Consider the following 144179-nt stretch of genomic DNA (forward strand, 5'->3'; position numbering starts at 1 on the left):
GCCGAGAGGTGGGAGTGCCTGGGGAGGGAGGCAGGCGGTCCCTACCGCAAGCGCGGGGAGCTGCCTTTCCGCTCCTTTGCCTGCTTTCCAAGCCTGGGCTTTTAGGAGTGGCTGAAGCTGCGGAGCGCTCGAGGAGCCTGTGAATGAACCCTCCTCCTCTTCCTCCTCCTCCTCCTCGCTGAGTCTCCTCCTCGGTGCTGACGGTACTGTGATATAATGATGATGGGTGTCACAACCCGCATTTGAACTTGCAGGCGAGCTGCCCCGAGCCTTTCTGGGGAGGAACTCCAGGCGGGCGGGCGCAACAGCCGCGAACATTAGGTGCTGTGGACAGGCGCTGGGACCGGGCTCTGCGGTCAGCCCCGCATCCTCCCGCATCCTCCAGCACCATCCCGCACCCTTCCCCAGGCCACCGCGCTTCCTATGTGACCCGCCCCGGCAACGCCGAGCCCATTCGCGCAGCGCTGAGGTGAATTTTTCCCCTCAACTGCAGTAAAGCCGCCTTTCAAGGTAATCACGTTTCTTTTGTTCCCCCTTAAAAAAAAAAGAAAAAGAAAAAGAAAAGAAAAAGAAAAACTTATAGGAAAAAAAATCGAGTTTAGAAAAAAAGAAGTACGTTGTAATTGGTAGAAGGCTTTAATTAAAGCTAAGAGAACTAGCTCTGAGAAATTAAGAAAATATGTGCACTGTAAAAAATGCAGGTAACTTTCAGAAGGATGTTTGGAGAGAAGAATACAGGGGGACCTTGGTGCTGAAAAAGATCCAGACAAAAGAAGCCCGGGGTGGGGTGGGAGTAGAAGGACAAATGGAATTGGGGGAAGGGAGGGAAGGGAATGCAGAGAACCCCTAGAAACGTCGTGGGGTCTTGAGCTGGAGAGGAGGGACCCTTGGCACCTTGATCCTTTTTTTTTTTTTTTTTTTTTAACCTGCTCGAGGCAAAAGTTTGAATGGGGACCACCGAGACTTGCCCACATACAAGTCCCCGAAGCCGCCTTGGTGCAGGCCACCTGGCTCCCGGCCCCTGATGTGTGGTCCGTGCCCGGCGTTCCTGGAAAGCTGTTCCCAAGCAGCTTCTGACAGGGCGATCCGGGACCTGCGCGGACGTGACCCCCTCAGCCCGCGGGCGGTCTGGGAGGAGGTCCGGTCGGGGAGGTGCAGGGTCCCCGGTCCGCGTCTCTTCGGCGACGCGGGGGCTGTCAAGGCTCTCTCCGGTGCCCCTGGGTTCTTTTGTCCTACGCGCGGTGCGCCGGAGCCGGCCGGGAGGGAGCAGGGGATGGGGGTGGGGTGTTTGGAGCGACGCGGAGGTCTGCGAGGCGCCAGGGCGGGAAAAGCTTGCCCCGAACCAGTAGGGATGTGCAAGAATTTTATCTCACCCTGAGGAGCGAAGTGGAGGCTTTTGCTCTGGTCTCAACGAGCAAACCAGCGCTCAGATCGCTCTTCAGACAAAGGTGGCGCGGGGACCCGAATCTGGGGCCTCTAGGACCAGCCCTCTCGCCCGGACTACTGCAGTCCTCCTTTTCCTTCCATTTCCCCACCCCCTCCCAGCCCGCGGCCCTAGTTGAGCAACTTTACTGGCGGGTCTTGCGGCGGCGGAGAGCGAGTGGCGGCAGCTCCGGGGGACGCCCTCGGCTGGAGCGCCCCACCTCCCTGCGGAGGCGTGGGCGCCGCCGGTCTACATCCCTGGTGCGTGAGGGCTGGGGGGCATCAGGGTTGTCCAGGCTCACTGTCTGTGTCACTGGGCGTGGAGCAGTCAGTGGGCTAGGCAGCGGAGAGCGAGGTAGAAAACTAGTGTCATAGCTTAAACTATTTGCTCTCGGATCCAGCTGCGCCGTAGCAAGTCCTGCAAGTCCCCAGGAGATGCTACGGGAGGGAGGAGAAATCTACGCGGCGCCTGGAGAGCTGTCCCGCGGTGCGCACACCCACAGGCGGAAGGACAGTCTCGCTATCTGTGTCCGTTTCTCATCTTTGTCTCTCCCTCTCTGTCTCCATCTTCTCTGCCTCTCTTCCCCTCTTCCAGCCTCTGCTTGGTCTCTTTCGCTCCTGCGTCCCCTCCCCCCACGGCTGACAAATGAATGGCTAGTGTGAAATCCCTGCCTCCTCTGTCCGCGGAGGCTGGCAAGGAGGGAGGAGCGAGGGAGGCGGTGCGCTCCTTCGGATCTACCCCCACTTACTGTGCTTCGAGCTTGCAGAACCCAGATGTCTAGGAATAGGGAGTTTCTTGGTGGGTGTGGGCGCCCCCTGATGGAGAAATGCAGCACATGTGGAGGACAACGAGCCCCCCGCCACCCCAAACCAAATGAGCCGCTTTCACAGCCATGTATTCAAGGATAGAGCACCCTAGCTTCCCCTTTAGTTGTTAGTGTTCTACTTCGGAATCTGCGACGTAAATCTAGGGGTTTGGAGGGCCCAGGAAGGAGACTTGTCTTTAAGGGCCGAAGCGCCTTCTCCAGAGTCAGCTGGGACATGCGCGGCACTCTGGGCCAAGCCTGCAGTTTGGTGGACTAACGCACGTGGCCAAGGGAGGATCCAGGTTTCGGGGGGCTTGGCGCTCAATCTTGGACGTCACTTTAAGAAAGATCATACAGAATGCCTTACTTTTGGAAATTTTATTAAGGCCCACGACCACTCGAACCCAAAGCTAGGGGCCCGCCCCAGACCATTGCCTAAGAAGGGACCCTAATCCAACATTTAAATTTCCTCAATTTCACAACACTCGCCGAACGTGGAAATTTGGGAGGAGGGCGCCGCGAGGAAAAAGGAGAAAAGCGAAGGAAAGGGACGGTGGAGAGAAAGGGAAGAAGAAAGGAACAGAGACGGGGCACATGCACGCAAACAGCCGGGAGCGGACCGGCCGGGTTCCTTTCAAGGTTTTGGACTAAATTTCGCGTCTCCTTTTAAGCCATTGTTTAAATCCCCAAAGCGATAACAAACCCTACTGAAGCGGCGTGCTGGGAGGGAAGGCGGAGGAACTAGCCCCTTAGAGAGGCTGGGGCGGGGGGCATCTCTCCACTCCTCAGCCCGCGCGAAGAGAAGAACCGCACCGGGCGCTTCCCGCAGCGCCGGGGCTCATCAGCCGCCGCCACGTGGGCTGGGGCTTCAGCTCCCGGCCCGAGACGGGTGTGACTTCTTGGGCTCGGAGACAGCTGCACTACGGGACCGGCAGTCGCTCAGCGCAGAGGCTGGCGGGGCGCCGCCTGGGTCCCCGCCCAGAGGCCAGTGGGGGCGTGGCTTTAGTCCTTCCGCGGGAAAGGGGCGGGGCGGGGAGAGCGGAGCGGCGGCGCACCCAGCGCTTAGGCTCCGGGAGGCTGCTGGAGCCGACCAGACTTCTATCCTGACGGCGCTGAACACTCTTATTAAATAAAAAACCATTTGAATGTTTTTTTGCCTTGCTTCTTGGGAGTGGTAGGAGGAATTTTCCCCTTGCGACAGAAAAGAAGTAAAGATTTACTCCAAGCAAACATTTTTGGCAGAAATATGAGACGAGTTTATCCTGTGATCCATATATTGACTTTAAAGATCACTTTTGGTCAATTACAGGATAATCACCTTCCATACGTCCTAAAGAGTTCGTCTAGCATGGCAAACAATTGCCATTGAAAGGACTGATAGATTCCATGAGCGCAAACCTTAGGGGCTGTGAGTGTAACTCTGGTCCCTTTGCATGAGGAGCTTTAGCTCGGGCCCGGCCCATAGTGGGAGCTCAGCTCATATTTATGAAATGACTGAGCTAGTGACTTGGGGGAATGCGGCCCAGAGTTGATGCCGCCACTTAGTGCTACATTTTAGACTCTCCTACTTCTTCGCTTTATCTTGGAAGAACAGAGTTTTAATGATCTATTCCATCTCCAATTCTGACATCTAATTGATCCCCCTTCCCTTCCTTTTTGACTCCTAAAAGCTGTGACCTAAATTCTTTTAAACACTGCTTGGCAATTGTGCCAACCCTACAGTGAAAATATTCCTCTAAAGACCTAAAATGGGATGTTTTGAGTCTAATATAAAAATAGGAAGGCGTCAATGGAAGCAACAACTAGTTTTCTGAGATAAAATCTGTGCCAATTTGGGGAGTATGTAACCTGGGATGTGAGGGCATATCAAGCAGAAGGTTTCGGAGGCTGACTTCAGGTTCTGAGTTCTATGTGAAAAAAGGAAGATTTTACAATTGTATGTGCCTGTCCCAACTAAACTGCAAAGGGTTCCACGGATTCCAAAGTGGCTGAGCAATTACTTGCTCCAGCAGGAAGTCCACAGTCCTTCATCTTGTGGGTGGTGGGAAGAGGGAGGAGATTCAAGACATTTGCTAAAGATTTGTGTAAGAATTCAAAGTTTCGCTTTGTTTTCCTTAGTAGATAAAAAATATATGCATATAAAGTTAGCCCTAAATTGTATTTCCTGCTTTTAATTTCAAGTTTAAAAAGAATTTAATTTTAACTTTAATTCAAATTTAAAGTTTGAAAAGAATCCCCCTAGATTTATATATGTTTACAAACACAGGTTTCTTCTTTTTCCCTGTGCCTACAAACTGGAAGGAAATACCTGTGCTATCCTAAGATACCTATATCTGCACCCTTGTAAATTGTTTGGAAAGGACCTAAAAAGTTAACTTAAGGCTGAATATGATTAATGTTAAAGATATAGTCATTGTTCTTTCTTTCCTCACATTATTACTCTTAAATACTTTGTGGTTAATGATTGGTCAGTAATTGAACATCAGACCCTTTGAGAGCACAAAGATCAACCAACACTGTCACCCAGCAGCCATATAACTAAGCTCTTTTTGCCTAGTGGGATTCAAACATTTTTATTGACTTTATTCATGGACAAACATCACTAGATACTGTATTTAAATGGGATATTGCCCTGTGACTGAACAGAACTTCTCCAGACCCATGGTTCTTTTGAGGAAGAGAATGAATGACTGCAGTAGGCTATTATTCCACCACCCACCTAGAGAAACCAGTTAGGACTCACAAATACTCATTGTTGGGGGTTACTGGCTCTGGTACGAGAAAACATGCTGATTGTTGCATAGGTCTGTACTTTACCAGAAAACACAAGGCCCGTACTCTCTCTGATTTGGAATCAGAACAAGGAGAAGTAGAGATAAATGTCTTGGCCAAGCTCCACTTCAGTTAGTGAACATTTGCCAGTTTCCTCTGGTAGCCTAAATGTGGTTAATTACTTATATATACATTTATACATTTATATTATGTATATGTTCTCCAGGGTATTTGACTGCCATGTTCTTATCACTGAATGTGCCAGGGGTGGTTCTATTTCAGTGGTCAGTGCAAAGCATCTTTATCTAATGTTGTTTGTTTGTTGTGTTTCCCTGAAATGCCTCTGGATAGATCTATCATCTTTAAAAGTGTGTAAATGCAGATCTACATTTAAGTTTACCTTTTTCTCTGTATACATCCTTCCTTTTTCTGTGCACATCCTACCTCATTCTTCTTAAGAATTTTAAGAGGTGTTTATGTCTATAAACATGAGATTACATAGTTTATGATAAACACATATATAATATGTGTTATAATGTTTTTATTATTAAATTACTGAGCTGGTATTACCTGTGGTGTAGTGGAAGGAGCACTAGAATCAGAAAAGGCTTAGAATCAGAAAGCTTGAGTTGCATTTCCTAGTTGAGAAAACCAGGTTAGACACAACTTTTAGACATTTGGTGTCAAAAATCTATTAAATGGATATGCAGTTATAAACATCAAAAGGGTGAATACCTGTGAAAGGGCTTTGATAAATGAGAACTCCACAAATAAATGGTGTTAAGATATATTCCTGGGGCTCATATTGATCTAATTCTATGATCTTAATAATAACAGCATTACCCAAATCATGTATTTCCTACTAAACCTACAAAATGTGTTAGAGAGGGACATACTGTTTTAAGAATTGTCTAATTTCACACTTGTATGTGGAATCTAAAAAAAACAATACAAATGAACTTATTTACAAAACAGAAGTAGACTCACAGACATAGAAAACAAATTTAGAGTCACCAAAGGGGAAAAGGGGAAAGGGATAAATTAAGAATTTGAGATTAACAGATACACACAACAATATATAAAATAGATGAACAACAAGGACCTACTGTATAGCACAAGGAACTATATTCAATATCTTGTAATAACCTGTAATGGAAAAGAATCTGAAAGAAGAATATATATATGTGTGTATATCTATTTCTATATATCTGAATCACTGCTGTGCACCTGAAACTGACACAACATTTTAAATCCACTATACTTCAATTTAAATAGAAAAAGAATTGTCTAGTTTAATTGAACAGAAGACAGAGTCCAGAAACAGCCTCAAACGAACATGGATATTCAGTGTAAATGAAGAATTATTCAATAAATGGATTGGGCACAATGGATTGGTTCACTCAAAATACAAGTCAATCGTTACCTCATCTCTTATCCCAAAATAAAGTTAAGATGGATCTAATATGAAATGTAGGGAATGACATTTAAAAAAATAACTAGAGGAAATTATAAGATTTTTAAAATAATAAGCTAAGAGTAAGGAAACCCGTGCTAAGGAAAAGGTGAAACCCATGCTAAGGAAAATGTAAAACCCAGAAGCCATACTAGAAAAGATTAATAAATCTGACCAATAACAATTAAATTATTTACATGAAAACAAATAACACATCTGGAAAATATTAGCAACATATGAGAGACAAAAAACTAACAACTATTTTGATATGCCAGGACCTTTTACAAAAACTAAACCACAATCTATCAAAAAGAAAAAGTGGCAAATGTTTTATGCAGGCTGCTGGCAGAAAGAGAAAAATAAATATTTTAACATCATCTTAAAAATTGCTCCGTTTCATTCATAGTTAAAGAAATAGTAATTAAAACAACAATGGTATTCTGCACCATTTTTTCATCAATCAGAGCCATAAAGATAAAAATAGTTTAATGAAAGTTTGTGTTGGATCAAGTTGTGGGGAAACTTGGTCTCTCATATATGTAAATAGGTTCATCTTTTTTAGAAAGTGATTTGGTAATAGCTATCAAAAATTTTTTTAACTGTATATACCTTTTGACCCAGCAATTCCTCTTCTAGATATTGTCATATAGACATTGGTATGAATGCCACCCAAAGCAAATGGCCAAGGATGCCCTTTGCAGCATTATTTCATAGCAAAAATTTGGAAACACCTTAAAGGCTCATCACAGGAACTGGTAAAATAAAAGATGCTACATTTATCTAGGGGAAAACTATACAGCTGTTAAAAATGACACAGACACACTGTATTAGCTGATTCAGAATATTCTCCGAGATAAACTGTGTTTTAAGTGAAGAAAGTAAGGTACCAAATAGTGTAAAATATGCACCCAATTATGTACAAAATGGGCATATTCATTCATTCAACAAATATTTACTGGGTGTCCTGGGCATTGTGGATATAGCAGTGAACAAAACATCAAAGGCTACATTCCTGGAGTTTATATTATGGAGGGCAGAGAAAGGCAATTCCCAAATATACATATACAATGGGGAGACGTGCTATGATGTAAATAGAGCATGAGAATGGGAGTGGAGAGTGCAGTGTGTTGTAGATTAAGGGGGAACAGGTTCACCAGGCAGAGAACAGGGCAGTGCTAAGGAGCAATGACATGAAAAAGCTTAGCCAAGTCCAGGTGCAGGAATCCAGTCACATGTTAGTGGTATATCCACATGGTGCCATTATTCCTGTGAAGCAAATTCACGACACTTCATGTTTAAACCATGATATCTCTTTCTGCATTACAGCGTTCCCTCCTTTGAGAAAGCACTCCGTAGCAACATGATAGACAATGCTCTTTACATCTACTTTGTGGCTGAGGTATACTGGACAATTGGTTGTCTAGGGTAACTAATTCAAAAACTAGAAGACAAACCACTGTCTGCATCCTTAAGTCACCCTTTGCTCAGTGGAGCTTCCCCAAGATCAAGGGAGAATGCTAAATATCTGTTTACTAGAACCTTGGCTCTCTCTTTCTCTGAGGCAGCCCATCACCGGCCTGACCGTTATCCCCTCTGCAGACATCTCTTATAGATAGGAATCCTGTTGACCTTGTCTCTTGTGTCTCCCAGGCAATTAAACAGCTTCAGTCAGCTGTGACTTGATCGTTCAATGACTTTTTCCTCTTCTCATTGACTTCACTGGAATAGAAGACTAAATATAGGCACTGGCTGTCATATCTCCCAGGTCTTTCTGTGCAGACAGACTCGTTATCACTAACAAACAATGCTTACAAGACCCACACACAGAAGAGCAGAAGAATAGAGATGGGGGTCGGAGTGGTGCTCAAAACAAAGAAGCTCCAGAAAGTTTCTCATTTAGTAAAATCAAAGAAGGCAAATGGTGTGCTTTAACAACCATGACCATGAACACAGTCTTATAAAAATTAGAGAAACGGAATGACATCCCTGGACTCTAAGGAAAAGGCAATGGAAATATAGTTCTGAGGTCAGAACTTTGGGCATTTGAGTTATATGGAGTGGAAATGGATGAGAGGCCAAGCAGGGCCAGTGCTAAGCTTGAGTGCACGGAGCCAAGGCCAGAGGCTGCTGCCTGCTTAGTGCTAATGACTGGCCAGCTAGAATATGGACCTTGAGCTGCCAGGTCTGATTTTCCAAAAGAAGTCATAGATCTGGGACTTAGTGTGAACTCTCCAATTTTTAAATGTTGGCAACTTATTTAAACATATTTTTGCAAATATGTTTAAAACATGACTGATCTCTCCCTTGCAATTTTAATGCACTGGCTCCTTCCCTAGCCTTGTCTTAGGGACAGTCTTACTTGAGCAAGTGATGAGTATACTTGTTATATAGATGAAGAACTGTTTCCTCCCCTCCCTCAAAAAAAAGCCACTTTTATGAGGATGAAGTATGGCACAAAGAGTTAGACTTTTGAGTATCTGCCTTGGACAGGAGATCAGGATGCAGAAGACCCATTCCTGGTCAGGATTACATCTTCCCCTCTGGTTTTGTTATAAGATCCAACACTCTAGATATCGATAAACATCAGATATTACTGAGTCACAGTAAATATTAAATGTATTTCAGGTGTTAATTGGCCCACTCATCCATGTTTAAAGAGATTGTTGACACTTCTCTTCAAAATGTATTTCTGAATAGGAAATAGGGGCGTTGGTCACACATTTGGTCAACAAACCTACCTCAAGGGTCTACTCTGAAGCTGGCACTGTGGGTGAAATATTGTGGGAATTAGTAAGCTGAATGTGATACCGGCTCTGACTTCCGGAAACCTACTGTTCTACACAGGAGATAAAACATGTTTCTAAATAATGATTCAGAGCACATAGAAATAAGTTATAGGACAATTTATTGTGAGCATGAAGTTGTACACAGCTGTAGTAGTAACCCAGGTTATAATTTTCAAATCTAAGAGCTTTAAACACTTTTCTTTTCTACTAGTGATATGAAACCAGGAAGAGAACACTGGTAGAAAGCTTGAATTAGAAATTTTAATAATAAATATTGAGTACTGAATATGCTGTGTATCACTGAGCTATATTTTATATACATTCTTTTATCAATTTTCATTGTACTGCTTTTCACTATTAAATAGCTACTGGAAATGAGAGAGTTAGTAACTTACCCAAAAATCACAGAGTATAAGCAGAAGATTTGGAACTTGAATTCACGGCTATTTGACAATGGAAATAGACTTTTTATTATTATTATTTTTTAAAATTTTATTTTAGAAATAGACTTTTAACATTACGCTTATAAAAGTTTCCTAAAAAAAGAAAAAAAATTAAGAAAAATTTTTCTTGAAAGACAATAGGAAATTATTGTTTGTAAGCACAATTACAGAAAAGTTTCTTATTTGGATTCAGTTAGTACTCATGGAATACACTGTCTTTAATAGCATTGTATGATACAATCTTAAATTTCATTTTGTTGAAAACTGTAGGGTATGTGAAATTGATATCTTAATTTTTCCCTGAAATATTGTTATAGTATTGAGATATGGGTATATACTTCCTGCTTGCTGTGGTATCTTATTAATAAAAAAGAAATGTAGAAACATAATTTCCCAGTTAGTGTGTAACAACATTTATTAGCATATCTCAGTAATTATATGATAAATAAACTTAATTATCAAGGTTACTTTAGGATTATCAACTGTATACTTTTCATTGTGAGTTGTCAAATGGCCTATTGATGGAAAATATAAGACATATAATGTATTAGGTAAAAAAAAATGGTCTTCAGGACATATCTAGAATTTTATAATTTTTTTAAGAAAGGTTCTAACACTTATTTCAATATATATAAAATAAAGCAATCAGGTAGGGAAGAATATCAAGAGTAAAGGTATAGCTGTCATAGATTATGAAATTGAATTTGAGCCCAAATTGGACTTGGATTCATTATTACAGCATTTACTTCTTTTTAATCTATGTTTTCTAAATCATACACAATTTAGATATTTTCTAAGGCAGTTATGCAGGGCACCAACTCAAATATGTGTCAGTTAGGATGCCTTCAGCGACAAGCAACAAAAATCCTTGATTTTATTGGTTTAAATAATAAAGGAATTTATTATCTACTATAAAGAAAGTTCAAGGTTATGGTTGGCTGTAGGTCTAATGCCTGAGCACTTCAGCCCTGCCTCTCCCGATTCTTTCTCAGCTTCATCCCAGAGGGTATCTTATATACTCATGGGTGCGAGATAGATACAACAGTTTCACGAGGTATATCCTATCTTGATAATGTCCAGTGAAGAAAAGCAACCATCACTTCCTTTTTTCTCTTCTTAAAATGAATATTCCTTTCCCAGGAGCAACCCCTTCACGCAAGATCCTCTCACATCTCATTGGCCAAAATTGCATCATATACTCATTCCAAAACCAGTCATTGGCAAAAGAAATGGGAACAATGTAATTGACATAGAATAATCAGGATCATCCCCCTGGGCTGGGGTTTGACCCAGGTTCCACTAAGGTATATGGCTGTGTGAAGGAGGGTAGATACTAGAATGGAATTAGAGTTTTGTTAGAAAAGAGAAAGAGGAGCGGCTACAGGATAGCCAATCAACAATGGCCATTATAGAACAGTCCTAAAGGTAACTGAGAAGGGAATAACTGGAGATCAAATAGCCTTCTGCAGTTCTTCTGAGCTTAGCTCTTTGATTTCTAGATGGTCCCCAACAATGGCAGTTATCCTCCTCATAATGATAGCTTCATAGATATTTGAGCTGGAAGGGACCATGCTGAGACCCAGATTTGTTAAATGTCTTCACACAATAAATTAATGGCAAAGCCAGGGCAGGGTTTCTTGGCTCTCAGTACAGGGTGTTTTCTTTCATTCTTTACCCTTCAGACAGTTGGAACTGCTTTAAAACTCATGGCAAGCACTGGCCTTTTCTCTAATTAACAGCTTCTTATAATATATGTATTTTGTTTGTTCAGCCTCCTAGAAAATAAATTGAGTTTGTGCTTTAAAAAGCCTGCTGAGATCCTTGTTCTCTGTTCTGATACCATGTGCATGAACCACCAACAGGTTTCCTCCTACCTCACATTTGATGTGAGTCCCTTTCTTGCAACATCTCTCTCAATAGCTTCCCCATCTTCTCTTGCTCCATCTATGACCAACTTCCTGTTTCTAAATAGATTTTGTGGTCGCCCCTCCCTCCTTGTGCCAGCTCCTAGCCACTAGTTACTTAGGCTGTGGTCTATATTGTTCTTCCAACAGCCTACCCTGTTGTGGTTGCCCCACACATCCACATTGTTATATGTCCCCAGTTTGGGTTCTGGGATTATTTTGGTAACTACCACATTGGGTGAGAGTCAAACTAATAATTTAAAGTGTTGGGACAACTTCTCCTATTGCAAGTCTCCTCCTGTTTTTACAGTCCAAGAGGAGCTGCTTCTTGTACTCTTATTACCTATAATGCACAAATAGAATGTGATGTATGGCCTCCCACAAACCTGAATGCTTATGATTTACTTTGTGTTTTTCTTCTTTTCTTTCTAGGACAAGATGTTGATAAATATAAAGAGCATCTTATGGATGTGCTCTACCTTAATAGCAACCCATGCACTACAGAAAGGTGAGTGTGGTAACAATATTTTAGGACTAATTGAAATAAAAATTGAAGTACTGGGGCATGGAATGGGATTATGGAATCATTAAAATAAAGGATGGGGCTTCCCTGGTGGCGCAGTGGTTGAGAGTCCGCCTGCCGATGCAGGGGACACGGGTTCGTGCCCTGGTCCGGGAGGATCCCACATGCCGCGGAGCGGCTGGGCCGGTGAGCCATGGCCGTTGAGCCTGCGAGTCCGGAGCCTGTGCTCCGCAACGGGAGAGGCCACAACAGTGAGAGGCCCGCGTACCGCAAAAAAAAAAAAAAAAAAAAAAAAAAAAGGATGAATTTTTGATCTATTCATTGCTGAACACTTTTAGCTAAAATATTATTAGGTTGAAAACAGTGGTTTTAAATAAATCAATCATAACAAAATAATGAGCCAGGTGCTAAAGAAGCAAGTGGGCTTTCAGTAACTTCCCAGATTACTTTCAGACTGTGCAAAAAGGCTCACATGTGGGGCTGGGCATATTTTTAACTTCTACTTTCTTCAACACTGCTCAAAAATTTTCTATATTAAAAAAAGAAGACTATTAAACATTCAGGAGGACAGAGTTTGAAAAAAGTAAAGAAGATAGAGAGAAGGCTGATAGCAAAGTTTTTCCCCCACCTCCATTTCTTTTTTCCTTCCCTCCCCTCCCCTTCCCTTCCCTTCCCTTCCCTTCCCTTCCCTTCCCTTCCCTTCCCTTCCCTTTCCTCCCCTTCCCTTCCCTTCCCTTCTCTTCTCCCCACCCCCTTTCTAGTAACTGGATAAGTACACATCCACTGTTTTTGTTAGCTGTAAATTATATATCCATCTAATGAGGGTTCTGTGATTCCAGATTTGTGGACTCTGGTCTATGAAAAAAGATACTGTGCTGAGTTTCAGTGATCTGCTCCCATCAAGGGTCTCTCCAGACTCAGCTTCCACTTCTTTCTCATACTCACTCTATGCTTCCAGTCTCTGCAAGAATTTACAATTGCATTCATAGACCTTCTTATTTCCTTTTATTTACATGCAGTTCCTTCTGCTTGACAGTCCCTTCTCTTGTTCTCTACAGTTCCACTTCAGTTCATTCTTAAGACTCAAAATTTAAGTATCATTCCATCTATTCATCCATCCATCCTTCCACCTATCCACTCATTTATCCATCCATTGACAGTATTGTTTGAATACATTCTATGTGCTACATGTTAGTCTGGGTCTCCAGGGATATATCAGTGGATGAGTCATACATTGTCTTGGATTTCATTAAACCTAATCTCCTTAGTTACATGAGGTAAGCGATAAACAAGTAAACAAACAATCCAAGTACTTCCGAATAGATGAATATAAAGCAGAATGACATCATAGGAAATGGCATAGGGTGGGGGGCAGGGGGGGTGATAAAGCGTCTTTGAGAAAGTCATACTTAAACTGATGTGGGAATGACGAGGAAGAGCCAGCCAGCTAAGATTTGGCCCAAGTTAGGTAGTGTGTTTGAACAACAGAAAGTTCACTGTAGTTGGAGAGCAGTGACCAAGAAGAAAGTAGGAGATACAGACAGAGAGATAGTCAGAAGTCAGTTCATATAAATAGTAACAATATCTAATACTTAGAAAAGAGCTTCCTATGAGCCAAGAACAGCTTAACATTAGCTTACTGAAACATTCATTATCCATAGAGGAAACTGAGAACCTAAGAGACTTGCTCAAAGCCACACAACCAGTAAGTAGCAGAACTGGGAGATAAACCAAGGCTGTCCCAGGAGTGTGTGAGCTTTACCTCTGTTACGTTTCTTATCTATATAGGGCATTGTAGCTTTAGAAATGACTAGATTTTATTTCCAGGAAGCACTGAAGGAAGCGCTGAAGGGTTTCAGCAGGTGAAAGACATGAGTTGATGAATGTTTTCAAAGTTCCATGTTTGCTATTCTATGTAGATTTGACTGTAGGAGAGCAAGAGTGGCAGCAGGGAGGTCATTTAGGAGGTTATTGTGGTCACCTGTATGTGAAATGGGGTGTGGCAGAAGAGCTGGAGAAGTGAATTCTCATCTCTCCAACATGGAGATGGAGGATTCAGACCAACAAATGGATCGGATGTGGTGTGGTGAGGGCAAGAGAGGAATCAAGGATGAGCTGACTTCGGACATGGCTCTCATTCCCCTTTCCAGCCAATTTAAAAGCCCTTTCTCTATGTTCCCATTGTCCCCTGTGCTGTGACATCTGTTATAGCCCATACCACTCGCTATGATAAGTTATGCTTCATTTTTCTTCCCAAGGGGAGTGTAGCTTCAAGAGAACTGTTTTTTATTTTCTAGCAGAGTTCCTGACACACTGCTAGCACTTAATCAATTTATGTGTTGAGTGAATAAGTGAATGAATAAATAAACAATGTGTGAATACCACAGTGAATGACCTGGATGGCCCTCAGAGTCTAGGTCCACCAATCCAAGAGCCCAGGAGCTGTCCTTTTTAGCATTTTCAGGAAGTAAAGGTTGAAGGTCACAGAGAGGAAAGGACAATGGCATCCAGTGAAGAGGGAAGACATAGAGAGGAGATAGAGAAAAGGAGTTGGTTTGAGTGGGAAGTAATAGGAGGGAATTATAGAGAAAGTAGTGGGAGAACCTTGAGGAACAGGGCAACTCACCCTCCACTTAAAACAAAGAAAAAACTCATGCAAACAGTAGGGAAACAAAAAAACACTTATGGGATAGCTCCTTGATGGTATTTTAAAATAGTAATAATAGCTAACAGTATTGAGTGATTTCTACGTTACGCCTCGTTCTAAGTATTTTACTTTGTTATCCCTTTTTAATCTTAGCTCTCCGATGAGACACATGCTTTTATTCTCCCCATTTGACAAATGAGGAAACTGTAATACCAAAAGATTTAGAGACATAGCTAATGTAGAAGATTATACATCAATTTAGTGATTGAGCCTGTAGGTGAACCCAGGCAGTCTGGCTCCACAGTCCATGCTCTCAACCACTGTATTGTACTTTATCCCAAGCATCAAGTTCTTTGCAAATCTGTAATCACTGTTAAGAGATGTCATTAGTTTGGGGCTAATTTCAGAAGAATTTTTACTTTTTCATGAGAGGGGTAAAAACTGAAAATGTAAGATCCATATGAAACAGACTTGCCAAGTTCATAGTGAATCACAGAGCAGTAACTAGTTGAGTCAACACAAGTACTCTTATCTTAAGGTTTTCTCTGTTTATGTCTACGCACGCAAAAGGTCAATAACTAATGAACACTCCATCTATTGGTTTCTGGATTTATTTTAATGCATGAAGAACTCTTTGCTTTAAAAATACCCTTTATATTGATTATCTAGCATTGACCCAGTTATTTGGATATTCCTCTAATATTAATAAATGCAGCCATGCACAGTTATTAGTAAATGAATGAACAAGAGAGTGACATTAATACTTGAGAGGGTGATAAATTCCCCTATACTCACTCTGACAATTATTTGGCCAATGTCTGTGTGTGTGTTTGTTCAAATTGTGTAGATAGAATTTGCATCAACCTTGCTCTGCAGAATTTATTGGCAGAGAATGAAACATAACTGATCATTCATTGTTCAGAGATTTCTCCCTTACTGTATTCATTTAGACCACAAAATATCTGGTGGGAATAGTGAATTTTTTTTAAAGCAATTTTTTTTGAATTTTATTTTATTTATTTTTTTATACAGCAGGTTCTTATTAGTCATCAATTTTATACACATCAGTGTATACATGTCAATCCCAATCTCCCAATTAATCACACCACCACCCCCACCCACCACTGCTTTCCCCCCTTGGTGTCCATATGTTTGTTCTCTATAACTGTGTCTCTATTTCTGCCTTGAAAACTGGTTCATCTGTACCATTTTTCTAGATTCCACATATATGCGTTAATATACGGTATTTGTTTTTCTCTTTCTGACTTACTTCACTCTGTATGACAGTCTCTAGATCCATCCATGTCTCTACAAATGACCCAGTTTCATTCCTTTTTAATGGCTGAGTAATATTCTGTTGCATATATGTACCACATTTTCTTTATCCATCCGTCCATTGATGGGCATTTAGGTTGCTTCCATGACCTGGCTATTGTAAATAGCGCAGCAATGAACATTGGAGTGCATGTGTCTTTTTGAATTATGGTTTTCTCTGGGTATATGCCCAGTAGTGGGATTCTTGGGTCATATAGTAATTCTATTTTTAGTTTTTTAAGGAACCTCCATACTGTTCTCCATAGTGGCTGTATCAATTTACATTCCCACCAACAGTGCAAGAGGGTTCCCTTTTCTCCACACCCTCTCCAGCATTTGTTGTTTGTAGATTTTCTGATGATGCCCATTCTAACTGGTGTGAATTGATACCTCAGTATAGTTTTGATTTGCATTTCTCTAATAATTAGTGATGTTGAGCAGCTTTTCATGTGTCTCTTGGCCATCTGTATGTCCTCTTTGGAGAAATGTCTATTTAGGTCTTCTGCCCATTTTTTTATTGTGTTTTTTGTCTTTTAAATATTGAGCTGCATGAGCTGTTTATATATTTTGGAGATTAATCCTTTGTCCGTTGATTCGTTGGCAAATATTTTCTCCCATTCTGAGGGTTGTCCTTTCATCTTGTTTATAGTTTCCTTTGCTTTGCAAAAGCTTTGAAGTTTCATTAGGTCCCATTTGTTTATTTTTGTTTTTATTTCCATTACTCTAGGAGGGGGATCAAAAAAGATCTTGCTGAGATTTATGTCAAAGAGTGTTCTTCCTATGTTTTCCTCTAAGAGTTTTATAGTGTCCGGTCTTACATTTACATCTCTAATCCATTTTGAGTTTATTTTTGTGTATGGTGTTAGGGAGTGTTCTGATTTCATTCTTTTACATGTTGCTGACCAGTTTTCCCAGCACCACTTATTGAAGAGGCTGTCTTTTCTCCATTGTATATCCCTGCCTCCTTTGTCATAGATTAGTTGACCATAGGTGTGTGGGTTTATCTCTGGGCTTTATATCCTGCTCCATTGATCTATATTTCTGTTGTTGTGCCAGTACCATATTGTCTTGATTACTGTAGCTTTGTGGTATAGTCTGAGGTCAAGGAGTCTGATTCCTCCAGGTCCGTTTTTTTCCATCAAGATTGCTTTGGCTATTTGGGGTCTTTTGTGTCTCCAAACAAATTTTAAGATTTTTTGTTCTAGTTCTGTAAAAAATGCCATTGATAATTTAATAGGGATTGCATTGAATCTGTAGTTTGCTTTGGGTAGTATAGTCATTTTCACAATATTGATTCTTCCAATCCAAGAACATGGAATATATCTCCATCTGTTGGTATCATCTTTAATTTCTTTCAGCAGTGTCTTATAGTTTTCTGCATACAGGTCTTTTCTCTCCCTAGGTAGGTTTATTCCTAGGTATTTTATTCTTTTTGTTGCAATGGTAAATGGGAGTGTTTTCTTAATTTCTCTTTCAGATTTTTCATCATTCGTGTATAGGAATGCAAGAGATTTCTGTGCATTAATTTTATATCCTGCAAGTTTACCAAATTCATTGATTAGCTCTAGTAGTTTTCTGGTGGCATTCTTAGGATTCTCTACGTATAATATCATGTCATCTGCAAACAATGACAATTTTACTTCTTTTCCAATTTGTATTCCATTTATTTCTACTTCTTCTCTGATTGCCATGACTAGGACTTCCAAAACTATGTTGAATAATAGTGGAGAGAGTGGACATCCTTGTCTTGTTCCTGATCTTAGAGGAAACGCTTTCAGTTTTTCACCATTGAGAATGATGTTTGCTGTGGGTTTGTTGTATATGGCCTTTATTATGTTGAGGTAGGTTCCCTCTGTGCCCACTTTCTGGAGAGTTTTTATCATAAATGGGTGTTAAATTTTGTCAAAAGCTTTTTCTGCATCTATTGAGATGATCATATGGTTTTTCTTCTTCAATTTGTTAATGTGGTGTATCACATTGATTGATTTGCATATATTGAAGAATCCTTGCATCCCTGGGATAAATCCCAATTGATCATGGTGTATGATCCTTTTAATGTGTTGTTGGATTTTGTTTGCTAGTATTTTGTTGAGGATTTTTGCATCTATATTCATCAATGATATTGGTCTGTAATTTTCTTTTTTTGTAGTATCTTTGTCTGGTTTTGATATCAGGGTGATGGTGGCCTCATAGAATGAGTTTGGGAGTGTTCCTTCCTCTGCAATTTTTTGGAAGAGTTTGAGAAGGATGGGTGTTAGCTTTTCTCTAAATGTTTGATAGAATTCACCTGTGAAGCCATCTGGTCCTGGACTTTTGTTTGTTGGAAGATTTTTAACCACAGTTTCAATTTCATTACTTGTGATTGGTCTGTTCATATTTTCTATTTCTTCCTGGTTCAGTCGTGGAAGGTTATACCTTTCTAAGAATTTGTCCATTTCTTCCAGGTTGTCCATTTTGTTGGCATAGAGTTGCTTGTAGTAGTCTCTTAGGATGCTTTGTATTTCTGTGGTGTCTGTTGTAACTTCTTCTTTTTCATTTCTAATTTTATTGATTTGAGTCCTCTCTCTCTTTTTCTTGATGAGTCTGGGTAAAGGTTTATCAATTTTGTTTATCTTCTCAAATAACCAGCTTTTAGTTTATTGATCTTTGCTATTGTTTTCTTTGTTTCTATTTCATTTATTTCTGCTCTGATCTTTATGATTTCTTTCCTTCTGCTAACTTCAGGTTTTGTTTGTTCTTCTTTCTCTACTTCTTTTAGGTGTAAGGTTAGATTGTTTATTTGGGATTTTTCTTCTTTCTTGAGGTAGGCTTGTATAGCTATAAACTTCCCTCTTAGAACTGCTTTTGCTGCATCCCATACATTTTAGGTTGTCGTGTTTTCATTGTCATTTGTCTCTAGGTATTTTCTGATTTCCTCTTTGATTTCTTAAGTGATCTCTTGGTTATTTAGTAACGTATTGTTTACTCTCCATGTGTTTGTGTCTTTTTACGGTTTTTTCCCTGTAATTCATTTCTCTTCTCATAGTGTTGTGGTCAGAAAAGATGCTTGATATGATTTCAATTTTCTTAAATTTACTGAGGCTTGATTTGTGACCCAAGATGTGATCTATCCTGGAGAATGTTCCATGTGCACTTGAGAAGAAAGTGTAAACTGCTTTTTTTGGATGGAATGTCATATAAATATCAATTAAATCTATCTGGCCTATTGTGTCATTTAAAGCTTGTGTTTCCTGATTAATTTTCTGTTTGGATGATCTGTCCATTGGTGTAAGTGAGGTGTTAAAGTCCCCCACTATTATTGTGTTACTGCCAATTTCCTCTTTTAGAGCTGTTAGCAGTTGCCTTATGTATTGAGGTGCTCCTATGTTGTGTGCATGTATATTTATAATTGTTGTATCTTCTTCTTGGATTGATCCCTTGATCATTATGTAGTGTCCTTCCTTGTCTCTTGTAACATTCTTTATTTTAAAGTCTATTTTATTGGATATGAGCATTGCTACTCCAGCTTTCTTTTGGTTTCCATTTGCATGGAATATCTTTTTCCATCCCCTCACTTTCAGTCTGTATGTGTCCCTAGGTCTGAAATGGGTCTCTTGTAGACAGCATATGTATGGGTCTTGTTTTTGTATCCATTCAGCAAGCCTGTGTCTTTTGGTTGGAGCATTTAATCCATTCACGTTTAAGGTAATTATCGATATGTATGTTCTTATTACCTTTTTCTTAATTGTTTTGGGTTTGTTTTTGTAGGTTCTTTTCTTCTCTTATGTTACCCACTTAGAGAAGTTCCTTTAGCATTTGTTGTAGAGCTGGTTTGGTGGTGCTGAATTCTCTTAGGTTTTGCTTGTCTGTAAAGCTTTTGATTTCTCCATCAAATCTGAATGAGATCCTTGACGGCTAGAGTAATCTTGTTTGTAGGTGCTTCCCTTTCATTACTCTAGGTATATCATGCCACTCCCTTCCTGCTTGTAGAGTTTCTGCAGAGAAATCAGCTGTTAACCTTATGGGAGTTCCCTTGTACGTTATTTGTCATTTTTCCCTTCCTGCTTTCAATAATTTTTCTTTGTCTTTAATATTTGCCAATTTGATTACTATGTGTCTCAGCATGTTTCTCCTTGGGTTTATCCTGTATGGGACTCTCTGCACTTCCTGGACTTGGGTGGCTATTTCCTTTTCCATGTTAGGGAAGTTTTCGACTATAATCTCTTCAAATATTTTCTCGGGCCCTTTCTCTCTCTCTACTCCTTCTGGGACCCCTATAATGAGAATGTTGTTGTGTTTAATGTTGTCCCAGAGGTCTCTTAGGCTGTCTCCATTTCTTTTCATTTTTTTTTTCTTTAATCTGTCCCGCAGCAGTGGATTCCACCATTCTGTCTTCCAGGTCACTTATCCGTTCTTCTGCCTTAGTTATTCTGCTATTGATTCCTTGTATTGTATTTTTCATTTCAGTTGTGTTGTTCATCTCTGTTCGTGTCTTCTTTAATTCTTCAGATCTTTTTTAAACATTTCTTGCATCTTCTCGATCTTTGCCTACATTCTTTTTCTGAGGTCCTGGATCATCTTCACTATCGTTATTCTGAATTCTTTTTCTGGAAGGTTGCCCATCTCCACTTCATTTAGTTGTTTTTCTTGGGTTTATCTTTTTCCTTCATCCAGTACGTAGCCCTCTGCCTTTTCATCTTGTCTGTCCTTCTGTGAATGTGGTTTTTGTTCCACAGTCTGCAGGATTGTAGTTCTTCTTGCTTCTGCTGTCTGCCCTCTGGTGGATGAAGCTATCTAAGAGGCTTGTGCAAGTTTCCTGATGGGAGGGACTGGTTGTGGGTAGAGCTGGCTGTTGCTCTGGTGGGCAGAGCTCAGTAAAGCTTTAATCCACTCGTCTGCTGATGGGTAAGGCCTGGCTCCCTCCCTGTTGGTTGTTTGGCCTGAGGCAACCTAACACTGGATCCTACCCAGGCTCTTTGGTGGGGCTAATGGTGGACTCTGGGAGGGCTCACGCCAAGGAGTACTTCCCAGAACTTCTGCTGTCAGTGTCCTTGTCCCCACAGTGAGCCACAGCCACCCCCGTGCCTCTGCTGGAGACCCTCCAACACTAGCAGGTACGTCTGGTTCAGACTCCTATGGGGTCACTGCTCCTTCCCCTGGGTCCCAGTGAACACACTACTTTGTGTGTGCCCTCCAATAGTGGAGTCTCTGTTTCCCCCAGTCCTGTCAAAGTCCTGCAATCAAATCCCACTAGCCTTCAAAGTCTGATTCTCTAAGAATTCCTCCTCCCGTTGCTGGATCCCCAGATTGGGAAGCCTGACGTGGGGCTCAGAACCTTCACTCCAGTGGGTGGACTTCTGTGGTATAAGTGTTCTCCAGTTTATGAGTCACCCACCCAGCAGTTATGGGATTTGATTTTATCGTGATTGCTCCCCTCCTACCGTCTCATTGTGTCTTCTCCTTTGTCTTTGGAGTGGGTATATTTTTTGGTGAGTTCCAGTATCTTCCTGTCGATAATTGTTCAGCAGTTAGTTGTGATTCTGGTGTTCTTGTAAGAGGGAGTGAGAGCACGTCCTTCTACTCCGCCATCTTGAACCAATCTCTCTAGGAGTAGTGAATTTTTGTTAGCATTCATTTTTATTTCTTGCATTATCAGAGTTTCAGACAAGTTCTTGCAGGTAGCAGGGTTTTTTGTTTTGTTTTGTTTTGTTTTTTAGCATGCATAGTCAGTAAACATTATCCTCTGAACTACTAAATTTCTCTCTTAAAATATTTAGATTTGGTAAACTTAGTTCTTGTTACCCCCCAGTGCCTTACGACCCAAGGTTTCATGCACAAAAGACTTGGCCACACAGCTTCTTGTTCATCCTGTTAAGACTGGATTCTACATGAATATTTATTTACATCCAACTGAAGCTTTTAATTTTCTTGTATCTGTAAACACCCAGAACAATAAATAACCCTTGGGAAATTGCCTGTTGGTGTAAGTTTGTTCTAATATATTTTTTCATTACAGCACAGTTATTGAGTAATGCTCTAAGTGTCAGAAACCTCCCAATCAGATAGATAGATGTGAATCTCATATCTGCCCCTATACCTCTAAAATTGTGAAAAGAACTGTAACTTAGTAATAAATATTAAGGAATTGAAAGTCACTTGTCTTAAACTCATTTTAAAGGAAATCATAAAGGGTCTTATAATTTGTTTTTGTTGTTGTTGTTTTACCTGTATGCGGGCCTCTCATTGTTGTGGCCTCTCCCATTGCGGAGCACAGGCTCCGGATGCGCAGGCTCAGCAGCCATGGCTCACGGGCCCAGCCACTCCGCAGCATGTGGGATCTTCCCGGACCGGGGCACGAACCCGTGTCCCCTGCATCGGCAGGCGGACTCTCAACCACCGCGCCACCTGGGAAGCCCAAGGGTCTTATAATTTATATCATAATTGATGTTGATGGTAAAGATGTTTATTCTCCATTTAAAAAGCAATCTTTTATTTGTGAAGTTAATGATCTATAATTCTTCAGGAAGGAAGATGGGATTTCCTAGAACATATGATGAATATAAATTAGGAGATTTTAGTTCATAAAATTTTCACCCCTTCCCTTCTCAGGACCCCGTTTCTTGGCAAAAAAGTACAAAATATCTTTTTGTTGTCTTCATCTCCCTAATGGGATCTAATCTTTTTGAAGTTAAGTTTCATTCCTTAGCATCTGTATCATTTCTAATGCATGTCCATTTTGAGATGTGTGTTACTAATGCCTTTAAGCACCAATACACCAAGTGTTAGATACATATCATTTTGTTGATTAACATTATTTCACTCCACCTAGAGGCTACTATTACTATTCATCATATTTGCATGAACTGGGAGTTCCTTGTGCACTAATGATAAATTCTATTCTTATTACCAACACATTGTCTACCCAACTAGTAGAGACTGGAAGATGGGGGAAAAAGGGAGAGGAGAGGTATAGATTCCTAGAAGTGGTGAAAGAATGTGGGTTTTTTGCATGTAATAGTATTAAATTGTGGTCAATGTGTTCTTTCTCATTAAAAGTTTAAGGGCTTTAACAGAAAGGCATTCTGTAGATTAATACTTTAGAAGGTTAGGTGAACAGATGCTAACTCCCCCTCCCCACCCCCACCCACCCCCAGGATATAATCTAGAGGTAATGTTTCACTGCAAAGTGATTGCAGCTGGATTTCTCATTACAATGAAAGTCTTTGGTTCAAACACTGAACCAAAGAGCATTCTTCAAGTGCTGGGCTTCCCCCTGTTCCAGTCTACTGAAGTATGTTTTAAAATTTTCACTTCCCCTTTGAGTTGTTTTCATTTCCTCTAAGGTAATGTGGCAGTTATCTTAATCATTTTTCTTCTCCTGACCTGTAGACTTAAATTTGTTTTTAAACTATTCTTCCTAACATTGGTCCAGTCTTTTAAACCTGCATTGCTTAAGTCTAGTCTTCTCTTGCACTTGATTGCTTGTCTTCCTACACTTGCCTTATTTTATCACTTATTTTGTTCATGTTTAACACTAAGTTACAAATACTTTAAAATGAATGCCATATTTTTAGCACATAAAAAATTAAGCATTATTAATCCCTGTCTTTGTTATAAAACATTACTGAAATTGTGTACTATTCTCTGTATATAAAATCATTCTAATTATTTCACATATTGAGGATATAAGCAACCCCCTGTAATGGTTCTTATCCATTCACATATTTAATAGACTCAGTTTGTTAATTTAGTATTTTCTCTTTCCTCTAGTCAAAGTGGAAAAAAGCCCACCTGTTAAGGGCTCCCTCTCTGGAAAAGTCAACCTACCTTGTCATTTTTCAACCATGCCTACCTTACCACCCACTTACAACACCACCAGCGAATTTCTCCGAATCAAATGGTCTAAGATTGAATTGGACAAGAATGGAAAAGATTTAAAGGAGACTACTGTTCTCGTGGCCCAAAATGGGAATATCAAGATTGGTCAGGGCTACAAAGGGAGAGTGTCGGTGCCTACACATCCTGAGGACGTGGGCGATGCCTCACTCACCATGGTCAAACTGCTGGCCAGTGATGCAGGCCTCTACCGCTGTGACGTCATGTATGGGATTGAAGACACACAGGACACAGTGTCTTTGGCTGTGGAGGGTAAGGCTTTGGGAATCTAGAAGAAGGTAGTATAACACGATACCTGGTTCAGAAATGTGGTGAAACAATATTCAAAAGTAGCCATTGCTCAGGATTTGGACAAGGGGAAAAACATTAATCAACACAACAGTCTATGTCTTTCACCAAAAATGAACTGTTATTTGTTCAGGAATCAAGGAAGGTGACTTTATACTAGATATAATGAATACCTCAAGACATGGTTTATAGCTCAAGAATCATTACTTCATTATTGAGACCTATCAGTGGTTATTTTTTAATACTGTAAAGGCTGTTCTACATTTTGTTTTAATTTTAACATATGTGTATATGTGCATATACATGCATACACATACACACATATAGATATATACATACACACACACAGGAAAAAACCCCTTTCCTTCTTTTTCGCACTCTCCTAGCATGATTATTAAAATCTTTGAATTTGCTTTTAAGAAATATAAATTATATCTTAACTTACATTGAAGAAATAAGGCACCTAATAAGTACCATGGTATATATCACAGTGCTTTGAAAAAGCTAGGACTCAATAAACATTTGAATTGGATCAAAACAAGAACTCAGTGAATTTTTTTAAGGTCAATGCACTGGTTGTTGTCCACTGTCTTGCAATGAGACATTTTAGTTTTAGCCCACGTTGAGCGGTGGTTTGTATGTCATTTGAATTTAAGTTAGGAGACAAAGCAAAGAAAAATTGCTTTAATTGGGTACACACATAATGCCATAGCTCTTGGAAGAAAAATATTTTGGCAAGTTATTAAGCAAAATTCTAATACCCAGACATGATGGAACAGATTTTTCTTCCAACCCTCCACTTCCCTATAAAATATTTACCTTTCAGAAATATATACAAAGGGTTTTATTAAAACTCTTTCTTGTGTAGCCAAAAGGAAATATTTTGAATTTCAGATGTGACAGATTAATTTTCTGAACATCCTTTTCCATTCAGATTCTATTGCTCCCTTCTATAAATCTATTTTTATGTTTTCCAGGCATCCACTAAACACCCTGGGCTCTTTGCTCTTTTAACCTTTTTATCATTTACTTTGGTTTGTCTAGTATTGTTTTTTCTACTGATCTCTCTCTTCCTCTTTTTGTATAATGTAACATACACTATATATATATATATATATATATATATATATATGGTGTTAGATACACATTGCATATAAATTTATATATACATATATGTTTTTAAAATCCCACAAGAAGTTTACAACTTCTTACAATTTTCATCATTAAAGAATTAGCAGTGGATTTGCCCCTTGCCCCCTTTGAAACAATGAAAATCCTCCACTTAATCTCCTTAGCCCCATGAGGTCTTCAAATTATCCCAGCAATTGCAGATACTTATACAGCCTGGTATTCCCAAGGAGGCCCCTTTGTGCCCCCTTACTGCCAATCTTCAGGGCACATGGAAGATTTTTAATTACCAAGAAGGCTATTTGAAGCTTTGATCAACATAAGACTAATTTAAAACCATTCAAAGTCTGGCTTAAGCCTTAGAGATCATTATAAACTATCTTTCATACTTACTAGATAGCACCATATATACTTCCTGGTACTTTTAGAGTCATTCTACAAAGCTACAGATTTTATGAAACGCATTTGATCAGTTTTTTCTCTGCAATGTCAGAAATGGGAAAATGAATGTTAGTTGTCAATGCATCTACTTGGTGCCTCTGCAGATCTTTCTGTATTGACACTGATCAGAGGTGCTTATTTATGACATGGCTAGTCTGTTCCCTGTAGATACTTTATTGGCACATACCTGTTTTGGAAGAGAGAGACAATCTAAGGATAGGCATGTGGGAGACAGTCTTATAGCTAGAAGTCAGGCTGTAAGAGAGAGAGGGAGAGAGAGAGAGAGAGAGAGAGAGAGAGAGAGAGAGAGAGAGAGAGAGACTTGTTGTCAACTCCAGGAAATTACTAGGAATAAAAGGAGAGTGGAAGATATCTTGGAAACCAAAATTAATTCTGCCTAACAAAACAGTGGTCTTAAATGATATGACTCAATAAAATCTCATCCATAAGACCCAATTACCCCAATTTCTATTTTCCAGTGACTTCCTAGGCACATTTGCTTGACTCACTTTGCTCTTTTATGAAAACGAGTCACCATATTTACTCCAGTTAAAAATGGAGATGCTCTTGCTGAAGTAGGAGAAGAGGACCAAAGCTCCACCCCCTCAGCTGCTCTTTCTTCAGGCCTTTGACAGTTCTTTAGCCCTGAAACACAGTTCAAGAACCACTAGTTTATGTTACTCCTAAAATACAACGAAGTGGAATTTGAGGCACATATCAGGATGCCTGGCTTCTGCCTATGGGAGTCTGGAGAATTTTATTTCAGGCCTCCTTTGGGATAAAAATCATACATCTTACCTGTCAAAGCGGAGACCCTAAATTATGAATATGGTAAACTTTTATCACAGCAGTCTATCCGACATTTGAAAATTCTTTATCTAATTTGACCTTCCTATCAATCAAATAACCTAAGCAATATTAGTTATACTTTATGAAGGGGAAAATTAAGACTTATATATGATTAAGGAGCAAATTAGGGATTGGAACAGGCCTTCTCACTCATACCTAGTCCAGCATCTTTTCCATTTTAGTATATTGTCTCTGGAAGTAAATATTACAATGTTTCATGTTTGTAGGAAGTGGTACTGGTGAAGGCTCCATGTGCTTCTATTGAGTTGGCCCTGAGTAAAAACATGAAGTAGGAGAAGTTGATTTTGTGGCCCCCTTAACTCTTTGTATCTCTTGCAGCACCTACCCCATTTAATTGTCCAAGGTTCCCATAATAGCCTGAATACTACCTGCAGTTAGGACAACTAGTCACCATTTGGGATTTAGTGGCTTAAATCTTTTTTTTTTAGATTGTTTACATGGGAACAGAAAATTCTTGAAACTCTCTAATGGAGCAGAATAGGACACCTAAGTGAACAACATTTCTGGGGCTCCTCAGATCACCATAATTTTGCATAATGCTACATAAAACAAAGTAAACATAAAGAAGTATCATGATGTTATTACCGAGTTAGCAAGTAATTTGACGAACTACTCCAATGAGAAACTACACAGTATGGTGGGAGACTTGAACTTGCCCATAATTGTTTGCTGCTATCTTTGCAGGGGTTGTGTTTCACTACAGGGCAGCGACCAGCAGGTACACTCTGAATTTTGAGATGGCACGGAAGGCTTGTTTGGATGTTGGGGCTGTCATAGCAACCCCAGAGCAGCTATATGCCGCCTATGAAGATGGATTTGAACAATGTGACGCAGGCTGGCTGTCTGATCAGAGTGTTAGGTGAGCGGTCTGGGGGCCACCAGGTTTAATTCATCTATTTGGAGAGAGAATAAAGTGCTACCTACTAGTCCTTTATTTCCCCAGGTATCCCATCCGGGCTCCCCGAGAAGGCTGTTATGGAGATAAGATGGGGAAGGAAGGAGTCAGGACCTATGGGCTCCGTGCTACTCATGAAACTTATGATGTGTATTGTTACGTCGACCATCTGGACGGTAAGATGTTCAAATTTCTATAGCTTCATTTGACCTAAGAAAATTAAGGAAAGACTGGGAGCACGTGGGGATAGAGCAAGTCTTCATGCTTGTTTGGATTCCAAACAGCAACATTTAGTTTAAATAACCGTATGATTCTGTGGTGAAATAAGCTTAAATTAAAGTGGAAAGAGAACGAGGGCTGTGTAAATGGTTATGTAGGTTTGAAATGTCTTTAGTTAATGGCAGGTTTGCTTTCAGTCATGCTGCCATTGGACTGTTTCCAATACACTTTTAGAGCATTAAGAATAGAAACCTGTAAGGGTGGTACCTATTCTTGTAAGAACTTCAGGTAAAATCCTGTGATGACAAACCACTGTGAATCCAAGTGCTGATAAACACTCCGAAGTGCAGCTGAGTCAGGCAAACTAGCCCGGGAAGGATTTTCATGGTTTTCTTCTCCTTGTGTTCACTTTGCTACACTGATATTTAGAGCAATCATTCATTCATTCAACCAATGAACATATTAAAAGAAAGCACCTGCTGTGTGATAGGTACTCTGCTCGTAGTTAGGACTATGAAGCCAAGTAAGATACAAGCCTCGCTTTAGAGATGCTTAGAGTCTGATTGATTCTGGCACTATCATTTCTCACTTAGCATGAGTTAGATTCTTAGAAACAAGTTTGAGTTCTCTTGTGGCGATGTTATCTAAGGACACGATGCAGTTTTATTATAAGAATAGAAATTTCAGTGACTTTTGAAGTGGAATTTCATTTGTAGCAACAGGTATCTTAGAAGCCTAAATATATAAATAGAAGTATTGCATTGAGTTATACTTTTAATTTTGGCTGGCTCCCCGAGAAAAGAATGATCTCAATTTTCTTATGTGTAAAATAAGGAAGTAGGACTAGATAACTTCCATAGTCCCTTCCAACATTAAAATTCTATGATTCTATGAACTGAAAAAATAACCTCAGAGACTGAAAGCTAGAAAATAAGCAGCTTATATTTGCCTAATGCCCTAAATTTGAATAGGATGGCCTGCTTCCAAGAAAGCTACTAAGTGTGGTTCTCTAGCATCTTAACATTCTTATTATAACTATTATTTAAGACTGATAAATGTGTTTTCTAAACCATAACTTTGATACTAACAGTTTCCATTTTTTACAAGGACAAAGGGAAAAGATATGTAAAATCCATGCTATGAGATATAGATAGATAGATATAGCTTAGCTCCTTCCTTTAAATTTAATTTTATTTTAAATTTAGTTAACTTTTTTCATAGAATAGGAGATGGTCGGTAGGGGATTCTGGTTCTAGGAAATTAATTTGGTTATTGCTATCTCAGTAAGATGGAAATTTGTATTCAAATTCACTAAGGTGGAATTTGTTTTATCACTGTGGTTCTCCTTTGGAATAATATCTATTAGAGTGATAGTTATAAAAATTTCTGGAACACTGATAATGCTGGAACTAAACCAGAGATAGTTTTTGAAAAAGTATACATAACTTCTAATTACCTAAAAGATCTTTACTAAATATAATTGAAATGTGGTTTTCAAGTATAAATCCGTGGCCAGTTTGATCCCAATATGAAAAAGCATCACAAGCCAGACTTCTTGATGGAAAGAAAGGCTTAAGTATTTACAATGCTCCTGGAAGGAGCACCTAGGGGCCCCTCTGCATGGCTCTTCTTCAGTCTTATCCTGATGGAGCTACTGAAACCCCAGTCTCTAAGGCTGCAGAATCCCTAACTTCTTTGAAGGCCAGAGGACTTTCTGCTTCTGCAGAAGTTCCAGAAATTCCATGTCCTGTACAAATTCTGTGTGAGATACTCTGGACAGGTCTTGGTGGTAAAAGCCCTACCAAGGATTCCTAGCCACATTGTATCCGTTGAGAGCTGGCTTCCCAAAATCTGTTCAGAGGATCAAAACTAGTGTTCAGGGAAAATTGAACTCTGTCAGAAGAGTCATTCTGAGGATGTACGCGTACACCACAATGAGAAGGATTTATTAGTCATACAGGAATTCTTCTCCACCTCCATAAACATCGCCACTTCTAGGGCAACTGGTATTGGTCAAACCAGTCTCTCCTCCAGTGTAACCCAACTGTATTTCATACAGTTGTATATTTACTTGGGATAACTGTTCTATATATTTGATAATTGAAAACTTGTAATGTATAATATAGCATAACTTTAGTTGGAGTATTTATACCAAAACAACAGAATTTGAACTTTTTTGTCCTATCACATAACAGCTGGAAGAAAAAGATAAAAGAATTAAGTATAAATAGGAATTCAAGCACTGGCTGAAATTTGTGTCAGCAGAGTAACAAGACGCCCTGACATGGGCAACCTTGGGAACCTATCGCCTCTCCTTCTCTGGCCTATATTTTCCATGTTAGCCCTACCCTTTGGCTTTTCTTTCACCTGGAACAGCTACCACCCTACTATTCCAATTCCCTGACCTTCACACAAGCTTCCCAACACTTGGATGTGTCTGTACTATGGGCTGTCACACTGATCCCATATCCTCTTCTTAAGTCCTAGTTGGTCTCTCTCACCTTTACCATTCTCAATCTTTGAATGTGTGACTATAATCACCCTCCTGCAAATGTTTGCTTATTCCTCCATCTCTCCTACTAGACCATGGATTCTGGGAGGGAAGGAATCATGTGTATCTCCACTATGTCCTTGGCACATAGTAGGTGCTCCATAGATGGAGTTGAATAAAATGAGTGAATTAATAAATTAACCCCCAAACTAAGTGCCCACTATACTCACATCGCTTTACACTTGCCCTTTGGATAACTTCACACATCTCCGGGCTTCATCACAATTCTACTTCCCAGTTTTTCATTGCTCCAATGTCCTTACTGGTTCATTTAATTTCACTTTTGCTCTTTTGTGTGTAAATAAGTCAAATGCCTTGTGGGATGAACAGGACACAAAGAGACACCAAACAAACAAAAAAAAAAAACTGAAAAATGATAAGTTTTAGTTTTGCATGTCTAGCCCTGAACTCTCTTCTGAATTCCATACCCACAGTTCTAGTTTGCAAATCATTTTTAAAAAAATTATTTATTTATTATTATTATTTGGCTGCACTGGGTCTTCGTTGCCACACAAGGGCTTTTCTCTAGTTGGGGCAAGCGGGGCTACTCTTCGTTGCGGTGCGCGGGCTTCTCATCACAGTGGCCTCTCTTGTTGCGGAGCACGGGCTCTAGGCGCATGGGCTTCAGTAGTTGTGGCACGTGGGCTCAGTAGTTGTGGCTCTGGGGCTCTAGAGCACAGGCTCAGTAGTTGTGGCGCATGGGCTTAGTTGCTCCGCGGCATGTGGGATCTTCCCGGACCAGGGCTCGAGCCTGTGTCCCCTGCATTGGCATGCAGATTCTTAACCACTGTGCCACCAGACACGTCCCTGTGAATCATGTGTGTGTCTCATCTCTGGTTTTCTGTTTTATCTCACAAATAATCCCCAAGCCTTTAACAGTTCTTCAGGGGACCTGTTTTATGACCATCAAAGCATGTAAACACCATGGCCATTATCATTCCCCTACTCAGCATTGTGTAGTGTGAATTTCCTGTTGCCTTCCTTCCTCCTTGAGGACCTGCAAAGCCCCTCAATCCTGGCTTGGGAGTAACCTATTCAACTCTGTTTCCCTCTCTCCAAAATGATGCCACATATGTGCACCAGTCATCCACAGACCCTCTGCTACCTCCTGCCAGCAGCTCTGCTTTGATCCTCTCTGAAAACACAAGCTTCTCCCCTTTCCAGCATTCTACTCTTCCCTCTGCCTATGAACAGACTGCCTCCAAGAGCCCATCTTTGCCTCTTCCAGCTCACACTGACATTTCCTGATTCTGAACTCCCACTTTTCTTAGAGTTAGTTCCACATATCTGGTGTTTAATTCTTCTCTGGTTGCTTTATGTTCATCAGACACAAATTATTACCTGTTATTTTTATTTCTGAAAAAGTTCTGTAAGCTCCTGATAGAGATAAGGCCATAGTCATCTTCTGTAACTTTCCCAACCACAATGAAGAACCTATTCCAGTAATAGTCACATCACAGTTACTCAAGAACTACTTGGTGGTAATTGTAGTATTTCTCCAGACTTTGTCTCTTTCAGAGGCTGTCTCCACCATGCTACCATTTCTACAGTACTTGAAAAAAATGCCAAGCTTTGTCCACCAAACTTACTAAAACATCTTTTTTTTTTTTAAATTGGATCACCATGATACTAGTTTTTTCTCTTTGAATTTCTCCTCTCACTCTTTTCTGTGGTGTCTTAGAAATAATTCCTTCCTAGAGACACTCTTTTCTCCTTTCCAGCCTCTCACAGTCATGGCCCTTTCTTGCATTCCCAGCCAACTGTCCTCTCTGGCATTGGTTCCTTTGTCCCTATTCACAAATTACAGGTTTATTTTTCTACTGCTTCCTCATGTCAAAATCCAGGATAGATCTATCACCTCTATGACTTGTCTAATGCCTCCACGTCATGCTTGTGTCTGACCTAGAACCAAAAACAACCTTTCATTTTTCTCTTAATGAGCTCCTTTAGATATGAAAAGCTAAACATTTAGGTAAAAGCCTGAATGTCATTAAACAGGTCTTAGAGCAAGGCTTAGTTCCAGCTTCTTTAGCGTCTTTGATAGGATCAAAATCAGATATATCAAATCTGGAAACTGTGTGAGTTCCTGCCTGTGGATTCTCAGATTGACTTAATTTTGATGGAATTTACAGCATGTAATCTACAGAGTACTTCACCAATGGGAGTTATTTAAGAATTAGTGATAACTGGGTTTATTCAGTTAAAAAGCCCCATGTCAGCTAGAATAGCTTCCTGTACACCCTGGTTCAGCAGATGGGTTCAAATATTGATTTTGGATTATAGAACCTCTCCACATTGGTTGAGGTTGGTGCTAGAAGATGCTGAAACTTTTTAGTTATTCTCTGTAGAACTCACAGAATCATAGATCACAGCTATAGCTGTGGGTTCCCAAATAGACTTTAGATGTTAACACACCTTGCTAAGGATTCGAAACTCAACTTGGAGTTGTTTTTGTTTAAGTGTTTGAATGGTCTAGCTAAGAGCCACTGAGGAAGGTGACCAGGCATGGCACCCTGCAGCACCTATGGAAAATGCGTCCTCATTCAGTATGGTGACTTGAATAGGTTAACTGTGAGGTAGCTCCATAGGTAGGGTAAGGAAAGAAACTATTTATTGTATGTGGTTGCATTGCCATTTAACTTAATTCTCACAAAAACCTTGACAGGCATTTATTTAAAACCTTTATTTTTACACATAAGGAAACTAAGGCACAGAGGTTAAGTGACTGGATATACACTCTTTTTCCTGTTCTACCATAGTAACTTTTCAGGACCACCAAAGATTCCCCAGTAGAGCAACAGGTAGTCTTACAAACCAAGAGGATCAAAGTGCTCTTAAAGCTCCCCCAAATCTCTGATTTCTCACATAAAAATATCCTAATTCTTATTTGAGTAATGATTGCATTCCTGTTTGGATTGCAGTGATTGGAATTGCTGGGTTAAATGATAACTCTTTTTTTTAACTTTTTGAGGAACTGTTTTAAAATTCTTACCAGCAGTACATTAGGGTCCTGATACTTTCATTCTTGCCAACATTTGTTTTCACCTGACTTTTTGATTATAACCATCCTAATGTGTGTATAATGCTATCTCATTGTGGTTTTGATTTGTATTTCCCTGATAGCTAATTATGTTGAGCAACTTTTCCTTTATGACTATTGGCCGTTTACATATTTTCTTGGAGAAATACCTATTCAGAACCTTTGCCCATTTTAAACTGGGTACTTGTCTTTTTGTTATTGAGTTGTAAGAGTTCTTTGTATACTCTAGATTCAAGGGAGCCTATTCAGATACATGATTTGTAAATATTTTCTCCCATTTGCCGATCTGTATTTTTACTTTTTCAATGGGATCCTTTGACACACAAAGATTTTAATTTTGATGAAGTCCAATATCTACTTTTTCTTTGATAGTTTGTGCCTTTGGCGCCATATCTAAGAACACATTACCAAATCCCGAGTCATGAAGACTTACTTCTGTGTTTGCTTCTAAGAATTGTAGTTTTAAGTTTTACTTTTATTTTTATCTATTTTAAGTTATTTTTTGTATATGGTGTAAGGTAAGAGTCCAAATCCATTCTTTGGTATGTGGATTTTCAGTTATTCCAGAACTATTTGTTAAAAAGACTATTCTTTCCTCATTTAAGGGCCTTGGCACCTGTTGAAAATCAGTTGATCGTAGATATATGGTTTTATTTCTGGACTCTCATTGATCTATATGTCTATACTTATGTCAGTACCACATAGTGTTGAATACTATTGCTTTGTAGTAAATTTTGAAATTGGAAAATATGAGACCTCCAACTGTGTTCTTCTTTTTCAAAATTTTTTTACCTCTTCTGGGCACCTTGAGTTCCCATATGATTTTTAAGATCAGCTTGTCAGTTTCTACAAAGAAGCCAGGTGAGCGTGAACTGAATCTCCAGATCATTTGAGGTATATTGTCATCTTAACAATATTAAGTCTTCTGATCCATAAACATGTGATTTTTTTCCATCTTTTTTTTAGATTCTTTACTTTCAACGATGTTTTATAGCTTTTATAGCTTTCAGAGTATAAGTTTTGCTGTACTTTTGTTAAATTTAATCCTAAATATTTTATTCTTTTTGATGCAAATGCAAATGGAATTTTCTTTATTTCTTTTTCTGATTGTTCATTGGAAGTGTATAGAAATATAATTGATTTTTTTATATTGGTCTTATATATTGTATCCTACAACCTTGCTGAAATTGCTTATTAGTTCTAATAGTTTTTTTAATGGAATCCTTAGGATTTTCTATATACAGTCCCTTTTATTTTATAATGTTACCTTCAATAAGTAGAAAGTAGAAATGTCTTTACATAAAACCCTTGAAACATGTGACAGTCATTTGCTTTAAGGTTTTGATATCAATTTCTGGAATTCTAAATCGGAAGAGCTTCTTTGGAAATACAGTGGCCATTTAACTCTCAGCTGTGAAAAGTAAAAAAAAAACTAGGCTGATTCTCCTGTGTTGCCCTGCAGCCATACTGAGCCTGTCAAACCAAATAACACATTCAATCTCATATATTTTGAAGATTCAGACATCCAGAAATGTTTTAGAACCTCTTTCTCACTCTAATTAAAATCTTACTGCTCTGTCATTGGGAAAGAATGAGATCCGACATCCTGCAAACCATAAAAATATGTTTAAATTTTAGTGGGATTTCCTGTGTCTTTAAACCTTTCAAATGACATATATAAGATCTTGTGTAATAACACATTGACAAATATGTGGATTCCCTTTCCCATGAATATGATCTGATTTAGAGAATGTTAACTGACTATCACAGCTGACTGATGACAATTCTCTAAAATTAATTAGAGGTTAAAATTTTCAAAACCCAGTGTCTATGCTTTAAGCCACATTATGCGTCTACTTCAGCCTAAAACAAGTGAGAAATTTGAAAGGTGCTGACCTGGCTTTCCAGTCTCATTACCCCTCAAATGAGAAACATTGCCAGCCTAACACTAGAATTGGATGAAGTTACCTTGGCAGCCCCAGAAGTTTTCTTGTCACTGTTAACAGAAGGTTTGTTTCTGTACAGGTTAAAGGATCAGATCTTAGGGGGAATTGACATGCTTTTGAATTACCTACAAATATTGGCTGTCAAGAGATTATATAGTAGTGTAGGTTAGCTGTTAACCAACCACGTACAGCTGATGGATTTCGTGATCCAGGATAATGAGTATTAGTCTTTATTGCTTTGATCTTGTATATATAGACATGGACAAAAAAGAAAGAGAAAGAGAGAAAAGAGAAGAAGCTTCCTTTGGAAAAAAAAAAAGTCAGAAACTTTAAACCTAGTAATAATTATGTTGAATTGTCTTTATCACCATAATACTTGCCATATACTCTAAGTGGTTTTATCCTATGGGCATTTCATGTGACTCTTTCCAGTTCACACACCATATCTACTTTTGGACACATTTATTACTTATATACCATTTTGGCCCACATTGCAATGAAATGTAGTAACAATCACAAATCTTGAACTTCCTTACAGTGAACAAAAAATCAGGAAGTTCTGTTCTCAGATGGGCAAAGGGACTCATGATTAGTTTATAAGAATTGATTTTCAGACCAGACAGTTCAGGATAGAAAAGTTATGAGCACAAATAAACAGGATAAATATAAACATTGATCACACAACCCAGAAAATAGATGCATCTAGATACTTGTGGTGATATATCAGCTTTGACTACCACAGACAGCGGCCCATCAGCTGCAGTCCAGGAAAGAATTGAATAATTATCTGTGATCTGCTGATGCCAATTCCCCGTTTCACCTTGGTGATCTCAGGGAATTTTCAGTAGAAGAAACATATCCTACCTTAGCTTTGCTCTGGACCCAGGCTCTTTCATAATTTTTCTGAGCTACTCCTGAGTATAAAGTCTAGCTTTTGAACAGTGTAGGTCATCTTAATGTTTTGATTTGTTTTCGTCATTGCTTGCCATTTTAGTATCTGTCATTTTAAAGTCTGCTAAGAAATAGCTTTTCCATTTAGCAATCAGAAGTGTGGAAAAATAACATTCATGGTCCACTTTCCAGGGAGTCTTTTAGCAGTTACTTGTCAAATTTAAGTATTTTTTTCTTAATATTTCTGATGATGTTAATTCCTATGATTAAGACGAATTTAGTTTGTAGAATGTCACCACATATTAAAGTCTCACCAGCAATGTCTTCCAGTTTCTTCTAGGACATCCCTGGAAAGTTGGAATAACAGGAATAACTCAAAGCCAGATCATTTAACTTGAAATTTTGGAAAATTAGAGGTTATATATGTTTTCTATATGAACATGCAAATTATCCTGAGTGTGAAATCCTCTGTTCTGCATTATAGTTTATGTGTGTACTAATGCAAATATATGTGTATACATGTCAGTAAATTCTTACTTACAACTTAAGTCAGCTTGGCATTTTACCTTAAGTCATGCATCGTTTTGTGTATAAAGGATATTTTGCGCATTTCTTTCCTGACACTTTATTTGCTCTCCTTAATCAGCGAAAAATTGATAGATAATTTTTATTATTTAATTATATTATATCACATAGATAATTATTTATTATCTATAATAATCTATGAGAGATACAATTATCTCAAAGGTAGATAACATTTAGAAACATGTTTCAAATCTGTATTCTTGTTACAAATTTGATAATAAGTGTCCTATAGATGTAACTGCTTTGATGAGGCAACTTCTGGAACTGAATAGTAGACTCCTTGTTAACTTATAAAAGTGATGCTTGTCTTCCAGGAAGGCATATATCCAGTAAAGCTAAAATACATTCAATTGTTCAGTACAGTATTCAAGAGTAGAGCTAGAACACGGCCTTGTCTGATGCTAATAATAGGCGTTTTCTCTCTCAAGGAAGGCTTTGCTCTCTCCTCTCACTCTTAAAGTGATACTGTGATAAAATTCAGAAGGAACTTTTATTACTTACATCAGAGGCCAAAAGGTGCCTTTAAGATACCCTCAGGGTAGGAACTTATACAACCTGACCAATGAAGTCCTGTTGGAGAGAGAGAAGCTAAGCAAATGCACTGAGTTGCTTTGCTTGATTTCCCATGTTTGCTCTCTCTTTCTCTGTTCCTTTGGTTCCTGGTTTGGCTTTGCCTCTGGACTTTAGATTTTATCTCTTTGTATATCCTCATGTGATCATTCATTTTTGGACCAAGCTTAGGTTTACATTCCTGTTACTGGCCCAGACTTAATTTCTGTCTAATGTCGTTAATGCTATGAATGACTGATGTTAGAGTTTAGAACATATAATTTGACCTATAAATAATTCCTGACTATAGATTTTAAAACTGAGAGTAGATCAATAAAATCTTTGAAAATCTTAACATCTTGACTGCTTTTCTCAGTGTAAAAGTGGACAGTGTTTAGCCTAAAACCTGCATTTTTCTATGGGATATGGGATTGAAAGACTTGCGCCTACAGTTAGTGACTAAGGAGAAAGACTGCTACTTTTGTCTGCTCTACCTTGCTTGACTTTTTGCAAAAGCTTTTTTTAAAGAAATGAGACACTTCTGTGTTCAGCTTACGTGTGGTCGTGGACACTTTATCAGGGTCCCTGCTCTGCGCCAGATTCCTTTGCTCCCTTGCAGTCTCTGGTACACCCCTGGGAGGCAATGGACTTCATATGCCCTTTGCTTTGTTTTTTGGTTCCTGCTTTGATTCTGTCTGATTACCTGGTCTACGCAGTCTGCTTCTATCTCGAGCAGGTTAACACATAGGCTACCAGAAACTTAATACTAAGTTATCTTTGTTATGGCTCAATTGAGATTCCTTTTCCTGATTGAAACATACATGTCTCTAGAGCAGTGTTTTCCAAACTATTCCATGAAACAGATCCATGGACTGTTAATTAGTCTTCTATGAGAAAAGGAGATTACTCTGGTCAAATGGCTTAAAAATCCTAAGTTCTTTGTGGGCACTCCCAAATAAATACTATAATATTAACTACTCTGAGAATTCTCACAGAAACGAAGACCTGTCAGATGACTTGTATTTGTTTCCTAAATGCCAATGTCCACAAACCCTCTTTTCTTTGGAATACCTACTCATGTCTCAAGGATCACCAGTTTTCTGTAGAAGACATTTTTGGAAATTATATTCTTAGAACTTGAACGATAAGTTAATAACCTTCTCCATCCACATCTTTAACAGTAAGCTTTTAACAGGTTAATTCTGATTTAAACAGCAGATCTCCTTACATTTGTATTATGTTAGATAAAAAATATATAATGTCAAAGGATTATCTATTTAAAACCAGGCAACTAATGAATCAAAAAGTACTTGACAGGAGGTTATTTTAGTTTTGTCAATAAAATGTAAAAATAGATGTCTTAGAAATAAAGGACACAGTAATATGAATTAATTCAATTATTGCTATCTGTGTATTACCTATTAATTCACTTTTTTTTTTCTTTCTGATTTTGGAATGAAACTGATGCCAGGATATTCTGGCATATTTGAGAAAAGTAGAAGATGTCTGGCCTTAATCATTTGAGGTTGAAACATAGGAAGGGCAAAGTTTAGATATTCAACGTATTGCTTTCGGTAGAGATTGAGTGTCAATTCTAAAAGCTTTAAGACTCAGTAAGAGAGTTCCATAGTGTGGATACTTCACTATATCATTAGGTTTTTGAAGTGGACAAGGTAATGTTTATGTTAAACAGTTATGATTTAGGAAGGCTTAGACTTTTTTTTTTTTGGAACAGAGTTAAAGTAAATGTTTTTCTTTTCCTTTTCTCATTATTTTGAAATGAAACAACAATTATGACATATATGATGACAGGCCACACATTATCTTTAGAGATGAATTGGTTTGATTCTCACCTTAGGGTAAACTCAATTAATGCCAGTTAAATCTTCCTTTTTTCATCTGAGTTACATGAAACCCAATGGTGATATCTCTTTCAATAAGCTTTTAAAATTTTATTTGCAATGTTTGATAAAATTTTACATATAAATGAAAAGGAAAATAGGTGGCCTTGGGGATAACAGAATTTAGTTAAATAAGTAAAATCATTATTTTTTGGAGATTGGATAGATGGAAATTGTATCCTCCAAACAAGTGAATTAAATCACTGTTTTGATATAAAGTCAGATTTAACAAGAGTTTTTATATGAAAAGTTCTATAAGTAGTTCTTTATTGATTTAATAATAATAAGGGTACTCTCTTTTTAACCTGCCAGCACCTACTGAAGCCTTCCTTTCCTTTAATACCCCAAACATGTTTGCTATTTAAGATAAGGAAACCAGTTACCCAGAAAATCATGCCGTCATTTTTCTTCATTGGCCCTTTGGTATGGCGTTTGGAGAAGTTGATTTCTTCCATCATATGGACTAAAATTGCTGTTTGGAGAAGCAGAGTTTTCCTCAGTTAATTATATTTCTCTGCCTTGCTCTGGTTGGCTGATCACTCTTGTTACTGAAAAGGAACAGTACTCTTGCCTCATTGTAGAAGTACCTCCCAATGCAGAAAACGGAGGCAACAAAACTGATATTCCAGCTGTAATAACAAACCCAAGTGTTCCACCGTGGAAGGAAGCGTGCTGGCCTGCTGCCCTCTTCCACACTTACATTCCTTTCAGGCCAAATGCAAGTGTAATGCTGAGGTGAACGGGGCTGCTGAGGCTGCTTGGGGTGACGCAGTCTCTCTTGTCTGCCTGTCCCCAGGTTGCTTTGAGCCAAATCCATAGGTGAGTGAATCGCCTGTCCCAGACAACCGCTACCCAAAGCTCTGCAGCAGAGTTAGTGCTCTTTAATGTGCTGCTTGGGAAGGATGGAAGAAAAAGGGCCCCTTGTTTCTGAACAAGAACTTGAAATGCCATTCATTTAACAAATTATTAAGTACATACTATGCAACTGGTCTTGTGACCCTTAAGCTTTTAAAACTTAGCGGGAAGGGAGACATACATGCTAGGAATGGGGAGGGGGAATCTTTGTTCTTCTAGTATATTTTTGGATGTGAGATTACTGTCCTTTGCCAGCCTAGGTAATTAAGGACAAAAACCCATTCTCACCTCTACCTTGCTTTTTTCAGTCAGGTAAAAGCCATTTTTCTTTCTCTTCTTCAAATAGCTCTTATTGGGATTTGGCCTAGTTTCGTTGGTAGCATTTTTAGATTTGCAGTGAGAAGAGCTGATATGGGTGATTTGGCCTTTTTCCGCTGACTGATTTTTCTTGTGTTATAAAGCTAGGACACACGCACAGAGAGTAATGGCTCTACACATTTTAAACAATCCCTTGTTACATATGGATTTAGTTAGGTGAAGATCCAAATCATGAGAGCTCTGCATCCCAGCTGTCTAATGTCTCATAGAATCAGAGAGTGGCCTCAGTGAGATAGAAACAGGACCCACAGCTGCTGTAATAATGGGCTATCAGTATGTTAGCTTCCTCTCTACCTCATTTTATACTCCTCCCCATACCTGCTATATTTGTTTAGGTATTCTCTAATTCTGTCTCATTTAGCCACTTACGTGCTCATGTGTGAAAAGCATCATTTAATTCACATTGCATTTATTTCAGCAAGTTGTTATGTTAGTTACCCAAGTAAAATTCCAATTTAACAAACTCTGGCATTTCCAGAATACTTTATTGTGACATGTTAAGTGATAATGAACGTACTACTTGGGTCTAATGGAGCCTGGCGATGAACAAAGTAAATGTCCTGCCTTTCTTTGTTCATCAATAAGCAAATGTAAGAGTCTCTCCAACCTAGTTAGAGCCCTTGCTAGCACATACAGTAACTCTGTGAGAACCGCAAAGGGCGCTCCTTCTGGGCAGACAGATTGCAAAAGGTATCCACCCTGGGCAGAGCAAGCAGAAAAAGGGTGCCCCTTCCTCTAGGAAGGCTTTGGTACCTTTGGCTGGTTGAATGGGATACTGGCCCCCGTACACTCTCAGCCCTGCCCAAGTGTAGGCCATGACCTGCATAACTATCAAGGCAGCCCTGTGTCTAGGACAGGAAGGCAGGAAACAGCATTCCATTCTGCCTCTTTCCCGTCCCCCTCTTCAAACCCTGGAGGTCTTCTTGTTTTATTGTTTGCTTTGATGGGAGTTAATCCATTTTGTTGGTAGAGATAGATGAGAGAGTCAGAGAATTACTATTTGATTTTAGGGTAGACAAAGAAAAATAACCTCAGTGACATTTCAATGCAAGTTTCTCTTTCCAACATGCAATGTTAATAAGTACCTCACAGCCTTTTACATTCAAGAGAAAACCCGTTTCCTGTCTGGTAAACCAAAGAATCATTTGGAAAAGTTTGTTCATTTTAAAGAACTGATTGTAACTTTATTATCAAATGACTGCTTCTACGGCCTATGGGAATATATGTATATAAAATGAAACTTTTCTGGCGTGTGTTCTCTTTTTTTATTGTGTTATTTCTTATCACTAGTAATAACAAAATGAGGTAACATTGAGTTTTCTGCTTTAAAGTATAGAAGCTGCTACCTTGCCATGAAAAAAAGAATTACGTGCTTTTCCCCATCTCCCATAAACAGAAAGGGACTGAATAGTAAAATTTAGACCCTTTTTCCTCTTCTGATTGCAGGTGATGTGTTCCACATCACTGCTCCCAATAAATTCACCTTTGAGGAAGCTGGAGAAGGGTGTGAAAACCGAGATGCCCGCCTGGCGACAGTGGGGGAGCTCCAAGCGGCGTGGAGGAGCGGCTTCGACCAGTGTGATTACGGGTGGCTGTCGGACGCCAGCGTTCGCCACCCTGTGACTGTGGCCAGGGCCCAGTGTGGAGGTGGTTTACTTGGGGTGAGAACCCTGTATCGTTTTGAGAACCAGACAGGCTTCCCTCTCCCTGATAGCAGATTTGATGCCTACTGCTTTAAACGTAAGTGTTTGGTACCTTTTTAAACATTACAGATTTAAAAAAAAATACTTCGAAGCCGTGCAATTGATGTTCGGCTAGCCATCGGAATGATTCCATGTCTTGCAGTGTGTGCACGGAATGGAAACAGTTCAGTGACTTTCAAAACCAAGGAAATGCAACAGCAGTGATACGGTTAAAACAAGAAGTTTGACAAATGGTGTTTTTAGAGAGGATGAGGAAATGTCATGTGAAGGCCTTAACTGTGATGCACTGCACTTAGAACCATAGAACATGTTTCTGCGTACTTATTTTACATTAATTGCAGCCCTTGAATGCAATTAGATTGTTGATGCTATGATGCTGGGACCAACTGTGGCTGAGTTGAATCCTTGAATTCTGTTTATTTCGTCTTTGTTTGCTGTCACCCTTTCTTTTAAATGGCGGAGGATTTAAATTTCAGTAATTGCAGGTGAGTACTTGGAGCTGACGTGGATAATACCTAAAAATGAACCATGCTATAAATAAAAATCTTATTTTATCTCATTTTATTTCAAATAATGGAAATATGTGCCTTCTAATGCTTAATTCTCTAGTATCACATTGAAGTACAGTATATGTTTTTTGCAAGCCTTAACATAAATAGGCTATCTTCAGTCAGGTTTACTACTTAAAATGGATTTTAAGTAACATTTCTCAATATTCATGATATAATTATTTTAATTCTTCAGATGTCCTTAAATTATTTTAGCACTAGTAGTCACATGCTATAGTGCTTGTAGAATGCTTAATTAAACAAGCAAGTAATCCAGAGTCTCACTGTAATAAAGTAGGATCTATATTGTGCCAGCAAAACAAATATCTCCTAGAATTTTTGGTGACCTTGAGTATGTTCAAGATAGAGCCACGTTATATTGAAATACAGTGAGAACTTTTTACTAAGTTTCCAGTATATATTGTTATAGCGATACGTACAGTCATCCCTTGGTATCCATGAGAGATTGGTTCCAGGACCTTGGGAATACCAAAATCCGCAGGTGCTCAAGTCCCTTATATAAAGTAATAATTGCATATAACCTACACACACTCTCCTGTATACTTTAAATCATCTCTAGATTACTTATAATACCTATACTATGTAATAGTATATAATACCAACTATGTAAATAGTTGCTGGCACACAACAATTTCAAGTCTTGCTTTTTGGAACTTTCTGGAGTTTTTGGAACTTTTTACTTATTTTAATCAGAAGTTGGTTGAATCCTCGGATGTGGAACCCATGGATATGGAGGGTCAACTGTAACTGAAATGAGTAGAAAATACACTAGCTTATTTTGTAATTGGTTTCTGAAGTGAAATATACAGACATTCTTCATCAACCAAAAAGACACAGAACTGGGATGTCTTGAGTAGTCAGGAGAATAGATGTTAGTGCAACAGAAAGGTATGGTTTCACATACTGCTATTTCCCAGCTAAGATACTTCTGTTTGGATCTCTTCCTGTAAACTCAACTTTCTGAGTGTTAAAGCCACATGTTGTGTATCAGTGTGATACAAGCTGGCCATGAAAAGCCATTGAAAATATTAGTTTTTGTTCCTAGGCCCCGAAACTACAGAAAAAGTCTTAATCATTTTTAGGAAAACAAACAAACATCAACAATAGTAACAAAACCTTATCCCTAGAAGTAGAAAGATATCATTCCTTTAAGCCATATACCTAATGGGTTATGGGTATATTTTCAAGTAGTTTAAGCTTTAAAATCAGTTTTACACTAAGTGACTGATGTGATCAAGGAAGAAAATCAAATCTGTGTGTGTGTGTTGGAGAGGGGATGGGGACAGGTGGGTTAGAGAGGTTAAAGTAAGGAAGGAGTCGAATTATCCAGCATGACTACCTTGTTTGATTTTATTTTCTTGTGCATTATAAATGTGGCACTAGAAAACTTTTAAACATTTTTGTTCTCCTTGAGAATAAATTTAAACCAAAGCCTGTCTGTAGCCGCAAAGAATTCATCCTGATGTGTTTTAAATTATTTATTTAAATAAGGAATTCACATGAATGTACAAAATAATAATGTAGTTAGATTCAAATAAAATAACCACCTAGTAAAAATCTATATAAAATATGAATAAAATTTGAAAGTTTAGGTCCATTTTTTTCTTCCTAATTCATTTGAATCTATATAACTTAGAAATATGTAACTGGCAAATATAATGGATTCAAATTTTCATTTTTCTCCCCATCTAAGCTAAAGGCTAGATTCTTATTTAGTTCTTCTGTAAGACTCTACCATACTCAAAATTTATTCAGCATATAAAAGTTTAAGACAGTTTAGTCATACATAAAAGCCTTCCTTAAACCACACACAATGCCAACAGCCTCCCCAAATTTCTAATTCGTTTTTCAGAGATTCTTTTAAAATATACATTTTTTTACTTTGAAAAATATTCTCAAAATGACTTGCCTGCTGTCCAGTTTCCCACATAGCTGAGTAGTGACTAAATTTATGGAGTTAAAGTTGGTAAGAGTTATGGCCTTAAGGACAATTCCAAAAGTGATTTCAGAGATGTACAGCTGGCTGGTTAAGTAGAAGAATTTAGAAATATAAGGGTATTTTTCTTGTTTGCTTTTACCAAAAGTAGAAAGTGTTTTTAAGGCCACTTCATGGTGAATAAACAATACCAAATCTCACTTTGCTCTAATTCCCTTTTCCTTCTAAAATCACTGAATTAACAATGGCTGATGATAAATATAATTAGAATCTGAAAAACAAGTAAATTAATGTCCTTATGAAATAAAGTTTTCCTGTACATTTCCCCTTGATGGTTAAATTGTGCACTTTTCATTTTTCTTTGACCTCAGAGTTAAGCAAGTTCTATGAAATAGAGCTATGCAGGGCTTTGAAGGATCATCCATACTCCCCAATTTAAGTGAATCAAAACTATTGATGACTCATAATAACCTCTCATTTAATATTATTAAAGATCTCCAGGAGAGGGAGATAGGGAATGTTTCCTAGAAAACCCATTCCAATATCCTATTACTATCACACTCAGTTTTTCCAATTATCTAAATCCTTTGCATTAGAATTTGAGTTCATCTTTCCTTCTTAAGTTGGAGACCAAAATCTAAATTACAGCATTTCTACTATTGAAAACAACTGTTCGGTTGTCCCTCAGTGTCTCCCTCAGTTGAAGCAATTTCCTTGTTCTGAAATTTTAATTTTGAGGCCTCTAATCACCTATGCCATCTTGCTTTGAACCCTCATTGTTTTTCACATCCTTCTGTTGGATTAAACTTGGAGCTAGAGATAGTGGTCTAGAGAAGGCTAAGTAAGTACCCACCACATCCTATGCCATCTTTCTTATATATTTGTCCACTTTTACAATTGACCTGCCCTTCTAACCTATGGTTAGTATATTATATTTTTTGTGCCCTAGATCATAATCTGACCATAGTGTCAAAACTTATCCTTCCCAAACTGGTATTTTTTTAGATGTCTCTGTTTATTGAATTTGAATTGGTTAGCATTCAATCACTCGTAAAACTTTAAAAGTTCATTTGAATTCTAATCTCATTGTTCCAAACTTTACTCTTTCCACAACCATGAACCCGGAATCAACTTATTGAATATCCAGTGATTTCCCTATAACGTAGGCAGTATGGGTATAAGTTAAATCGACCATTATGCTGCTAATAGGGTTTTTATCTTTTATTAGGAAAATCTGCCTCATGTCTCACAACAGAAGCACTGGAGAAGATAGTCCATAGGATATAAAATACCATAAAGTACAGTGATGTGAAACATCTGTGTGGCAGACAGCTGCAAATGTTGGAAGGGAGCTTTTGTGGGAAAAGAATCCTGCTGCTTTCTGTTGGCTTCCTCGATAATGAAGTTGAAGGGACACTGGTAGTTTTCCAGGGCAGAAATTTCTCCATGTGAATCCTCCTTCTGGAGAGACACTTTTAGAATAATCTAGAGTTGTGCTTTCACCTTTGTAATAGTCATCATTAATACACTGGCATTTATTCTTAAGATATTTCTTTGTAGATATTTGTGTTTTTTAAAATTAGTTCCTTTGTTTTGGAATGGTTGAAGCAAATGGTGCAGATGCTCAGATATACTGAGTTGTGATGGAAATCAGCTGTTAAGTTGATGAAAAAGCAACCCAACCCCAAAAGGAAGTCTGAGGTTTTCCATTCCAAATAGTAGAATTAATCAACTTAATTATAAGCAGACTTTTAAACAGGGCTCTCAAATTATTGAAAACCCTTGGTTTTGAAAACAAAGTCACATAGATCCTAGCTTTGTAAAGGAGATTCTCTGAGACATACTACTGTCATATTACTGTGTTCTGGGCCTAGAGGAAGGCAACACCAAACAGTTCGGTAATAATTGATAATGACAGACAGTTACATAGTTTTTGAAATCTGAGTCGTTCATTTTTAAAATGCTATAAAATTATTTTCATAGCACTGTGGAAAGTTGTTAACGTAGAACTTGGAGCATAGGAAGACCTGATTCACAGGCCCTCTTTTGGCCCTATTGCAGTTATCACCTCCTTTTAAGTGAATTTCATCAGCTATGGAACTACTCAGAGGGAAAAAGCAAAATTAGCTTTTTTATTGTTGTTAATAATAATATGATTAAATTTTCTCTAATGTGCAGTGTGCTAAGTGTTTATATTATGTTTCCATGGGAACTTTCTCTATATGTACATTTTACTGTTTCCCCGAAGAATGCAGTTATAAAACAAACATGATATTTGGCAGTTAAATGAGGTAACAGTTATGGAATTTCAGAGGATAGAGAATTGAATGAAAAGAAAAATAGTCAACCTCACTTAGGTTCCTTAAGTTGTTCATGTCAATCAAAATAACAAAAGCTTCTTCCAGGAAATGAATGCAGAAAAAGCTTTCTTAAAAAAAGGAAAAAAAAGTTATTTAACATGTTTTTGAAGAGTGCGATTCTTTTTTGTTCTGTTGTTTAGTTTTGTTTTAATACAAAGGGATAAAAAGTGGCAGACTAAAGAATTTTTAACTACATCATAATGAAATGGCCCCCAAGTTTTTGTTATAAAACTGATGAATCTGGGCTTTAAAATGGTCTGGGAAATGACAACAGCTAATAACAGCTCATACCAGACAAAAAATGAGGAATCTGTTACAGCTCAAGTCTGATTTACAACAAAATCACATCATTTTATCATTAATTTTTTAAAATAGACTTTATTTATTAGAGCAGTTTTAGGTTCACAGTAAAATTGAGTGGAAGATGCAGAGATTTCCCATATATTCCCTGCCCCCATTCATGCACAGCCACCCCCATTATCAACATCCCCCATCAGAGTGGTATGTTTGTTACAACTGAGGAGCCCACATGGACACAACATAATCACTCGAAGTCCATAGTTTACACTAGAGTTCACTCTTTGTGTTGTATGTTCTGAGTTTGCACAAATATATAATGACATGTATTTGCCATTCTAGTATCATACAGAGCAGTTTCAGTGCCCTAATATCATTAAGTTTTGATGGAGTAGCTGGAGCTCAAAAGTATCTAGTTTTGTTTTCCAAGGACTCTGGTTTGGGGATTATTAAGAGTAAGCCACAAGATATTACAGATACTACAGATATTACAACTTTTATCAGGGGAACAGACATTACCCATACAACTAGTTTTAAATCATACAGGATGTAGCAAAACAATGACTACAGATTTCCTCAGATCAGTTCCTTCTGAGTCTAGTGGCAATCAGTTTTTGATTTTTGAAAATCTGAATTTAAAAAGAGGAATAACAAAATCTTTATGTGCTAAGCTGCTGCATTTTCTTTATGTTGAGATGGAATCTTATCTACAACACTGTCACTTTTATACACAACTTAAGTTTCTTTAAACAGGCCAGGCCATTCTCTGTAAATCTGGAGGCATTATAATGTAGCATTTTATGATGACATGTTACTTTATATTGCCTGAGCCCATTCTTTCTGATGCTCAGGGTTGTTTCCAGTGATTTGTAATTACAGAGCTAAAATATATCATGTGGGTACTTTACTTCCTGTTCTATGTTTGCATTTCCTGCTAAAAGTAAGGCTGGAACCAAGACCCTTAAGAGTTACAAACATAATGTGTAGAACATAGAACAAGATGTAGAACTACAACAAATGCCAAGCAGCCTCGGCCAGAGGCATTTTATTATTTATTATAAACAAGGCTACTCTGCAGATTTGAAAGGAATATGAAGACAAATGTCCAACACCGGGGATCAAGTGAATAGTGGTGTTAATATCCTGTTTTTATGAAAGCCTCCACATTATGGACAATGTAATCATTGATATGTAACTCGGGTACATTTGATGTGGCTTTTTTGTTGTTTTGCAATCTGAGGCACTCCCTCTCCCCAGAGACATTATGTAGCTAGAGACAGAAGCCTCCAGAATAGTAGCACTAAGTTCTCCTACTAGACTTCAAGTTGGTGCTGTAGTTGATAAATAACGTACCTACTGTTTCCAAACTCTGCATTTATTTATTTATTTATGTTTAACTTCTCCTTATCTTAAAACTACATAGTATTCACTTCCCTTAGCCAAGAACAGTCATTCATACCTATGGGTAAAACCAGTGTTAACCCTTTCAATATAAAACAAGTGATCAATTTGTGATGATTAAATGTTCAATTGTCTGTCTTCGGATTAATTTAAGTATAGTTTTTAGACTCCTCTCCATCAGAAAACACTTCGGGGTTGCCCCAAAGTACACAACAGCACTTAACAAACACACTGGACGTACAACTTTTTATTAGTGACTTGTCTAATCAACTCTTTGAAATTATTTTTCTAGCTAAACAGAATATATCAGAGGCTACAACCACCGAACTGAATATGCTTGCAGAAACTGCCTCACCCACTTTATCGGAAGAACTACAAATGGGACCCGACAGAGCCACACCAATCGTCCCTTTAATCACTGAATTACCTGTCATTACAACAAAGTTCCCTCCTGTGGGAAATATAGCCAATTTTGAACAGAAAGCCACAGTTCATCCTCTAACTATCACACACAGAATAGCCACAGAATCACCCGCGCCTGATGAGAGTACTAAGAAGCCTTGGGATATGGACTATTACTCACCTTCTGCTTCAGGAACTCTTGGAAAGCCAGACATATCTGAAATTAAGGAGGAAGTGTCCCAAAGTACAACTGTCATCTTCCATCATGCTACTGATTCAGGGGATGGTGTCAAGGAAGATATACAAATACGAGAATCAGTTACACAAATTGAACAAATAGAAGTGGGTCCCTTGGTAACATCAATGGAAATCTCAGAGCACCTTCCTTCCAAGGAATTCACTGTACCTGAAACGCCATTTTTATCTACAACAATGACCTCGGAATCCAAAACTAAAAAGAAAGCAGTAAGCACAGTCTCTGAATCAGTGACCACAAGCCACTATGGGTTCACCTTGGGAGAAGATGATGGTGAAGATAGAACATCTACAGTTAGATCTGGTCAGAGTACCTCGGTCTTTAGCCAAATACCTGAGGTCATTACAGTATCAAAGACTTCAGAAGACACCACCCGCACTCAGCTAGAGGAGGTGCAGTCAGACTCAGCATCGACGATTTTTTCACCTGTAACTATGCCCAACAGTGATGGGTCATCCATGGACCACTGGGAAGAGAAACAAACTAATGGTAGGATAGCTGAAGATTTTCTTGACCAGTATATGTCCACCACACCTTTCCCATCACAGCATCATACTGAAGTAGAATTGTTTCCTTATTCTGGTGATAAAAGACTAGTTGAGGGAACATCCACAGTTATTTATGCCTCTCCACAAACAGGAAGAGAAAGAACAGAAACACTAAGACCAGAGATGAGAACAGTTACTTATACAGATGATGAAATACAGGAAAAGATCACTGAAGATTCATTTATAGGAAAAATAGAGGAAGAAAGCTTCTCTGGAATGAAGTTCCCTAAGGCTTCTTCAGAGCAAATTCATCACACAGTGTATTCAGTGGGAATGACCAAATCTTTTGATTCCCCAGCCCTGACAACAACAAATCTAAGTGTGGCACCGGCGGAGGCAACAGGTGTGGAGAAAGACTTTACGACAACCCCAAATGGATTAGAAACAGATGGCTATCAAGATACCACAAAGTATGATGAGGGTATTACAACAGTGCATTTGACTCAAAGCACTTTAAATGTGGAGGTGGTTACTGTATCAAAATGGTCATTGGATGAGGATAATACAGCATCAAAGCCTTTAGGGTCCACAGAACATGCAGGCTCTCCAAAATTGACCCCTGCCTTACTCACCACTATGGGAGTGAGTGGAAAGGATAAAGAAATCCCAGGTTTTACTGAAGATGGAAGAGATGAGTTCGCTCGTATCCCAGATAGTACTCAAAAGCCATTAGAGTTTACTGAGGAAGACACAGCAGACCATAAAAAATTCACAGTCAGATTTTGGCCAACTACATCAATTGGCATCACAGAAAAGTCAACTTTGAGAGATTCTACGACTGAAGAAAGAGTTTCTCCTATCACAAGCATGGAAGGCCAAGTTGTTCATGCAACCACAGAGGGAAGTGCTTTGGATGAAGGAGAAGATATGGATGTCTCTAAGCCTGTATCTACTGTCCCCCAATTTACACACACTTCAGATGTGGAAGGATCGGCATTTTTTAATTATAGTAGCACCCAGGAGCCTACTACTTATGTAGACACTTCCCATACCATTCCTCTTTCTGTAATTCCCAAGACAGAATGGGGAGTGTTGGTACCTTCCATTCCATCAGAAGGTGAAGTTCTAGGTGAACCCTCTCAAGACATACATGTCACTGATCAGACTCACTTTGAGGCTACTATTTATCCTGAAACTATAAGAACAACAACAGAAATTGCACAGGAAACAACTCAGGAAGAACTTCCATGGAAAGAAGAGACTCCAGAGAAACCACTTCCTCCTCCCAGTTCTACAGCTGACACAGCCAAGGAGACAACAACACCCTTGGATGAACAAGAGAGCGATGGGTCAGCATATACAGGCTTTGAAGACAGATTGGTGATAGGTTCTGAGGGAGTCCCAGTTTTAGAAACAACTCCAACTGGAAAAATTGAGCAGAGTATGTCTTATCCACCTGGTGCTGTCACTGAGCCCAAAGCAAAAACAGATGGTGTGGTAACACTAATACCAAGCATGGGGCCAAAGGTATCTTTAAGCCCAGGGCCTGAACAAAAATATGAAACAGAAGGTACCAGTCCAAGGGGATTTGTGTCACCTTTTAGCACCAGTGTTACCCAGCGTATAGAAGAAACCACTACTGAGAAAATAGAGAAAACATCCCTAGATTATACAGATTTAGGCTCAGGATTATTCGAAAAGCCCAAGGCCACAGACCTCCCAGAATTTTCAACAGTTAAAGCCACGGTTCCAAGTGATATCACTACTGCTTTCAGTTCAGTAGACAGACTTCACACATCTTCAGCATCCACTGAGAAGCCGCCTCTCATTGACAGAGAACCTGATGAAGAAACAACCAGTGACATGGTAATCATTGGAGAATCAACATTTCGTGTTCCTCCCACTACCCTTGAGGATATTTTAGCCAAGGAAACAGAAACAGATATTGATAGAGAATATTTCACAACTTCAAGTACTCCTTCTGCCACACAGCCAACAAGACCACCCACTGTGGAAGGCAAAGAAGCCTTCAGACCACAGGCACTTTCCACTCCAGAACCCTCAGCAGGGACAAAATTCCACCCTGACATAAATGTTTATATTATAGAGGTCAGAGAAAACAAGACAGGTAAGTCTTTGCTTTCTAGACATACCAGTCAAGGCAACCAGCATTTTATCTTGAAAATTACTTTTGGAAAAAAAATATCAACATGCCAAATGCTGCCAGTAGAAGATAACTGGAGTGTGAAAAAATTCTGTTTTAGCTTCATGTATTTGTACAAGAATTGGAAGAATATGTTAAACAATTGGAAGAATGTTAGATATTATTTTTATTTTAAAAGTCATAAGAAGCCCTGCTTTGTCATCTAATATAACCAAATCATCGCTGTTACATCACTTCAGAACATGCAGAACAAAATGTTTTAATTTCAGTGTCTTCCCATGTGTTACTACTCAAGTGTAGTACTAGACTGTGTTAACATTCCATTGGTCTTTAACTATTAACCTTCAGTACTTACACTGTGGACAGCTAAAACCGTATTGCATATGCCTAGGGCTGATAAAAAGACATCTAAAGGTTTGTTTTGGGTTTTCTCTTCCATGATTTGCAGGTTTATTATACAACTTTTGGGGTGGGTAATGTGGGTCTGTAGTTTAAATGTTATTTTAAAGAAAGTTGAACATATTTTCAAGCTGTAGTCTTTGGGTATTTTAATGAGGCTTTACATATTTAGAACAAATACAATCTAGCTCAGTTCTAGGAAATGCTGTCATCTATTGTGTCAAATATAATTTCAGAAAGTGGATATGTCAGCATTACCTCTGTTCCCTAAAAACCAGGCTGTAATTTTATTTATTTTATGATTTAGTTATTTTGTCTCTAGGAATATTCACAGTGCCTTCTATTCTGTTCAAATATTTTATATATCTCTCTGGCAAAATTCTTAAAAGCTGTTTCTTTACATTGATTAATACTTGCAATTTTTATCATCAAACATAACTTATTCCTTCCTAAAGGTCAGTCAACTGTATCTTCTAAATTCAGTAAGCTGAATTGCAAATACATAGTGCATGCAATTCAATAGATCTATTCAGGTTTGTTTGTCTTTTTTTAATTTAGAAGATCATTGATTTTAGTTAAGTTACTGTGTTTTAGTTTTAATATGTGGATTAAAGGAATAAATACTCATTTTTCCTTGACCTGGCTCTGAGAAGTCGGGCTAGAAGAATGATCTTGAGCAGGTTTTCTCTCTTAATGTTCGGCTATACCCCTCAAGGTGTCATTTTTCTTAAGAGGGATGCTACCCTCATTAGCCTGCTCAGGGGTGCACCTGTTGGTAACACAGGTGGCTCTAAATGTCAAGTCAGCTGGCTTCCAGTGCTGTTAGATGGTAACTTGGCTTCTATCACCCAGAACTTTCTCAGTGTAAAAGTTCATGTGGGGCAGTGAACAGTAGAGGAGAGAATACACTCCCAGAATATTGACGTTAATCTCCACTTCCCAATACCGTTGAACCAGGCCAGGATTGGAGCATTATTTTCCTGCTAATAATGCTGTTTCTTGGAAACCATAACATATTTCTTCTCTCTTACATTCCTCTTCCGCCTCTTGGAGCTGGAGTTGGAGAGAGGAGGCGAGCTGCCAAGTAGTGGGAATGAGGATTCCTGTTAGTAGGGTTGGAAAAGTGACAAGAAGATATTACTGTGAAAAAGAAAGAATTGAAGAGAAGCATAGGGATTACTATGAACGCTTAATGTGAGACTTAAAAAAATAATACTTGAATGACTAACTATACAGAAGTTTTTCCCAATTTAGATTACTCTCTTGTTAGTGTAGACACTACATTGAATCAAATGATATAGAAAATAGTAAAAAAATGTTCTGCATTTAAAAACTCTTCTAAATGGGAAACTGCGTTCAGGTGAGGGTGATCAAATTACAAAATGGAAAAAGTGAAAGCCAATCTCCGTGGAAGAATTGGCAGTCATCAGGGAAAAACAAAATCTAAGTTTATAAATGCTTACTTGAAATGGAGGGTCTGAGTAACCTAACTCAGAAACCATTTATACAAAGCGTGTATTTTTATCTGAATTGTCAGCTTAATTCAGCTGGGTCTGGGAAACACAACTAGGTGTTTCCTCCTCTTTCTTCCACTCTTAAAACACGTGACCATGATTTCCCTTCAAACTAATTTTCGTTCAGCGTTTATAACAATGGGTCAGAAAACTCTGTGGAAAGGGAATACTTGGTTATCTCCTTCGGCACGGGGTTCCAGTGAGTGGCGCGGGGTCTGGGGGTGAGGATAGGACATGTCTCTATCTAGTTCCCTCCCTCCATCTCTCTCTCTTTCCCACCACCCCAGCCCCCTCATCTATCTGGCTTTTCCGTGTGCTTTATACATGCCGTTCTCCTTAAGAATAAAAACACTGTTTATTGTCTTGATAAGACAATGAGGTTGACTCAGATCCAACTGCTTTACTTATACTCATTTGTTTCCTATGAAAAATTTAATTTTTCAAGGATTTTTCATTTTGACAAGGGCGAACCCTAAAGCAGATGTTAAATTAATGAGTTTTAGGGCAGGTGTACATTAATAAGGAAAAATACATAATGTGCCTGGAAAACCAACCTTTTTATGTATTAAGGCACATTTTTCCAAACTGGAAAATCCTTGGTACATGTACAAATTTATATAAATCTATTCATAAACATAAAATTGAACTCTACACATACTGTATATTCAAGTAAGCAAAAATACCACGCATGCTACACTAAACCAAGGCATTCATAATTTTTTTGCTGCATTCAGCCACTCATATAAATCTTGATTTTTTTTAGAAAAAATTTTACTATTATGAAACAAAACATGCTCTGCAGGACATGTTTATGCTATAATTGTTCCAGTGGATCTTAATAGCAACTTAGGGTGCTGTTGCTAGAGAGCAACTGTAGTTAGCAGTTAAACAAAATCTGAAGGAACTTTTCAGCTCATAAAACTTTTATGAGCTGAAAAATGCGATAGGGTGGGTTTAACAGTGGTTCAGGGGATACTGGAAATATGACTCCTGTCTATTTCAGGAGTAATTTGCACACCTGCATTTGAAAAGTTATTGAAAGGTTTTCTTTGTGAACATATATGAAGTCTATAGAGTTTAAAGGCATAGGAAGAGTTTTATCAATTCTGGACTTTTTTTCCTTTTCTTTAAAGAATGCTCCTCGAAATCATCTGAAATGTCACAAGTTAGTGTAACAGGATTCTGAATGTTTTTAAAAACTGATATACTGTACCTTTAACTCAGAGAATAATGTGGAAGTGTACAGATATTAAATTTAACATTATTATGCAAATGTCCATGGTTATAACCTTAAATTAGGTGGCTTATTAGTTTTTTTAAACAAGTTTTAAACAAGTGTATACTACATACTATTTCTCAGGCCTGCTTGTTATTATTTTCTTGCCAGGTGTTCCTTTCTGCTAGTTTTATAATGTATATCTATCCAAATCTAAGTGTAAGACAGGTATTAAGCCAATATTAAACTAAAATGGTATATATATATTAAATATTGATAAAATTATTAATGAAATGGCATTAAAGATTAATGAGATTTTGAGAAGAATAATTTTGGCCTCGAAATTAGAGTTCATTTTACTGTTTCCTTATTGAGAATTATAGTACTTTATTGCTGACATCATTCAGAAATAATTCCCATATGATTAATCCCATCTGCGTTTTTGTTTGTACATTTGAGAAATGTATATAGAGATAAAGATTTATTTTCTGAATATGATGCTGTTGAGGAGAGGGTAAAGAATAAGGGACGTTAGTTCTGAGAACAGGGGATATCTGGGTAAACGCCAATATTTATACCATTGATTGTACGGTCATCATTTTTTAAAAGGTAATATTAGCCCAAGATAGCCTCATATAATTTTTTAAGAATCACATTTTTCATTTTTATAGAATTTATTATGTAGGAAAATTATTTTCAGAGTTTTAATTACAGGATCAGATTCCTTTCTTCAAATAAAATGTTATTCAGGGCCTCAATATTTTGAGTAGATAAAAAGAGTGGCCGTTCCGGTTAGTGTTTGAGGGGGGTATCAGGAGGCCCACTTTCTTGGGACCTCTCCCTCACCCCCAGTGACAGTTTCTAAAGTAACATGTACCTCAGAACACAGCTAGAAAATGAATGATAACATGTAGGTAATTCAAAATAAGCAGCAACATTTAATTCCTGAATGAACTGATATTTTTAAGTAAAAACATTTTCTAAATTGGCCTAATTATCCATCTATCACTATAATGATACACATTTATTAACTTTTACCTTTGAATAACTCTGTATGATCCCGTATAAAACAAATTAAGCAAATCTAGCTTCAATCTTATTGATAACTATGTGTAAACAAAATCATAGATAATTACATGTCAGAGTATGTGCAGAACAAAGTCATCAAGCACACACTTAGAGCTTGATACTTTCAGACCACTGTTTACATATTTTATCATGTTTAAACCTCAGAGATAATTTGTGAGGCGAGTAGGGAAAGTATCGCAGATGGGCAAACGGAGGCACACTGGGTCTGACACTTTGGCACTGGTCTATGTCTTGGCGCTCCTTGGAGCATTTTTGCAGTGAGGCAATTCTCTCCCCTGATGAACTCACAGGAATAATGACTCTCTATTGGCTCAGGTGCCAGCCTGTCCATCAATTTCTGAAAGAACATAGACTCTGGAAAGACTGGCTTCTTGCTGGCATTCTATTGGTTTTAAAGCAGATGGCTTATATTTAGTTTGCTGCTAATATGGGACACTGTGTATGCTATTCAGATATCTGCTATGGCAAGAGAACAGCATGCTGAAATCAGTAGCTCTGATTCTGGGCTGTTTCTCTCCTGCAGAATTTTGGAGCACTTCTCTGAAAGTGGATAGATGGGGCGGATGCCTGTACATTTGAGTGGTTCCCTTTGCTGGGCTCCAGCTGTGGCTGCCTTCCAGAGAAGCACATTTTTTTCTGCAGGGAATTAGGATGGCTTCCCCCATTTCTTCTTGGCTGTCTAGAAAAGGATTGAGTTCTTCTATTAGTCAAACAGTGAAAAAAGAAGAGACTGTCTATCTTCCTTTCGCTTCTATAGTAGGAAAAACAGAATTGACCTTAATGTTTCTAAATTATTAATGAGCTTAACATTGCACTACAGACCAAAAGTTACCTTTTTACAAAGTCCTCCTAAGTGAAATATTTTGTATGTATAACACATACGGTCCCATAGAGACACACATACAAACATACATAGAGTCTCAATTTTTTAAAGCTTTTTTTAAAAAAATTTTATTTTATTTAATTTATTTTTGGCTGTGTTGGGTCTTTGTTGCTGCACCCGAGCTTTCTCTAGTTGCCGCGATCAGGGGCTACTCTTTGTTGCGGTGCGCAGGCTTCTCATTGCGGTGGCTTCTCTTGTTGCGGAGCACGGGCTCTAGGTGCGCAGGCTTCAGTAGTTGTGGCTCGCGGGCTCAGTAGTTGTGGCTCTCGAGCTCTAGAGCGCAGGCTCAGTAGTTGTGGCGCACGGGCTTAGTTGCTCTGCAGCATGTGGGATCTTCCCAGACCAGGGCTCGAACCCGTGTCCCCTGCATTGGCAGGCGGATTCTTAACCACTGAACCACCAGGGAAGCCCCACTCTCAAATTTTTAAGTGCTCTATAAATATTTTATTAACCCACTAATCTCAAGGAAAAATTTAAGAAATTGAAATTGTTGAGTTTTACTAATAAAAGAGATGTTCCGTAGCTAGCTAAAAGGAACTTGTTGTCTTCTTCCTAACGTGAACCAATGCCTATTCTTTCTGAAAATGGCATTTGCAATTACAAGTTGCTATTATCAAAACTACTACTGAGGTAGGGCGTTAACCAAAGGCAGATACCACTTAGTTCTTATTGGCAGTGACCTCTAGAGAAAGGCATACACTGTCTTCCAGCAGAGTGCAGTCAATCAAGGGTTCTCTTCAGGTAAAGCTACAACATGCCTTGTTCTTTAGCAGAATTAAAAGGGGCACAAAATAAACATAAACCATAGGCCCTGCTCCCAAGGATTTTAAGTGCATTTTGGGGAGCCAGTATTAACACAATCAAATATAATTGCAGTACAGAAACACATAGTTACACACTTGGTATGAGGTACTAATTGTGAATGGCAGATGAGGTCAGCAAAGAAGGAATCAATGAAGGCAGGGGATTCAGAGAATAGTTCATGAGGAGGAAGGTATATAAGTTAGTCCTTGTTGGAGGGGTAGATCAAAAATAAATGACCAGAAACTGGTTATTAGCCAATTGCTTCCCAATAGAGGCTCACCAGTGGGGCTAAGGAGCCCCAAGTACAATCAGGCATTTTTCCAGATAGAGCTGGGATGACAGAGTGGGCGTCCCTCCTTCAGAAGATGAATGCCTTCTTAGGATTCACCTAGAAACCTATACAGATTCATGGATACCAGAGATATTCAGGCAACTTCCTCAGGAGGGATTGTTCTCACATTTTTCTGTTTTTTAATGATTGATACTTTTTGATAAAGGTAGTGTCTTCTGTAAGTTAAATACGTTGAACTTTTCAAAATACATCCCTATGAAGTATCACGGTTCAGAGTTACACACGTGTAAAGTTAAATGACAGAAAACTACTTTTTAAAGAGTGGGCTGCACGTTCTAAACGGTGATCTATAGGTTTATGATATCTTAATTCAAGTGAAATTTGAATCACTAATATTACAGAAGCAGGTGCTGTAAGTTGGGGAATCTAGAGTCAGTCTCTCCTTTGATTCTTGGCAATGCGGACCCAGGAATTTCTCAAATTTTCTGTCAGAATTTTTTGCCAGTAAAATGGATGTAGTGGCGATTATTGTGTAAAAAGAATAATATTTCCTAAATTCTGACCCATACTCTTTTTTCCAAACCACAGGGATTATGAAATAAAAAGATGATTTTATATATATATATATATACACATACATGTATCCAGACATATATATAATATACATGTATTCAACAAATAGTCAGATAATTGCCATACACTAAGTACTACGCTAGAACTGGATTTTTGAAGCACACTCTGTCTGTGATATTCTGAACGACCGTGGATAAGTAGTTGGTTTGCTCCGTGGGATACATGGAAGGCTCAGCTGATGTAGTGGAAAGAACCTTTGGAAACAGACCTGGGTTCATGGTCAACATTGTTATTTGTGACCTGTTTGGTCTTGAGTAAATTGCTTGATCTCCATAGACCTCAGTTGTTATATCATTAAAAATACATGCTAATACTACAAACTCACCAGATTGCTTAAAGGAGAAAGGATCTCTTCCAGGGCTTGCCAGTCATGGTGGCAGACACATTGCACATTTAACGCTCCTTAAGTGACTTGAAAACGCCAAGCACAGTGCCTGGCACGTGGCAATGACTTAGTACAAATTAATTCCCTCTCAGCTTCAGCACTTATTTCATTCTGAACTTCTAAATGTAGGAAGATTTAGATGGTTTTGTACTAAATAGGTTAAAAATGGAATTATCTTAAAATTCAAGATGATTTATACCAGGGAGCCAAATATAATTATACCATAGTATCTGCTTAACTGCAAGAGCTTGTTAAAATTTTAATCTTCTATGGATTGTGTTTGTCTAGGATGATGCCATTTTGGGTGCAAATCAGAAGCAGCTGCAGCCCTTATTTAAAATTTAAATATAGTTATAGTATTGATTCTATAGTATCTACACGTAGAATTCATTAGCTTTCTGCTCTTTTTCATGTGTGAAAATTGGGCTTGTGATTTTTGATAACTACCAATTTAATTTTGTTTCAAAGAAAAGATCTTTTTACGAATTCTTTACAAATTTTTCCAGGTGCTGGGCCAGGCCTCTTCTTGCATATTCATAGAAAACATGGGCATTCCCTGCTGTCTTTTTGTTGTTGTCAAGGAAACCCCCCAGTTCTCTACACAGGGATTACATTCTTCTTTCTTAATAGCTCTTAGATCATTCATTTGTGCAATGAATAAAAAATGTATTCACGGGCCCAGACAGTGTTCAGAACTTGGGGTGGGGAGGGGGAGGGGCGTAGCCAAGGGGAGAGATGTGTGGTGAGAGGAGCAATAGGGATAAAAGAAATAGAAAAAGAAATGCTTTGTGAGGTTCCATTTTAATGAGTTAAAAGTGAACATTTTATTTTGAAAAAGGTATTACCTATTTTTGTCAGTTTACAAAATTTATAACATTGCACCTCAGTGAGGCCGGTTTGTCACGTACAAATGGAAAAGCTGGTGAATAAGTGGCTTTATTGATAGAAGGATTCCAAGAATGGGGCCCTGGTTGAGGGCGTGGGGATGTGTTTTAGTGAAGACTGTTGTATATTTTTTTTCATTTGTATGGAAGTATTTTGACTTTTTCTTTTTAATAACACAATTGAGGCAATAGAAAAGGTAGAATATTCTTTCAACCTAGGGCATCATGTGGGCAATTGAGAACCTATTTTATTGCATTAGAAAGTGTGCTCCTTAGAGGGATATGCCAGTGTTTAGACTTTGAGTATGGATCAGGAGGGAAACATTGATCTGTTGGCATGAAGGCTGTAATTATTCTTAAAAAGAGTGGTTTGATTTGGGGGAGGAAAATAAATTATGGTGAACCTTCTAAATACTTGCTAGAATTATTGTGATAATATATAAAGCATTTTTCCGTAAATAATTTGAAGTCTAAGTAGGAGATCTGAAACTGGAAAGAAAGGATCTGTGGAGTGAGAGGAAAAGTTTAACTGTATTTCAGCATCCGTGTCTATGAAAATTTGACGTATTGTGTCACAGTACTATACCCGGACTTGCTTGCACCCAGTATATAATCAGCACACACTACCTTGACTGGCTTCTAGTGACTTTATCTTTTCATTTTAATACCACAGTATTCCTGGCGTCTCACAGGGTGAGTTAGTTTCTTTGGCCGTATGCTGCGCATAGTAGGTTTTGGTTTATCTAAGTTGAGAAAGGGAAAAGAAAATATACTAATGTATGCTTTTGTAGAGTACAATGGAATATACTAAAATTATCATTTTTTATTATGTTGTGATCTTATCTTGCTCTGCTCTGTAGGGGAACCATTTTACTCTCCGCAGATAAAACATTCTCTGCCCATCTCTTCACACTCACCTCCAGGAAATATTTTAAAGGCTTGTTGAAATAAAGTCATTCATTCAAGCTACTCTGTGGCTGGGGGAAAGAAAATAATGTCATCCATGGCTTAGTTGGGAAGGCAACTTGAAATAATTAGTAAGCAACAAGAGCATGCAATAAAGGCTAGTTGGTTGCTTTAATAGAAGGAAAAATAGAGGTAATATGAAGTACGTTAATATAAGCGGCACCTTTTAGCAGGCAAAGTCTCAGACCTGACCTCACAGGACACTCTGGGCATTTATCCCCTCCCTGAGCAGCCATCCATTTTACTCAGGAGGACCCAGAGTAGCACCAACCAGGCATCAGCCGGCTGACCAACAATGATGCCATTCTGTACAGGGGTTTGAGGAGCACCAAGAAATCTCCCAGGGCATAAATACTGCTCACACTGCTTCTCAACCTTGGCTCTATATCAGAATCACCAGGGAGCCTCCAGATAAAAATATCTACTACCCCATCCTCCAGCAGATAATTTGAATCTGAATTTCTAGTGATAAGGCTTAGGCCTTTGTACTTTTTTTTTTGTTTCTTTTCTTAAATTTGCTTTATTTAACTTTTTTTAATATTAGGTATCTGTATTGTTAAATGCATGTGATTTTGATGCCTAGAGAATGTTGAACTCTACTGGTAAAGTAAAGGATTTCGGACCTCAGACAGAGGCTGAAATATAGACGTTCTTGGGGAAGGGGCTGCTTTAAGCCTCTGAAGTTTACATTGTATTTTACCATTTTTAAGGAGGAAAAAAAAATATGCTTAATTTAGTCTCCCCTGAGTGAAACTGTGGTCTTTGATCATGTTTTGGGAAGTGTAGCTTTTCTCACAAATGTTAGATGAACCTTGGCATCTGTAAGTAAGGAAGAAAGTAGAATTAACTATCATTGAAATATATGTTTTTTTAAGTCTCAGAATAATTGTAATTGAATCAAAAGTGATAGGGAAGAGTGGAGAATACATCTGGAATTACCCGGAACTGCATACCTCACTTTGCTGTACCCATATTACCTTCTCTCTATCAACACGGAAATTAAAAGGAAATAAATATGCTTATAGCTTAAGGACGCTTTTGGCTATACTGCCAAAGTGAATTTGTTCATTATATATTTACATTCGAGAAAAACAGTGTGATAAGCCTATACAGCTTCTAGATTTGGAAAGAAAAAGAATGATAAAAAGAATACTGAGACTGTGCCTGCATATTTACATTATCTGATTTTAATAACCATAAAAGTCTTTAGTATTTGAGTTATCTGTATGCTCTTTTAGTTGTATCTCAGAATGTGAGTTATTATTGCAGCCAAAAAACAACAATTTTTCAGTCCAAAAAAAAAGGCAAGTCTTTCAAAGGAAGTATCAAAGTAGTAAATGTAAACTTTTCCATTCTTTTTTTATAATTAATTTATTTATTTTTGGCTGCGTTGGGTCTTCGTTGCTGCACACGGGCTTTCTCTAGTTGCGGCGAGCAGGGGCTACTCCTTCTTGTGGTGCACAGGCTTCTCATTGCAGAGCATGGGCTCTAGGCATGCAGGCTTCAGCAGTTGTGGCTCATGGGCTTCAGTAGTTGTGGTGTGCAGGCTTCAGTAGTTGTGACACGAGGGCTTCAGTAGTTGTGGCTCATGGGCTCTAGAGCGCAGGCTCAGTAGTTGTGGCGCACAGGCTTAGTTGCTCCACAGCATGTGGGATCTTCCCGGACCAGGGCTCGAACCTGTGTCCCCTGCATTGGCAGGTGGATTCTTAACCACTGCACCACCAGGGAAGCCCCAACTTTTCCATTCTTGGTGATAAATAAATGTGTAGACATTCATCCAACTAAATTCCCCAAAGACAGGCTAAGTGGCTAGTGTAAGGAGAGCATTACATGTTAAAGGATCCCTTCACTTTAATTATGGAATATAGAAGTTAGTAAGGAAGGTGAAACAAGTATATAATAACAACTGAGAAGTTATAAATAAGAATAATATGACATAAGTCCTATGGCATACAAATTAAAAATACAGCCAATTTGGGCTGATGAGTTTTAGTGAAGAGATATCTAGGGGCTTCTGCTGGATCATTCATAAATGCAGGGATGAAGTTCAAAGGAGGGTTTATGAAGATTCCAAGTTGGGGGCAGGAGTGTTCTTGTTAAACAGAAGCGTGAGTTGGGAGTGAGGAGGATCTTGAGATGGGGGCATGGATTCTCTGCATCCAACTTAGAGATGCAGAGAATGAGAACAGAGAAAAAAGGCAGAGGATAAATGTGGGTACAGTGATGGAGCTGTTTGAACACCCTATTGAAGAGGTCAGGTGACAGAGATGACTTTTGAAGAAGGGGTGGTGTAATTAAAATAAAATGGTGTTTGGTAAGTTTAGTTTAGTAGCTATAATATGGGGGCTTAAAAGGAAGTATATATATATATATGTATACACACACACACACACATATATATGTATATATGTATGTACGTATGTATTTATGAGAGGCATTTGTTTTACTTTAGTCAAAGCTTTTTTGCTTAAATTTTAAATCCTTGATTTTGACCAAAGTACTTTTCTGGTGTTAGGATATCTGGTAATTATTTGTCTATTATCTATCTCTCTAGCATCTATTTATCTATGAAAAGCTTTGACAATCTTAGAGAACTAACATGAAAAAGATAAGAAAAGTACTGCGGTATGGTTGGTTTTTGTTTATTTGTTCTGCTTTCAAAGAAACACTTAGAAACCAAAATAACCTGGATTTTCTTTCATATAGCTCTTTATCTTATTGTTCAAAAATGCTTGAAGGGCCCAAAATTACTTGATTAAGCTCTCCAGGAAAACCCTTACTCTTTAAAAATTGGAAGTTAGGAAGTCCCTTGGGCCTCTTCTATAAGCAAGAAAAGCCCACACTCAGTGATAACTCCTTAAGCGCACTTAGACCAGATGACTGTATCTAAACACATTCTTTCCACTTGAAAGAACAGCATTATTAGAGGATTATCTGAATTTGGGAAAAGAGTTGATTCCCATTTATCATCCCCATATCATGTCTGCCTCAAAAGTGAGGCCATCAGAAACACTTATATTGTTTATTACCCTTTCTGGGTGTAAAATTCATGAATTGAAAAATATGGAGCTCCTCGCTCAGCAAGAGGGAGCTGTCAGTGTAAGATAGCATGCTTGGGTGGTGCACCAAATGAACCTCAGCTAGCAGAGCTAATAGGGAGATGCAGGTCACAGCATCCAATCTTTTTTTTTTTTTTTTTTTTTTTGCTGTACGCGGGCCTCTCACTGTTGCGGCCTCTCCCGTTGAGGAGCACAGGCTCCGGAGGCGCAGGCTCAGCGGCCATGGCTCACGGGCCCAGCCACTCTGCGGCATGTGGGATCTTCCCGTACCGGGCCACGAACCCGTGTTCCCTGCATCGGCAGGCGGACTTTCAACCACTGCACCACCAGGGAAGCCTGACAGAATCCAATCTTGATCTCCCAGCCTCTAGCATAATCTCTCACTTCTGGAGGAATTGGGTATTGATATAAATATCACGTGATTTTTCAATTATTAATGTAATTAAGTACGCAAAAACAACTGACAAGATTTGGGGAGGATGTTTATATCTTGATCACTAATGTCAATTCTTTTTTCAACATCCTGAGTTGGCACCATTTTTAGTGCCTCAAATTTTGAAAATGATGGGGAATTTAGGATGTCTGAGACAATCTAGTTGAAATGCACATTAGGTGGTTTTCTTTGCTTTATAAGGTGCCAGTTAGCATTTTATTTTAATTAAGAACATATCAAAAGGTGAATGAAATTGAAGCATTTGCTTATGTCTGGTTATTAGATTCATAGGTATGTGTCAGAAAGCTTAAACATCTTAGAGAACTTCCAGTTTTCTCTATTTTAGTTCTATAAGTGTTTCTTAAATACTTCAGTATGGCTGTCTATTGTATTTTTTAAATAAAGAACCAAAATATTTTTTGACGCACATTAAGATGAAAACTATTTTAATAAAGAAATGTGATCCTAATATCTCTCTGCTGAGTAGATTTGTATATAATTACATTTAATTAAAAGCTCTTAAATTGTAAAATTCCCTATAGAGAACATGAACTTTAGCCAGCTGCCTCTGCATCTTAGCAACTATGTTTTGTGTCTGCTAACAGTAAGACTGGAAGACTTGTGCTATGTCTACAAAACTCTGCCATGAAGTACTTAAAAATACTTGGTGAATAATTTGAGGTCAGCTAGCAGTAAAGCTTTGTGTGAAATGCCATTTAAAAAAATCTATTAACCGTGGTACCAGTATATTCAAGTCAAGCTGTTAAAATACATTCATGTAAACATAGAAAAGATTATACATACACCTTGTGGAGTTTTGTGGTTTGACTCTTGCAATCCAAATAAAAGTCATATCACCCTTAGAATAAAATTCTAAAATAGAGCCATCTTTTTTAAGGACTTGTTCTTCTAAGAGCTGGGAATATTAATTACTCCCTGAGGTTGCACTGTTGGTACAAAGTAGAGCAGATCACAACTTTGTAATGAAATACCTGCTTTCACAATAGCACAGGTGTCCCCCTGCCACACCCTACAAAGAAACTTTTCTGGTTTGCAATAATTATAGCTCTTGCAACTCTCTAATAGCATGCGTGGTGGGTGATGGTGGTGACAGGAAAGGGGGATGAAGAAGTAATTTCAGAAACTAAATAAACAAATAGGAATATGGGTGAGATGTAGGTGGCAGTGGTAGGAAAGAATTCACCTATCTATACTAGGTAGGTTTAATGAAATTTAAAAAATATGGAAACAAACTAGCCACGCTGAGAATGAAATGTAGATTTATCTGTAGAGAATCTGTTGGCAGAAAAAATTATCTTCAAAGCCCCGGGCAATGAGTATTTTCGTCACCCTCAAACCAATACTAAGAAAACGGAAGAAACCATTTGGAACACAACTTATTTTAATAATAAATACTAGTAACTTAACTGTGAGAAGATTCCTTGGGAATCTTCCTTCAGAAAAAGGAAACTGATTCCAACTCACATTTCATATCTTCGTTTTATTTAAGAATTCTCATTTAGTGAAATATTTTTACAGTACATATCCAGTGAGCACTTTTAAAATCACTGTTTATTACGATGTGCTGATAGTTCTTTGGTCAGTGCCAGCTTCAAGGTACCATGAGAAGCATAAGATGAAACAGCTTAAAGTATTTCTGTGTTTTCTACCATTCTGAGGCAAGTCAGATCAGATGCTTGTAAGGCAAGTGGAAAAAGGAATCCTAACTTTAATTTAAATGATTGGTACATTCTCAATATGTACACTGAAAAAGTGTCCTTCTTAAAAAAAAAAATAGGGAGAAAAGAGTTATAGTAAGGTCATTTCTCTAACCTATTGGCAAGAGTATTTGTTTCAGAGAGAAAAGAGAGAGATTTAGAAGATACCCTTGGAGGTCTTAGGTCTCTGTAAAGTTGGTAAACGTGTCTGCCATATAGTCTCATAGATAATAGGTACTCAGTAAATTTTGTGCAATCAGTTGGTCCTGCGGAGATAACATGTTTGGGTGCCATGTGTGTTTGTGGTGGTACGTTTAATTTCGCATGCAAAAACCAGTATGATGCCAAGCTGTGTTGTGAAGTATGTGCAAAGACCACTCTCTGCTGTGTTTGTATGGCTGTGATTGAAATATTGTGATATTTATTTAGGTTATAAAATGTATTCCATCTAACATTTGAGTTTTTTGGTGAAATTTTCTAATACAATGGTCTAAAATACTAAGAAGTCCTCATAGATTTATGAGCAATAAGAAATGTCAGAGTTCCTTACCCAAGTGCAAAATGGACTAAAAGAATATTATCCTTTGTTCATTGAACTAAAACTAGAGAATATAAAGTGAATATCAGGGAAATTAATTAATTGAATTAAGTAGACAATAAGAGTTGATAGTCAATGAAATTACTATATAAATTGTTGATTTACAATGACTTCTTTGTTTTCTTTGCTAGAAAAACATTTTATTTTAAATTATTCATTCCTTTGTAAAACATGTAAGTGAGCATCAGGGTGTCAGTTCCTTTGACATGCTGACATTTGACACACTGACATGCCTCTGTGTCTTTTCTCTTTCTCCTTTATTCCACCCCACTTATTTTTAGAGCCACCAACATGATACTTAATGAAACCTCTATCTATAATTGTGCACTAAGAAGATCGTGGGATATGTTTATATCATTTTTGTTTTCTAAAAAAGTAAGGAATTTATTTAGAAATCCATATAAATCTATAATAACATTGAGTATTTTTACCCTATTCCTAGCCTAGGAGTTTATAACTAAAGAATACCAAGCAGTTATTTCCTTATTAATCCTTGTGTGGCTGGAGAAGCTTGGCTGAATGGTTAGTTTAATCTCCACTATTTGTAAAAAGGTACAAAATGTGGTGGGGATTTTTTATATATTTGACACAGACCCATGCTTCTTATTGAAATTCTTTCTGTATTTAAATATAAGATGCCGTGGGAATTTAGCAACTGTATGTGTGATAATTCTTTTTTTTTTTTTTAATATTTATTTATTTATTTATTTTTGGCTGTGTTGGGTCTTCGTTTCTGTGCGAGGGCTTTCTCTAGTTGCGGCAAGCGGGGGCCACTCTTCATCGCGATGCGCGGGCCTCTCACTATCGCGGCCTCTCTTGTTGTGGAGCACAGGCTCCAGACGCGCAGGCTCAGTAGTTGTGGCTCATGGGCCCAGTTGCTCCGCGGCATGTGAGATCCTCCCAGACCAGGGCCCAAACCCGCGTCCCCTGCATCGGCAGGCAGACTCTCAACCACTGCGCCACCAGGGAAGCCCTGTGATAATTCTTAATAGTGAATTCTCATTTACACCTAGTGAAACCTAATGAAAAGGGTTGTATGTAAAACGACACTATAAGCAATTTAAGATAAGCGTATTTTTGAAGTTCCTGTTAAACGCTACAGAGTTGAACAGAATAGTATAACTGAGTGCGGCTTAATTCTACTATGTTCAAGTAGTATTAACAATGAGAGACTACTCAATTTGGTGATTAGATAAGACTCTCAATGTGATATTTCAAGAGATTCATTTGTACAGAAAGCATTTAAAGATGTATTCTCTCATATACCTGTATATGCATATGCGTAGGTAGTCTCTCACATTCTGTTTTCTTAGTGAAAGGTAGCCTTCAACACAAGCCATATTAAAAGGTGTTTATCATCTGAAGATGTTTTCTTTTAAAATATATACACCATGAGGCAATATAAGATTACAGTAACAACTTCAGTGATCTAATATTAAATGAACTTACTCTTTTTGGGAAAAAAAAGGTAAGGCATTTAGCCATTTCCTTAAGTTTGGCAGTTAGGAGTAGTTGTTACATCTGTGGCAGAAATCATCTGTATTCATTTTATATTTTTATAATATACTGGAGTTATGTATTGACCTCATTTCTCTTTATGGTAGAAATATTTTTCATTCATTTGAATACCTATACTCCTTTGTTTACATAGTTGAAAGGCTGAATGTATGGGGTGGAGATATAAGGAATGATTTGTAGTGTGTGAAAGTTTCTGTTTTTTTTTTTTTTTTTTTTTAGTTACCTTGTTTTTTGGCTGTGTTGCGTCTTCATTGCTGTGCGTGGGCTTTCTCTAGTTGTGGCGAGAGGGGGCTACTCTTCCTTGTGGTGCTCGGGCTTCTTATTGCAGTGGCTTCTCTTGTGGAGCATGGGTTCTAGGCAAGTGGGCTCAGTAGTTGTGGCACACGGGCTCTAGATCTCAGGATCAGTAGCTGTGGTGCTCAGGCTTAGTTGCTCCGCAGCATGTGGGATCTTCCCGGACCAGGGATTGAACCTGTGTCCCCTGCATTGGCAGGCGGATTCTTAACCACTGCACCACCAGGGAAGCCCCATAAAGTTTTTATTGATAGTTCGTATACTTCTTATATATTTATATTAACATAAAGAATATAAACAATATTGCTACCTTCTCAATAGAGTATTTTTCTTTTTTGACATCGGTAAATGCTAGATACTGATCCTTTCATGTGTAGAAGGGTGTGGCTTATTTATTTGTCTGCTCCCAGCCTTTGTTGTGGTGGCATGCCCCATCTTTCATTGTGGCATGTGGGCTCTAGTTTCCTGACCAGGGATGGAGCCCAGGCCCCTGCCTTGGGAGCACCGTGTCTTGACTGCTGTCCCACCAGGGGCATCCCGGGAGCAGCTTCTTACAACAGGAGCCATCTCCCTACCGATGGGGGTCAGGGGTGACTCCGTCGTAATTATTCCCCCTCTAAGTTCTCAGGTTCAGCCTAAGTGTGTGTGGCATGGATCAGGGCTAGGCTGAAAGTTAACTCTGTGACAGTGTTCCTGGGGCCATCCCCCGTGCTTCTCTTTGTCTTCTTCCTGGGTTAGCACACCCACAGGTACCTTTTTGCACTGCCGTGACACTGAGACTAGGACAGCTGCAGTGACAGGACCCTCTCCTAGGATGACTGAATTCCTCCCTGATGAAAGTGAGGGTGCAGAATGACCTCCCTCCTGGCGTTTGGACAAGGAGCTTTGCTGGTGGATATCTGGAGACAGAAAAGGCAATTGGGCTTAGTGGTTGGTACCCTGTGGCAATCTACAATCTAGGAAACGTTCTGAGGATAAGTGTTATTTAAAGTATGCTAGTTCTAATGTTTAGCTGTGACTCGTGAACTTCCTTTGGAGAAAAGGTTAATAAAAAGAATGATAACTGACCGAATCCAGGTCACCTCTCATGAAGGATAAAGGTGTAAAGGTGTGGAGGGCTCTTCTTTCCTGGTGCTTTCAGTGAGCCATCCCTGTGTGGAGACCCCCCTCTCCCTCCAGGGCTTCCTGCCCTTGTGTATGGGATGTGCCTGCAGCCTATGCAGCTAAGTCTTGTCTCACTGTTGCACTGGGGTGGGGTTGTCATCACACTGTGAAAGGGCTATAAAGAAATCTCTCTTTTGCTTTTCTAAAAACAGTCTTCTCTAGGACAAATTATGACAAGAGGCCAGAAGGAATCGCTTCTCATTTCCTTATTGAATAGAGGGCGTCTAAGCATCCTCCTACATTAAGGACAGCAATCAGTTACTTTTTCTGTATGATCTGGTGAAGTGGTCTTAACTTTTAACTTTTTTTCAGGTCACACAAAGATGAATTCCTATAATTCATGATTACAATGTGTGTATGTGATTCCTTGTTCCATTTTAAGGACATTGCTGAGTTAAACATGTTGAAGAGTTTTCATAACCCGTTGCTACAATCTTAAATTAGATTTATTTTTCCCATTGCTAATATCAAACAGCAAATTCGAAGACTGAGAACCATGTATAGAAGGGTGATTGCTCTTAATGTGAAAAGATTTGAATCCTTCTTTTTGTGTGAGACTGTGATCAGCCAGCCTAGCTATCGATTTCTTCTGTCGTACACTGCCAAATCTTCTATTTAAGTATTGTGAAAACTCTTTGTTTTTTTCAGGTCGAATGAGTGATTTGAGGGTATTTGGTCATCCAATAGATTCAGAATCTAAAGAAGATGAGCCTTGTAGTGAAGAAACAGATCCAGAGCATGATCTAATTGCTGAAATTTTACCTGAGCTAATTGAAATTGATCTATACCACAGTGAAGAGGATGAAGGGGAAGACGAGGAGTGTGCCAATGCTACTGACGTCACGACCACCCCATCCGTGCAGTACATAAATGGAAAGCATCTAGTTACCACTGTGCCCAAGGACCCAGAAGCGGCAGAAGCTAGGCGTGGCCAGTTCGAAAGTGTTGCACCTTCTCAAAATTTTTCAGACAGCAGTGAAAGTGATAGTCATCAGTTTGTAATCACCAAAACTGGAATGCCTACTGCCATGCAACCTAATGAGTCTAAAGAAACAACTGAATCCCTTGAACTTACATGGAGACCTGAGATTTACCCTGAAACACCAGAGCATTTTTCAAGTGGTGAGCTTGATATTTTCCCCACAGCCCCAGGCCGTGAGGGAGAAGCCACAGAGGGGCCAGAATCAATCACAGAGAAAAGTCCCGACCTTGATAATCTGGTACATGAACGTACTGAATCGGTACCTCTGTTCCCTGAAGAGTCTTCAGGAGATGCTGCCGTTGACCAAGAATCTCAAAAAATGGTCTTTTCAAGGGCTACAGAAGGAACAATTGGTGAAGAGGCAGAAAAAAGTACTTCTACCACATATACTCCAAGTACAGTTGCAAGTTCTGTATCAGCGCATGTTTCAGAGGATGTATCATTTACCTTAACAGGGACTCCACGGCCTGATAAGCCGCTGTCCACAGTAGAAAGCTGGGTGGAAATAACCCCTAGACAAATTGTAGAGTTCTCAGGAAGTCCTTCAATTCCGATTTCAGAAGGCTCTGGGGAAGCAGAAGAAGATAAAATGTTTGCCATGGTAATTGATTTATCACAGAACAATACTACAGATTCTCTCGTTACTTTAGACACTAGCAAGATAATGATCACAGAGAGCCTTTTGGATGTTCCTGCAACCACCGTATATTCGGTTTCTGAACAGTCTTCTGCAGTAGTGCCTACCAAATCTGCAAGGGAGACAGACACTTCTGAGTGGGCTTTCAGTACATCTCTTGAGGGAAAGACAAGGAAAGACGAGGAGAAGGGAACTACAGGTACGGCTTCTACAGCTGAGGTACATGAGCCCACGCAGAGATCAGATCAATTAACTTTACCCTCTGAATTAGAAAACTCAAATGAAACTACATCTAGTGATTCAGTATCTGCTACCAGGAAGAGTTTTATGTCCTGGATGACACCCACACAGTCTGAAACGGAAACAGCAAATTCTACTCTTGTCTTTACAGAAACAAACGTTTTAGACCATCTGGGGGCCCAGACTGCTGAGCCCAGCCTTAGCAGTCAACCTGGGGTTCGGGAAGTGCTGCCCACCATCCCAGGTAGCCCCGTCTCTGTCTTTATGGAGCAGGGCTCTGGAGAAGCTGCTGCTGACCCAGAAACCACCACTGTTTCTTCATTTTCATTAAATTTAGAGCCTGAAATTCAAGCCAGAAAGGAAGCAGCTGGCACTTTGTCTCCACATGTGGAAATTGTATTCCCTTTTGAGCCAACTGGACTAGTTTTGAGTACTGTAATGGACAGAGAGGTTGCTGAAATTAAAAGCCAAACATCCAAGGAAAACATGATTTCAGAGATCTCAGGAGAGCCAACTCATGGGGCAGAAATAAAAGGCTTTTCTACAGATTTTCCTTTGGAGGAAGATTTCAGTGGTGACTTCAAAGAATACTCGACAGTATCTCATCCCATAACAAAAGAAGAAACGGTAATGACGGAAGGCTCTGGGGATGCAGCATTTAAGGATACCCAGATGTCACCATCTGTAATACCTACATCAGACCACAGTAATCACACAGCTGACTCAGAAGAGCCTAGTAGCACCTTGGTCAGTACTTCAGCCTTCCCTTGGGAAGAGTTCACAGCCTCAGCTGAGGGCTCAGGTGAGCAATTGGTCTCAGTAAGCAGCTCTGTTGACCAAGTGTTTCCCAGGGCTGTGGGAAAAGTCTCTGGGACAGATTCCCCATTTATTGACCAAAGATTGGGTGAAGAAGGTGATGTCAGTGAAACTGATAAAAGATCCACCATCTTGCCAACAGAAGAGGCTGAAAGTACTAAAGCTTCAAAGGAAGAGGAGGAAGTGAAGGTCAATGGGACAGTTTCAATGGACTTTGCTCCAACTATGGAGCCGGACAAATTATGGCCCAGGAAAGAAGTCAACCCTGTAAGGCAAGGAATTGAAAGTGAAATAGTGTCAGAGGAAAAGATTCAAGAACAAAAGTCTTCTGAACCCCCTCAAAGTTCTGTTGCACCAGAACAAACAACTTTCGATTCACAAACATTTCCTGAAACTGGACTCCGAACCACAGATTATTCTACACTAACAACAAAGAAAACTTACAGTAACAATAAGAAAATAGAGGGGGAAGGCATTTCCTCAGTTGACTTGTCTACTCCAAACCTAGATTCAGAGGGCTTAGAGTCGTATACTACTCTCCCTGAAGTTACTGAAAAATCCCATATTTTCTTAGCTCCTGCCTCAGTGACTGAATCAATACCAGCTGAAAGTGTAATTACAGGTTCAACAATCGAAGAGAAAGAAAGTATAAAACCCTTTCCCAAAGTTATGAGACCAATAATTGAAGAGTCAGATACGGATCTTTTATTCTCTGGGCTGGGATCAGGAGAAGAAGTTCTGCCTACTACAGTATCAGTGAATTTTACTGAAATAGAACAGGTCATTAGCACATTATATCCCCAGACTTCTCAAGTGCAAAGTTTAGAAACCAGCATCTTAAATGACACAACTGGAGACTATGAGGGAATGGGAAATGTGGCAAATGAAATCAGACCACTCATTTCCAAAATAGACAGCATGTTCGAAGCCAGTGAGACAGCATCCAGCACAACCTTACTAGAAATTTTAAGTGACACCACAACAGAAGGACCCTTCACAGCAACTCTCACTTTCTCTACAGACATGGAACATCCTCAAAATCAGACACACAGTTGGGCAGAAGAAATCCAGACTAGGAGACCACAGCCTACGACTGATCAAGTCTCTAATGAGAATACTTCAACAGCAGAAACTAAAAAAACAGCAACCTCTTCCACTGATTTTCTGGCTAGAACTTATGGTCCTGAAATGGCCAAAGGATTTGTTACATCAACACCAAAACCATCTGACTGGTTTGATGAACATTCTGGAGAAGGATCTGGGGAATTGGATGTGGTTGATTTAGTCCACACTTCTGGAACTACTCAGGCAACTAGGCAAGGCAGCACCACATTTGTTTCTGATAGATCCCTGGAAAAACATCCTGAGGTTCCAAGTGCTGAAGCTGTTACTGTTGATGGATTCCCAACAGTTTCAATGGTGCTGCCTCTTCATTCAGAGCAGAATGAAAGCTCCCCTGGTCCAACTAGCACACTGTCAAGTACAATGTCATATGAAATGTCCACAGAAGGTGCTGCAGACAGTTTCCAAGACCATTTTGGGGGATTCGAGGATTCCACGTTAAAACCTGACAGAAGAAAAGCCACTGAAAATATTATTATAGATCTGGACAAAGAGGACAAGGATTTAATATTGACAATTACAGAGAGTACCATCCTTGAAATTCTACCTGAGCTGACATCAGATAAAAATACTATCATAGATATTGATCACACTAAACCTATATATGAAGACATCCTCGGAATGCAAACGGACTTAGATGCAGAGGTACCCTCAGGGCCACCTGGCAGTAATGAAGACAGCACTCAAGTTCTAGAGAAGTCTGAGGCAGCTGTTAACCTCTCTTCAACCGAGGAAAACTTTGAGGCCTCTGGTGATACTCTTCTGGCTAATTACACTCAGGCAACACATAACGAATCAATGCCTCCTGAAAACAGAAGTCAGTTAGATCACATGGGCTTTATCTTCACACCTGGGATACCCATCCCTAGCCCAGAAACAGAATTAGATGTTTTGCTTCCCACAGCAACATCCCTGCCCATTCCTAGTAAGTCTGCCACGGTTAATCCAGAGATTGAAGAACCAAAAATTGAAGCAAAAACCCTGGATGACATCTTTGAATCAAGCACTTTGTCTGACGGTCAAGCTATTGCGGACCAAAGTGAAATAATATCAACATTGAGCCATTTGGAAAGGACACAGAATGAGGATGAAGAAAAGAAACATGTGGGTCCCTCTCTTCAACCAGAATTCTCTTCCGGGGCTGAGGAGGCACTGATAGATCCTACCCGCTACGTAAGTATTGGTACTGCCTACCTTACGGCTCAGAGTTTAACAGAGGCACCTGATGTGATGGAAGGATCCAATCCCCCAGCATCCACGGATACATCAGCAGTTTTAGCTGTTGCAAAGCTGTTCTCTCGGACACCATCATCTCCTCCACTCAGTGTCCACTTGGGCAGAGGAGCCTCTAAGCACGCAGAGGACCCCCAGCCAAGAGCTCTGCCAAGTACAGACGCCAGCACATCCCCAGTACCCCCAGGAAAACTTGCAAATATTGAAGTGACTTTCAAACCCTCAAGTGAAGAGGACTTTCACATAACTGAGCCTCCATCCATATCTCCTGACACAGAGCCTTCAGAAGATGAAAGTAAACCTAAATTATTAGAACAAACGGAGGCTTCTGCCACAGAATTCATTGCTCAAGAAGAAACTAAGATTTCCCAAGACTCGCAAAACAAAACCAGTGTTCAACTTTCTGGAGACACAGTCAAGGTATTTCCTAGTATTGAAACACCTGAGGCTGGGACTGTTGTCACAGCTGCAAGTGAAATTGTGTTAGAAGGTGCTACACTGTGGCCACATTCTACTTCTGCTTCTGTGATTTATGGGGTCGAGGCAGGTGTGGTGCCTCAGGCCAGCCCACAGACTTCTGAGAGGCCCACCATCCCTTCTCCTCTGGAAATAAACCCTGAAACACAAGCAGCTTTGATCAGAGGGGAGGATTCCACAGTAGCAGCACCAGAACAGCAAGTATCGGCGAGGATTCTTGATTCTAATAATCAGGCGACACTAAGCACCGCAGAGTTAAATACTGAGCTTGCAACACCATCATTTTCCCTTCTGGAAACTTCTAATGAAACCAGTTTCCTGATTGGCATTAATGAAGAGTCAGTGGAAGGCACAGCAATCTATTTACCAGGTAAGGGCACAACACTGATAAATCTGTTTCCAAGCTTGGAAACAGTCCCTTGGTCCTAACAGAGATGTGTATATAATTTTTGTTGTGATGTTAAAATCAGTGAAGGTTTTTGTATTGTTCATGTAACAGCAGGACAGGCCATAGTATTGATTCCATAATGAGATGCAAAGAAAGTAAGTATAGACTATTTGGGGGCTTTAAAGATATGCTTTGTATTTTTCTGGGTGTAAGAAACAACGTACAATTGCAACATGGAAAAATTGAAATTGTTAATGGTATGAAAATTCAGTTTGGTTTTGCCCACAACTAAAGTATTGCTTTGTCTTGTATCCCGTAGTTATACATCTTAGTTTTAAAAACAGGAAAAGCATCTTATTTTTAAAAAATCTCTCATGAATGGGTGCAATTATGGCAATATCAAAATCTGTCAGGTCTTTAAAAATGAGACTAGTAAATAACTTTAATAAACACTTCACATAGTTCATGCAATATTGGTTATCAGTTCATACCTTTGTGTAATTCCCGTGCTCCAGATTATCTACATAATGCTTCTAACACAGTGCCTAGCCATAGGGAGTATTCATCCAGTATATATTCAAGCTCTGCCTGTTGAGAGAAGATTTCTGTTTTTTTTTTACTGAATGGACAGGAAGCACAAATTTGATGCTGGTTCATATAGACTATATCATTTAAGCTTCACAAAAAGGCTACAATGCACACATTATTATCCCCATTTAAAAGGGTAGGACGTGGAGGTTCAGAGAAGTTCTGTAATTTGCCCGGGGTTATAGCCACACACATCATGGCAAAAGCGGGATTTGAACCCAAATCAGCCCCACTCCAAAGTAGGTGGTTTTTTCTACTGGTCTTTGGTGGTATAAAAATGAATAATTGATATTTAATGATATGTAAGTCAGAAATCTTGGCATGTTTACTGTGTAGAATTTATTTTCCTTTTAATCTAGCTTGATAACGTTGAAAAGTTCACTTTAATGGTGTTTTCCAAGAACAATGGAAATAACAATGTCAGTGGAATCCACAAGTAGCTATCACCACCTAGTTGCTACCTAGAAAAAAAAAATTAGTACTTCTAGGACTGTGTTGGTTGAAAATATGATTTTTTTTTTTTGCGGTACGTGGGCCTCTCACTGTTGTGGCGTCTCCCGTTGCGGAGCACAGGCTCCGGACGCGCAGGCTCAGCGGCCATGGCTCACAGGCCCAGCCGCTCCATGGCATGTGGGATCTTCCCGGACCGGGGCACGAACCCGCGTCCCCTGCATCGGCAGGCGGACTCTCAACCACTGCGCCACCAGGGAAGCCCAAAAAATATGATATTTTGATATCATATTTATATGATATCAAATATATGAAAATATTTTAATGAATATGTTTTACAGCATGGCTGTACTTAGAATTATTCTTCTGATCGTTTCAAACTTATCTTTTGTGCTACTAATGCTTCAATTTGTTGTGCTTCAGATAGAGTGAAATAGTCATAAAGTGTAACTTTCATAAATGACTTGAAGTATTTCGTGAATAAAATTGATCAAAGGTGGCTGATGGATCTTTTTGTTGTCACTCTTTATTTAATCTGTAAATTATAACCTAGCAATCTGGCCAATATTTATTCTTTTGTACTTTAGTTGAAATATACTTCAGGTTAGATAAAATATGATATAGAAATCACTGGTAATAACTATATATAGAGAGAGAGTTAGATTTGACAAATGAATGAGAAATGTTTACCAGTTATCCAGTCCACAATGTTTACCTAGAATCAGAGCTTGCGTCTTCATTGTAAAACACACTGTCACTTTAGGCTAATTCAGTAAACAGTAGCTCCTGTTGGATTGCCTGGTCTATCTGTTGCAGTTTCAGCTTTCAGAGATGACTACAGAGTGTTTAGGGGAGAATAAAATGCACAAAAACAAAACTATTCTAATCTAAACTACTTTAACTTCACAGCCCCCTTCCTTGTCAAGTCCTTGTCCCATACTCTCGCATGGTATCTCGTGTCTGTGGTGGGAATAATGCTGTACTTCACATCTGTGTGGCACGTAGCACTTTACCAAGCCCTTTCACTTAAATGTCATTTGGATTTTGCACTAAGAGCAGCATGTAGATATGCTGTTGACCATAGCCTTGTCATCTAGGCAGTGTGCTTTCAAAAGCAGAAGGCTAAAATGGCTAGGGCGATTTTAAATATCTTTAGAACTATAGGAGAGTCTTAGCAAAATTCAGGTCGCTTTTGAAGAAATAGTTGCAACCATCTGAGTTAACCTAATTATCATGTTGAACCCACACATGCGAATGTGTATCTATCAAGTCTTTCTAGTAGTCCAGAATTTTCTTAACACTCAGAAAGTGTGAGTTTGACTTTCCTGGGTGGGAAAGGCTCAGTTATCTTCTATAGCAGTACCTGTTTATCCAAATATTCATGTTTCATAAGTAGACATCTTTTCTTCGTGTACATTATTTCAGACTTTCAGGACTTCAATTTTTGACAATATGGTTTTTATTCCATATATGACCTATTTATTTCAATTCTTTTGTAAAACATTTAACTCTCATTTGGATTCTTAAACATCTGAAACAAGCAATTATGGAAAAGTATTCAAATAATATATATAAGCTATTAATGTAAATAAAGTTATCCATGCAGTATTACAGAATAATATATATATTACACAATAACATATGTAATAATATATATTACAGAATAATAATAATATATTACAGAATAATATATAGTGTAAAAGTACTTGCATTTAGAAAATACGTATTAAACTGTTTTCACCTCATAAATTTGTATCTCTGGCCTTTATATTGATCCACTAGGAGTGTCAATTTTGTGTTTTAATAAGAAAATTGTAATAAAAATTTGGGGTTTCATTTAAGGTGAGGTTTTTGTATTTGGGTTTGTTTTTATACAGTAGAGTTTAATCCATGTGTTGCTTTTCTTCAAGTATAGTTTAAAGGAGTACATTTGGAACGTGTTTTTGGAAAAAGCATATTAATGTAGCAGAAGAGACTTCAGTGCACACTTTCGAAGAAAAAGTTTCTGAGCATTAAGTGGTAAAAGGCAATAATAATTCAAATGATGGTAACAAGCCAATGCTAAAAAGAATGCATGTTCTGTGTATCCAGCCATTTCACATGAACTAACCTCGTTTTAAAGAATACATTTTCCATTCACTGTGCACATACGTGTAATCATTTTGACTAAAATCAATTGCCATTATCATGCCAACTAAATCTGCAGTAGAATGTATTAGTTGCCAGATACCATACAAAATATTGTTTAAAATAATGATGGTTGAATCCCAGAAATGAATAGATGCAATTTGTAATAATTAGTTACAATGCCAAGAAACACTCCAGAGAGAAAAGTTAATGTTAATTTTTAATGTGTAGCATCTCTAAATTGCTATGGTAAAGCTTATGTTACGGTAGCAAGAAGTGGCATTTTATGCTAAAATATGTTGAAACTTAGAGATGAGCCTAATTGCTTTTCTTTCTTTCCTGAACATGGTAGGACCTGATCGTTGCAAAACGAACCCGTGCCTTAATGGGGGCACCTGTTATCCTACTGAAACTTCCTATGTGTGCACCTGTGTGCCAGGATACAGTGGAGACCAGTGTGAACTTGGTAAGATGTTCTCGCGTGAAAGACTGTAGTGCTTTTCCAGAAGATGTACTGGGGGAGAATTTATATTGCTTGAATCAATCAGAGGATTTCGGAGAAACCTACGTGTAGATGAATTACATGTTAAGTGAGATTAAAATCTTAGAGTAAGTTAAGTAGGGTGTGGGAAAGAGGGATAGATATTTACTGAATTTTGTTGATATACCCAAGACTCAGTGAAGCTTACTGGGGTCAGCTGTGTCTTTGTGTGTTTTTTACACATAGACTTTACAAATGTAAAGTTGTGTTAAGTATTGACAAATATGTTGATCTGTCCCCACATCTGTGTATCAATAAATTATCAATTTAAATACAAATTTTGTAAGAAAGCTCTATTTAAAAAATAGGGAGTTTTTCTGTTTTGAGATAACTTGTGTCTCTCATGTGGAACAGGAAAGCTCCTTCTCTGGCTGTCCCCAGAGACCAGCCTCACCCACCTCTCCCTCAAGACCTTGTGACATTGTTGTCTTCCTCCTCTCTTTTGGGTTCCAAAGAATATCACTGTCCCTTTACTATATCAGCTCCTTTTACTCCCATTCTTATTTAGGTTTCCTTTTCCTTAAAAATTTTTTTTAAAAAGGACCCCAGTTTTGATTTGGCTGAATATAGATGTTGACTCTAGAAAAGAAATGACCGGATCTACTGCCTAGGTGCTCCTTCTGGCAGCACCGTAATGGTTTACTCATAATGATCAAATAAGGAAGGCCCATGGATTACACTTTAGATTACACAGCAGTATTGAGATAAAACCCCCAGCATTCATGTTAAAAGAATACTTATCTTTAAAAAAAAAAAAAGTCAACAGAGCTAGTAAGCTCAATTTGTGTACTAATCAGTGAGGATATAGAGAGATCGCAATAGATAACATTTAAGAAGTAATTATATTTTAAATATCAAATTTACATATATATGTATAAAAACATTTCTGTTGCCCCCATTCTTTTTCACATTACAATCAGTTAAAAATAATTTAATGAGTTATTATATGTGAAGCTGTTAGATCAGTGCGGGCACTTAGTGAACACTATAAAAGTATTTGCCATCATTATTATATAATATTTTTCCTAAGGCCATTTCTTTAGGGAAGAATACAGTATATACCTCTTAGAAATTTAATTTACTTTGTATATTCATTTTTAATACAAAGATTAATTAAATTTTTAGTGGAATTACAAAATGCTATGGAATAAAGGCATTCATTTCATCACAAGAGATCATAGAGGTCTATGTTAGAAAGGTTGCATTTGATACAGATTGAAGTTGGGGAAGATTTTGATAAGTGGGAGAGGGGGACTCAACACAGCAAACAAAAGCACAGAGACCACAAACTGCAGAATGCATCCTAGGGGCTACGAGTATTCAGGATGCCTACTTAGGGGTTTGTGAGAGAGAAACATTGGGAAAGAGTGTTGGAAAGCAGGTTGGATCTAGATAGGTCTAGGAAGGTCCTGGATCCAATGTACTGAAGAGGTTTACTTCATACTCTAGTCAAGTGATTCTGAGACTTTAGCATGCATGAGAATCCCTTGTAGGGCTTGGTAAACTACAGTGTGTTGTTCCCATCCTCCACAGTATCAGATTCAGTAGGTCTGGGTGGGCCTGGGAACATGCATTTTTAATCTCAGGTGATGCTGATACTGCTGGTCCAGGGGCCACACTTTGAGGACCACTGCCCTGGATAATTGGGGCCCTTGGAATGTTTAGAAGCCAATGAGTAAAATTATCTTGATTGTGTCTAAAGAAGATGACAAGCAGCAGAGTGAAGGATATATTGGAGAGGGAAGAGCCCAGAGGCTATGCTCAGTTAAGCATTTTCAGTGTTCCACATGTGAGGTTATCAGAGTGTGAGCTGGGATAGGGAGTGGGAAGGCTAGGGGGATTCTTTATTGGTTTTAGGACTCCTGTGACTCATCTAAAAGCAATGGAGATAATGACCCTACTCTGAATATATTTGAAATTTTCTTCGGGTTGCCAGATTTAGCAAATAAAAATATTAGAAGATCAGTTAAATTTGAATTTTGGATAAAAAAAGATTTTTTTTTTTAGTATAAGTATGCCCTAAATAAAGCATGTGACATACTAAAGTTTCTCCTTTTTTTAATCAGAAATTAAAATTTAACTGGCTATCCTGTATTTCACCTGGCAATCTTATACTAAATAAGATCCTTTGACCTGTTTTGAAAGTACTTTTGTGGCCTTTTACGATTTTGTTTCAGATTTTGATGAATGTCACTCTAATCCTTGTCGCAATGGAGCCACGTGTGTCGATGGGTTTAATACCTTCAGGTGTCTCTGCCTTCCAAGCTACGTTGGTGCACTTTGCGAGCAAGGTAAGAGCTCTTGCAACATTTGTATGATGAACAGGTTGATACTTCAACTGTTAATCCTAGACAGCCCTTTTTTTTTTTTTTTGAGCAATTTTGGCCATGTTGCAAATTCTTTTTTGCAGAGGAAATTCATAGGTTGCCTAAATACATTAGGTTTCCTGATGTGTTCGTAGCTCACAACATCTGAACAACAGTGTTGATTTGATCACTGTTGCTTTACTGATAGAATGGAATTGCAGACAGGCACACTGAGCTGAATTTAAGGACATCTGTCCACCTAAAGGAATGTTGTTGTATGTATTCCTCCTGGGGACAAATTAGGCATTGATTTTAATCCATGTATGTGGCTTGTACCAAGGAGTATTGAATTCAATGTTAGTTGCCTTTATTTTCTCCCCCTAAGCACGTGAGACTCAATGGGCTTATTGTTCATAGTCAATCATCTCTGGAGAATGAGTTAATACAGTTGTGTGAATACGTTCGTCTTGGCTTGGCAAATAATACAGAAAAGATATTGTGAACCAGGTTTCTTTCCTACTGAAGAAACATCTACTTTTTCTGAATGAAAGAAAGGCTTAAATTCATGATGGCTTGAATCGTGTGATCCCTGTAGTTTGCATTTCATGGCCAACATGAGATGTATTTTGGGTGGTTTTTTTTGCGGTACACGGGCCTCTCACTGCTGCGGCCTCTCCCGTTGCGGAGCACAGGCTCCGGATGCGCAGGCTCAGCGGCCATGGCTCACGGGCCCAGCCGCTCCGCGGCATGTGGGATCTTCCCGGACCGGCGCACGAACCCGTGTCCCCTGCCTCGGCAGGCGGACTCTCAACCACTGCGCCACCAGGGAAGCCCTTGGGTGGTTAATGGTAACATTTCTGAGCCCGTCAATCAGAAACAAATTGCACACTCAGTTTTGGACCATCGATTTCCTCTACTTAAAGTCATACGGTGGTTTGGCTTTGACAAAAGTACTTAATGCCAAACTTCCATTCCACCAGACAAAACGAAATTGAGTGTCTAATAACTCAGGCACGTTGGGTCTGGCCTCACATTCAGCTTTGCAGCATTAATCTGGATGGCACCACAATTAAAGCAAAAGTAAAAGGAGCATGCATTGAATTGCCAGTGGAAGGGGATGGGTGATGCTTGGGTTTTTTAGGGTTGTTTTTTTTTCTTTTTCTTTATTGCATAGGATGGGTCTGTTTCAGAATTTTAAAAGGTAAATATGATAATTGACCAGACAAGATCCTCTTCTTTAAGAAAAACAGTAAGAAAGATGCTATTTGTTGAAGAAAACAAAAGGGTGAGATACTTGAGACATTCATATATCTTATTGATAAAAACGATTCTGGCTTTGCTTAGTTCCAAGTATAAGGAGTGATTCAAAAAATCATTTGTTCAACAAGTGTTTATTGAGAACCTACTGTCTGCCAGGCACTGTTCTGGGCACTGGCGATAGAGCTCTGAATAAAACAATGTCTCTGATCTTCCTAACCCAGCATAATTCTTGGCAGGGAATAAAAAGAGATAGTATTTGTTGAATACTTTATAATTTACCATATGCCTCCAGGGTACACCATTTCCTTTGGTTACTAGCAGTATTTCTGTGGGTTAAGTGGGCCAGAAATTGAGGCTCAGGAAGGAAAAGAGATGTGTTCAAAGTCACACAGCTAGTAAATTAGACAGTGGGCAAAATGAACCTAAGTAGCCTTGGAAAGTCCAGTTTTTTCTCAGTATCTTCACTCTTCTAAAGTAACTTTTACATATAAGCCTTTCATTTATATGTGAATCTGATAGACTCAGCAGCAACATCCTTGGAAGGGAGTTTGGGACCAATTACCTTTTTCTTCTCTTTAAAAGAATATTAAAGAGGAAAATTTTAATTTTTTTTCCATTTCTGGTACCACCTAACTGTCAGGTATATTCTATTTTATCTTAAAGCAAGTTTAACTTTCATCCACATTATTTGCTGAGAAACAGCTATCCCAGTCTGTTTACCAGATGCAGCTGTGCTCCTGTGATTTATTGCCAGGACACTGATTTTTTTTTCCTCTTTCCAGGTTGCCTAAGAACAAATGTTTTCTTCATTAACAGCAGTATTGTTGTCTAAACAGTTTTCTATCCAAATTTCGGTGATGACTGTGTTGTTTCTTCAGCTGACCTATTCTGTTCTCTGCTTTAGAAACTTCACAACTCCCAATAACTCTGAAATAGGGGACACATTTGGTGGAATGATAACATCTTAAAATCTAGAAGAAGGTCTTAGAACATTAGAGAGACAGTTCTGTACAGTTTGCCCCCAAAGTCAAGATACAGCTTGCCAGCCAGAAGTGCTGAAGTGTCGACAGTTTCTTAAGGCTTGAGGGGTACATGTCAGAAGTGTTGAAAACATTACCTATATAGCATAAAGAGAATAGATTTTTAGTGAGATTGTTTAAGAGTGACAGTTTCAGCTTCTGTGGTCATGAACAAGTGCTGTCGTACCCTTCCCCACCTCCCCCGAAACACACAGGCAAAACTAAATCTGGGACTTTGTAATGTAACCTATGCACTATGGGAGTTTTAAAGTATAAGAAATATTTCCCAGTGTAGGATAACACTTAAGAAAACATCAGTCCAAAAGAGTTGCCTTTTAATAGATGATATGTATGTCACATTATTTTTAGGTAAGTTGGAAAAAACAGACTGCTTCTGAAATTCTCCTTTCAGAATAGCCTCCTAGAAGATGCTATTTGATACATAGTCCTTAATTACATATGTGGTGAATTCATGAATAGTAAAAATTAGGTGAATCAGTGTGGATATTTGGCTTTTTTAAAAAATAAAAACTCGTCTGTTGTGTGATTTGCACATTATTTACAATCATTGGGAAGTTATGAGAGTACAGATAAATAATCTGTCCCTATTTGGTTTTAGCAGAACCACTGCCTCTATGTTTTGGACCCATGTCCTGATAGGAATATACACACCTGCTAATTGAGGAAGGCATTATAACAATGTCGTTGTCATGCATCTAAACTTTAGGTTCCTTTGGTGTTTTGTGTGTAAGAGGAAAAATACTTAATCTATCTCAGTGATAAATGACAAAGAAAGAAAACCAGACTAAAACCATTTGGGTTAATAGAGGATAAGAGTGTACAGAATAATTTTTTTCTGATATATTATTCAGTAAGTTACGGCTCCTCTAGAATCTTAAACTGCGTGACTTCAAACAAATGATCATTTCCAAGGTTAAGGGAAGCTATGCTATTACAATATCATGTCATTGACTTTGTCAGTAAGGGTAGTCTAAAAAATTTTCCAACTCTCCTCCTCTATAAACTAACCCCTTCATATGTGAAGATCTGTTTCCTCCCCACCCTTCCCACCTCACTTCTGAAAGCTTCCATGGGACCTCCCCGTCCCCCCCCCAAAAAAAAATCACTACATCCAAGTAGCCAAAATAGGCTTCACTCTTGTGTGCCAAGTGCTACTGTGATACCAAACCACCTAACTGTGTCTTGTGTCCTTTCCTGTGAAATTTGGTGGTGTCCAAACAACACTGTAATATAACTCAAAACTTCCGGTGCACATTGTTTAAATCAATTAGTCAGCTGGCTCTAACTAAGCAACAGGCCTGATAGACTAAACTGAAATAAAGACTGCTCTCAGAGATAAGCTGCATCTGTTGTATGATTATGGTCTAAATCACTGAAGCCAGGAAAAAATTAACTCTCTCACCATGCAAGCTTTCCCAGAATTACAGGACGAGGAGGAAATGCAGTGAGAATCAGGAGACAATCTGACTTTCAACTTGACCACCAAGTCAGACATATAAAACGAGCATTCATTTCATCTAGTAGAGTTTTATCTTCATCAATCAGTAAAATTAGGGGAGGGGAGGATGATCATGAGATAACCTGGAGTTTTCACAGTGTCTCCAATTTCATAAACTTCGCAGTTTTGTTAGTTTTTACACGTAACTAGTTCAGTATCTTTGTGAGATGTTTCGCGAAAGTTAAAATTATTTCTATTGATTACTAACGTACAGTTTAATCTCACCTGTGAGTGGGCAAGTCCAAGGGAAGTTTGCCAGTGAGAATGCAGTTCTAGGGACTTCCCTGGCGGTCCAGTGGTTAAGACTCCGTGCTTCCACTGCCAGGAGCACGGGTTTTATCCCTGGTCAGGGAACTAAGATCCTGCATGCCCTGTGGCACGGCAAAAAAAAAAAAAAAAAAAAAAATGCAGTTTTATGAGCAAGACAGCTTTCCTATGAAATACTTAAAAACTGGCAACCTAGAAATTATAGCTGAAGCTTACTGCCAGTGCAAAATTTAGACATATTTGAAAAGTGTTTTCATCTCACCAGGATACTGGTTACAGTGTGCTTGTTGCAAAAGAGAAAAATATATATTTATATACACATACACATATGCATATGTGTATATGGTGTGATGGAATGAGGGGTACTAAATTAAAGTCATTCTTGATAAACTTCAAATCCCGATGCTTTTGCACTGGGAGTTACCTATATTCCCTCTCATTTGGGGAAAAAGGCTCACAGTCCTTAGCTATATCCCAGAAGCTGCCGACTGATGAAGAATTTTTTTCTTCTCTTAGTAAATCTTACAAGAGCCTGTGGCCATCTAGCTCTCTCTTCGGGAAGTGGGAAAGGACTATTTCCAGAGCCTTTGAAGTCCTTAAGCAAATAGAGCATTCATAATCCTTTTAACCAGAATTCTTATCTTATCACTTGAATGATGCTCTTTAGAAAAGTTGTGTTGGCAAGGAATTAGCCCCAATTGCTTCACAAGTGAGTCAGTAGACACTGCAGTCTAAGGAGGTTTTGAATGGCCCCTTTTCCAGTTTTTCTCCTGCTGAAACTGGCTTTCATCAGGGAAAGAGCAGTTCGATAGTGCCTTTCCAGTCCTAAGATGTATTGCCACCCACTTGGCAGGAATAATTTGGGCTCTCTTTATCATAATTTCTTTTGTCACCATGACCAAAATTTGTGAATCCCTTGCTTCGAGGACGTTGCATTGATATTGGCTTGGGTCTTCTATGAACTTTTGGATGGGTGAATCAAGTCTGAATGACATAGATGAGTTTAATAAGCCCCTGCCTTGTTTCTTCCCAGACACAGAGACATGTGACTATGGCTGGCACAAATTTCAAGGGCAGTGCTACAAGTACTTTGCCCATCGACGTACGTGGGATGCAGCTGAACGGGAATGCCGTCTGCAGGGCGCCCATCTCACAAGCATTCTGTCTCATGAAGAACAAATGTTTGTGAATCGTATGTACCAAATATACATGGGTTTTCTGAAGCTTCGTTCATTCTTACCACCTTCTTAGTTTTTCCTGTATCTAACTGAAAACAAATAGCTTTCTCAGTTGTGACTCAACTTATTAAATCCTTCATCTGTGAACTAAAATCACCTCTACTACATGAGCCCCCTACTTTGAAAAACATTCAACTGTAACATAGGAAGGCATTTCATGGTTTGCCAGCAGTAATAGTTGAAACAGCATGCTATAGGTCAAATCATATGAAATTACTATTTGATCATATTTTGACTTAAAGAAATGACCACCTCTTATGTTTCCAGTCTAATTCTTCCCAGGCTTTTGGTCTCTGTTTTGAATATGTACATATGCTGTCTAAAGTAAAAGAGAAAATTGCTTTCAGTTATTTTTATCCCAGTAATTAAAATTGAATTATAAATAGCACCCTAATCTTATCCTCTGTGCATAATTGGTTCTCATCCAAGTTTCTAATTATTTTAGACCATAGAAAGTGGGCCTCATATTAAGCACATGAATTGAGGGAGACTGAAAGCTAATGAAACTTATTAACAGAGCTGTTTAATAACTCCTTAGACTATAGCGAAGAGAGGAGGGCAGCTAGCTTGTAGGTAGAAAATATGTAGACATTTTTTGCTCATGAAGCATTGTTTGATGCTCTGTTAAATATGTTCTCGTGATGCCTGCTATCTCTTAGAAGTTTGTTAATTTGCAATCTGAGTAGAGGTTCATTTAACTTTTTTTCATGGTGTCTTTGCCTGTGACTCATTTCATGGTGAAAGTAATTATTTTTGAGGAAGTTTTGCAGATCTGTCCAGTCTAGGTGTTCACCATTAAAAATGCTTTGAGAAGAAACATGTGGCTTCCAAAATGAGGCTAGCATGGGTGAGATCTGTCACATTTTATTGGTTCACTGAATTTTTGCCAATTGCACAGTTTAATAAAAAGTAAGTGGAAAGTTTGTATCATGAGTAAAGATGGGAAAAAATGCTTAATTGTCGTGTACTGCTAGGGAAATAATTGTCCGTGTCTGATATTTTAATGTTTCACGATATTTGCAAACTAGCTTTTAGGTTTAAAACACATTGGGCAGAAGAACAAAAGATAGTTAGACCATGAAAGATTTTTATGAGCAACTAAACAGAAATCCAGCCAGAAAAGAGGATGCATGATTCATGCCAAAAATAGTTTGCTTTGATACATTTCGTCCATATGTGGGAAAGATAATAAAATGTCTGTGTCGTTCCCCTTCTCAGGTGTGGGCCATGATTATCAGTGGATAGGCCTCAATGACAAGATGTTTGAACATGACTTCCGTTGGACCGATGGCAGCACACTGGTAAGTTACTGATGAGAATGACGCTGATTCTAGAACTTGGTACTGTGTGTCGATTGCAGAGGCACAAGAGACTGGAGACCAGTTAAATATCTTGCTCAGGGTCACTCAGTGAACTAGACGGGGGTTAAAAATAGAGGTAGTTCCCTGAGAACTGATCCATCTACCAGTGCTCCAGTCAAGGTGGCTTTCTTAAAAGAAGAGTGTATCCGATTTCCATTGAACCCCTAAACCGCAGGCTCAGCAGAATTGCCTCCGGTCTGTATTTCAGATGGTTATCTTTGTTTTGTATAGCTTCAAAGCAAAAAGGAAAATAATACACATAAGAGAAAATGTCCTTTAAAAAATACCTTTTCTTCTTACATAATTGCCCTGGAAGTCTGCTGTAAGGCATGGCTCATTTTTATCCAAGCAAACATGCTCATTTTTTACATCTTAAAAAAGATTGTTGAATTATGATCTTGTAAATTTCTTTCCATTCACTCTGCTGACTAATTATGTGGTTTTTTAGCTTTTTCTACTTCTTGAAGAAAGGAATGATTTGATACCCACATCCTTGAGTAAGCTACAATAAGGTTCTTAAGTCAGGATGGGTGAAGCTGTTTTGAGTCACTACTAGTAAATACACAAGTCTAATTCTTTAGAACTAGTTCAAGTGTGGTTAGCTATAGTGGTGGTTCTGGGCTCGGGCTGTTCATTAGAATCACCTGGGGATTTAATTTAAAATTTGGTGAGCATAATTTAAAAACTGGTGTCTAATTTAAATTTAAAATTTAATTTTAAATTTAAAATTTAAAAACTGGTGAGCATAATTTAAAAACTGGTGTCTAGGCCTCAGCTCAAATTCATTAAAGCAGAACCTCTGGCAGCTATATTTTCTAAGTGTTCCCTGTGTGATTCTAAAATGCAGACAGAGTTGCGATCCACTGGGCTAGACAGTTAAGTGTAAATGCAATTCTAACTTAGATAAACAAAAGGAAGACTTGAAAATAAGCACGCACAAAAAGAGTTTAAAAATTAAGTTTCATTCATTACTGCCATTCATCTGGATTTAATGAGTTTGGCAAAACGTAAAGTTCATTCTAGAACAGAGGCCAAACGAATAATTGTTTTCAGAAGTTCTGCTCTGCCTGTTCAGGAAAGCTTCTCTGTGCTCTCCTGGACGTGCCCCTCAGTTTACGTCTGTGTCACTCCTTGTACTCAGTGCTTTGCACTCATTTATTCTCCACAGTAACTTTAAGAGAGGCATTAAGCGTTTTATAGGTAAGGCAAGGGATGGTCAGTTAGGCTAAGCTATTTGCCCACAGTCACAACGCTATTAAGTGGTGAAGCCGTAGGCTTTCTCCTAGCTGGCACCTCCTTGACTTTAAAAAGGGTATCCCTTATCACATTTTGCCTTTAGGAACCCTAAAATAAAGCCTGGCTTGCCCTTTCTCTGTCATCACTCCGTATGTTCAGTCAGCACTGTTTGTCATTTGTGTGCATAAGTAGATTATTTGGCAAGATGCAGAAAAAGTAGGGAAAGCAGATTGTTCATAAAGTATATTCCCCGTAAGGTATAGGATTACATCTCCTACATCAATAGTCTCATTTTCTTCTAATTGTCCTGGGTGGATGGTATATCTGCAATTGTTGTATCTGTATGTTTTCATTTTGCTGAAATGAATAATAATTTCAGGGAGATAATTTTGGTCAGATTAGTAGTGGTTGGTATAGCATGACTTCTTATGTATTCATTTTAATTGAAGATAGACAATTTTGTTTTTACTAATTTAATTTATAAGTGAACATAAAAATTAAAAGGGTTTTTTTCCTTTATATTACAGATAGTTAAGACTTTTTATAATTTTATTAATGTATATTATAAAGTATAGGCATTTAGTCAGTTTTCCCTTGTTGAATGGAGGCTTCATTCCTGTGGGAGAAATTAGGTCTAGGATACCCGCTATTAAGTCTTCCTCCCAAAGACTTTCCCTTATAAGTGGTCCAGTAAAAGTACAGGTTCTTGTGAGCTGTAGTGCAGAAGCTAGAATGCCAAGGACTCAGGTGGCCAGTTGCAGTTGCTACTTCCTTGTGCCTTGCAGACCTGGACCACGACTTATCTCAAAGTGTAACTGTTGGCTTGGGTGCCTGTATGGTCCTGCCCTGAGCCTAAAATAGTTGCATTTGCCACAGTGAAGTGAATGTAAAGTCTGTCATTTGCAACATACTGACCTGATAGGCCAAGTCCCTGACTGTTTCCAGTCTGTCCTTGGTTATATAGAACTGATTTGTATATTTTCATTCTCAGCATTTTTCTGTTTTACTAGATGTCTATTCTGGTCTCTCCAGTAGCAATTCAGCTCTTCAGAGAAGTGGTTCTCTTGCCTGCTTTTTATTTCGGAAGGTGTGTAGGATAAGGCCCTATGCCCCCTGTGAGCTTGGTTAATGGGACTGAATATTGGCTTATAGCTGGCAGATGAGTGAGGTCTGTAAATTATCTTAGGGAATTTATCTTGCCTGTCAGGTGCCATCCAGGTGTGCTTGATTTCATCAGATGTCATTATTCCACTATGCTGAAGCAAGCCAACTCAACTCATTTTTTTGTCTGTGTCCATTAATTTTTAACGGACTGTGCTGTGAAATATACTGTGAAAAAAATAACTTAATTACAATTTCCATAGTCTAGACTGGTCCTAAATTTGGTAAATAAGTGGGCATTGCACTTTGTCGAAGGAGAAATATTGATCTTCCTATGAGATTTTCAGAGGAAGATAACGTAACCTAAGATAGATAACTATACAACATAAACAAGAAACTTACCCTTAATTAATTCACATTTTCTAATTGGAACCTAAGGGTTATGGAGAGAGCACCAAGGAAGGGCCTCAATGTGAAGAGGGCAGCAAATGAATTACATACACAAGGCAAAGTTTATCAAAGAAAGGACACAAGTAAATCCAGGAAAAACTCTGATGGACCCTTGGTTTCTTCTTAATTCACTCTTTGTGTAAAATAAAAGTGTGCTAAGGAGTGTCCTTAGCTTTGAATATTTTGGAACAGAAGAGACCATCTGCCCAACAGCCTGTCTCCCTCCCATTTGACTGATCTCTGGCCCACTTTCTGCTTTTCTAACCACGCTTGCCTCCATCCCTTGCTTTCAGAGACAGCCTAGGTGTCTCTTAAACTTGTTTGTAGTTCTCTCTGCAGCCACCATCCCCTTAACAGGTTCCATATGTGCTCAGGCCTTTGAATAAAATAGTTCTCCTTTGTTTCGCTGTTTACTCCAAGTGTCTTGCTTTTGAAAATATCCCTAATAGTAAACTCTTCATCGGGAAAAGCAGTATCTGCTTACAATTGGGAATGGTGTTAACTTGACTGCCTGCAATTTCAAGAACTTTGTTTATGTTTTAGAGTGATTTCTCCCCTCTCCCCTCCACCCCCATTTTTTGTTTGAAAGGTTTATTAGAGCTTATCCTTCTTGGGAGGTAGAGCAGTATTAATACAAAAAGAACCTTTGATATTTACTGTATGTTATCTTTTGTTATTCAGTCTTAGAGTAAAAATAAATAAGTTAATATTAGGTCTCAATTTCAATCAGTTCTTTTCTTGAAATAATTAAACTTTGCTTCCAATAAATTTGTAGTGTATCGTATTTAATACAATTATCCTTTATAGCTAGACTAATTCAATTTATATGCTTATACTAAATTAATAATTTTATTTGGCCAAGTTATCTACTTTGCCCTTATTCTTCAGATTCTGATGGATTCATACCACATTATTGGTTTCTATAATTGGATGTTGATATCACTAATAAAATGCCAAATTCTCGCTTTTATTGGATCTTTAAAATCTTTTTTATTCTTTATTTGGGATGTTTACCCAGTAAATTTCACGAAAGTATACTCATGAACAAAATTGGTTCTAGCCTTACCCTTGTGATTTCTATTAAGGTTATTTTCTCTTAACACATTTCAGTTTTCACTTTGTCACTTGATTTCCTACTAAGCAGTCACATTTCAGTTTGTCCTTTGGTTTTCTACTCACCGGTCATTCTTTAACTTGACTATAGATTTCTAACAGCAAAATGCCCCAAGTGCTTATTAGAAAGCCTGACAAATAACTTCAATAATGAATTACTTTACTTGTCACCCAAGTAATGTCTTCAAAGACACTAAGTTAAACCATCCAAGTTAAATACACATTAAACCTGGCGAACTTGAACAAACATTTCTTATCTAGCTTCTGTACTATTAGCTGACTTTTAAGTTCTTTCTTTAACCTATTGTTAAATGAATGACTAGTCTGAAGTGTTTTCCCCTAGATCTGTTTTTCAGTGCCTGTGACCTTCCTCTCCCCTTGCTCTGAATTCTTGTTACTCCCTTTTTAATTCTGCAAATGTCTTCCTCTTGCCTTCAGTATAAAATTCTGTACTTATTATCAAGGCATACCAAGCCCACTTACTCCATCTGCTACTTCCTAAGCTGTCTCATCTCAAAATACCCACAGTTCCAGGAATAAGCCATGACATCTCACTTCTGCTGGTCTTTGCATCCACTCGCCCTCGTGCTTAGAATGTTCTCACCCCTTGTCCTAATTTCATTTGATAAATGTTTGAATATCTTGCTTAGCCAAGAGTCACCTTCTTCCAGGAAGCCTTCCTAGCTGGGTGTGACTAAGAGCTCCTTCTCTGTGTTCTAGAAGCCCTTTGTACCCTCTTCCCATCCTACCACTGGCCTCTGTAGTGTTAATTTCCTGACACTGAGCTTTCTGAGGCAGGGATTAACTTTCATCTCTATTTTTTCTGCACCTAGCAGAGTGGTTGACAAAAATAGATATTTGAATGATAATCAATATCCATACATTGCTCAACCAATTCACTTTGTTATCTTTTCAATCCTGAAAGGACCAAATAAGTCTTTTGGCTGAATCTCTATATGACAATTCTTGTTTATCTGAATTAAATATTTTATTTAAAGTTGTATCAGCATGAAAAACATTAAAACATAATAGGTGGTACTTCAAATATGATGAAAAGAAAACAAATGTTTCTCAGAAACAGAAGTATGTAGCGGAGCATAACGCATGTTACAAAAGTTATTAACCCAAAGGAAAACAGATGTTCCTACTGGAAATGATGACAGTTTTGTCCATGGTTGTCCCAAGAATGCATAAGCTTTGGGAAGAGGAGATGGAAAGCAAACTTTTCAAAGGTTTAAGTTATATCAGGGCAGATTTTCCATGAAGTTTTAGGAAACTGACAATTACTCAAAACTTTGACTTTATTAAACCTTATTATCCAAATCCAAAATGTAGTGAAACAAGCAGAAGGAAATCTCACTCCTAAGTGTTCTCAGCTCATTTCATTTTTTATAGGTTGCTTGACCAAGGATGACTTGGTTGCCTAAGGTTGGACAGGTCTTCCCTTATTTATCCACTATCTGAGTCCGTTCTTTCAAGCACAGAGGGAGCCAGACATCAGGGAACACTATGGAATCATTTATGTTTCTCCACCTATATACACCCTGGCAAAATCTTTTTTTTTATTTTTTTTTTGCGTTATGCGGGCCTCTCACTGTTGTGGCCTCTACCGTTGCAGAGCGCAGGCTCTGGACGCGCAGGCTTAGCGGCCATGGCTCACGGGCCCCGCTGCTCTGCAGCCTGTGGGATCTTCCCGGACCAGGGCACGAACCCGCGTCCCCTGCATCGGCAGGCGGACTCTCAACCACTGCGCCACCAGGGAAGCCCTGGCAAGGTCATTTTTACAACTTGCTTTTCAACTACAGACTGTGGTGTGTCCATGGACAGCACAGTTAGGGAGATATTGGAAACCAGTAGGTGCCTTAATCACACTACTTTTTATAACATGACTCCCTAACCAATGGTTTAAAATCAAGCTGTGGACCTCAGAGATTTAAAGCTGTTACCGTCTTGCCCCCTCCTCTCCCTGAGCCCCAGGAATAAGATTCTCGCAGTGGCAATTCTCCCGAGGTCTGTATTGCTCCCTTCTGTGTTCTCTTTAGTGAGCTCCCGCAGCACCTCAAAGCTCAACCCTCACCACTGGGGATCGGATGCTTCAGTGGATCAGATGAAGTTACTTCAAAGGAAAATGTCACCTTAGGTTGCGTTGTCCAGAGGTTGAGGATTGAGTAGAACTGACAATCCAGTTCTCTTTTAAAAATGTTGAGGAGCTTTAGGAAAGTTTGATTTGTAAGGAAAAAAACAACCAAAAAAACCTCTGACTTTATCCTAATACATTAAAAAGAATATTTTCTACATCTCTTTTACATTTTCCATCTGTCAACTCTATTTTGTCAGCACTCAGTGTCAACCCATGCAAGGCTGCTGGCTTGTCAGCTTCCTGGGAAGTAGTCACGGCCTTCTCACTCTCCAGTGTCCTGTTTGGAGAAAACAGAGACTTCCTTTCCTCTGCACTTTCTGGATCTAGTCAGAAAGTTCTCAAACAAGTTACTAATTCACAGATCCTTAAATGTCTTATTTTCTAGCTCTAACCAACTTATCTTGCCCCTTGTTAGTTAGGATATAGATTCCAAAAGGCTAACTAATAGCCTTTTGTGCTTAAAAAATGCTACTTGAAAAATATATTTCTGGAAGATAACTGAAATTGGCTTTTTTTTTTTTTTTCACTTTGATAAACATGGTCGAGCATTGGCAAACTGGCACACCTATAATTTGGGACACCCACTTGCCCTCCTGGTTATGCTGCAGAATTAATGAAGGAAAATAGCCAAATTGGATGTGGAATTGACTTTAAATCCAGAGACCCATTTTCTCCTTTCATAAATAAACATATTAGTCTGTCAAGCAAAGTATGGTGAGAAAAAAAACAGCAATAAAGAAATAGCCCTTAACCCAGGAAGAGACACCTAAAAAGGAGTAACTTGCAGGCCATAAACCATTATTCTTTTTTCTGCAGGAATGTATTATTATTACCCTTTTATAGACACAAAGGTTCATATCCTCCTCCCTCTCCCAGATGTCTTGGACATTGAAAAGAGAATCAAGAGTATTAACTAATTCCCTGTGTTTTCTAAGCTGGTTTGTAGGTTTGAAGGATTGCGAATGATTTGGCAGAAAACAATGATGCAAAACAAAACCCCCGGGGCTTCCCTGGTGGTACAGTGGTTGAGAGTCCGCCTGCCGATGCAGGGGACATGGGTTCGTGCCCCTGTCCGGGAAGATCCCACATGCCGCGGAGCAGCTGGGCCTGTGAGCCATGGCCGCTGAGCCTGTGCGTCCGGAGCCTGTGCTCCGCAACGGGAGAGGCCACAATAGTGAGAGGCCCACGTACCGCAAAAAAAAAAAAAAAAAAAAAACCCAAACCAAAACCTTAAGTTTTACTTTTTCTACCTGAAAATCTTAGAAGACTTCCTGTAAAGTGTGTGCAGATGGGTGTGTGTTGGCTGTGCTGTGGTTTTAGCTCCAAGTCAAATGCTACTTCTCTGTGAGCAAGTCACACTGCATATCAACATTAATTTAATTATGTTAAATCTCACAGCCTTCATTAGATTAATCTAAAAGCCAAGGAAAACATATGCTGTTTCTTCATTCTTTAGCACATTACTCACCAGTAGAAGAATTTTCAGTTTCTTTTCTGAAAGACCATTGAGCTCTTAGTGAACATTTTTACTTGTGTTGCAGTTCACTTTGATTTGAAACCAAGAACTGGTTCTTCTGATTCTTCACATAAAACATATCGAGCCATAGTGTAGTTCTAGAACACAAAACCCTCATCTCCGCCTTTCCCTTCCTTGAGTGCAGATGGCTATTGACGGGCAAACAGCTGGAAGAACAATATTTACCCACCACTGGAAAATCATTTCATATTTGACAAGATTCTCCTTGAAAAAAAGAAGAATTTATCAACGTGGTAGTTCCTTTTCACAGATGCTTTTCCAACAGTGCTCTGTGAAACCTTAAAAATCACACATGGTTATTTAAATGTAATTGCTAATTAGTTTAAGGCAATGCATAACCATGGAAAAGGCCAAGAAAATGTTGAATGGGTTTGGCAGTTTCAAGTTGCATTTGGATCGTGAACACTTCCTGACTGAAGACCTGTACAAACAAACTTGGGGCGAAGGAACCCACTGGCACCATTCATGGTGGGGATTAAATGCAAGTGGCTTAGTGGGGCTGTGCCTGGGACCCCGTCTCCAAGTGCTCTCAGAGTGGGAGGAACTCACATCCTTTGGAAACTGCTGTGGATAATTACGACTTTGTAGGGCAGTGAGCTCATGCTATTACACAAGATTAGTGCTGTGCTCCAGAGCTGGCAGATTGTCTCTCCCGCACAGAGATTTGCCAGCTAGGAAAATAGTGGGCATATTGCCACTTTCACAGCTATCAGGAGACCCCGAGTTAGTTTTTTTCCCTTCGACATATTCATGTTTGTAGGATCCCACTCCAGGCTGCCAGCCTTGGGCAGTGACACCAAAACAAACGTCTCTTTCTCCTTTAAAACAAAGCTGCTCTTTTCCTTTTGGTTGTTCAACTAAAAGACAACAGCCAAACCATAACCTCCTTTAAAACATAAATAAACAAGGACCCAGGCCAGAGTAACCCGCAGCAAGTACGCAGATCAGAGGAGGGTATATTTCTACCTTGCAGTGAGGTCATTTGCCCCAACAATTTAAAGAAAACAAAATTAAATATAATCCCCCACAGACTGCAAACAAATGCCTCTTGTGACCACAGCCATCGAGGGAAAAAAGGCATTTTAAAGTTAACACATGTTTTGATTTCTCTAATAAGCAGTCCTTCTAAGCTCCCGGCAGATAACTGTTTGACCTGTGTTCTGAAAGGTGAGGGCCGGGGGATAAACTCAGAGTGGTTATTCCGAGTTCTTTATTTAGTGCAAAGGTGGTTTCTTATCAGCATATGTTTCAAAAGGGTAAGCCGTCCTCTAGGGACTGTGTTTTCTATTTGGAGTTTGCTTTTATCCTTTGGTGGTTATCTGCTTACCCCTGGCATCGGCTGCATTTGGATGTTATTTGTGGCCATGTGAGTACAGCAGTGGCACTACCGGTTCCAGGTGATAAAAGGAGTTTGAACACAGAGAAGTCAGCTTTTAGTACAGGTGTCATGTTTTTATAGCTAATCTGCATAAGTTTTTACCTAAAAACAGACTAAATCACACGCAGACATTAATTGTGTGCGTTGGTGTTTATTTATGATCTGCCCTGTCCTAAGGAGTTTAGGTGGCCATTGTAGATGTGGCTTTGCTTCTGATGCAGCTTCACTGTTGATGCAAAGCATCTGATAGTTTTAAAAGGACAAATAGAAAAAAATATATATTGTAGTCGAACGTTTTAGTCAACTAGAAAATTCAGATTATAGCTACATTGGCCTGTAGCTAAATAGAATGGGATTGGTAAATACTGTTTAGCTGAGGTCTATCTTTTAGCAAAGTGTTCTCTTCTTACTTTTCCTCACAAAACTGAGGGAACATATCACAGATAATCCTTTAATCTTTTTTTCCATATGGAGGAAATAATCATGGTTTGGGATGGGGCGGGGGTGGGGGGGACGTCTACATTGCTTTGTTAACGGTGACTTAGTTGGGAATTCAAAATCTAATAATGGATGGATATCACCACCTAGTGGCCATATAGTATTTTGCGTTTCAAAACTTCACATTCCCAGAACTCCACTTAGGTCTCTGAAGGAAGAATATTCTCTGTGAATTAAGTCCCTATAGCTTTGGGTTTTAAAATTCTAGTATGAATTGCATTATATCATGAACCAGAAAGTTAAATGTGAAATGAGATGATTTTTCAAATGCAGCGTAAAGCTAATACATGGAGTCACATGCTTAGTAAAATCCTAGCAACTGAGGTAAGCATTGAGACCAATCTTTCCCGTATCTTCACTTTATACACAGTAATAGCAGTGGAAAGTTTTCCTTGGCTGGTTCCCTTGGCATGTGAACCTAGAGGACATTTTTGGTTTTCTTATGAAAATTTTTTTACAGTGAATTAAATCAGCAGTGTTTGGGGGAATAGAGAGTAGGTAGAAAGCAGAGACTGGACTGTTCATGGAAAAAAACTCCAAATTATAGCTTGAAGCCTTAAATTCTCCCAACAATTACCATAATATATTATGTCAGAGCATGGCTTTACTGGACAAATGTCAAGAGCGGTTTTTATCAATGGAATGTGTGCGGTTAATTGTTTAAACATACTTGGCAAAACTCATAATAGTTCTAAAACATAAAACCTTTAATTGGCCGTTTACGATAATCTAAATTACAGTGAATTTTAAAGAATAAAAGGTGACTCAATCTAAGCTGAAAAACTATAGGTAAATATGTGGGTAGGTACAAGGTCGATGATAGAGTGGGCCCTTGGCAGATGCAGATTCAAGATTTGTAGTTTCAGATATACATGAGAGACCCTGAAGATCCACAAATATGAAATATTTCGTACTTTTTGCTCAGGCACAAATTTGGACTGTACCCAATGGCTGGCTAGTATGTAAAAATCATTCAATTAGCTGGCAAGTTTGTCCAATGGACAGCTCAGTTTTCCCATCTCTAGGGGTCTGTTGATGTTTATTCTACTAACTATTTAACCATTTTGGACCTTCTCTATTGTATTTATGGTGGGGACCTCTCTGCTACACAGGTCTGTGTGAACAAGGGCATTCCCAAAGGTCTATCCTAGATATATCCTTCCCTGTTGCCAAGAAATACTGTATTTGTAGGGGTGTGTGTATGTGTGTGTGACAGTAGTAAATCTCAAATTTGTGTCCCACAAAAAGATGAACTTAAATTTTATCTAGTGTGTGAAAATTCCATTTTCTTTTTATTAGAGAGGAAAAGAAACCAAGAGATTCTAAACAGAATGTCTAACTGTTTAGAACTAGTTAGTGCCCATCGATTATCCTTTATAACTATTTGACCAAATTAAATCATAAAATCTCAATGAAAAGAATTTGAAATGTGTCAAATATTATGGAGAAGGGCTAGTTATCAACTAAGTTTTGATAAGTCCAGTTGCTTTGAAAACTTCTTAGTTTTAAATTCTGATAAAAGGGATTCAAAAACAAAACCCTTTCATGTTCCGGGAATTCTTTCTCTACTAGAGGTTGAAGCATGACCTTATTATCTTCAGGGTTTTGAATTTTGAATTGACATTATCTTCTAAAGACAAAAAAAATCTTGATGTGGAAAAGCAAATACTATTTTGGAATGTTGCATGAAGGGTAAGTCATTCTACGGTTCAAGAGCCTTCCATGATCCAGCCTTTTCTTTTCACCATCCAGCTGTTTGCATATTTCCTCATAAATCGATTTGCTTATATATGTATCGTATAAAGGACCAGCTGGGACGTGACTGTCACAGCAGTTGACTGACTAATACTGGATGGTCTCGTTTCCTTTCTTGAACTGAAAGCAGTGCTCAAAGCTGAACCAAGCAAACTCCTTTTGTAAAGCAAAACAAAGTACCTGATTTATTTTTAAATCTTGTGTATTTCCGAAATAATGCTTTTTTAAAAACCGAAGTATAGTTGATTTACAATGTTGTGTTACTTTCAAGCGTACAGCAAAATAACTCAGTTATATGTGTGTGTGTGTGTGTATTCTTTTTCAGATTCTTTTCCATTATAGGTTATTACAAGGTAGTGAACATAGTACCCTGTGCTATCCAGTAGGTCCTTGCTCTTTATTTTATATACAGTAGTGTATATCTCTTAATCCCAAACTCCTAATTTATCCCTCCCCGCCCTTTCCCCTTTGGTAACCATAAGTTTCTTTTCTATGTCTGCGAGTCTATGAAATAACACTTCTTTCACCTTAGAAAAAAGACAGTGATCCACCTCTAGTTCAATTACATTAGAGTTTTATCTTCCATTTGTTTTGTACATGCTTGTGATACTAGTTGTCTGCTGATCATGGTGGTGTGTATTTTAAAGATAAAAGATCATCTGGTATCTCTGAATGACAGTTGGGACTCCTAGATACTGTATAATCAGAGTCACCTTGAAAGGATGTAAACCCTGTCTGACTTTAGTAGATTGCTGGTAACTTTCAAAAGCAGAGACCCTACCCCCCATCCCCAAACACAACACACACCTTTTCCCTCCCTGTATGTTGATTGAATTAAGTTGGAGACTTTGCAAAGAGCTGGGAAGGAGAGAATAACTCTTCAGCCATTCTGCTTGAGACACCTAAGTCAAGTTTGTCTTAGATCTGTGGAACTGAGGTCACTCTCCGAGAGTAGGGAATATTGGCAGGCAGGGGAGTCCCGTGTGCTCTAGAAGACCTGCAGGATAATTCTCCGCTTTTATGTTAATATAAGACAGAAGTAAATTTTTGACAATAAAATACAGATTATTTGGAATAAAATAATCTAAGCATTTGTAAAGTTTGATAGATTGTAATGAATAACTTCAGTCTGCTCCGACTTTGTCCTCTCAATATTAGGATTGGTTCAAAATGAATTCTCTGGTTTGTGGAGACAATTTTCATTCAAGAGAATGGTACTTAGCTGTTAGATTTTGGCCAGGATTTTAAAAATCATTTTATGCTTTTGGCAGCTAACTTGCTTGAATCTGATTGGGGGGAAAGGAAAGAGAAAACAATAATTGAAAAGTTAATAAATCCAGTTTAGTTGAAATGGTTGTCTTTTGGGGCACTTTTTTTTTTTTTCTTCACATACAGAGTGTTAATCATTTAATTGGAACACTATAAGTAACTTTTTCATATAGTGTACAGCATTAAGCAGTTCATACTAGGTATAAAAAATTACCTCTTAATAAAATGCATGTTTGTTATAGAACATATAGATAAGTTTACATCTGAGCTGGCTTTCCTTTACATCAACTATGTGACTTTTATGTCATAATTTTCTCTGCCGTCAAAAGAGAACAAAAATGCACAGTAATCTAGGGGTTTCTTTTCAGACATGGGATTGATCTAATTCTGGTCTCTGGGGGAAACAACGAGAGTTCAAGGTTTGGAATGGAGAACATGAGTCTCTGAGACAAAAACAGGCTAAATCAGCATTTATTTTTGTCAACAGTGTTAAAGTGAATTCTCCCCAAGCCATGCTAGCTTTTTGGAATAATTTTAGTTTGCCCATCCAGCCCTAGAAGAGGGTCGACCTGGGCTAGATCACCCAGGATGTTTGCTTATAATTCCAGCGAGGAGAAAAAAAATCCAGATGGGAGCAGAGAATTTTTCTCTGCTCATTCCAAGAGTCTACATTTCTGTATGTATGAGACACCGTCTATGTGAGAGAGGCTCGATTACATTCTTATAGCTCAGAATTGATTTCCTGAGGAGAGCTCTCTTCCTAACATTTAGCTTTAGTGAAAAAAATACATTATTGAACCTAAAATCAATGATTTATTTTTTCTACTCTTTTTCTCTGCAAGTGATATTAAATAAGGCTATAAGAATTCAGGAGGAAACAAAGAAAGTTGTTCAGAAAACTGGAGTTTCCTTTGCTAAGTCAGTTTGGCAGTAACATGGAGCAAAATCAAAGCATCCTAGCCAAAATAAATCTGCACAATGGAGCAATCAGATATGAGGTAATAGTGTGACATGCCTGTGGGTATCAAACATTCTTGCAAAAACCACAGACTTAAAATTTGGTCCTGCACCATTAAGCCACAGTTCTGCCAAGCAACAACACAGATCACTGCTGCGAGCCAAATGCAATTCCCACCCAAAACAATTAAATCTTTTACCAGAGGTCTGAGCCTGGGAAGCTTAAGGCCTGAGAATTACTTTGGTGGCATGGAATCAGAATCTCATTTCAGTGTGAAAATGAGATGGTTATTGTTCAGATCAGGAGGAAATGTCAGCTGCAAAATACATGGCAGTCGAGGGACTTGGATGACTTGAAGTGATGTTTGTTGAGGTTAGATTTGAAAAGTGTTAGCTAAGAAATCAGTGAGTTCTTTCTGATCACTGCATAGCTCATGTTATAATGTTCATTTTTACTGATTAGAAAAATAATTTATGCTCATTCAAGGGAAGTTGGAAAATCTGTAAGAATATATAGAATAAAATATTACCTTAGTCTCATATCACTAGATATAAACTTTATAACATTTTACTGCATTTTCTTTGGGTCTTTTGCATACACACACACACACACACACACACACACAGCTGCATCGAGAGTATGCGTAAAATTCGGATTATTGTACATTTTTAGGACTTTGCTTTTTATTTAACTTAACACTTCTTTTAGTATCTTCCATCTCCTTGTATAGTCCTCAAAGCCAAGATATTTGATGGTTATATAATGTCCCATTTGTCTGGTTATACCATGATTTATTGACTATATATTTGCTCTATAGATTTTTCCCACTTACTGCTAGTGTAATATTTTAGATAAAATGTTCTTATCTCTGATTATTTTTTAGGATAGCATTTTAGAAGTAGAATTACGAAGTCCAAGGGTAGGAACTTTTTTTTTTTTTTTTTTTTTTTTTTGGCGGTACGCGGGCCTCTCCCTGTTGTGGCCTCTCCCGTTGCGGAGCACAGGCTCCATCCGCTCCGTGGCATGTGGGATCCTCCCGGACCAGGGCACAAACCCGTGTCCCCTGCATCGGCAGGCGGACTCTCAACCACTGCGCCACCAGGGAAGCCCAAGGGTAGGAACTTTTTAAGGCCCTTGGTATGTATTGCTAACTGTTTTCTAGACCGGTTATTTACTTCTGCTGACTTTGTGATTGTCTTGCTTGCTGTTTGCCAGCAGCAAACAACATCTTCGATCAGGGGCAAGTATGGATAGGGAGGAGCGCAGCACACTCTGGGGTTCATTATTTCTAAATATGAAATTATTTATTAAACAACACCACTATGTGCCAGGCATAGCTCCTGGCACTGAGGATACAGGAGTAAACAAAAGAAGCCAAAATCCCTGTCCTCAGTGAGTTTACACTCTACTAAGGAGAAAAAATATAATAAGTAAGTAAAATGCATAGGATATTAGAAGGTAATAAGTGTTATGAAGAAAAATAAAGCAAATAAGGGAGATGAATAGTGTGGTAAGGCCAAGGAAAGGGGAGCATTGTACAGTTTACACATGGTATTGGGATGCTGGAAAATTTTCCACCTTTGAGGACATTCACTGGTTTCCTGAAAGAGGTTAGTTAGAAAGTAAACTAGAAAGTATTGAGCTCCAAAATCCAAATTAAGTATATGAGGAACTCTGGGATCTTTCACCATAAAAAGTATTCAATTTAGATCTTTGTTAGTTTTAAGGAATTCTTATTCTTTATTAATTTTATTTTTAATTTTATCCTGCTTTAATTCATCTGTTAAAGACAGCTTAGTCATACAGCAGCAGCAGGCCGAATGTGACGTTTATATCTGCATTGTTACTCCATTTCCTTTTCTGTTATCTATTAAAGGAGGGTAGCCAAAAAAAAAAAAAAAAGGCAAAAAATAAGACTTGGTGGGTGGAGGGTAAGAGATGGTAAGGAAAGGGAAATAAGCAAAGAAAAGGAAAATAAAGAAATAATTAGAAACCCAGGTCAGATCAAATGTCAGTTCCCAGTCGCAGGAAGACCTGCCAGACAGAGTGCTTTGGTGAGTACGGTCCTCTGAGCATCTTTCCCAGGGCCACCTAGGGGGTAGCTCAGTGGTACCATTCAGGCTACTAGAGTTGAATTTAAATCCATATAATTTCTGGATTTCCACCAGAGAACTAAAAACACCCTTAATTCTGTGTTTTGGAAAAAAAGTCTTTATTAAGCTTCCCTTGGTTCTTTGAAGTTTTATCACTTTTCAGAGACTCTTCTTTACACAGCAGAGGTCTCTTGTCCCCTATCTTAATTTTGGCATGATTGAGGTGTATTTCAAAGCAAAGCTAAGCAAAGAGATTGAGGGAAAAGTAGGTCTCTTAATCCTGAGGTTTTCAAACTTAAGGTCTTCTTCTCACAAATTATTTTATCAAAGATCTAGGTTTTTACCATATTTTAAAGCTTTAAAAACCGCATTATTTTCTGAGAAGAAAGAAACATTAGAGCCATTCTCTAGTATATTTATTATACATTTTTAAAAGACATCAAGATGACCATGGTGCTTTTGGGAGTAACTAGCAGGACTGTTTTTTGGCGTGCTCTGAATTGGAAACAATTGCCTTAACTCATATACAGTTCTTTCTTCTCTGACTCTGTCTTTTTCAAATAAAATCTCTTGACTCACTGTTTCAACCACAGACTCATTTCCCCCCCTTGGTTCTTTTTTTTTTTTTTACTTTTTATTGGAGTATAGTTGATTTACAATGTTGTGTTAGTTTCAGGTGTACAGCAAACTGAATAAGTTATACATACACATGTATCCACTCTTTTAGTTTCTTTTCCATATAGGTCATTACAGAGTATCGAGTAGGGTTCCCTGTGCTATACAGTAGGTCCTTATTAGTTATCTATTTTACATATAGTAGTGTGTATATGTCAATCCCAGCCTCCCAATTTATCCCTCCTCCCCCTTTCCCCCTTGGTGACCATAAGTTTGTTTTCTACACACAGACTTATTTTAAATTTAATTCAAGGAAAGACTAATAGATCTGTAGTCCCAGAAGAAACAGTCACATTTGCCATTGTCACATAAATTTGAATACGTATTTCTTTCATATGAAGGAAATTTGTCTCCACCAGTCTGGTCAGCATTAGATGTGATTTAAACATGACAGTAGGCAAAGCATATTGGGAAAGCGATACCCAAGTTGAGCCAGAAAGACAATGAACAAACTTGTCCCATATCACATTCTAATTAAGAGACCGGAGGCTAGAAAGCTTCTCTCTTATTTATGGTCCAATATTATTTTCATCTCACTAAAGTTTGTTATTTTTGAATAGGCATAAGGACTATGTTTTTCATATAATTATTGGTTGATATGGAGGTCACATTTTAAGGCAACAAAAAATTGAATGTAAACCTAAAAGTCCTGGGTGTTTAACATTGCTAAGTTTCAAGTTATTCCCAGTCTTGCTGGATTACTGTAAGAGATAATGCATACCAAGTACCAGAAGAGGGCTTCATTCATTACTGGTGCTGAATAAAAGACATGTGTTACTGTGATGGAAGGCAAAAGATATTTCTGGTTAAATCTCATTGCTCAAACTAGGGAATCAAAAGGTATCATCTAAAGATGTAGATATAAAGGTAACCAGTAGAAAAACATCAGGTCAATAAAATTCCTTTTAATTATCTGAACACACATTAAAGAAAAGCAAACATATATTTATAGTAAGACATATTTTTAAAGTATTATCTTGTATATTAATATGCATAAATGTGATAAATGTTCCTATTAAAACAACTTCCAGATTAGATCATAAAGCAAAACACAACTGAATGGTGCACATAAGAATCATATCTAAAACAGAATTACTCAGAAAGGTTGAATATAAAATGATGGGCATAGGTATATCAGGTAAACAGAAAAATAAATATAGCAAATATATCAATTTATATATATATCAACATAGCAAAGAATTTGGATGAAAACAATTACATTCAATAAGACAAAGGTACTTTATAGTGGTAAAAATATAAAAGAAGGAATGACCATTTTATTGCATTATAATCACCTCTACATAAAATTATATGTGCACATAAGGTTTGGAAGAAAACATGACAGATTAGAGTGACGAGATTACGAATTTTTTTCTCTAGTTGTTCCACTTCCATTAATGCTGTTACAATTAATAATAATGACATGGTGAAAATTCTTAAATTGAGCATTGATTCCTTAGATATATCTCATCGCCAAAGGAAAAAATATATATATTTGAAGAGAGACTTTGAGATATATACATTTTCCACTAAGAGTGTAAAAATCTTTTTCTTTACCACCAGAATTATTTCAGCTAGATGGTTCAACAGAAATTGTTGAGTCCCTTCTAATTTAATCGTGCAGTAATGGCACCGTCGCTTTTATAATATGCTTCTCTTTGACTGTCAATAGTTATCTTCTCCCTCCATTTTTACAGCAATATGAGAACTGGAGGCCCAATCAGCCAGATAGTTTCTTTTCTGCTGGAGAAGACTGTGTTGTAATTATATGGCATGAGAATGGCCAGTGGAATGATGTTCCCTGCAATTACCATCTCACCTATACCTGCAAGAAAGGAACAGGTAATGATTACTCCATTAATAATGTATACTTAATCTGCATTTCAATTATCAAGTAAATTCAGGAAGAATAAATGTCATTCTTTGTGGTCTTTTTTTTTTTTTTTTTGCGCGGTACGTGGGCCTCTCACTGCCGTGGCTTCTCCCGTTGCGGAGCACAGGCTCCGGACGCGCAGGCTCAGCGGCCATGGCTCACGGGGCCAGCCGCACCGCGGCATGTGGGATCCTCCCGGACCGGGGCACGAACCCGTGTCCCCTGCATCGGCAGGCGGACTCTCAACCACTGAGCCACCAGGGAAGCCCAAATGTCATTAAGACATAAGCTGGTTGTCACATATGGTATCTCTTATTGCTCTGGAATGGTTTACTTTTTCAGTATAATTGAAAAGTTTGTTTTCAGTAATGTGTTCACCTTAGATTTCAAGTGCTTAAGATAACAATGTAGCATTTATGTAGAAAAACTACCTGGCAGTATTTTTAAGAAAAACAATTGTCAGCCCAAGGGCCTATAAACCTGTTTATTTTGATGAGGAGAGCATTAAAAAAAAAAAAAAATTAGTTGTAGAATAAATAAATAAAAATTTTAAAGAAACAAAAAAATTTTAATTAGTTGTCAACAATAAAAAACTGGTATGTATCATAAAATAATGTGAAGTTTTTACTTAAAAAAAAAGAACACCTGGTGCCATCTGGCCCATGTTCAAATTTATCAGTGGTTTAAATACTGCAGCTGAAAACTACCACCCTCCCTTGGTGGGACTGTGGTCTCCAATTCATTGCAGTCCTCATTCAGACCTTTCCTCCTTTTTGGTTAAGTTCCTGGTCTTTATAGACATTTGAGTTTTTCACTCATTCCCTTAGAAGCTCCATCTGTACACATAAACCATAGAACAAAAATGCCATCCCTGTATCTATTGTTGAATACCTTCAAAATATGATACAATAAAAACATTTATAATATGTTTATAAGTTAATAATATAATGAGAATTGCTTAGTTGATATTAAACAGATAAAATTAAGAAAGCTGATTTTTGAAAGTGTTTATCATTGACCAATATGTTTGAATTCTAAGGCACACTGTATAGACTTCTTCCTTTAAAAAATAGGAATTCCATAAAAATTTATAAACCTATTTGCAATTGATAATCGTGTTAGAACATGAGTATTTAATCTCTATACCCAGATTTTACCCACCTCAATTAAACATACAAAATACAAATGCAAAATGCAAAATCCATTTGACTTATTTTTGAGTATAAAAATAATAAAACTAAAAATACACTCTATAGATATTTTAGGAAAGACAAACACCACTAGAGAAATTCTATCAAAAGAAAGAGAACAGTAAGATACACAAAGCTGAGATGAAACTCAGCTGTTATCTGTGACTACTATACTCTGCCATTCTCTTGTCTAAAGCAGAATTTATTCTGAGTATCTTTCATGTGTGAGCAGCTTTCCTGACTATGTACGTTACTTCCGCACTTACGCGATGGAACTTGTGAAAACAGCAAATCAAGTTATTTGCTCTTTTCCCTGTTTCTAGTGTAAGAAGTCTTTAAAGAACTGTTTGTCTTTATCCAAATGTCATGTTTGCCCTCTTAGATCTCCAAATGTTCCCTGGAGTCATGCTTTTCATTTTGTGATCCAAACATTCTTTTATTTCCCGTGTTGCTTTTTCCTGGGCCAGGGTTTATTAGCAGCAGCACTATTAACGTTTTAGGCCAGACAGTTCTTACTTGTTGGGGCTGTCCTGTGCATTGCAGAATGTTTAGCATCATCTCTGCCCTCTATGCACTGAATGCCAGTAACATTCTCCTCCACTCCACATCCTCCTTTGCTTTGTGACAACCATCCATGTCTCTAGCCATCACCAACTATCCCTGGGAAAGGAGGGAGCGGAGGAAAGCTGCCCCAGGTTGAGAACCACTGCCTTATCTAAAAAGGATTCACAAAAGTAACATCATGGTAGACATTTACCAATGGGGAAAGATTTACAAAACATTAGGTCTACCTCATTAAAGGAGAAAAATAAAACAAAACAAAATGATTCATATATTTTATCTCCCTACTGTCTGATTTTTATTTGTATAGACTTAATTCTTTGTTAATCAGTACTCTGGGGAATGTTACGAATTTTATAAATGTCTGAAGACTTTTATAAATGACACTTATTTTTCCTTTCAGATATTTTAGACATCTTTAAACATACAGACCTAGGTCATTTTAATTAAATACTTGCAAAGGAGGATTATATTATATATAAAAGACTTTTTTTTAAAAAAAAAAACACCACCTCGTTGCATACTATCTACACATCTTTGGGGCATCCTGCAGGTTCCTTCCAATCCCATCCATTTACTTCCCCAATCCAGCCATAGATAATGACTTCATTCCCTTTCTTTTCTCTTTAGAATTATCACATATGCTTGTATCTGTAAACAAATTGTTTAGTTTTGTACACTTTTGAACTTTAAGTAGAATCATACTGTTTGTATTTTGTGCATTGCTTTTTTTGTTCAGCATTATGTTTGTGAGATTTATCCATGTTGATGCATGTAGCTGTATTTCTTCGTTTTGGCTGCTGTGCAGTATTATAGTATATGACTATATAACATCTTATTTATCAGTTCTCCTGCCAGTGGACATTTGGGTTACATTCAGTGTTTTCACTATTATAAACAATGTTTCTACGAATATTCTTGAACTTGTTTGTGGTAGATCTCTGCAAGTTTCCATAGGGTGTTTTTCCAGGAGTGAAGTGCAGAGTCATAGGATACATGTACTATCAAATTCACTAGAAAATGCCAAATTATTTTCCAAAGTGGTTGTACCAATTGTCACTCCCACCAGCAATGTGTGAAAGGTCCCATTACTCCACATCTTCTCCAACATTTGATATTAATGGACTTTGAATTTTTTGCCAATCTGGTGGGTATAAAATGTTATCTCTTGTGATTTAATTTGTGTTGTCTTGGATACTTCTCCCTGGATATCTTTTCATATACTTTTATTGATAGCTCTTCTTTTGTAAGGTTTCTGTTCATGTCTATTGTGTATTTTTAAAACTTGATTGCTTCTCTTTTATATATTGATTTGTGAGAGTTTTTTTAAATGTCCTGGTTATTAATCCCTTGACAATTATACGTTGCAAATATCTACTCCCAGTTTGTAGCTTGTCTTTCCCCATGGCATTTTTTAGTGAACAGAGTTCTTCATTTTGTTGAATTTTCCTTTATGGTTTAAACCTTTTTGTGTCTTAAGAAATCTTTACCTATCCTAAAGTCAGAAAGCTATCTTATGTTGTTTTTAAATGTTTTATAGTTTGTCTTTTACATTTATATATTTAAACCATCTAGAATTGATCTCCCATGGATTCTCTGAGGTAGGGAACCAAATACATATTTTTTTCCATATGAATACCCAATTGTCCAAGTGAAAAAACTACCTTTTCCCCACTGCTCTGCCATGTTGCTTCTGTCAAATATCAAGCATATATATGTGGATCTATTTCTGGTCTGTTTGCCTGTCCTTGCCAGTACCACACTCCCTGAATTATTTTAACTTTATAATAAGTCTTCATTTATAGTTTTGGAAGAAATCTGTATATTGCTTTCCTCTCAAATTTAAAGACAACTTTTAATTAGTCAGAATCAAGTATAATGAGTTATCTAATTGATAATTTTTAACCTTCCGTATCACTTCCATCTCATTCTATCTGATACTTGCTAGTATCTGGACTCTAGTATAGACTTTCCATATTACAATAAAAGAAGTGTAGATATCCAGATGCGGGTTTTCGTTGAACTATATACATAGTGTAGATTATTAATTGAAAATGACATATTATTATAGAAATCTCAGTTTATCTTCTAGGAATTTGTAAAAATCAAATACATACACAAACGTTTCTAATTTCTTAGTTATAGATAGTAGGACTTTATAATCTATTTTTAGGTTATGTCTATCTGAGTGACAATTTCTTATGTGAACGAAAATATATGCTTGGATTGTGTTTCATTAAAGACAGTTTTGTTTGCTATGGGTCAATACATTCTAAGCTGTTTTGTCAGGCAGAAGTAAATTAAAGGAACTAAATATTTAAGTTAAACCTACATTTGTCATTTCAAAAGAATATGGTTATAAACAGCCTTTTGAATACGTAAATAAATTTAATATTCGTGAACTTTTGACATCCAAACATCTTGGTACCAAGGTTTCTGGTAATCAACCTCCCATTGAAGATTTGCATTATTTCATGAGAGAATATGACATGCTTATCAGGTGGGCCTTATGATGGCATTCTTAAAGTAAACTATTGATAGGAAATGTCATTTAGGGAAATCATATTGAAGTTAAGTTATATTTTTATTAGAGATATATAGCAAAACACAATCACTTAATAAAAGTTAGTTTTTAAAGTATATCATTTAAAACAAGTACACTAATATTGAATGAAATTACAAATTAATACAAATTCAGTTGAACCAATTTTCTCAGCTTCTTGAATTTCAAAATTGTGAGGTTTCTTTTACTACTATTTCCTTTTTACTATTTCTACCATCACTAAGTTTGTTGATATACAGAATTTTTTATTGTGGGTTAAAAATGATGGTTATATATTCTAAGATTTACCTTTACTTACCCTGCTTAAGAGTTGAAATTTATATTTATAAGGTAATTACGAAATTGAAGCATGAATACTATGTCCTGACTTGCTTCCTGTCTCTGTACAGAAGACAGAAAAGAGCAAATAAACATAATTGAACCTGGAGATATTTTATTTATACTGAAGGGTCCATATTTTATCCATATTTTGGACATATTTTGTCCACATTTTGAAGCTATGATGTTATTATAGATTGTAAGTTTTTTTCGGGGAAGTGACAATAATAGTTAATTATTACAAATCTTATTTGAAGTGAAGGTGGGTAATAAAAACATCGGGATGGTGGTGAAGACAGCATCAACAGGCCACATGGTGGCATGAGACAGGAAATTCCAAATTCCTTTTAATTTAGAATTTTTTTCAGAAAAGTAGCACCTCCAAATGGACAGATGAATGTAGGACCATATGCCCTATGGTTCTTTTTAAAAAAAAAAAAAAAAAAAAAAAGCACAATTCAAGATACAGAATCTGAGATTCAAACTAGGCCCAGAGGCTTACTGTTTAGTTTTGTCTTGAAAATTTTCAATTTCTTAATCTAAATGACTGCTGAAGGTGCTTGATTGGGTATAATAAAGAAGGAAAGAGAAAAAAAAAAGAGAAACTCATGCCAATAGAAATACTTAGATTATTTGGAAATAACCCAATTTACTTTTCTCTAGTTGCTTGCGGCCAGCCCCCTGTTGTAGAAAATGCCAAGACCTTTGGAAAGATGAAACCTCGTTATGAAATCAACTCCCTGATTAGATATCACTGCAAAGATGGTTTCATTCAGCGCCACCTTCCAACCATCCGTTGCCTAGGAAATGGAAGATGGGCTATGCCTAAAATTACCTGCCTGAACCGTAAGTGGTCCTTTAGAAAGAATGGACAACCATGCTATAACAACTACTAGACACCCTCATTTTACGGCTACGGTATTGGTAGTTTAGGGTATGGAGCAAGTAATATTGTTGTGTTTTCTTTTCTTTCTTTCTTTCCTTCCATGTAGCATCTGCATACCAAAGGACTTATTCTAAGAAATACTTTAAAAATTCCTCATCAGCAAAGGACAATTCAATAAATACATCAAAACATGATCACCGTTGGAGCAGGAGGTGGCAAGAGTCAAGGCGCTGATCCCTAAAATGGCGAACATGTGTTTTCATCATTTCAGCCAAAGTCCTAACTTCCTGTGCCTTTCCTATCACCTCGAGAAGTATTATCAGTTGGTTTGGATTTTTGGACCACCGTCCAGTCATTTTGGGTTGCTGTGCTCGGAAACATTTTAAATGAAAGTATTGGCATTCAAAAAGAAAGCAAACAAAAGGAAAGAAAATAAGGGCAGAATGTAACCATTTCCAGACTATCTAATTTCTTTAGTTTTCTATTTGCCTCCAGTGCAGACCATTTTATAATGTATACCAGCCTACTGTACTATTTAAAAAGCTCCATTTCAGCACCAATGGCAATGTAAATAAGATGATTTAATGTTGATTTTAATCCTGTATATAAAATAAAAAGTCACACTGAGTTCGGGCATATTTAATGATGATTATGGAGCCTTACAGGTCTTTAATCATTTGTTCGGCTGCTTTTGGTAGTTTTTTAGGCTGGAAATGGTTTCCCTTGCCCTTTGTCAGCAAGATGGAGGATGGCTTTTCCTGGACAATTAACAAACACAAAGTTTTGTAGGTCACTGCACCATTTCCGCCCTAGGTACAACCGGCTTCCATGTGATGCTGAAGCCTGGCTGGCTAATGGGATCCCAACGGAACTAGAGACTGCAACGTGGAACTCTTTTTTTGCTGCATTCCTTTTTCTTCACTTACAAGAAAGGCCTGAATGGAGGACTTTTCTATGACTAGGAGCATTTTTTAGGGGTCAAAGTGCTAATTATTAACTCAACTGGGTCTCCTTTTTAATGGCTTTTTATAACACTAACTTGCAAGATTACAGATCAACAACATTTCAAATGGATATGGACCTAGGGCTCTGGAGGGAGGGGGTTTGTTAAAACAACACACATTCAGAGAAAGAAATTTTGTATATATAACCATTTTAATCTTTTATAAAGTTTTGAATGTTCATGTATGAATGCTGCAGCTGTGAAGCATACATAAATAAATGAAGTAAGCCATACTGATTTAATTTATTGGATGTTATTTTACCCCAAACCTGAACATCGACATAGTATGTTAGTTATTTTTCAGTGTTAGCCTTTATACTTCCCTCACACAGTTTGGAACAATATAATCTAGGTACTCTGTCCCTGATGAAATAACGTGATGGATAGAATGCATCAAGTGTTTATTATAAAAAGAGTGGAAAAGTGTATAGCTTTCAGCAAATGATGTTTGCCCATTCTAAGCAAGGAGCATATATATAGAAATAGTGTGGGCGTTGCTTCCTGTTAGGTGGAGTGTATGTGTTCAAATTTCTCCTTATCTCTTCCCACTCTGTTTTCTCCCCTTAATTTGAATAAAATGCTGAAGATGACTCTGAATCATTATCCACTTAATTTAATGTTTAAAGAAAACCCTGTAATGGAAAGAAAGCATTTAGGAGTCTTTCCCTAATTTTAGTTAGAATGATCTTGAGAAGACAACAAATAAAATGCAAATAGAAGAAGAGCAGACCCGACATGGATTCTTTTTCACAGAACCTCTTTTGACTTAGAAGGAACCACAGTAGCCACAATCATACACACTGTCTTTAGGCAAGTTCCCTTGGTTGCTGCGTTAAATGTGATCCACCTTTGGGTGTTCTAGAGCACAGAACAACTCTGTGTCTACCTATTAGGTTTTAATTTTTCCTCTTTCATTACAATGCACATAATACGTTCCTGTATTTATATTATACCGTGTATAGTGTAAAATGTGAATGACTGTTTTTTTTTTTTTTGTGAATGAAAATCTAAAATCTTTGTAACTTTTTATACCTGCTTTTGTTTCGCCAAAGAAACCTAAAATCCTTCTTTTACTATACTGTGACTGGTCTGGTTATTTACAACTTTAAACCCTAATGTGCACGAACATTTTTACATTCTAGATCTCTCACGAAGTACAAGCTGCTGGCTTGGATGAAATGATTTTATGGCTAGCAGAGAGGTGATTATAAATGTCCCTGCAAAAATTGAGATAGTAATTCTGATAATGTTTACAGATACATTCTTAGGCATTAATCTCAAACATGAAGGAAACATGCAATAGGAAAAGTGATAGGTCACACTTACAGAATTCTTCCTATTAACCAGGCCAAGTGTTTTATGTATATCATCTCCCAACAAGCCTAAGAGAGAGGCTGTTAATGTCTGATTGATGAGGGATCAAGCATAGAGAATTCAAGTCATTTGTCCCAAGTTACATAGTTTGTTTGTCGTGGATGCAGGTAATCTCCAGAGCCTGCATAATGCTCTCAATAAAAACATAAAATATTATGTTCTCAATTGTTATACATTTAGGAGGTTAATTTACTGGCTAGAAGATCATATCTAAAAAAAAGATCAGAAGATGTCAAAACCACCAAGTTCCTATCCATCCAGATATTCATCCATCACTTTATTTTCATTCATTCACTATTACTAAGTACTTGCTATTAGGCACTGTACTAGGCCCTGGAGATTCAGCAGTAAATGAGCTAGACAGGTCTCTGCCAATGTAAGATTTTTATACTGGATGCATCCCATGGGAGTTATTTTACAGCCCATTCTATTCAATACCTTTATTGATAATTTGGAAGAACAAATCCATTATATATTCTGCAGTTGTATAGAAGATATCATAAAGGACAAAGGTGAGTGGAAAATTATTTTGAGGTTTCTTTCTTGGAATGTCAAAAATATATGGGAAGTTAGGCATGAATAGATACAGAAGAGATTCTTTTCCTTGCTTAGCTTGTCCTTTTAATGTGCAATCTGTCATATCTTTATACAGAACTTTAAATGGAAATTACCCAAGGGAGTATATAAGAATTTGTATTACTTGTGCATCACATACACCCTTATTAGATGTTTATAAATCCATCAGATAAATTTTTACTGATCTAGGTGCAAATAATAGAGTCTATGGGATGTTCCATTACCCACAATGCTGGAACAGAGTGAGAAGTTTAAGGAGACTCAGTACTACTCAAAGTCAGCCAGAGATGGTTTTCTATTCATTTCTAAAAGCTAGGTTGCATATCAGGGGACGAAGAGGTGGTTTTATGGGGTAGCTGAAATGGAAAAGAGGTATGAGAGATTGTATCGGGAGGAATACATCATTTTAATGTGATAGCAAGTAGGACTTTGCTGATCTTAAGTGAATTTTCAATTACGGTACAGGAAGTAGGAACTGGATTAGCCTTGAGCTAATTGTGCAGGAGTCATATATCATGCAAAATAAAGTTGTGGAGTTTGAAAATGGCCAGAAAAAATAAAATAGGTTTCAAAAAAGTTCAGAGTTGATTTTGTGCATGCCTGTGCAAGACTGTCTCCCAAGTAAAGAATCTCCAAGAGAAAATATATCTTAAATAAAAGCAAAAGATGTTATTATCAAGAAGCTAAAGACTCAGTGATGACTTCAACATTTTTTAATGTGTTTCTTTTTATGTTTCCCAGTATTACAAATGCAGGGAAGTGGTTTTTGAAGGAAAAGTCCTGCAGTGATGGTTTTGTACCATTTGTACATCCTTTCTTTTTTCTTTTAACTGTGCTGCAGTTCCCATTTGCTAAACAAACCAGAATTCACCCAAATGATTCTTTTCTAAAACAAGTCTATATACAAAGTTTATAAAGGTCTTTGAATGAGTCATTCAAGAGTGTATAATCTTTTCCCATTATTACTCATTTCTGAGTGTTTGGATCCCAGCTGGACAAGAAAGAGAAAATGCCAAACAAGAACAAGAATGGTTTTTGTTGAGATGTTTACAGAATAGGCAAAGCCTGGGTTTTCATTGGAATTTAAATTCACAGTTCTGTCTGAGTCCATCAAATGATCCCTGCTGAAGATTAAAAGTTGATTGCCTTAAGGCAGTAAGTCGTAAGTAATTTTTTGATAGTGTGTACTCTAAAATAAAATGTTAAACTATGTATCCATCACATTTTAAGTTGTCAACCAAAATGTTTTTCATCATAAAGCAAAACAATTGTAAAGGATTTTAGTTTTGGCATATTCTAAATATTGCTGTTCTAAAATAAACACGTAACATCACTCTCTTAAATATTTTCAGTGGATTCTAAACACTGTAATAGTTTGATTCCCACTATCATCCATCTAAAAAATACTTGAAGAAAAATACTCTTTTAATAGTCAGATATTTTATGTTTTTATTTTTGGACTTGCTTTTTTATTTCAGTTCCCCCATGGAATTGTATCTAAATATTATACGTTTATGTGCTTGAAAGTCTTCTATTGATTAAGCTATCACCATATATACATCAAAATTTGTACTTTCAAGTGGAAAATAAATTTTGTCATGAACATAAACGTAAAGGTATAAAAGTTAAAAATCCTCTCCTGGATTAAGTTATCATTGTAATTTACAGATATACAATTGCTCAAAGCAATATTACACTCTTACAAAATTTGAAAGCTAATTACACAAATTGTAACATTTTATTAGAAATGTATCTCAATGAGATGATTAGGGCTGTTTTTCCCAAATCACATTTCCATGAGTAAACATTACCTAAAACTAGAATGTGTCATGGCTTAGCATCAATTCTATTCCTATTTTATTCTTACAGATTTAAACATTGAGAAAACTTTCTCACTTAAATAAGTAAATGGAAATGATAGTTTTATTATGCAGAGCTACTCAATGTTTTTAAACTTCTTTCTGAATTATATGTCAAAAATCTTATAGTGGTCTGTCAAAATTACTTTCAATTACTTTTCAGTTGACATCTCAATGAAGTCCTTCTTAAATTTTTTTGGTAAACACCTGACTTAAAAAAGGTTTTGATTTGTACACTGTCACCAGAGTCATTCATTTTGATTCGTCCTTTTCTCTGTTCATAATTTTTACATCCCATGTCAATGCATCCTAAGACTCAGGATGGATGAAAGGTGTGTTCGATATGGTGGTTGTTTTTTATGAAGTCGGAGTCTAAAGACTTCGGTTTTCAAAGCTTGTTTCCTGAAACAACAGCATTAACATCACCTAGGAACTTGTAAGAAATGCAAATCCTCAGGCCCTGCCGTATTGAAATAGAAATGTTGGGGAATGAGGAGAGCAACCTGGGTTTTCACAAGCACTCAGGATGATTCTAAAGTTTATGAGAACTGGTATAAAGAAGATGATATCAAAAACATCGAAGTTATGGAAATTTCTTCATTTTGTGTGCCCATGTACACCACCACCCCCAGAGTCTTTATTTTGCATGATACATGACTTATGGACAATTAGCTCAAGGCTAATCCGGTTCCTACTTCCTGTCCTGTATTGAAAATTCACTTAAGATCAGCAAAGTTCTGATCAAGCAACCCTGATTTGGAGACCACTGCTTTAAGATACACAGTCCTTAAAGTATTTTTAGAGTTTTAGTACATTATCTATCTGTACTTGTGAGCATGTTTGGTGATTACTTTCCCAATATTGAACGGGCCTCTGGTTATACAAGAAAAAAGTGAGAAAAGCTTTCACTACAGGGAAAGCTGAATAAAGAGGCATGGTTGAAAATAATCATTTCTTAAAAGACAGACCTGAAACAAAGCTTGAAATGAAAGAATTAAGACAAATTTTAAAACTGAGAAATAATAGAAGCAAAAAAGATAAAACTTCCTAACAGTAGCTAGCCAAGAAAAGGAACTTCAAATTCAGTGGGGAGCCCTAAAAGAGGTCTAGATGGGAGAATCCTTCAGAGTGAATTGATCTATAAATAACTCCAGTTCCTAAATCAGATGACCCTCTCCAATGCCCATTAGCCAGATTGAACTCATCATTCATTCAATAATGTATATTGAGACTTACCATGTGCCAAGCACTCTGCTAGATATCGGGGATACTGTTATAAACAAGATAGGCCAAGTCCCTCTCCTCACTGGAATTTACTATCTGATGGGAAAGATTATCAATGGCACTAAAGATGGAAGAGATCTGAATTCTCAAAATGTTGTTGCTGAAGTCTCCATTTTTGGTCATCTCTTTGCTCTGCTCTCCATCTTCACCTGATTCCAACCATAACCATAGGCCTTAACTCACTCCTACATTATAATTTCCATATCTCTTTCTTCTGTGGGAAAGGTATGTATCCAGCTGGTTGGGTTTCAGCAGTACATTAAGTTCTATATGTCCCAAATTGAAATATTATCCACCCATCCTACTAATTGTCTACACATTCTTTTTTAAACTAGGAGTCTAACAGTCATCCTGGACTCCTAAGTTATGCCCATATTCAATCAAGAACCAAATTCTATTAATTGCACCTCCAAAAGTTTCTCATATCATCATCTTCTCTCTATCCCAGCTGTCCACAATATCTCATATAGTATTACTGTCTCTAGATGCATCACTTTCAAAATGATCTTTTATTTTTTTATTTTATTTTATTTTATTTTTTTTGCGGTACGCGGGCCTCTCACTGCTGTGGCCTCTCCCGTTGCGGAGCACAGGCTCCGGACGCGCAGGCTCAGCGGCCGTGGCTCACGGGCCCAGCCGCTCCGCGGCATGTGGGATCCTCCCGGACCGGGGCACGAACCCGTGTCCCCTGCATCGGCAGGCGGACTCCCAACCACTGCGCCACCAGGGAAGCCCAAAATGATCTTTTAAACTACTACAGAGTATTTTTTCAAATGTGCAATCAGAGCTTGGTGTTCTCCAGAAGCTATTGTTTACAAAATGAAATTAATTTTACATGCATAGCAAAATGCTTTTGGGGGAAAAAAACTGTCTAGGTATTATGTGCTTGAGAAGGGAGGAACTGATTTAGAAATCTTAAGTAAATCAACAATTAAATTTAAATAATTTAAGTTTTAATCAATTAAATTTAAGTTTTAGTTTTTTTCTTCTAATTAGATCAGTCTGGCTTCCTATTCAGTCTCTGATGAAAAGTCAGGTTCCCCTTTAGCGATTGTGTACAAGGTAAAAACGGAAGACCAGAAATGTTCTCTAACTTAATGGGACAGAGGATTTACCCCCTCCAGATACACTCTCTACCCTTCTCCTCCTGCTTTGTGCCCTGGGAGATTGACACCCATCTCGACATAGCCCTCTCTACCTCTTATTCTCTACTGCTCTCTCACCTTGACCCTTCAGGACTGAGGGAGTAAGAGCTCTCCACTATTACTGGTCCATGGGTACTGCACTATAAATTGTGATTTCCTTAAGCTACCTATCTGTATATTAAATAGTCCTTTTTTAAACTCTCTTCATCTTACCCAGTTTGATTTTGTCATCTGTTTCCTACTGGATTCCTGACTGACAAAGTGTTTTTAGATGCAGCGCTTCAGGGAAATTATGGCAGTAACCCAGCTCCTATCAATCACAGGACAGGCATGCTACATTACAGTCTGGAAGCGACCACGTTGGTTCTCTTGGTTTCTTTCATGGCGTCTTATTGTGAGGTTATATCTTTAGTCCTTCCTTACAGCCACTAAAAGCTAAACATGTGCTTGTTGCAACTGCCAGCCATTTTTCTGCCTCAGCTATGCATAAACATAGCCACGCTGCAGACTGCTTGGTCCTAAGGCTGTGTTCTCTGGCTTGATTTCCAAAGTTAAATGTGATACTTCTCAGCTTGAAATCACAGTCAAGTTCAGTAATCAATGCTTGTCTTATAATAAGGAGCAAAGAAAAGAGTAGGTGTCAAGGTTTACATGTGCATAGCTTTCTCTGAGATTAAACCCCCAATATTTTTGAAGTTTTATGACCACACATGGGGAAAGTGGGAAGAGAAAGGAAGGGAGACTGGTATCTTAAAGCTGCCAGACCATTTCGTTTCTCTGGATAGAGGTCTGCTTCTGTCTTTCGGAGAAGTTTTTTTCTCCCTTTGTTTTTGGAGGAGCCATTCCAGGGGGGTCTGTAAGTTACACAAGTTTAAGACCGAGCTCCTACTTTGGAATGAATTGGTAAAAGGAGAAGCTGAGTTGCTCTGCATTATAAAGTGGATGTTATCTTCTCATGCAAAGTGGTGTATTTTTAGAGTAAATTTTTACTTTGAGAAATACTCTGTTTGCCTTCTCTAGGGTCTTGATTCCAAGGAGTGGAAAATTATTGGCAGGAGGGCCTTCCTGTGTCAAGGAGGGAAGTTAGTTTCAGCAACCTGGTAGTAGATGTGCTGAAATTAAGAGAAACAGGTCTCCACCTGTGGAGGGGCCTGAAACTCTGGAAGTAGTTGATAAACCGCACAGGTCTGAGTTATTTAGCTGTGTTAGAATTCTTTACATTTCCTCACGTCCTCAGCATAGTTTTCGTAAGTTAGGGCTTAACTGAGCTTTTCAGAATTAAGGGATAGGCCAGCCCTCCTATGGGAAGAGTGGAGAGGTAAAGAGATCAGCAGCAGCCTTAGAAAGCCAAGTACAGATGGCGTGATGGGATCCAGAGTCATGTGCCTGGTACCAGAAGGCTGGCTGGGGTCAGAATAACATGCCAGGTGGATTTATGGGACTGGGCAGTGTGCCGGGAACATCTGTTGGAAGGAATCTGCAAAAATGTTTAAATTTTTTGTCAAGTAACAAGTGGTCTTGGAAATATTGTTTGAGCACTAAAGGGAAGTACAATTTCTTAAAACTAAAGGTGGGAACGTCTGTTTACATAGGCTTTTTTATAAGTAATATCATTGTGTAATACGTGGCAATACTTATACTTTTACAGTGGAGTCTCTTCTACCTTAAGATGTGAGGTGAATTAACAGATTCTTTTATTTTGCATAAGGTTATGTAGGGCAAAATGAGTAATTTGGGAATTAAAAAATGAACACATAAGGAAGAAAAAAAAGTAACCCAGTAAAATGAATAGAAGAAAATTAGCTAAGTAATTCCAGAAGAATGAGAGTAATAAAAATATACTGTGCTTTTGGATAAGGATTTAGGAAAGGAAGAAGACTTGCTGGGACTTTGGAGGTTGTACTAATCTAGGCAGAGACAAAACATGTCATTAAAAAGCAGGCATTGGGATTTGGTGATGCTCTGATTATGAAAGAGGATAAAAGAAAAATATTAATTATAGCGTTTTGAGTACAGCATTGGGGAAAATAGAAATGGTACAAAGCATTCATGCTAAAGAGACAAGACAGTTTAAAGACAGTTTATATTTGAAGCTCACTAACAATGGGCAAATATCAGTTGCTTGGGGGTTTCTGATTGTATAAGAATGAAAAATGAAATCATTTAGAAGGATTTTTAATTAGCTGAGGCCTTGAACACAAAGATACCAGTCCTGTCCATCCAAATGAGGAGGCCCAGGATGGAGACTAGACCAAAGGATGAGAGATGCTGAAGTTACCCAGCATAAAAGAACCACTGTGCAAAAGCTGGAAGATATGCATCCCGGCTGAAAACCGTGTGGGCAAGTAATGTTTGTTGAATCATTTCCTGAATCATAATTCTCATTTTTAGATGCTATGAAAACACTTTTAGGTATTTGTTAAATTATGTCATTGCTCTTTTATTGTTCTTAATTTATTACCTAAGTAATCCCTGGTCATTGTAAATGCATTGGTAAATTCAGAAAAGCACAAATAGGAAAATAAATGTTCAAGAGAATATTTGCTTGAGGTCACTATTTTTTACCCATACCGCCCCTAAGAGTGCTCAATAGCTATGCGGTGAAGGTACTATTTAGTGGGTGTCAGTCACTCTCATAAGCGAATTGCCATCTGTCTTCTTTCATGAGAATGTAAGCTCCGTAAGTACAGGGACTCCTCCGTCTCGATCATCACCATGTTCCTAACACCTGCAATAGTACCTGGCATGCAGCAGGTACTCAATAAATATTTGCTAAATGAATGACTAAATCACCTCTCTTAATATTCATGTCGATTTTACTGTCATTCCTATTTCCTGGTGGAGATACAGAGGCCCAGGGAGATTACACTGACAGCCCCAAGTCTCCTAGCGCATACTCTCGGATGTGCACCCAGAAAGCCTGACTCAGGAACTCATTAATACATTTGGCCACTACTCCTCAGATAGAGGGGGAGCCTGTTGAAACTAAGGTCAGTGGGATGAGTTAACAACGCCACACTGAAACCAAGACAGAAACCCCTTGTCTCCTTGCCTCAGGTACCACCAAGAGCCTGTTATGTTATATTCATTGAGCAGTTCTATTAACCAGCATCATCAGAAGCTGAGGACAGAAAAAGAAAAATGTGAAGCCGTTTCTCTCTGTCTCTCACCACTCTTTGCTCCAGAAATATGCCATCCACTGTTGTCTGTCACCTAAGTTAGTGGCTGACTGAATGGTTTAGCAGATGAGAAGCTGTTGGGATTTCTAGAAAATCACGTGAATGTTTGGAAAAATGCAGCTGCAATTTATGTCTATCTAAGTCTGCAGAGTCAGAGTGAATGTCAGTGTCATCTCATGCATTGTGACCTTCACTGTTGCCTATTTAACCAAAGTAACTATTTGCCGTTAGAACAGAACCAGAAGTTGCTTTCCAGCAATATGTGAACAAATCTCCATGCAGCCATTTAACTTGATCCTGGAGATCAAGAAATTATTGCACGAAATTTGCAGATACAGCCATGTTACAGCATTCAGAGTAGTCACTGATGTGTTTTATCATGTGTCCTGAGAATGTTTATGTATGTGAATATGTAGATTTTTGAAGTGAATGTCGAGATTAAATAAAATACCCAACTTACTGCTTCAAAGAGGATGTAGCAGAAAAATCATGAAAATAATATGCTCCAATTTTCATAACCCTTAAAAATTCAATTAGATTTAGGGTACAGATTTAAAAGTACACATTTATTCATTTGTGCACTCACTTTCATATTCATTCAACAGATATTTTTTTGAGCAGGAACTACACTCCAGGAACTATTCTGTTTAATTTCTTAGATTCATTTCAGACTTTATTATGTTGTTCTGACAATAGCACAAGGCTCTTCTGGTTTTTAGAAGTTACTCCCGGCAAATGAAAATTTTCAGCTTTCCAGAAATAAATTGAGAACATCCTACACCTATACGGACACACTGAAAATATATACGATCAGCCTCAGGATTAAAGACGTTTCAGAGTAAAGCAAGCTGTGTTGGCAGCTAGAAATAGCCTGTGAGTTCAGAATGGAAATAAATGTTTGGGGGTAGGGAGGAAGATTTGTATCTAAGCAGCAAGTCGTTTGTAATAATTCTGTGATAAATAAGGACCTTTGTCTTGAATACATTGCTTCAGATATTTCTTTTAAAGTCATGTTTTCCGCCATATTGTAAGGAGATTTACAGTGTACTGACATGGTGCCAAACAATGTTTGGGCTGAACTTTCTGTTCTTATGTCTCCCAGTTCATTGTTTGGGAGTTGGGAACTGAATACGTATGCTCCAAGTGCATGGCAGAGCCCCCTGCATATCCTGAAAGCCACTGAAAGATCCTGAGTTGACCCTGCAGAGGGTGCCTTCAGGGGGAGGAGTCATTATCGGACCACAGGCACTAGAGGCAGATTAGGTGTGGCAGAAAGTAGCTCTGCCTGAAATCGGAAGGCGTAGGATCAGGCCCCAGCACCTCCATCTACCATCTACGAGGCTTCTTGAGACTTGGTCCCTATGGGACTCAGTTTGCTCACACAGTGTTGCTGGCTCCTAACTGTACCTAACTGGTGTTTAGGATTTGGTGATGTCTGATACACCATGAAGAGATTATTCTTAGGAATCAAGTTTTATGAATACATTTCTACGGGGAATTTTGGTTTAGCCGAAAACTAAGGCAAAGATTTTTTTTCTTTGTTTTTTCCAGGTGAGGAAGTGAGAGGACAGGTACCTACCCCATCCATGTCTATCCCATGAGACATAGAGGAAGGCTCTATTTTTATTAGAGACTCTGACATCAAGGCTTATGCAGTGCTGTGCTTTAGGGACAAAACAAGCCCATAGTTAGGGGGAGAAAAGCAGAGAAAGTTGAGTGGCTGCAGGCCAGGCAGCAGTGGGAATGTTGAGACACGCCAAAAGAACCAGAGGCCACTTTGGGAGCTAGGGATGTTGCGAGGCCCTCTGAGCATAGACAGAGGCAGGAGTCAGACAATTTTAGCGATTTCAGCCAATGTGATTCCCTCTGAAGCTGTTCTGGTGAAAAGGGCAGGAGAGGAGGCCACTGGTGGCAGAAGAGCCCTTCTTACTGTGAAAGCTTATTCCAAACCATGAAAGAAGAGCTCTCTGTGTCAAAAGGGGGGAAACCAGGAACTGCCTGCTCAGCACACCAGGTATCTATATATTTGTTTTACAGCTCCACCAAGCTTCCGATCTGTAGCCAAGGCTGGAACCAGTGTCTTAGGGTCGTGCTTCTCAAACTTGAATGTGCCTGCAAATCACCCGGGGACTTTGTTAAAATGCAGATTCTGCTTCGGAAGGTCCAAGATGGGTCTGGGGTTCTAACAAGCTCCTAAGTGATGTTGATTTTGCTGGAAGATAAAACACACTTTTAATAGTAAGAGCTTGGAAGCGCCGGTTCTCATACTTTAGTGGGCATCAAAGTCTGCCAGAATCCTTATTAAAACACAGATAGTTGTGCCCAGCTCCCAGTTTCCAATTCAGTTGATCCAGGGTAGGGCCTGATAATTTGCATTTCTAATAAGTTCACAGGCAATGTAGCTCTGGACATGATCATGTGCGGCAGTGTTTCTCAAACCTGCCATAGCTGGGAAACTTACAAAGCATAGTCAGGCAAGGCCCTCCGCCCTTCCCAAGCCTCTCCACCTCCCCAAACCCTGCTCTCACAGAATCTGTTCTAAAGCCCCCTGGGTGATCCTAACGCGCCCTCAGGTTGGAGAAGCGTTGATAGAAGGCTTCATGGGTCACATAAAGGCTTCAGATTTTATTCTAAATATAATACCATGTACTAGTTGGCTCTGCTTTTAGAAATAATTTGTGACCGGATATAAAGGTGTTTGAAGGCAGATCACTGATGAAACCCTGACGACTGAACTACATGCCTTTATCTCGAAAGGTGAATGAGTAATCTCTATGAGGCAGACACTATCTTCACTATCTCTTTTATTACAAATAAGGGAGACTCAGAAAGGTTAATCAGACGACTCTTTAATTCCTGCGGAGATATATATTAAAAGGTACACAAATTGGTTAATTTTGAAATCTACTCATGCCAAACTGGCTCAGTAGATTTGCTCCCACTTTCTATAAACTTTGGTCTGTTCCATTATGTGTTATGTGGCAGAAGCTAATTACTGGGAGCCTGTAATTTGAAGTGACAGGTAATTGAAACTTGGGTTCTGTAGGAATATCTGTGTAATGCATAATACATTATTCAACACGAATTATTTAAAGCACAAGTGAAGCCAGTTGAAGTCATCTCCAGCAGTTGTTGGTTCATAATAAAATTGAAACTACAGGTAATTAGCATGGGTCCAGAAAAGCTCATTTCAAGTTGGCCTGCAAAAATTATTTTTCATCATTTGATATTAATTATGACATGCTAATATGTCTAATTTTATTTGGCCCATCTACATTCATCTCATGTACTCAGAACGAAAAGCAGAACGAAGCTCTAAATCCAAGAAAGAAAGAAAATGATCTATCCCACACTTCTATTAATATTTAATCTTCTTTACTGGATTAATACTCCGAGGTTGCCAACACACACCTCAGTGGAAATGGTGACTCTTTTTGAAAGAATGTGAAAGCAGATTTTAGTTTCAAATGGAATATTATTATCTTATAAAATTTGATCACTTGATTTTTTTTTTTAAATGGAGAAAAGCCCCATTAGAACAATGGGATGTGTATCACCAGTAGTTTATATATTACACACTACAGTGAATATAATACATATGTAACATATAAATAATACATAACATAATATATAATAAATATGTACATATAAAATACCTAGCTCTATATGTATCTATCTAATTTCCTTCCTGGTCTTTGCTTCTGAAATTGTCCATCTGACACTTTGGATCCTGCAGGAGCATCACTTACAATGATGCTTGTAAAAGAGTAGACGAAATGGGCAGATTTCAAAAAGTACAGTCAAAGTAATAGCTATCGATGAACGTACCACTGTGAATTGCAGAAAAGCCTCCAGAATCATGCAGCGTGCATTTCTCCAGTACAAATTACGCCATACTGCTATGAAAATAACAGCTCTGACTTCCTCGGCCACCTATCTGCAACTTGGGGCACTGGCAGTAAAATCCACTTCTAGCCCATTGTACCATCTTTGTGGGACCTTTAAAACCCTAACATCAGTATTTAGTTTTCTACAAGAGCAGCAATCTCTAAGGCTACTTATCTTTGTTATGAAAACAAACTTACCATAGGTGTAAATATGTATAGTTATAAATATAGCTAGAAACTACAGACCTTTCTGACCCCAGGTCTTTCTTGTTGGCAATCCATAAATAAATAAATAAACAAATAAATAACAAAATCTCTTCCTAGTCCAATCCTTACAAAAAAAAAAAAAGCAAGATTTTCCTAAGGTCCTCTGGCCACAGAAGACACAACAGCTGTGTTTTATGCCAGGTACATTTGATCCAGTTGATCAGTCATTTAAACTCCTCCTGTAAACACTTCATTCACTTGACTTCCAGGAATCACATTAACTTGGTTTTCTTCTACTCCTTGGGCATCTCCCTCGCTGGTCCCTCCACATCTTTTCTATTTATACTCTTTCTCTTGTTGATCTCATCCAGTCTTCTGACTGTAAAGGCCATATATGTTTATGACTCAGCCTGGATATTTCCCTTGAATTCCAGACTTATGTGGCCAATTGCCTACCCTACATCTCTACTTGAATGTTAACAGATATCTCACATTTAACATGTCCAAATACAAATCCCTGTTCTTCCCTCCTACTTCATCCAAGGAAGAAACAGAGCACTGTGAGGAAGAATAACAGAGGGGGGAGGGTGTTTACTTTTGATGGAATGGGAAGACCACCCTGAGGAGGTGACATTTAAGCTGAGGGGAGGCCTGAAGGATGAGAAAAAAACCAGGAAAGCAAAATATAAATCTGGGGTGGGGAGGGCATTTCAGGGAAAGAAAATCTTATGTGAAAACGCTGAAGGAGTAAAGCACATGGCATATTTGAGAAACCAAAAGCAAGCCCACGTGACTGAAGTGAGAGATTGGCAATTATCTCCTGTAGGTGCTACAGTATCTGTGATGGTTAAGAGAGGAGTCCTAGAGCTGGATTCCTGAGGTCAAAACCAGGTTTCGCCTCTTAACAGCCTGTAATATTTGACAAGTTACTTTACTCTGTGCCTTAGTTTCCTCATCTCCTAAAATGGGGTTATTTATAGTGCCTACCCTATATGGTAGTTGTGTTATCAATGAGCCATTGCATGAAAGTACTAAGAACAGCATCTGCAATGTAGCATATATTGTAGTATAAATGGGAACATCTATTTTGAATTCAATTACTTCTCCCCACATCTAGAACTGACACTTTGGTGCAGCATCATTTCTGGCCCTCCTAAAACTGCCTTCCATTTGGTCTCTAGGTATTTACTCTTAACCCAATACAATCCGTTCTCCAACAGAAGTCAGGGTGATTTTTTTTTTAAGGGGACTCTGTCTTTATTGGCCCACAGGCTGCGTGAGGGGGATGAAGCGGGAGGAGTGGGGTCTCTGATGCCAGGCAGCCGAGCTTCACGGGCATGTACGTGATGGAGAACTCGCCTAGGTAGAAGCTGATCATCTCAGGGTTGATTTCCACCTGGCTGAAGGTCTGGCCGTTGTTAACACCCACCATGCTGCCCCGCATCTCGGGCGAGATAATCACCTCTGAGCAGGGGCGTCTTCTCCACCTGGGGCTTCTCCGTGGGCGGTGCCTCCTCCCTGGCCTGCGCAGGCGCTGCAGCAGCAAGTGCGGCTTCCTCCGCAGGCCAAGTCTCAGTGGCGGGCGCTGCGTAGCTGCATCTGCTGCTCCTGGGACGGATGTCCGGCAACTAACTGGTCGAGGTCCACGCCGAGGCAGGTGAACTTAAGAAGGTCCGCTTCTTCTTCGCTTCCACTTCGGCCATTTTGTTGGTGTTGCGATAAGCCAGGGTGAGTTATTTTTTTATAGAAATGTAATCATGTCGCTTACCTGCTCAAAACTTTCCTAGATTTAAAGCAGATTCATTGAGAATAAAATACGAAGGTTTTTCCATGGCCCTCAAGGCTTTCCATGCTCTGACTCTAACCTGCCATCCTAGACTCATTTTGTGCCAGGTTCCCTTCACTCACTATATTTTCTGTCTCGTTCGCATTCTCATCTCCCGGCCTTTATATGTCATGTTTTCTGTATCTAGAATGTTCTTCCTCTAGCTCTCCACGCCTTATTTTTCAGGTCTCTGCTCAAATGTCCTCTTAAGAATGACTTTCCTGATTATCACATCTACACAGGCACATGCTTTGTCCTCGGTCCCTATGAAGCATTTACTATTTTATGTTTTATTTTATACTCTTCATCAGCTGAAATTTTATTACTAATTTTGTTGTTACTTGTTTCTTGCTTGTCTCCCTTACTAGCTCTCAGTGTTTGTAACTGTAACATACTGGAGACTCGATACCTATTTGTTGAATGAGGGGATGCTTTTCCATATTCTGGAAAATGAAAGAAAAATGATTGAGGATATTTGCTTGGAGTTTGTGAATTATTTCCACTTGTCAGAGATTCAGATGGAAAGGCTTTTTTTTTAGTTGCCTCACCTGTTTCTCCTCTGTCAAGGATTGTGGTCTGGTGCTGCCTGTTGTTCAGTATCTGAAAACCATTGTTTTTCTATAGCTTATCTGCTTGTTTGTTGTTGTTTAAAACAAAAAAAAGTAAATCTGGTCCCCATTTCTCTATCTTGGCGGGAACTAAACCATTGCACGTATATGATTTTTTTGACTCCTAGTGGTTGTTTGTACTTTGTACGGACTTTTACAAATGGAGAGCATCTTACATAAAGGCAATTCATGCAGATCATTGTGTCCTTTCTCCATTTGTCTCCAGTTTCTTAATACCCAAGTCACTGTGCTGCCATCTTGGGACACCATGCATGATAATGGAAGTTCTATGAATACAAATTTAGAAGGGTCTGATAGCATTTCCTTAGTTTTTTTCCCTAGAGCTCATCTCTGTATGTCATATCTAGTTGGTTGAAGAGCCAGGGCAGATCCCAGAGGAGATGTTTCTGGGAGACCCATAATCCGAGATGTGACTGAACCCTACATTGTGCTTTGGACAATTCTTGCTTATTTTTCACTAAACCAGATAGGTTGTTTCAAATCTGAATGCTAGAAAAGGGAACACGCTAAGTTAATATCTGCAAGAATTTAGTTGTTCTAAGAGTCAACCCAAGATTTTTATTGTACGAAGAGTTCCCGCCTCCCCATCTTGGAGATATATTTAAATAATAAAATTGAATGGATGTGGAAATGTATTCAATAGGTCTATACTTGGAAATTTGGATTACAATTCAAAACAATAAGAAATATTTTCTATAGAAAAATCAGGCTTCTATTACATGGATTTCTAGTCAGAATATTTCAACTTAAACATCCTGGGATTGCCTTTCTACAAACTGAGAAGTGGATAATTAGATATGAATTAATCTACTCACACTTACAATTTCTGTTTTCATTTTGAACAAAACATTTTCTCCATCAGTTAAAAGGCTGAAAATGGGTGATTTTATTACAGCATAGAAAATTCTGTGTTGTTTAATCTTCTGTGTAGTGAAAGGGAAACACGTAAAGAACTTTGAAAATGACTTTGCTGTTGGTAATTGTTCTGATGTGTGGTGCCAGTTTCTGCATTCAGACCTGGTGTGACGCCAAGAAGTTGTGTATGGTTACTCTTAATGTATTTTTATTATAATAGAAATAAGGCATGGAGAACATAATGATACCCTGGAAGGAGGGAACAAACTAATTTAGAATGAACAACCAGTTCTGACACAAATGAGGGATATCAAGTAGTGAATTTTTTATAACGTAACTTGAGTTTAGATGTAAGTATAGCATTGAAAGTTAGTGTTCCACACTACTAGGTTAACCCTAAGGGCTTGACATCAATGTCTAGCTTTTAGGGGCTAATTTTAACTTGGATTAAAAGCCTTGTTGAAGTATTGATATTTTGGTTGATGAGTTGTTTAGAAGACTTTACTTATGAAAATCTCATTCACCAGAAATCTCTGGGAGACACTTGCTATTTGTTGGGTAGGAAAGAGAGGGACAATTATGACAAGGAAGGAAAGGAAAAATGATTTTCTCAGTCAGACTTACATGGACCAGTCCCCAAATGATAGGCCCAAATTGCCCTGAAAATATTTCCATGACACTGCAACAAAATGTGAATTACGTGCATTTATTCAAGAAGTGTATAAATACATGATATGCAGGAACTATGCTTCAGTCTTTCTTCTAGGTATTTTGGAAACATCAGTGAACAACAAAAAATCTTCATAATTCCTGCCCTCTTAGAGCTTAGGCCATATTAGGGGATAGACACACAATAAAAATAAACATAACTGAATATATTACAAAGTAGAGAAAGTGAAAACAACTTTGGGAAAAATAATAGTAAGTGGAGTGGGGCCAGGCAGACTGAATGCGTTGTCAACGATGTCTGAGTAGGTCTCATGCAAAACGTAATATTTGATCAAAAACTTGGAGGAGATGAGGTCCTTGGCTAAAATGATATCAGAAGAAATAGTGGTTCCAAGGGAGGGGTCAGTACAAAGGCTCTAAGATGGGAGATTCCCTGTAGTCAGTAGGAAACAGCAAGAATGGTGTGCACAGAGCAGAATGAGCAAGGGGGAGGAAAAGATATTATCTCAGAGAGATAACGGGGAGAGATAACTGGGTTTTACTCTGAGGAACAAGATCCACTATGTGGATCTACATACTATGTGAGTCTACTCACCTACCCGTTCTTAAAAGATTCTATCCCAGGAGACCCATTTTGTTCTACAGGTCTAAAATTAATTATGTACATCGGTCACTATGACTGAAGCTGATTCCAAGCACCAACCACTGTCTTCCCTCCCAGAGCATCAGCACCGTCACTTACTTTATATTAAGGAGTGATAAGTGGACGGTACTTAACCAGTTGATGAAGAAGTCAATAGCAAAGAGAGCTTCATAAATTGCCACAGTCAAATTTCTTTTTGCAATGAGCTAGGATGTGGGTCAGCAAAGTTCTTTCTGTAAAGGGGCAAAGAGGAAATACTTTTGGCTCTGCTGGCTGTATGGTGTCTGTTGCATATACTCAGCTCTGCCCCGGTGGTGCAAAAGCAGCAATAGATAATGTGTAAACAGATAAGCACGGCTGGGTTCCATAAAACATTTATTTACAAAACCAAGTGGTGGGCTAGATTTGGGCCGAAGGCTCTAGTTTGCTTTCCCTTATGATAGAGCACAGGGAATATATTAGCTCTGGAGGGAAGGGCATTAGCTGAGGGGGGATGCAACATGGTGCAGGAGAGAGAGCAGTCATTAAACTCTGGACTCATAGAGACCTGTCCTTCAAGCTCAACTCTTCTACTTACCCAGTGCACATAGCAGGTGTTGTGGGGTGAATGTTTGTGTCCCACCCCATGCAGGGATCCTTTTCTGAATTTCTCTCTCGGAAATCTGTTTCTGGAGTGTTCTGCCCTTGCAAGACGGCCACCGTCTACTTAGGCCCTATTTCCCCATGCTTGAATGTGGAAAACTACCTCAGAGGAAAATCCAGGGGGGATGTGGAGCTCACCTTCTATGCTTCCTTCTCTCAAGGATTACAGCACCTAGACTGCTGGTTTTTCAGCGTCAAGCAGTTGTTTGGCGTATTTTATCCAGTTCTCATAATGGCCTCAGCCGTAGCGTTAATACAGTACAAGATACTCTGCCGTGGCCAGAACTGGCTCCCCTTTATTCTTCAACTTACTGTAATATAATTTCCATCGCACTACCCCGTTGAAACTGCTCTGGCTAGAGTCACCAATGATTTCCATGGTCCTACTCCAGTGGATTCTTTTTAGGCCTTATCCTGTTCCATCTCTTAGTAGCATTTGACACAGTTGACCACTTTCTGTCTTTGGCTTTCATAACATACACTCTTGGTATTCCTTCTACCTCTATGGCCATTTTTTCTCAGTCTCCTTCATTGACTTAATTCTCCTTGACTCAGCCTTTAACGGAGTTCCCCAGGCCCTCTGATAGGACGAGTCTTAAGGGCTTTTTTCTCCTCACTGTACGCCCCCTGTGTAGGTGATCTCATTCAAATCTGATGATTGCCATAGTATGCTGGAAACTTTAAAATTCATCTTTCCAGCCCAGGCCCCACGTCTAAGCTTCACAACTTAGATCTAATGGCCAACTCGAGAGCTCCACTTGGATGCCTTACAAGGTTTCCAAACTTAGTATGTCTAAAATGGAACTATTTTTGTGCTGTATGCCGACCTCCCTCTTCCGAGTTCACCATCTTAGCACAGGGCATCCTTCACCCCTCTCCACCCTGTAACTCTTGCCAGGCACTTGGGAATAACCCTTGATTCTTCCCTTTCACTTTAATCTACCAGGTTTCAGTAGCTCATCTTTTGATCAAACTTTCAACGTTATGAGAATCCATCTCTTTGCTGGCTGATGACCTTAGTTTGCTTTGTCCTGGGCCAAGTGCATTGTTCTGGAGCCATCGGAGTCATTTTTATTAGGGTATGTGAGGGTCTAGGGGCGCAAACCCTGAAATCTCACTGTATGGTAGCATAGGGTACATACAGATGTTCATAGGCAAGACCAAAGTCATCAGATAAAGACTAATGTATGTCCTCTATGCTTTAAGACATTTAGCACATTTATGGTTAGTTTTTCAATAATTTGTAGGAAATTTTAGAAATTTGGAGGCTAATTTTCTGTAGATTCTGTAAAGCTCGCCTTATGGAAAATAGTCTCCATCTAACAGAACTGTATTTACAATTTGTGGAACTGCTGCTAGCTAGATTGGCTTTCAATTTATATTACACAGGCTGAAATTTTAGGGTTTTTTTAGTTGTGGGTAACTGGGGGTTTTAGATGTATGCATGCCATGTAGTCTATTAAATGTCTTGAAAATTAAAATGCTTATTAGAAAGGACAGTATGTTTTAACTAATGAGAAATGGTCTAAGTAAAATGGTACTCATATTTTATATATTTTCTTCAGAACCCCTAGTCACAGCGCAGCACCCACTGACCATGAGTGACCTTGGGTATGTCACTTACCTCACGTATAAAATGGTGACGGTAATAGTGTCTGCCCCATCGGTTGCTATGAAGCTTAAGGGACTTAGTATTTATAAAGTGCCTAGAACAGTGCCTGGCCTAGGACAAACATGATAACCATTTGTTAAGTAAATTAGATAAAGTATTCCTAGCTTCTCCTTTTTCGTTTCTCTATTGTTCTGTGAAAGAACTAAGGAGTCAGGAGCCCTGGATTCTTACCTCAGAGGTGTTATTGCTTAGCTGTGTGGCCTGTGTGCTGCTTAGTGTCCCTTAGCTTTGATTCTGCATCTGTAACATGATAAGTAACACTTACTGGCTACTTTTCTTGTGCCAAGTACTCCATGAAGCACTTGACCTACACCATCTCATTTAATTCTCACAACTACCTCAAGATAGGTGGTAAAATAATAACTTTCATTTCATCTGAGACTTAGAAAAGATAATAAGTTGGCTGAAGTCGCACAGCTGGTAAATGTGGCATCGGGCAGCTTGTCCATTTCCAGAGCACAAAGCTCTGACCTCTGCTCTGAGATCCTCAGCCTCACTCCTCATTCTTCCCCAGTGGCTGCTTGTTTCTTACAGAGCTTTTAGGCATTGAAAAGCAGCCCGGGTTTCAGCCGAGCCTCTGCCTCTGCAAACTGTCTGCAGTTTTGTCCGTGGGAGGAGTCCTGGAGATCATCTCCGTGTCGGAGGGAGCCTTACCCCCTGTCTCCTGGAGCAGGCTGGGGTCCAGCCCACTTCAGCAGCTCACTAGTTCTCTCCGGAGATGAATAGTGGGAGCCTGGGTGGGCCTTTGTTCCCTGGCTTTTGGTTCTTCCCTGTCATTGCTTTCTTTCTAGGATGCATTTGCAGTTTTAACAGAGAAATCATGCAGACCCGAAGCCCTGTGCTGCTTCTCTGGCATTTTTCTCCTCTGAACCGGGTCCTGGTTTCCATTGGCAACCATGTAACTTGATCTCCCTGTAGTGTTAGCATTTCAAAACTGAATCCCTCGTCAATATAATTGTTTGTTGTCCAGAATCCAGATTGTCCTTACAGTGGCCTTCAGGAGACAACATGTATGTCTGTTTGTTGTTTAATACTTTTGTGACCCTAATGGTCAGAGGAGCAGGCCAGGAAGGAAGGAGGCATCACAAGGGTAGAGGGTCCTCAGACCAGCAGAATCTTGTGATTCTTCTTAAGCCACACTGTGTGTAGGGGGATGGGGGAAGGCTTCATCTGTTCCTCCACTCAGGACCAGTAGAATCATTCAATGTCACGGCTAGAAAGGATCATAGACCGCATCCCAGCCACCATGAAGATGAAGAAATCAAGACCATTATTAGTGGCTGCGTCACCTTAACATTGGACTGGGACCCGCCTTCCTGGCACCAGCACTCTTAACCCTGTGTGGTGTCACCTCCTCCACACCAAACTCGTGTGTAGCAGGTGCGCATCCCAGACCACAGATTCAGGTGTGCAGTGGGTTGAATTGTGTCTCCTCAAAGAGAAGGGACCCTGGTATCTGTGAATATAAATGTATTTGGAAATAGGGTCTTTTCAGATGTAATCAAGGTAAGATAAGGTCCTATTGATTAGTGCGGATCCTGGATCCAGTGGCTGATATCCTTAGAAGAAGAAGAGAGGACACCCAGGGACATGCACCAAGAGTAGGTCACGTGAAGACGGAGGCGGAGACCGGAGTGAGGCAGGACTGCCAAGGCCTGGCAGCAAGCACTAGAAGCTGGGAAGAGGCAAGGGCAGGCATCTCCCCTAGAGTCTTGGTGGGGAGGACGGGCCTGCGGCCACCTACATTTTGTGCTTCTAGCCTCCAGAACGGAGAGATTAAATTTCTGTTTCTGCAAGCCACCCATTTTGTGGTAACTCGTTGTGGCAGTCCTAGGAAACTACTACAAGGTGGCTATTAAATATAATTTTATTTTTCTGTAATTCAACATGACGTTTATTTTGTCCTTCAGTTCTGCCAGGGGGTAAACACTTAAACCCAGGCAATTGAGGTTCCTCCCACCTCCCAGGCTTGTGCCGAAACTACAGGTTGGGCCCATATGCCCAACCCAGTTGTCAGGGAACATGCCTTGTTTCCGTGCCCATGGCCTCTACAGCTCTGATGGCTCCAGGAGCTTCCAGAACACCGCAAGGCACAACAGTCTCAGACAGGCAGTTTGCACTCATGTAAGCCTGATTGAGGTGGTCTGGACGTTTCTGCGGGAGTGCTTCTTTGTCATTGACTCAGCCAGGGAAAAAAGCTTTAGGGCCCCTCCTCCCAAGACCCACCTGTGTCTGTTCTCTCATCTGTACCCCAGCTCTGCAGTTATGGAAAAATAATTATACCCACTTCGCTCTTCCTCATTTCTTGGCACTCTTGCTACACTCATTATCAATGCCTCCATCCTCTAACTTGTTTACCTAGACTTTTGGGGTACAAAAGCCCAGATATTTGCCAGGTCTTTCAGCTTTCTGTCTGGCCACATCCCTCCCCTGAGGCAGTGAACCCAGAATATCTATTACAGGGGAGGGGGGAGCAAGGAAAGTGGAAAATAGCAGTGGAAAAACAAAGAACATTAGTTGGTTTATCAAAACTATTATCTAGATGAATGTGATATGGAAGAAAAATGTACTCCTGAAGCCAAAGAGACATGAAATCAGATGCCAACAATGCTACTTTCTAGCTGTAAATAGAGCAAGTTATATTTAGTCTCTCTGAGCCCTTGTACTCTCACTTACCAAAATAGGGAATTAAAGACCTACCTTCTGGAGTTGTGAGGATTAAATTTAGTGAGATAATATATGCAAAGTCGTAGTACTTCCATTTAGCAAAAACACAAAGAGGATACCAACTAGCCAAGCCAACATAGTCACACAAATGACTTAAGAGTGGGTCAATGTCCCAGTTCTTTCCTAAGCAACCAGCATCCATGAAGATGCCAGCTATTTAGCCTGAAGATTCATTCTGTTGTGGCCTCCCACTACTAAACAAGATGCTGCTCTGGAGGCTGGCCAGCCGCTTAATTGTCTTTCTTGTGCTAAGGAATAGCCTGAGGCTAGGAACTAGATTTTCCGTTCTTCCCTATCATCCTTTTCAGGCTTTGGTGCACTTTGTGTTTTGTGCTCTCCTGAATCCCGATAAATACTCTGCAGACAGACAAATGCCTTATATTTTAATCCACTTGGCTCTTAAACTGGAGCACTGCTGAACTCTTGTGGGGAAGGAGGAGCGCTCTGGTGTTTTTTTCAGGAGTTGGAGAAATCCAGCAGGGCCCTGTTGATGTTGCCAGTTTTCCTTTTCCGGCTACGAAGTTGTCATGAAGATGCGGAGCCACTAGATGTCACCAGTGGGGAACCGTTCTGCCCTGCTCTCTGTGGTTTCTCCTGCAAGGAGAGATGGTGATGTACTATAATCCTTTTGAAAAAATTGTTCTAAAAAACTTAATTTTTTTAGGGCAGTTTTAGGTTTATAACAAAATTGAGAGGAAGGTCAGGTGTCTCCCATATACCCACTGTCCCCAAACATACCTGACGTCCCCTGTTATCAGCATCACTCACCAGAATGGTACTTTTGTTTTTTAATCAAGGATGAAGCCACACTGATACATCATTATCACCAAAAATCCATAGTTTACCTTAGGGTTTACTCTTGTTGTATATTCTGTAGGTTTAGACAAATGTATAGTAACATATATCCATCATTATACTATCGTTGCTATGGTCTGAATGTTTGTGTTATCCTCCCAAATTCATATGTTGAACTCCTAACCTTCAAAGGTGATGGTTTTAGTAGGTGGGGCCCTTGAAAGGTGGTTAGGCCATGAAGATGGAGCCCTCATGAATGGGATGAGTACTCTTATAAAGAGCTCCCTAGCCCCTTTTGCTATGTAAGGATATAAGGAGAAGTCAGCCACTCAGAAGGGGGCCCTCGCCCTACCATACTGGCAACCTGATCTCAGTCTTCTAGCCCTCAGAACTGTGAGAAATAAATTTCTTTTGTTTATAAGCTACCCAGTCTGTAATATTTTCTTTTAGCAGCCTGAATGGACTAAGACAAGCATACAGAGTATTTTCACTGCCCTAGAAATCCTTTGTGCTCTATCTACTTATCTCTTCTCTGTTTCCCTCGCCCCTGGCAACCACTTATCTTTTTTTTTTTTTTTTGCGGTAGGAGGGCCTCTCACTGTTGTGGCCTCTCCCGTTGCAGAGCACAGGCTCCGGACGCTCAGGCCCAGCTGCCATGGCTCATGGGCCCAGCTGCTCCGCGGCATGTGGGATCTTCCCGGACCGGGGCACGAACCCATGTCCCCTGCATCGGCAGGCGGACTCTCAACCACTGCGCCACCAGGGAAGCCCACCACTTATCTTTTTACTGTGTCTATAGTTCTGCCTTTTCCAGAGTGTCGTATAGTTGGATTTATACAGTATTGTAGCCTTTTCACATTGGCTTCTCTCACTTATTAGTAAGGTTACTGCACGTCTTTTCATGGCTCAATAGCTCATTTCATTTTATCACTGAATAATAGTTCATTGTCTGGATGTGTCATAGTTTATCCATTGACCTACTAAAGGACATCTTGATTATTTCCAAGTTTTGGCAATTATGAATGAAGCTGCTGTAAGCATCCATGTGCAGGTTTTTGTATGGACAGGCCTATTCAACTCCTTTGGGTAAATACGAAAGTGCATGACTGCTAGACCATTGGTAAGAGTATGTTTAGTTTTTTTTTTTTTGTCTTCCCAAGTGGCTGTACCATTTTCCATTCCCACCAGCAATGAATGAGAGTTTCTGTTGCTCTACTTCTTTGATAGCATTTGGTGTTGTGAGCGTTCTGGGTTTTGGCCATTCTAACAGATGTATAGTGGTAACTCCCGATTGTTTTAATTTGCGTTTCCCTGATGACATATGATGCTGAGCATTTTTTCATATGCTTATTTGCTATCTGTATATCTTCTTTGGTGAGGAGTCTGTTAAGATCTCTGGCCCATTTTAAAAATCAGGTTTTTTTTTTTATTATTGAGTTTTACGAGTTCTTTGTATATTTTGAATTAAAGCCTTTTATCAGATGTGTCTTTTGTAAATATTTTCTTTAGTCTGTGGCTTGGCTTCTCATTCTTTTAATATTGTCTTTCACAGAGCAGAACTTTTAAATTATAATGAAGTCCAGCTTAGTAATTATTTCTTTCATGGATCATGTGTTTTGTGTTGTATCTAAAAAAGCATCACCATACCCAATGTCATCTGGGTTTTCTCCTATATTATCTATTAGGAGTCTCATAGTTTTGCATTTTACATTTAGGTCTGTGATCCATTTTTGAGTTAATTTTTGTGAAGATGTGAGGTCTGTGTCTAGATTCAGTTATTGCATGTGTATGTCCAGTTGTTCCAGCACCATTTGTTGAAGAGACTACGTTGCTCCGTTGTATCACCTGTGCTCCTTTGTCAAAGATCAGTTACCTGTATTTATGGGTGTCTGTTTCTGGACTCTGTTCTGTTCCATTGACCTATTTTCTTATTCTTTCACGGATACCACACTGTCTTGATTACTGTAGCTTTATAGAATATCTTGAAGTTGGATAGAATCAGCCTTCCTTAAATATTGTATTGGCTATTTGGGTCTTTTGCCCCTCCATGTAAATGTTAGAAGTTTGCTGATATCCATAAAATAACCTGTTGGAGTTTTGTTTTGTTTTTTTAATAAATTTAGTTATCTAGTTTTGGCTGCATTGGGTCTTTGTTGCTGCCTGCGGGCTTTCTCTAGTTGCGGCGAGCGGGGGCTACTCTTTGTTGCTGTGCATGGGCTTCTCATTGCGGTGGCTTCTCTTGTTGCGGAGCATGGGCTCTATGCATGGGGGCTTCAGCAGTTGTGGTGCACGGGCTTAGTTGCTCCGTGGCATGTGGGATCTTCCCGGACCAGGGCTCTAACCCGTGTCCCCTGAGTTGGCAGGCAGATTCTTAACCACTGCGCCACGAGGGAAGTCCCTGTGTTGGAGTTTTGATTGGGATTGCATTGAACCTATACATCAACTTGGGAAGAATTGACATCCTGTGTATTATGCAAGTCTCAACCTTTAGATAACCCGTGTGGTAGCTGGACCCGCCCGTGTGGTAGCTGGACCCGCCCTTGTGGTTCTTACTATGATTGCAGAACACCATCAGTAATAAACATCAAGGAACTTCTAAAAAATGTTTATTATTTACAAGTCCTGGAAATTACATGGCACATCTGGAGGCACACAGTGAAGTCACAGGTAGAGAGAGAGAGAGAAAGCACAGACCTGGGGTTCCACTTTTATTGGGGTCAAGGGTGCAGGCCTAGGGAGGGGACCTAGGGTTTTCAAGGCTCACTCTGTATTGGTGAATTTAAATCATAAAAGTGGTAGTTTAAGGCTCAGGAAGAGAAGAAATACAAGCAGTGCAAATGGTTAGTTATTGAAATCAACCAAGATGTCTAAAACAAAGGAGTCTGGGGGAAAGGTGAGGGAGGTGGCAGCCTGCCTCTTTACCTAGCCGTGTGGTTCTCACTAAGGACAAATGCTGAAGAAGTCAAGAATATGGTTAAAGGAAGGCACACGGCTCTTTTCTCTAGAATGGTGATGGGGCAGAAGGTGGGAATGGACCGAGCATTTCAGGACTGGGGCTGGCTGCGGCTCAGGGTTCCGCCTTGCCCCGGGACACACCTTCCTGGGGCCCCCACAGCCAATGACTGGTGTATAAAGGCTCCATCATTTCAGCGCAATGTGGGACAACTCTGCAGGGCCATCTTAACTCCAGAACTCCCCACAGGGTCAGCTGAAGCTGTTTACGAGGCCTGCATCATAGCTTGGCTTCTCCCTCAGCTAATCCTCCTTCCTTCTCCTCCCGCCCACGGGCACTCCCTAATAAACGTTCTACTCCGAGCCAGCTTCTTGCAGAACCTCTCCCACATCTGTGTGCGTGGAGAGACAGCTCATGCTCCACAGTCAGGGTTCCCTTCCCCGCTGGGAGCAAAACTGGGTATTCCCAAGTGCGAAAAGGCAGAGAGAGCAAAGTAATTGACTAACATTGAAGACTAGCTGTGATACCTCTTAGCTGGTTATGGATGGAGGTAATGTCGAACACAAGCGTGTATGAAGAGTGGTGCCCCACACAGAACAATAGGCGTTAGCTCCCTAATTCCAGTAGGAATTCACATTTTATAATTTTCTAAGTCAAGATAATTAGGCGAACTCCTAGTACTTTTCAAAGTTCAGTTTAAATGTCACTGGTCCTGTTATTCTTTCTGTAGCTTCCTCAGAAAAGGTCTATCTCTTCTTTCACTTTGCTTATACAGCACTTGACATCTGTGTTATATCAAGGGGATGGGAGATAGTGGATGGGGGAGAGCAGTGTGCCCTGGAGGCAGGCACAAAGTGGGTACCTTGTCTGTGGAGAATTTAAGAACAATAAGAAAACAGCCTAAGGGTCAGCCTGCTTTCCATTATCACCCGGGCATTGGCAATTCTAAACAATGTCAGTAACAAAATACTGCTTCCTCCAGCGAGGAGTGCCCCCCCTCCCACCCCCATAATTCATACACTCCTTCCAACCTCTTGGTCAGCTACTACTCAGTATATACCTTAATCATGGCACTTTGTATTATACTGTTTACCCCAGACTGTGAGTTCTTTATGTCTAATTTAAGTATGGCTGATCTTTGCCCCCTCTTTGTCGTCTCTGTATTTTCCCTATCATAATTCCTGGCCCAAAGTAGTCACCAATAATATTTAATTGAATGAGTAAAGGGTAGTAATTCAGTTCTTCTTCTACATGTGGGAGCAGCAAGTTATTACAGAAATAATAAAGTCTTCTAGCTGTAAAGCTCAATCAGCGTCCTAAATCAATGTCATTATGATGCCCTCAAACTTGATTTTCTTTTAATTTTCCACAGTTATTAAATCAAAATTCCTCTTTTCCTGGTACCACCAGCATATTGGAATCGATGAAGTTATGTAACAATAATAACTTAAATGTCACTAGCCCTTGTCCCTATCTGCCTGCTCAGGACCAGACCCTATTTATTCATGTATTCAATTGTGCAATGGACAAGAATCCATATAGTAAATAAATATTGACTCCCATGTGTCAGGCACTGGGCTAGCACCTCTGACATCTCATCCAGTTATGTCTGAGAGTTCCAAGTAGACGTCTAGCCATGATCACAGAGTGAAACTTAAACACTCTTACATTTCTCTTGCTAATAGTGACCTCCTCCCACAATGAAACTTCAATGCATTATTTAACAGTAAAGTCTCTGACTATGAATGAGTCTTTGCAAAGACTCCTTCCAAGGGTGAGGAGAAGAGGGCAGAAAAAGAAAGAAAATTCTCTCTAGCCACTCATCACCCTTCATTTCTCCAATCAGTCCTTTACCTTATGGCCAGACTATCTTCCAATGTCTATATATAAGTTTAAGTCATCTTTCTTCATCAAATTTCATCAGTGGTTTCCCATTACTACAAAATACACCCCAAACCCCATGACATTTAAGGCTAGTTGAAGGATAAAAACATACAAATAAATGTCACAGAACCAAAATGACAAACATATGGGAACTCTCAGGCTTTGTTTCTCCCTGCCAGCTGAAGAGTGGTCTGGCTTTCCCCTGCTCAGTTTTTTCTTTCCTTTTTTTCTTTTGGGGAGAGTTCGCCCAATGTCCTATGCACAGCTGCTTGTTGTTAGGTATAGTTCAGGGGCAAGAGAGAGAATGGGCCCGAGCTTCAGTGTGTGCTCAGCCTACCAAGTGGTGCCAGGAGATGACGGTCCATCCATAGGTGGCAGGTTTATCTTCTTTGCACAGAACTCCTGCAGAGTTGGCTTTTGTGAATCAAATTTGGGAGAAACGATGAGAAGGCTGAACAAGAAAAGAGAAGGAAAGGTGCCAGCGAGAGGATGGCTAGGACTGAAAATGGAGTTTTTAGGGTGGTTACTGTGGGAAAGGACCAGAGCAGCTGTGGGTTGGGAGGGAACTGGATGGGGGAGAAATGGGGTTTTAAGAAGTATTGCTCAAGTAAAGAATCTGAGTTACTTTGAAATTTCTTTTGGTTGCTGGATGGTGTTTTCTTTGTCTGCCATAGTGTTAGAAAGATCATTTTACATTCCAGACTTCACGTCTCAGTTTAACTAGCTAACCAGTTAACTAAGGTCTGCAGCTGCCTTCCGGGAGAATGAATGTTGGGAGAAGAAATACTCTCATCTTCGCATTTATCAGCTGTTTGACCTTTTGGAAGCTAACACTTTTCTTAATTTCCATGTTTTCATCTGGAAACTAAGGTAGTAATAACACCTGCCTCATGGAATGGTTGTGAGGATTAAGTGAAATTGTGCACATCTACAGTGCTCTCCTCAGTGTTTCGCGTAACGTGAGAGCTCAGTGAATGACAACATCCTGTTATTGTTCATGTTGTTAGCTGGAGAAACTCAAGCAGAATCCTTGGAAGTCTCCACAAGGAAATTATGTGTCCTGGCAAGCTAGATGGGACCAAGAATAACCCTGGGGCTTGCTGAATTACAGTGACCGGCATCAAAGCATTTTAAGCCTTGCAGTGGTTCCTGTAGTCTGTAGACACAGCATATTTTCCTATCTAACTTCTAACATGTCAGATTTCCTCTAAGTAGTAGTTTCTTATGCTAAGCCTTTCATATAATTTTAACATTTTTCTGCATCTCATTTGCTTAAGTTTGTTTTTCTTTTTCCTTCCATATGCCATCTTGTTTGCTTTCCCCTACTCAATCCCACTTCAAATAGAAGGACTGAAGGATTGCAGAGCTCCTCCATATTTGAATTTGAGGTGATAATATGCCTATCATCTCAGCTGTCTTCTCTATACGCCATTGCCTTCTTCCCTTTCCTGCTCCCTATTTCTCTTAAGGACAACTGACTCCGCAAGACCTTAGCTCTTTCACCTTCAGAGGTGAAAAGGATGGAGGCCTTTAATCAGCTGTCTTTGTTTCATAAGGAAGCAACAACAATAAAAACAAAACCCATACTGCCTCAACACCTACTTGTAATTATAAGCCAGATACAAATTAAAATAAAAGTCAAACAAACACTGGGGCAAAAGCTCCTTGAGCTAGAGTGTTCCAAAGGGACTGTCTTTCCCTTGGTTTTATTTCACTTTCTCCTAAAGCTTGTTCTTTGCTTATTGAATTACAGGGTTCTGTCCTCTCATACCATTTTCAAAGGCTCAGTGTTCTTAATCTATGGCCTGAGAATACCAGCACGAAAGCTCTCTACTCTACTGGAATCATCCATGGAAGTGTTTCAAGGGGATAAGACCCTTTATAACTATCTTAAAGACGTGTGTGTGTGTGTGTGTGTGTGTGTGTGTGTGTGTTCATATGTATAAACAGACCATTTTCTGGGAAAAGGGTCATATCTATTAGTAAAATCCCAAAGATCCCTCCAAAATTAATCACAATTGGTAGGACTTTAATCCTTCATCCAAATACTTAATTCCATTTATTTCAGTTTTGTTCCTGCTTCTCTCATTGCAGTTATATTTTCTTTTTACCCTAGTAGTTCTATACAGGCATTTTAGATCTCGAAGCAGAAATATTTCTTCCTTATTCGCTATCATTTGAGAGGATTAACTCCCAGTTTAGGGCCTATGTAATAGACATTTCAATTAAAGTAAACTTTTCAAAGAGTGTGGATGTGTGGTGATACAAAAGGTCATGAAGCTTGGCTCCTGCTGTCTAG

At 38.7% G+C, this 144179-nt stretch overlaps 1 protein-coding gene across 4 annotated transcripts; it reads left to right on the forward strand.

The window, feature by feature from the left end:
- Positions 1-282: 282 nt before the first annotated feature.
- On the forward strand, positions 283-113308 carry VCAN (versican). Of its 4 annotated transcripts, XM_065874034.1 has the most exons (15): positions 283-510; positions 12019-12094; positions 23820-24197; positions 27357-27531; positions 27616-27743; positions 41929-42222; positions 49041-52022; positions 70556-75784; positions 79320-79433; positions 81686-81799; positions 86913-87071; positions 88336-88418; positions 106379-106523; positions 111850-112032; positions 112179-113308. In XM_065874034.1, the coding sequence occupies exons 2-15, from the start codon at positions 12025-12027 to the stop codon at positions 112304-112306; spliced, it is 10182 nt and encodes a 3393-aa protein (XP_065730106.1). In that variant the 5' UTR covers positions 283-510; positions 12019-12024; the 3' UTR covers positions 112307-113308. The 4 variants fall into 4 exon arrangements, with proteins under 4 accessions (XP_065730106.1, XP_065730108.1, XP_065730107.1 ...); XM_065874036.1 differs by lacking the exon at positions 70556-75784; XM_065874035.1 differs by lacking the exon at positions 49041-52022.
- The last annotated feature ends 30871 nt before the right edge of the window (positions 113309-144179 follow it).

Source organism: Phocoena phocoena, chromosome 3 (assembly GCF_963924675.1).
Source record: "Phocoena phocoena chromosome 3, mPhoPho1.1, whole genome shotgun sequence".
NCBI classification, from domain to species: Eukaryota; Metazoa; Chordata; class Mammalia; order Artiodactyla; family Phocoenidae; genus Phocoena; species Phocoena phocoena.

Bases quoted from the DNA above. Each gene is read 5' to 3' on its own strand.
- VCAN (XM_065874034.1), top strand. From the start codon at position 12,025: ATGTTGATAAATATAAAGAGCATCTTATGGATGTGCTCTACCTTAATA. The intron at 79,434-81,685 runs GTAAGATGTTCT...ATTTTGTTTCAG, and splicing joins TGGAGACCAGTGTGAACTTG to ATTTTGATGAATGTCACTCT. The intron at 106,524-111,849 runs GTAATGATTACT...ACTTTTCTCTAG, and splicing joins TACCTGCAAGAAAGGAACAG to TTGCTTGCGGCCAGCCCCCT.